Source organism: Camelus dromedarius, chromosome 12 (genome assembly GCF_036321535.1).
Source record: "Camelus dromedarius isolate mCamDro1 chromosome 12, mCamDro1.pat, whole genome shotgun sequence".
Classification (NCBI taxonomy): domain Eukaryota; kingdom Metazoa; phylum Chordata; class Mammalia; order Artiodactyla; family Camelidae; genus Camelus; species Camelus dromedarius.
Genome location: NC_087447.1, coordinates 3,865,128 through 4,007,762, shown reverse-complemented (window position 1 = coordinate 4,007,762; position 142,635 = coordinate 3,865,128).

The following is a 142,635-nucleotide window of genomic DNA, read 5'->3' as shown; positions in this document are numbered from 1 at the left end:
CATTTATCCATCCAACATTCATATAAAGTTTTCACTCAGCTGCCTCCTCTACTGGGCTCCTGGGATCCAGAAAATGATCAGATTTTTCCTGCCTTGGTGGCACCCCCAACCAAGTGTGTATGGAGGTTGGGGCAAGGGAAACAGACAGAAGACAAACAAATCTCTATGTGACTCAGTGAAGTTCTGTAGCTGAGAAGGTGTATTTGTTAAGTTGTCTGGGAAAGGCTATATGAGGCAGTAACACTGACTTGAGACCTGACAAGGTGTCTGCTCTGTGAAGACCTGAAGAAGACATAAGCACAGGAGCAGGCAGTTAGACTTTTTCAAGAACTTAAAAAACCCTGTATAATTGGAGTTGAAAAAGAAAAAGGGCTTATGTCTTGAGCTGAGGGTGTGAAGCCAGGAGGGGCCGGTCATGCTGGGCCTTGTAGGTAAAAACTATGGATTTTATACTGAGCAGCTTGTGAAGTCAAGGAAGGGCGTTAAGAGGAGATGATGGGCCTGAGTAAGTTTTTCAAAGGCTCTCTCTGGCTCCCACGGGGGGCTATACAGAATGGTGCAGGAGCGGAAGCAAGGAAGGCAGTGAGATGTGCACGACAGTCGCCCAGGCTGCAGAGGGCAGAGGAGGGCCAGCTGGAGAGGTGGGGCGGGTTCAGGACGTACATTGTAGGTAGACACAACAGGACCGGCTTGTGAACTGTCTGGTGGGGGAAGGGAAGAGGGATGGTTCCCAGGTGTTTAGTCTGAGCAACTGGGAGGAGGATGAGCCGTTTTCAGAGACCAAGATGACTCTGAGAAACAGCTCTGAGGGACAGGTGGACACACACCTCAGTCTAAACATCCAGGCTCTGGAGTCTGAGAGACCTGGGTTCAAATCCTAGCCCTGCCCCTGTCTGTGTCATCCTGTGGCAGCATCGAACTTCTCTGAGCTTCTGCGTCCTCACCTGGAAAATGCGGCTTGTCACTTCGTGGTGTTGTTAGGACGATAATGTAAATATGCTTAGCACAGTGCCTGCCCAAGGCAAGAGCTCAGAGAAAGACTACTGCTCCTCATTAGCTGTCCGCTGGGTGGGGAGCTCCTCACCCCCATCTCAGCAGCCAGCTTCTACTTTTTATTTCAATAAGCCCTGGAACTTGGGCTGCCAAGAGCAGCTCCTGACAGCTGCCACTCTCCCCGCTCCCCTCCTTGGGTTCTGGAGCCTAGAGGGTTGAGACATCCATGTGGAGGTTGTGGGTTCCAGAATCAAGTAAGAGCACAGAGCGCGTTTTGCAAGAGTGGGAGAGAGCATGAGAACTCGTCTGCCTGACACCCAGCAAGGAACCCCGTTCACAGCAATTCTCCCAAAGCAGCTCTTATTTGCAGAGAAGGATTCCCAAGTCCCCTCTCTGCTTCATAAGGAGTTTGTTAATTAGTAGTTGGGGATCAAAAGAGGCACTGCTTGGGGGACAGGGTCCTCTGAGATGTGGGGTTGAAAGGGTGGCTGTTATCTGCAGCCACCTAAGCTCTCCAGAGCTCAGCGTTTGCGTTTTGTTTGTTGCTTTCACTTCCCAGGGGTAGTGAAGGCTGTGGCTGCGGTGCGGATTCCACCGCTCTCCGCAGCCTGGGATGTGAGCTCATCCGTTCTCATCTGTGCAATGATGCCTTTCAAATATCTGTCTCCCAGCCTGGTCGCCCTCCTGAACCTCTCTGCTTGGACGTCTTCCAGGCAAAATGGAATGTTTCAAACCAAGTAACTCATGATCTCAATCAGTGAATTTATTTCAGTTGTTGTTCTTTTCAGTTCCAGAGGTTCCATTTGGTTCTTTATTACAGTTTTCACCCCTCTGCCTAGATGCCTTATCTGCTCCCTTATTATGACTATATTTTCCATTAATTTTTCAAGCAAATTTTTCTTTCAACTTTTGAGCATATTTATAGTAGATGTTCTGGAAGGTTTGCTTGCCTAGTGGATCATTCAGGCCATTTCAGGACTGATTTCTACTGACTGTTGTTTTCCCCTCTTGACTGTGACTCACATATTTCTGTGTCTTTGTTCATTTGGTAATTGCCGATTACTTACTGGACATTGTGGTTAATATGTTGTAGAAACTCTGGGTTTGAATATCTCCCTCTGAAAAGGATTGATTTTTGTTCTAGCAGGCAGTTCAATTACTGGCTGGTTCTTTGAATGTATGTGGTCTTGGTTTATTATTTGCAAAGCCTGAGGTATCTCCCAAACTTCTCTAACTTGATGAGAATCAAGCTCTGAATTGCAAATCTTGTTGAGGCTTGGTTTTAGGCTTTGTTATAGAACGTCAACAGTAGGCTGTACTCTAAGGTATGGCCCTTATTATTAAGATGAGGCCTTTCTGGTGTCCCACCTGGACGCCCTAGTGTCAGTGAGATTGTTCCTCTCTGGTTGGGCAAGAAGCCCAAAGTCCCCCTGCACTGCCTGATGTCCAGCACCTCCGTTCCACTCTCAAGACTTTAGGAATTGAGACCACCTGTTAAGCCTCCAGGTGGTCTTGCCAGAACCCAAGGACCCTCACGTTGACTTTTTCCCCTTCCCCCATGCAGCTTCCTCTTCTCCAGCTTCTAGCCCTGAAGATTCTAGCTGCTTCCACAATCCCAAACCCTCATCTCTGCATCCTCCGTTCAGTGGGACCTCTGCGTTCTACTCGGATGCCCACCTGCCGCACCACGGTCAGGGAAGCAACCCCAAGGCCAGATCCAGGGAGATCCTGGGGCTCACTTCATGTGTTTTTCTTCTCTTGCGGGATCACAGTCTCGCTCTGCCTTTGATACAATGTTGAAAACAGTGGCTTCATGTATTCTGTGCAGTTTTATGATTGTTTATGACAGAAGGGTTGGTCCGGTTCCAGTTACTGTGCCGTGACCAGAAATGAGAAACTCATCATCTTACCCCAGCCTCCTTCCCCTGTGTTCTCCATCTGAGGACTTAGAACAATGCACTTATTTCTCCAGAACAGAACCCCAGGAAGTCACCTTTGGTGCCACCCTCTCAATCACTCCCTGTGGGGGACCCATATTGGCCCCTTTGGCATTCACTGGGGGTCTTGGGTCTGACGACATTTCCTTCTTTACTCCCAGTGCTATAGCCTGTTCTTGCTAGGACCCCTCTGACAGCCTCCTTGCTGGCCTCCAGGCGTCCGGTCTTGCTGTGTCCCATCCACTCCCCACCTGGCAGCCAGGAGGCTTATCCCCACACCCCCTTTTATTGCCACTTCCCCACATTCCTGCCACACGGGCCAATTTGCAGCCCCCAGGCGGTGACATCACCTCTTGTTTCAGGGCCCTGGTTTGCTGGGTGAGTGGGTTGCCATCCATGCCCCGGGTCTTGTTCCTCTCAGCCCCTCAGATTTTCTCTCATCCCACTTTCCCTGATCTTCCAAACCTGTGTTAGGTGCTTTTTCTACATATAAACACAGTGCCTGTGTTTCCTTCATCATAGCAGGCTCTGAGCTCCTTAAAACCTGGAGGAATGGTAAGTTCACTGTGTCTCCCCACAGCCTGGCCGGGGGCATGCCCCACCACCGTGCGATGAAGGAGTCAGTGCCAAGGGTTGCAGAGGGACCAGGTGTTGACGCGTCATGATGCTGGAGGTGGAGCCTGGGGTTTTCCCCAGAGGATGCAAGTCCCAGAGAGGGAAAGGATGTTTCCATGGGCTATTCCACTGGCCATGATTCTGGGGTTTCTGTTCCCTGATGGTCCCCCACAGGGAGAGAGATCACGAGAGCTCCTTGCTGGACTAGCAGACACCCTGCAGAATGAGAAGGTGCTGCGGACAGGGCTGTGTGCACACTTGTCCCCAGATGGTGCACCCAAGGCCACCTGCAGCCCCTGGAGGTCCCTAGACATGCTGGAAGACCTGACATTGGATGGATCCTATGCCTCCTGCCTGCTTCACAGAGGGGACACTCCCTTGGGTCCCCCATCTCTCCTTCCCAGTGCCCCCCCCCCCCATTTTTAGTAGGGAGACTCCAACAGATATCTCTACTTACTGTGACATTTCAACTTCTGACCTCAGACACATCCCAAGAGTTCCCAAGCCGAGGACATTTTCTCTGCATCCCAGGAGGCCCTGTGGTTCCGCTCCGGGCCAGATGCCAGGTGATGAACATGCTCCTTTGCCCCTCCAGGCCCACTCTCCCCTCTGCTCTCTGCCCCAGGGGCTGATCCCCATGGACCCCTTTCCTGGGCTCCCATACTCTCTGGCTCCCTGTTGGGTCTGGCCTTGCACAAACTCTGGCTGCAGGTAACAGTGGGGGACAGTGAGGTTCCACGTCACAGCATCTCCCCTTTGGGGTCACCTTGGGCAGGCTGTGTCTCTGGACTGCAGGGCACATTTCCCTCGGCAGCCCTTTCTCCAGGATTCCCTCCTTCTAGGCTCTGGCAATGGTGTCTCCCCCCTACCCCTTCTGCCTCAGGGTGCCAACAGCCCGGGGTGCTGTATGCCGCCCGCTTTGCGCGGTTCCCTTCCACCCTACAGTTTTCCTATCCTGAGTCACCTCTTTCCTGGTGGACCTGGACCGACGCTCAACCCAACCTGTGGCCGCCCAGGAGGGCACTCTGTACCCCAGAGAGGCTTCTTTTTTTGTTTTTGAAGAAGGTGCTGGGGATTGAACCTAGGACCTCACGCATGCTAAGCACGCAGTCTGCTACTGAGCTGTACCCTCCCCGCCCACCCCCACCAGAGAGGTTTCTGAGTGCCCCTGTTCAGTGGGTGACAAAGGGGCACCCCCTTGGCACCACCCACGACCACCTACCCAGCCGTCCTCCCTCAAACTTGGGTGAAAGTCACAGAAATCCCATCTCAGAGGGGGCTCCATGAGCAAATGGCAGAGCCCAAGGGCCAGCTTGGTGACAGTGACATTTGTGGGCCCTGCAGTCACAGATTTGGCTCAGGTTCTGCTTCTTCCTGTTACCTTGGGGTGTGCCATCCCATCTCTCTGAACCTCTCTTCCATCCCAGCTTCCACCAAGGAGTCAACAGAGCCCAGATACACAGCCCCAGGGACCCACCCTACCTCCAGTGGCCCCAGCAAGGTTTACGAGGAGGGCGTGCTCCCAGCTTCGCCGCCTGTTTGCTGGATGAACCGCTACTGAGTCAACTTAGCAGGTTCCCAAAGTAGAAAGTCAGAGCCCAAAGAATGTCATCCCCAGTGACTCACGTGTGTTGCTCCCTGAAACACGATCCCAGACCTTGGGGAACGGCCCAGACATCGCGGGGAGGCATCACAATGTGGTGAGTGGAATGCTGGGTTCTGGCCACAAAACAGCCAGCTCCAGGCCTGGCTGCCAAGAAAGGAGTTCCCACTAGGAAAATCTGATTCAATCAACCTCTCTTTTTTGGTTTAGGTGCACAGTCCCCTGGCTGTGCCTGCAGCTAAGAACTCTGAGTCTGCGATGAACCGCCTGGTGGATGGCATTAGGCACGTTTTTGTTACTGTTATGGGCATGGTGTCGATGACGGTGGCGGTGATCCCGGTGGTGGTGGTGGTGGGCTGTTTAATGGTGGTGGTGGTGATGGGGGTGGTGGTGACGGTGGTGATGTCTCACAGGCTGAGCCGGAGAGCGGAGGAGCCCAGGGAGATCTGATTGCTGGTCCCAACTCTGCCACTGACTACCTGGTGAGCTGGACCACTTGCCCGGCCTTTCTGAACCTCAGTTTCCCCATCAGTAAAGGGAGAATGACCTCGTCCGCCTTTCTGGACTGGCTGGGGGTCAGAGTGACCAAGGCTTGTAAATGCTCGTGATTACGTGGACATCCCAGAAGACGCACAGCTGCGAAGCCCTGAGGCTGCGCCTGCGGTCCTGACCGGTACCGGCGTCTGGGGAATGCGGTCGCAGTGGGCCTTAGCTCCTGCAATTTTTTTTCATGTGGGGCAAGATTCCCCTCCTTTTTCAGGCCGAAATTCCTTCGGAGAATTCTGTACAATTTCTCCCCCCGTCAGTGTGGCTTGGAGGGAGCTGTCAATCTCGGTACCCCACACCCCCTGTTCCAGTGCTGAGCATGTGGCCCAGGCCAGGCAAACCAAGTTCCCCCTGGGTTGCGAAGTGCGGCAGGGATGAGAAGACCTGAAAATAGAAGACAGGGAGAAAGGGGAAGAGAAAGAGCACCCCCGGGGCTTTGTTTCAGCATCTGATCCAGCTGTACCTGAAGATAGCCTGATCCAGCCCCGAACCTCCAAGTTATACAGATCATGTAACACCCACAGGGGGTCTGAGTTGAGGGTCTGTACTTTGCAAACCAAAGTGTCCTTTCCTCTACCTCTGACCCCCTCAATCTCCTAGAATCCCCAGAACCTTTCCAAGAAAGCAAAATTTAGGACAAGCTGCCTTCCAAGTTTGAGGACAAAAGCCTCTTGTCTTTCCAGACCCAAATCTGGCTCCTTTGCCCCCTCTTTCCAGGGAACAGACTGGAACTGACTCAGCTCCTGAATATCAGGGGGTAGAGACCGAGATCTGTTGCTGCCCCCACCCCACTTCCCCAGGGGGCACCTTTACAGGGAAACTTCATTGTAAACTGTAAAACGCCGCGTCTGTTTTTGCTGATTGTGTAAACAAAGCCTCATCCAAACAGTTCAAATACTATAAGTAAGCACGAGTGAAAAGGTGAGAAACCGCCTGGTAGCCACCACCGCCTCCAGAGGGAATCCCGGACGCCCGCAGCCTCTCTCCGAGTCTCCGCAGGTGTAAACACCCCGTTTCCTGTCGGTGGATCACATATTTGCTGTTCTGGAACTTTATCCAGATACCAGGACATCGTGGCAACTTCTGGACGCTGAACGCAGCTCTCCGCTCTGTCGGAGTGAGCTGCTCAGCGGAATCACGTGGACGTGTTGTTCAGTCCCCAGTGATGCGTATTTAGCTGGCTGCCAGCTTTTTTTTTTTTTTTTTTTTTTTTTTTTTTTTTACTATTTTAAACATCACTGCAGTGAACATATGTTCAGATTTTCCACATGTCTAAGCATATTGGTGGGGGAATTTCCTAGAAAGGGAATGGCTGAGTCAAAGAATATGAATAATTTAAAGGCATTTGGTGCCTTCTGCTCAAGGGTTCCCAAGGAGTCGTGGGTCTAGGGTAGGAGAGGGCACCCAGCTCCAAGTTCACCACCACGCTGGGTTTTATTCATCCCCTGAGAAATCATTTTTGAGGTAGGAGAGAAAATCTAGGGAGAAGGCCCCACTTTGAGGAGCGGTGGCTTCCTCTTTGCTCAGCACTAGGACTGTTTTTGGGGAAGGACAGGTGGCCGGAGAGAATGTGGCACCGTGGGTCTGCTAGCCTTTAGCGTTGAAAGTCCCCTGGCCTGGAAGCCCCTTTTCCTAAGCAGACGCAGACAATCAGTCACCTACTTCTAGCTTCTGGGGCTTGCCTCCTGCTCTGGTGGCACTACTGGGACACTCTGTGCCTGTCTCCGGGACAACAGGTCCTGCTGGCACCTCCCACACTGGCTTCTGGGAAAGCGTGTGCTGAGAAGCGCCAGGTCCAGTGCCCAGGCAGCCTTGGCACCTGGCTACCAGGAGCCGGCAGCACAGGCTGGCCTCGGGTCCTCTGGATCCAGGGACCCAGGGGATGCTGTGCCCGCTCCCATCCTGAAAGTGCTTAGCTTTAGTCCACTTGGTGAGGGCACTGATGCTGGCGGCTCACAGGTTCACACCTCTCCCAGTCGCATCCTGCACAGGGCAGGAAACAGCACAGAGAGGAGGAGTGGCTTGGCAAAAATCACACAGCTCTGAGTGGCTGAGTGGGGAATGGAACCCAGGTCTTCCTACTCCAAATGGGCTGCCTCCTCTTCCCTGGACCCAGGAAGAGGTGTCCTGCTTTGAGAAAGCACTCCTCTGCCTTCTGTCACCCTGGACAATATTTTCTAGAATTTTATAGGGATAGGATCGTACAGTACGTGCTCTTACTTCGCCTGAATTCTTTTGCTCAGCATGATTATTCTGCAACTCCTCTGTGTTGCTGTGGGTTTCAGTAGTTCAGCCCTTTTTATCACCGAGGAGGAGTCAGTCATGTGGATGCTCTAGGGGCTGTTTTTATCCGTTCACACCTGTTGACGGACAGTTGGGTGGTTTCTAGTTTGGGGCCGTTACAAAGAAATTCTGAATATTTATGTTCGAATGCTATGGACATTTGTACCTAAGTCTTTGTGTGGACACACACACCCATTTCTCTTAGGTAAATGCCTAAGAGTGAAACGACTGAGTTATATGATAGGTGAATGTTTAACTTTTGAAGAAACAGTCATTTTATATCCCCACCGTCAGGGTTCCAGTTCCGCCCCATCCTTGCCAACACTCAGTATCAGAAATCTTTTTAAGTTTTGACATCCTGATAGGTACATAATGGTATCTTATTGTGGTTTTAACTTGCATTTCTTAATGACAAATGATACTGAGCATCTTTTCACATGCTAATTTGCCATCTCTCTATCTCCTTTCATGAAGTGTCTGCTCAAATCTTTTCTCCGTTTTTGTTGGGTTGCTTGCTTCCTTATTGTTGGGTTTGTATAGTCTGGATACAAATCCTTTATCAGATATATGATTTCCAAATGTCTTCTCCCATTCTGCTACCTGACTTTTCATTCTCTTAACAGTATCGTTCAAAGAGCAGAGAGTCTTAATTTTAATGAAATCTAATTTATCAATTTTTTTTAAATGGTCATGCTTTTGGTGTTATATCTTGAAAGTTTTAGTTTAACCCAGGGTCACAAAGATTTTCTCCTGTTTTCTTCTAGAAGTTTTATAGTTTTAAGTTCTGCTTTTCAATCTATGATCCACGTTGGGTTGATTGTTGTATATGGCATAAGCGGTCAATCAAAGTTCTTTTTTCCCCCTTGCATGTGGATATACAGTAGTTTCAGAAGCAGTGAAAAGACTCTTTTTCATACTGACTTGTTTCTGCACTTTTGTCAAAAAGCAATTGAGCGTAGGTGTGTGGGTCTGTTTCTGAACTCTGCAGTTCCGTTGATCTATTTGTCTACTGTTAGGCTAAGAAATCTTCTGTCATCTTGGGTGTTTTCAAGATTCCATCTTCGTGACCCAGTTTCTAGGAGAGCCCCGTCATTCTGCACAGTGTGCAGCTGAGGCCTCCAGCCAGCAGCCGAGTGGGTGGGTTAGATCCCCCAGCCTTCAGATACGGCAGTCCTGGTCAGCATCTTGACGGCAGTCTCATGAGAGACCCTAAGCCAGGACCACCCAGTGAAGCTGTTCCCAGATTCCTGAACTTCAGAAACCATGTGAGATAATAAATGTCTTTTTTCAAACTGCTAAGGTCTGGGGTAATTTGTGCCGAAGCAATAGATAACGAAAGCTCTCTGTTGTTTTAAGCAATTTGATGATGATGTACTTTGGTGCATTTTTCTTCATGTTTTTTGTGTTTGAGTTTCATTGAGCTTCTTGGATCTTTAGGTGTAGAGTTTTCATCAAATTTAGAAACTTTTTATCCATTATTTCTTCAAATATGTATATATGTTTTCCTGCCTCCCCACCCGCCTCCAGGCTTTCCAGTGATGCGTGTATTTGGGCACTTGAAGTTTTCTCACAATTTATTGTCACCAGGCAGTTTTTGGTCCATTTTTTCCTCTGTGTTTTGTTTTGAATAATTTCTATTTTTCTGTGTTCAAGTTCACTTCTCCTTCCTCCTGTGATGTCTAATCTGCCATCAATTCTATCCAGTGTGTATTTGGTGTGCAACATTATATTTCATTTCTAGAAATTTAAATTTGAACTTTTTGTATCTTTTATGATTTTACTTAACACATTCAATCTTTCCTCCAGCTTAAAAAAAAAAAAAGGATACTTGGGAATAATCTTAGACTTACAGAAAATGAGCAAAGGTAGTACAGGAGTACAAAGGCAAATCCTTCACCCAGTTTCAGATTCCTGCTAGAGCTTTCACATGACATTACCGTGGCGCCGGAATATGGTTTTAATATCCTTGTCTCTTAATCCTATCATCTTTGCACTTCTGTGTCAGTTGAGTGGGTAGATTTTAGTCCTCATTTTGGGTTGTATTTTACTGTTGATGTGCATGCTAATAATTTGGGGTTTTTGTTCTTTCTCTTCTGGTTTTGCTAAGATATAACTGACACATAGTGCTGTGTAAGTTTAAGGTGGACAGCGTAATGATTTGACTTACACATATCATGAAATGATTACCCTGCTATGTTTAGTGAACATCCATCATCTCATACAGACACAAAAATTGAAGAAATAGAAAAAAGTATTTTTCCTTGTGATGAGAGGACTCTTAGGATTTACTATCTTAGCAACCCTCACGTATAACATACAGCAGTGTTAATTATATTTATCGTGTTGTACATTACATCTCTAGCACTTACTTATCTTATAACTGCAAGTTTGTACTTTCTGACTGCCTTTTCCCAGTTCCCCCATCCCTTACCCCCCGCCTCTGGTAACCACCAATCTGATCTCTTTTTCTATGATCTTACTTGTTTCTTTCTTTGTTTTTTTAAGTGTAACTGACCTACAGCTCTGTGTTAGTTCCTGTTCTACAACATAATGATGCGATATTACTAGGCATTTCAAAATGATCGCCGTAAGTCTAGTTATGAACGGTCACCATGCAAAGATATTACATAGTGATTGACTGTATTCCCCACACTGTACATTTCATACCTGTGACTCATTTATTTTGCAACTGGAAGTTGTCCCTCTTGGCCTCCCTCACCTGCTTCTCTCCTCCCTCACATCCTCCTCTCTGGCAACCACCTGTTTTGTTTTGGTTTTTTTTTTTTTCTGTATCTATAACTCTTTTTCTGTTTTGTTACATTTGTTCATCTGTTTTGTTTCTTAGATTCCACATACAAATGAAACCATCCAGTATTTGTCTTTCTCTAGGTCTGACTTATCTCACGTAGGACAATACCCTCTAGATCCATTCATGTCGTCACAAATGACAAGATTTCATTCTTTTTTTATGGCTCCGTAACATTCCATTGTATTTATACCTGACATCTTCTTTATCTTTTCATCTATTGATGGGAATTTAGGTTGCTTCAGTATCTTAGCTATTTGTAAATTATGCTGCAATGAACATAGGGGTGCATGTATCTTTTCATATTAGTGTTTTTGTTTGCTTTGGATGAATACCCACAAGTGGAATTGCTGGATCATAGGATAATTCTGTTTTTAATTTTTTGAGGAATCTCCGTACTGTTTTCCATACTGGCTGCATCAATCAACAGCCCCACCAACAGTGCACAAGGGTACCCTTTTATCCACATCCCCACCAACACTTGTTATTTTTTTGATAATAGCCATTCTGAAGCCATTCTGACAGGTGTGAGGTGATAGATCATGATTAGTTTCATTAATATTTTCTATTGTTTTTAAGCCTTTATTTTACTTATTTATGCTCAGTTCTTTATGATTTCTTTCCTTCTACTAACTGTGGATTTTGTTAGTTCTTCTTTTTCTAGTTCCTTTAGGTGTAAGTTTAGGTTGTTTATTTGAGATTTTTTTAAATTTCCTGAGGTAGGTTTGAATTGCTGTAAATGTCCCTCTTAGAACTGCTTTGGCTGTGTCCCATAGATTTTGGATCACTGGGTTTTTCATTTTCACTTGTCTCCAGGTATTTTTTACTTCTTCCTCGATTTCTTTGGTGAGCCATTGGTTTTTTAGTAGCATATAATAGCATATTGTTTAGCTTCCACGTGTTTGTGTTTTTTTGCAGGTTTGTTTTGTTTTTGCTTTTGTTTTTTCAGTTGATTTCTAGTCTCATGATGTTGTGGTGGAAAAGCTGCTTGATAGGATTTCAATTTTCTTACATTTACTGAGACTTGTTTTGGGGCCCTGCATCTGATCTATCCTGGAGAATGTTCCACGTGCACCTGAAAAGATTGTGTATTCTGCTGCTTTGGGATGGAATGTTCTCTACAGCTTTATTAAGTCCATTTGGTCTAACGTGCTGTTTAAGGCCAGTGTTTCCTTGTTGATTTTCTGTCTGGATGATCTGTCCATTGATGTAAGTGAGGGAGATGTTAAAGTCCCCTACTATTATTGTGTTAGCGTCAATCTGTCTCTTTATGTCTGTTAATCTTTGCTTTATGCATATAGGTGCTCCTAGTTGGGTGCATATATACTTACGATAGTTATAGCTGCTTCTTGGAGTGATCCCTTGATCACTATGTAATGTGCTTCCTTATCTCCCGATACAGTCTTTGTTTTAAAGTCTGTTCTGTGTAATGTAAATATTTCTTTTCAGTTTCGTTTGTGTGGAATACCTCTTCCCATCTCTTCACTCTCAGTCGCTGTGTGTCTTTAGATCTGAAGTGAGCCTCCCTTAGGCAGCATATATACGGATCTTGTTTTTATATCCATTCAGCCCTCTGTCTTTCGATTGGAGCATTTAGTCCCTTTACATTGAAAGTAATTATTGATAGATATGTACTTATTGCCGTTTTGTTAATTTTTTGTTGGTTTTTGTAGTTCTGTTCCTTTTATCTTCTTTTGTCCTCTTTCCCTGTGATTTGATGACTATATTAACGTTATGTGTGGATTCCTTTCTTTCTTGTGAGTGTGTCTCTGTTATAATTTTTTATTTGTAGTTACCGTGAGGTTTATATATAGCAATCTCTATTTATGCATGATGATATTAAGTTGCTGCTCTCTTAAGTTCAAAAGCGTTTTAACAGCTCTGCATTTTCACAACCCCCCAACATTTACTGGTTTTGACATCGTATGTTACATCTTTTTGTTTTGTCTGTCCCTTAACTACTCATTGCGGATAGAGAAATGTTTACTACTTTTGCCTTTTACCCTTCCTACTAGCTTTATAAATGGTTTACCTTTACTGTGTATTTGCTTTTTACTAATGAGACTTTTCCTTTTGAAATTTTCATATTTCTAGCTGTGGGCTTACTTTCCAGCTTAGAGAAGCCCCTTTAATGCTTTCTGTAAAGCTGGTTTGGTGGCGCTGCACCCTTTTAGCTTTTGCTTCTCTGTGAAACTTTTGATCTCTCCCTAAGATCTGAATGACAGCCTCACCAGGTAGAGAATTCTCTGTGCGAGTGTGCGTGTGTGTGTGTACACGTGCTGACTGGAAGATGCAGTAGATGTCATTTTTGCTCCCAACTATTGCATCCCCTTCTCAGACGAGAATGGCACGTCCCCACGGTTGCCTTGTGACTTGGCAGTGCCTCCTGCAGAAAGGGCCTGCATTCCTGCCCTAGTGCTACTGGACGAGGACATCCGCTTACTTGGGCCAATGGAATGTGACAGGACACCCTTCTTCCAGGAGGAGCTTTGAAGTGCCACTGCGTGTTGTCACAAGAGTAGCATGTCCCACCCCAGGTCTGTGCCTTCAGCTCGGACCCTGGCATGAAGAATGTGGACAGACTTGTGTCTCCATGTAAAGTGTATAAGACAAAAACCTTTGCTATTGTAGGCCTTTTAAATGGGGGTGGCTGTGGCTTGTTGCCATGACAAAGCTGTCGGGGAAGGCGGCTCTCACGGGCGGGGATGCCACTGGGCTAAGCTCATTCCTTCCGCTGGCTCCCGGGAACCCAGCGCTGGCCAAGCCCGTCAGCAGCGTCTGGATCTGGGCACAAGGTGCCCCATTAGCTACACTGTCTAGTCTGGGGCAAAGAGAGAAGGCAAGGCACCAATGCCTCAGACTTTTAAAAAAAATTAGTCTCATGGACGTTTAATTTACACGCAATAAAATCCACCTACTTAAGTGTTATATTCAGTGAGTCAACACGTGTACACAGTCAGGCAGCCATCACCTGTACCAGAATACAGAATGCTTCCAGAAAGTTCTCTACTGCCACTTTGCAATCAATCAACCCTTCCCTACCTGTGGTTGACAACCAGACTGCCGCATGGAGCCACAGCTCAGGTTTGCAGACTCTCCCTCCGGGGGCCCACATGTGGCCGGCCCTCTCCTGGGCCAGTCTGCTTATGCTCAGCACGGTAGCAGTGAGGTCTGGGGGGCTGTGTGCACCTATGCCTTGTTCCTTTCACCGCGAATACACTCTGGATTGTTCATCCTTCACATGCTGGTGAGTGAGAGGCTGTTCCTGCCGCTGTGAACTCTGTGTCTTGAGTCTTTTGTGGGTGTGGGTTATCTCTTCCTTGGGTGAATCCCTGGGAGAATCCCTGGGAGGGGAATGACCGGGTTGTATAGTCATAGTATATTTAATTTATAAGAGACTGCCAAGTTCTTCTGAAGTGGATGGATACCTTCACATGCCCCCTCCATCAGTGTATGAGGACCCCAGATGACCCGTATCCTGGCCAACACCCGGCGGTGCCCATCTTTGGCGCACACCACTTCCGTGGCTGTGAAGCACCACCTCACTGCGGTCTCAGTTTGCATGTCTGTGATTATTAACAACGGCGAGCAGCATTCCGCGTATTTATTGGCCGGTTAGATGCCTCCCTTGATGGTTTCACTGGCCCGTGAGTCGCCTTGTGGCTCGTGTTTGTTGAGCGCTTTCTTCTCAACAATGGGTCACAATTTGTTGTTGTTTTTTCTTTTTCTCATGGCTACTAATTGTTTGCTGGGTGCTGGGCCTTCTGAGGCTGTATCATGAGGACATGGCATTCTCCTTTCTCCCTCGGGGGAGGCTTGATATTTGTGCTGCTGGGTAGCTCCATTTGTCTCTGCTCCCACTGAACTTGTATGTACCTGACTTTCTACTTTGCTTGTTCCCAAGCCCCTTTAACTCGGGGAGAGCCCCCTCCCACACTGTCTCCCGTAGATTCTGTCAGGGCTTGATTGAAGTTTGTTCAGGGGAATCTAAGGTGGGTCTTCCCTCAGGATGGCGTCCTTACCCCTAAGGCCAGCCCGTCTGGTACCCAGCTGGATGTCCAGGGCTCAGGGAGGCTCTGACCCCAGGCAATGCCCAGCCCCTAGAATCACACTCCCCCCGCCCCCAACTTCGGAGCCCTCTCAGGTGCCCCACCCTGCAGCTTCCGGAAGCACCAGTGTCCTGATCTCTGATCTCTGCCGCCTCGGCTTGGTGAGACCAGCGTGCTTTTGAGGACCCCAGCCCGCCAGCTTGCTGAGCCGTGGTGGGAAATGTCCCAGCGGGTCTTTTGGCTCCTCTCTCAAGCATCCTTCTCCTGGGACCGCAGTCATGCACATCTGGCTATTCTGCACCTGTCAAGAGCTGCCTCAAACATATTGTCCCGGTGTGTGGCCATCCCTGAGAGGAGGGTCAGCCTGGCGCCAGGTACACCAACAGCGTTGGAAGCAGAAGTTGCCTAGAGTTTTTTTTTTTTTTTTTTTTTTTTTAACAGACTCACTGGACATCACCTAGAACCGTGAGCCAAAGGCAGACCCCCCAGACAGGTAAGTCGTTCCTCTGCATGGGGTGCAAGAGTGAAGAAAGGGGGCAATGACCAGGGCGTGACTCCAGAAGAGCATCAGACAAGAGTGTGGGTCCCCCAAGTCCGGGAAGAGCTAAGCCCAGTGCCTGGCGCACGGAAGGAGTGGCACAACAGTGTCCCCACCAAAGAGACCACCCGTGGTGCTGGCCACAGCTCCCCCCAACTCCCCGCCCCACCCAGAACCTTTTCTCTCATGGATTCGGGGAAATCTTCTGTATTTCCCATTCCCTGCCCGGAGACGTGCAGATCGCTAGCACCCTGACCGCCCACTGCCCGCTGCTCAGAGCCCATCCTGGGGGGTCTCACGTCGAGCAGCCGTGTCCGAGCTACAAGGGTGCCCTGGAGACAGTGCACCCGCCTCTCCCCCGCACGTGGGACACCATGTGCCGTGGACACAGGGACACCAGCAGGGCAATGCTCTGCCCTCAGATGAGGAGAGGAGAGGCCCAGGGAAGGCGGATCCCCGAGCTCAGCGCCGACCGCTCTGCCCCGCCTGCTCCCAGGCCCCCTGCTCCGCGCGGCCTCTTCACCACGCGTGTTCACTATTCCAGTATCGTGTCATTCATTCAGTCACTCGCGCTGGGGCCCCTGCGTTCCGACCCCCCCCCCCCGCCGCCCCCTGGGAGGGAGTATCCCTCCGCTGCTCCCAGGGTGGGCCTGGTGGACGCAGCCTCAGGACGAAACGCCCCTGGGGAGGGAGGTGGGTAGCAGGCACGGTGCGGGGAGTCCCGGGAAGGGGCCACGGCAGGAGCTGAGGCCCCCTGGGGCAGGCTCTGGGAGCCCTTCCTGGGGTTCGAGAAGCGCAGAGACACCACAGAGGACAGCTGTGGGCTTCTGTGCCGGACGCGCACAGCTGGCTGGCTGCCCCAGTCGCACTCCTAACGGTTCCTGCCTCCCCGCCTCCCATTGGGGAAGCCAGGAGAGCTAATCATGCCTGTCCCCAGCCTCTCAGCCATGGGGGCTGCCACGTGTCCCATTTCTGGCCGTCTGTTGAGACGTAAGGAGAAGTCTTCTAAGAACTTCAGGGCTGGGTGTTTTTTGTTTTTTTTTTTTAACTTTCTTGATTAAAAACAAAAGACAAGACAAACACATCTGGCACTGTCCTTCCTATTTTTTCCTACCTTGAAGGTGACAGTGATGTCCAGCGCTGTGGCAGCCATTTTGCAGACATGAGGCAACAAGTAGGAATGGCAAGCCAAGAGAACTGCAGAGGTGCCGGCCACAGGCCCGACCACAGCAGCGTCCTGCTGCCAGACTTCTTGAATGAGGCAGAAAAAAACACTCCTGTTTGTCTGAGTCAAGGTTGTGGGTTCTCTGTTATTTGTTATTGATGTCAGTCCTCAGCGCTGTGTAGATTCTGTGTGTGTGTGTGTGTGTGTCTGTGTGTGTGTGTGTGTGTGTGTGTGTGTCTGTGTATGAACCACACACTGAGACTGAGCTCCAACAGGGCTGCCCGGCTTTTGGCAAATACTTGCTGAACATCCTCTCTATGAGCAGTGTTAGGTCAGTGGTGATTATAAGGCTGAGGGACACCTGTCTTCAAGGAGTCTGGAGAGGAAGGAGCAGGCATTGAACAAGCAATCTCATGGGATGTGTGGACCACAGAGGAGACGCAGAGGGGTCCATAAGTGTATCTGATCTCTTCTGGAGAAGGAGGGTCAGCGAAAGTCTTCCCGGGGCAAGTACACTGGGGTTTAGACCTTGTGATGGGCAGAACTGTGCCTCCCAAATTTATCTGATGGAGTCCTAACCTCCAGTATCTCAGAATGTGACCTTATTTGGAAAGAGGGTCTTCACAGAGGTAACGAAGTTCAAGTGAGGTCTTTGGGGTAGACACTAACCCCACGTGTCCTTATGAAAAGGGAAAACTGTGACACAGTGACATACACACAGGGAGAAGGCCATGTGAACGTGACAGTGGCTTTCCGCAGGTTTTAGGAGAAACCAACACTGCCGACTCCTGTCCTGGACGTCCCGACTCCTCGACTGTGAGATGATACCTTTCCGTGTTGCAGTGCCCCCGTTTGTGGTCCTTTTCCATGGCTGCCAGAGCAGACTCAGAGGGACCTGGAAGAGGGAAGGAAATTAACAAGAAGAGGGGAAGGAAAGGCGTTCCCAGCAGAGGGAACAGCATTGCAAAGCCGAGGCAACACAGAGCTCAGGTTCTCTCAAGGAACAGGAGGCGAGGTTCGCAGCTGGAGCAGAATGCACAATGGGACGAGGTGGGGCCAGAGGCCGGACGGGCAAGAGGCAGGTCCTGCAGGCCCGGCATCCTGCCCACACAGTGGGATGAAGCAGGAACACGGTCTGCTCCAGGATTCTCAGGCTTTGGTCTTGATACAACAGAGGCCACGGGCCAAGTCCAGGGCAGAGAAAGCAGAAGGGGCTCTGAAAGCAGCGCGGCACACCCCAAGCCCAGCTTCGCAGTGGGGAGGGTGGTCCCCTGGCCCCCGGGACCCACGTGCAGGCCGATGTCCAGTGAAACGGCCAGGCCGTGGGTTTGGGGCTGAGGGGCTGAGCCCCAAGGAGGCCCGGGCTGTGGGGACAGGGGCCAGGGGTCAGCAGGTCCCTTTGAAGAAGCCACCCCGAGCCCCGGGCCAGGCCTCACCAGGAACCCACCCGCCAACCCGCCCTGCCTGACACACTGCATTTGAATTGAATAAGAAGGGAGATTTCTCTCCTGGAGGTGGGAGGAGACGCAGCCCAAGAATTTTAATCACTCACATAAATGGCGAATGTGCTGCAGCTTTCCTCCGCCGCCTTTCATTTCCTTATTTGACTGTCACCTTGGACCAGGACTGCGAGTCCGTGGGGGAACACAGCTCCCCAGCCCTCGGGTCCCTGCAGGGTGGCGGGGGCGAGGGCCTGAGACACCCGCCTCCCACCTGGAGCCTGAGGAGCCCCCGGTCCCTCCTGCGGACCAGCCTCGTGCCGAGAGAGGAGGGACCCGGCGGCAGGCTTGGCGCTGCTGATACATAGCCCTGAGCCTTGGGACCACGTTCATCTCTGTGCTACAGGTGGGGAAACTGAGGCTCCGGGAGGCCAAGCACCCTGCCAGGTTCACACGGCCTCAGTGCCAGGCCGCCTCCAACCTCTGGGGCCGCTTCCCGGGCAGCCCCGCATTTGTCCCCGTGGGAAAGGGCAGAGGCACCACCCAACCGTGACTGGGTGCCAGCCGTGCAGTGGCCGCATCAGCCTTGAGACCTGGGCAGGAGGGCCCCTCCCCACACCTGTGGTATCTGGAGGGCTCCGTGCCTTCTGGAAAATTTCCAAGTCCCCCTACTGGGTCACCCAGGAGCCCTCAGCCCAGGCCTGAACCGTGAGCCCCAGCTCCTGCTTCTCCCTTCAGGGTTTTGGACCCTCCCTGCCCCGAGCCTCCTCCCATGTGCGTGCAGAGGGCTGAGTGGCGACCTCCGAAAAGCCACGTCCATGGCCTCACCCCCGAGGCCAGCGAACCTGCCCTCATCTGGGCAGAGGGCTTTTGCAGATGTGATCAGATGTAGGATCTTGAGATGAGGTCGCCCTGGATTAGTCTAAATCCAGTGACAAGTGTCCTTGTAAGAAGGAGGCAGAGGAAGGCTAGACAGACAGGGGGAAAAGGCCACGTGACCAAGGAGGCAGAGGTTGGGGTGACGCAGTCACAAGTCCGGGGACGCCCGGAGCCCCCAGAAGCCGGAAGAGGCAGGAAGGACCCTCCCCAGAGCCTCAGGAGAGAAAGAGGTCCTGCCCGCACTTGGATCTCAAACGTCTGGCCTCCAGACAGTGAGAGAATCCACTTCTGCTGTTTAAATCGCCCGGTCTGTGGGCATTCATTACGGCGGAGACAACGCGTTTCCGTGGCTTAAGCCGCCCCACCCATGGGACTTGGTTACAGAACCCCTAACTCGCTAACACAGTGGGGTTCCAGGTGTTCAAATGAGAAGGGCCTAGAGTGGGGAGAGGACACGGTGGTTTAAGGAAATTGAAGCCCTGCCGTGAAAATGGTGAAGCGTGCATTTCATCCCAAAAGCAATGGGAGTCACTGAAGGATTAACTTGTGGGGTCGGGGGTTCCATGATCGCGTATGCACTGACAATTTTTATGTGCTTTTTTATTGAAGTATGCATTAGAGTAAATTTAAATGTCCAGCTCAATAAAATTTTGATTGAATTTGATTGAGATGTAGTGGATGTACAACCAAGAGTCCAGATTTGAAGTGTGCAATTCTGTGAGTGTGACCTGTGGAAATACGTGTGAAACCACTGACACGAGCAAGGTTACCAGCGTATCCACTGCTCCCCAAAGTGTCCTTATGCTCCTGTAGTCCCCCCTCTCCCCCACATCGTCCCCAGGCAACCACTGATCCGCATTCTCATTATAGATTCCTTTGCATTTTCTGCAATTTTATACAAATAGAATCACAAAGCCTGAGCTCTTTTTTTTTTTTTTTTTTTTTTTTTTGGTCTGGCTTCTTTCACTTAGGGTGCTTACTTGGAAATTAATCCATGTGGGAGCAGGTATCAACAATTCACTCTTTTTTTTTTTTTTTATTGAAGTACGGTTGATTTACAACGTTGTGTTAGTTAACGATTCAGCCCTTTTTGTTGCTGAGTAATGTTCCATTGTGTGGACGTTCCACACGTTGTTGATTCATTCACCCACTGATGGACTTTTGGGTTGCTTCCAGTCTTAGGCTGTCACAAATAAAGTTGCTGTGAGCCTTCGTGTGCAGATCTCCGTGTGGACGTAGCTCTCCATTTCTCCTGAGTGACTATCCAGGAGTGAATAATTGGGTCACAGGACAGATATCTGTTTAACTCTTTAAGGAATTGCCAAACTTTTTCCCAAAATGGTGATCCCATTTCAAACTCCCACCAGCATATATGAGAATCCACGCCTAGACTTGGAATGTCTAGTCTTTAATTTTTAGTCATCCTAACGCGTGTGCGGTGATATCTCACCATTGCTTCAATCCACATTTCTATACCAGCTAATGATGTTGAAGATTTTTTTTCCTGGAGCCCTTTGCATAGCTTATTTAATAAAATATGTATTCAAATCTTGATTAGCCCGCCTTCTTATTGAGTTGTAACAAACGTTTATATATTCTGGATATGAATCTGTTGTCTGATATATGTGTTGTAAACATTATCTCTTAGTCTATTGCCTTTTCATTTTCTTACTGGTGTCTTTCAAAGACCACACGTTTTTAATTGTGATGAAGACCAGCTTACCTTTTTTTTTTTTCTTTTATGGATTGTGCTTTTTGTATTCTATCTAGGAAATCTTGGCTTACCCCAAGGTCACCAAGATTTTCTCCTCTGTCTCTACCTAGAAGTCTTACAGTTTTAAGGAAGGGTGGATGGTCATTCTTTTTTCCATTTGGAAATCCAGTTGATCCAAACCATTTATTGAAAAGAATTGTTTCCTCTCTCTGCTGAATTTCCATGGCACCTTTGTCAAAAATTAATTGACCATATGCATATGGGTCAACTTCTGGACTCTCTGTTCTGTGCCCTTCATCTGTGTGTCTTTACACCAATACTAAACTGTCTCAAATTATGTGGCTTTGCAAGTATGTCTTGAAATTAGACAAGTGCTCCAACTTTGTTATTCTTTTATAAAAATATTTCATCATTCTAAGTCTTTGCATTTCTATATAAATTTTAGAATGAGATTGTGTTAAAAATATAGATATATTTGAGAACAATTGCCAATCTATGAACATGGTATATCTCCTCATTATTTAGGTCTTAAATCTCTCTCAACAATGTTTTGTAATTTTCAGTTTGAAGCCTTGGTTGCCTATTGTTAGATTATTTCTAAGTGGCTTTTTTTTTGGTGCTGTTCTAAATAGAATTAAATTTTTTTTCTTTTCCAACTGTTTGCTGCTGTTTGTATGAGAATATGATTAACTTTGGTACATTAACTTTGTACCCTGTGACCTTGCTAAGTTCACTTATTAGTTCTAGTGGTTGCTTTGTAGGTTCCTTGGGATTTTCTACATAAATAATTATATCAGCTGCAAATAGGAACAGTTTTATTTCTTCAATTCTAATTTTTAGTCTCTTTACAGCTTTTGTTTGTTTGTTTACCTTATTGTGACGGCTAGGGTTGCCAGAACAATGCTGAGTAGACATGGTGAAAGCAGGAACTTTACCATTCCTTGATCTTAACGAAAAGAGATTTTAGTCTCACCATTAATTCTGATGTTACCCGTAAGTGTACTGTAGATGCTTTATATCAGTTTGAGGATATTCCCTTCTTTCCTAGTTTACTGAAATTGTTTTATTATGAATGGGCTTCAAATTTGATACAATGCTTTTTCTGTGTCTATTTTAAAATTCATGAGGTTTAGCTCCTTTATTTGGCTAATATTTTGAGTTATATTAATTGATTTTCAAATGTTTAGCCAACCTTATATTCCTGGTTTAAGCCCTACTTAGTCCTCATGTGTTATTATTTTTATATATTGTGGGATTTGATTTGCCAATATTTTTCAAGAATTTTTGTGTCTATATTCACGAGGAATGTTGGTTTCCTACAATTTCCTTTTTGAAAATGTCTTTGACAGATTTTTAAATATTATGGTTGAATTGGTCTTAAAATGAGTAAGCAATGTTTCTTCCTTCATTTTCTGAAGAAAAAAAAAATGTGTGTATGATTAGTTTATTTCTTCCTCAGCTGGTGTAATTAACCAGTGAAATCATTTAGTTCTGAATTTTCCTTTTTGGGAAATTTTTTTTTTTTAATAAAATGAATTAAATTTCATTTTCCAATGTACAGCCATTCAGATTTTCTGTTTCTTGTTGTATCGATTTGTGAAGTTTGACTTTTCCTGCAATTTGTCCATTTCATTGAAATTTTTGAATCTGTTGGTATAAAGGTGTCCATGATGTGGTTTAATGGTCTGTGCGAGCTGCCAGAATTAGATTCTTCTACTTTCTGATATTGGCACTGGTATTTGTATCTTCTCTCTCTTGCTCTCTCTCTCTCTCTTTTTTTTTTTTTTTTTTTTTTGGTTCAACAGTCTAGCTAGGAGTTTATTAGTTTTATTGATCGTCTCAAGGTATCAACTTTTAGCTCTGTTTTTTAAAAGTCTGTTGTCTACCTTTTTTTTTTTTTAATTTAATTGGTTTCTGCTCTTTTTGCTATTTCCTTCTTTTTTCTTCATTTGGCTTTACTTTGCTCTTCTTTGCCTAGCCTCCCAAGATAGAACCTTGAGTAATTGACTTTAGATTTTTCCCGTTTCCTCACACAAGCATTTGAAGTTCCCAGCCTCCCTCTCGGCACTGCTTTTGCTGCGTCCCACAGACCTGATATGATAGCTCTCTGTGATCATTCAGTTCAAATTATTTTCTAATTTCCCTTGTGCCTTCATCTTTAATTTGTGACTCATCTGTAGAGTCGTGAATCATTTATAGGTATTTGGGGTTTTCCTAAATGCCTTGTTATTAATGTCTAATTAAATTCAGTTGTTGTGAGAGACTGCACTCTGCATGACTTCCATCCTGGAAGACTTACTGAGACTTCTTCCGTGGCCCAGCATAGACGGTCTACCTTGGTGAATGTGCGTTTGAGAAGAGTGTGTACCTTGCTGTTGCTGGGGGCGGGGGTGGTCTGTACGTATCAATTAGATCAAAGTGATCAGTAGTGTTATTGGTAGCCTTCATGTCTTTACTGATTTTTTGCAAATTCGTTCTATTGATGGCTGAGAGAGGGGTGTTAAAAATCTCTCTTTAAGATTGTGAAATTGGCTATTTCTTCCCTTTATTGTGTCATTTTTGCTTCATGTGATTCAAGGCTCTATTACCAGGCACATAACAACTAACAATTGTTCTATCTTTCTGATTAGTCATCCCTCCTCTTATAATACATCTCTACCCCTGGTAACACTCGTCTTGAACTTCACTATTTAAAATAAATCTTAATTAATATGAATATGTCACTTGGTCACCTTATGTGTATGGTTCTTAATTTATTTACTTTCAACCTGCCTATGTCTGTATATGTAAAATGAATCTCTTGTAGGCAGCACATAACTAGGTCTTGCTTTTTTTAATCCATTTGGTCAATTTCTTATTTTTAATTAGAGTGTTTAGAGTTAACACTTACTATTGGTCCTTTCTGTTTTTGTTTCTTTGTTCTCTCTTCCCTGCATGCTTTTGGATTACTTAAATATTTTCATTTCAATTTACCTATTGGCTTTCTGGCTCTATCTCTGTGTGTGTGTGTGTGTGTGTGTGTGTGTGTGTGTGACAGAGAGAGTGTGACTGTGTGTGAATGTGACAGTGTGTGTGTGAGTGTGGGGGTGTGTGAGTGCACATACCTAACCTTTCTCAGGCTAATTAGAACTAATATTGTGCTACTTCATGTGAAATATAGGAACCTTCCTACCCTATACGTCCCTTCCCACCTCCTCATTTTTTTAATTTTATGGTTGTATATACACACAAAAGCCCTACCAGTGTTATAATTTTTGCTTTAAACAATCGCTTGTATTTTAAAGAACTTGAGAGGAGAATGATATCTTGATGGAATAAAGAATTCTGAGTTTGCAGAGCGCTTCCCCATTTCAGCACTTGAGATGTCTTCCGCCGTCTTCTGGCCCCCAGGCTTTAAATGATGAATCTGAGGTCACCGAAATCGCTCCTCTCTGTATGCAATGTGTCGTTTTTCTCTAGCTGCTTTCAGGATACTTTCTTCGTCTTTGCGTTTTGTCGGTCTGTTTATGGCGCGTCTATGCACGGTTTCTTTGGATTTATCTTGTGTTGGATTCTTTGAGCCCTTGAATCCAAAAATGCAGATCTTTTACTAAATATGGGAAGTTTTAGGTTATCATTGCTTCAAAGACGTTTCTGCTCCCATCTCTTTCTCACTTCCCTCTGGACTATAGTTAGTGTTCGATCTTTTGATACTGACCCACGAATCCCGGATGATCTGTTTGTTTTTTTCTCGATCTTTTTCCTCTGTGTTTTTCAGGGTGGGTAGTTTTTACTGGTCTGCAAGTTTACTGATTTTTGCCCCTGTCATCTCCATTGTGCTCTCGAGTCCACCCAGTGATCTAAAAATTTCACATATTTTATTTGTTAGGTCTAATATTTCAATATCCTTTTGAAATACATTCTCTGCCAAGACTTCCTACCTTCTCATTTGTCTCAGATGTGTCTCCTTTACCATGCTGAGTAAGGTTGTAGTAGCTGCTTTGAATTCTTTGTCTGAAAATCCCAATGTTTGAGTCATCTTGGCGTTTGCATCTGTTGATGGTTTCATCCTTTGGGAACGGGCTGAAATCTCCTGTTCCTTTGTATGTGGAGTAATTTTGGGTTGTACCACGGGCAGTGTGAGTGCTTTTTTGTGTAGACTCTGGATTCTGTGAAGACCTTCTGAGGTATGCTGGTGTGCCTGTTTTAGCTGCAGTGAACCCCGTGGGCTTCAGACCGCAGAATCAGTCTTACCTTCTGTGTGTGTGGTGGGGCAGGGAGGGGGTCACGTATCATTTCAGCGCTCAGTTCGGGACTCACCTCCGCTGCTTTGGGTCCATCTCACATGCACAGCTCAGGGTGAGGCTGGGACTTGTGACGGTTCCTGCACACAATTAGACGAGCCCCTTCTCGGCTCTCCCCTTCCAGGGTTCCTCCCTCACTCTACGTCCAGACTGGGGTGCTTTTCCTTTATCCAGGAAGACGGCAGGGTTTCTGTCATAGTTGTAGCTGCCCACACAGCACTGACTTGGGACTGGGGTCCACCTCTGAGGCAAAGTTATAAGACAAAATAAAAGGAGGAAAATTTACCCTTATGCAGGTCTCTGCTCTAAGCTTTGAGCACCTTCACAATTTGTGTTTTGTCCCGAGCATGTAATTGTCATCCATGTGGGCTGAGCTGTAGGGTGCTTACACCAGCACGGGGGACCAGGATCCTCGACTTTTTGCAGATGTGAGCATCCACGTAACCATCATCTGATCAACATAAGAAGCATTTCTAGTTCCTCCAGAAGTCTCAGTCCACGGCAGTGCCCACCACCCCTCCTCAAGGTAATCATCATCCCAACTTATTTAATCATCGGTTAGTTCTGCCTGGCCTTACACGTTGTGTAACAGAACCACACTGCATGTACTTTTAAATGCCTGGCTCTTTTCTTTTTGGACCTAACGATTGTGACGTGCACCCATGCTGTTCCATGCAGAGCGAGTTCATCACTTCTCATGGCCGGGGGAACAGCACACTGTGTGGTGTGAACCTAACACGTTGATTTACCTCCTCTGCTGCTGACGGACACCCACAGTCTCCAGTCTGGGGCACCAGGCTGGGTCTTCTACGAGCAGCACAGGGCAGCAAGCACATCTCCCAGAGTCGCACAGGCCTGGCTCATGTAGTGGTTCTGCCACACACCAGCTGCGTGACCTTGGGCACGTGTCGTCCCTCGCCCTCTCTGAGCTGCAATGTCCTCATCTGTGATGTGGGGATAGTGTCAACAGCACTTATGAGGTTGTCGTGACAATCAAATAAGAGGAGGCACGTGAAGCCACTTCGCCCACCGCCTGCCAGCAGCTGATCGATAAATGGCAACTGTTGAATTATTATTGGTGGGAGGAGTGAATGGTTACGAAGGTCGGCTCTGGGGTCTGGTCTGGAGTCAGACTGCAGCCTGAATGAGGCAACTGCTAATAAACCCTCAGTGTAGAGCTAAGCAGCCGGTGTATTATCATGACTGGTATCTGATACTGTAAGTGCTAATGACCAGCAGGACATTCCCCTCAAGAGCTGTGCCGTTTCATGGAGAAGGGACCGACCTGTTCCTCAGAGCTCAGAGACACAAGGAAGTCCCCAGGTCTCACAGCGGGAACCAGGAGCAGCTGGGATCTGAGTCCAGGGTGGAGTCCTGTCCATTCCACACTGCCTTCCGGGGGGGGGGGTGCCCAGCCCGCCCCCTGGGCTCAGGGTGCTGTCTCACCCATCCCACAGCCTCACCTAGGTGTCAGGGAAGGGCGAGTGGAGGCCGCCCCCCACTAGCCTGGGCCTGCCCAACCAAGTGGGGCCTGAAAGGGCCCCCCAGTCCATCTGTCCTCCGGTCGGTCCTGGGTCCTCTCCAGGCTGCTGCATGGGTGTGCAGGTAGCGCACTGCACAACTTTAGGGGGCAACATTGTCATTGTAGTCTCGGGGGCCCCGCTGCCCTGTGCACAGGGGCCTCATCCTCTGTGCTCAGACCGCCAGCTTGCCCTGCCGTGTGCTGGGCATAGGGCGATGCCAGAGTGCTAGGGCCAGATGCTGAAGCCACAGGCACTGTCCAGACGCCCAGGTGCTGGCTGGGCTCCGTGCCCTCTGCCCTCTCAGGGCATCCAGCGATGTCTGGGGTGCTGGGGTGATCAGCTGCTCTGCATGTTCTCAGAACCTCCTGAGGGGCCCACCCTGACAGGGGGGGCCCAAGGGTGCATGGTCCCGGGAGGTGCTCTGCATGGGGAAGGCCAGCCTGGGGTTGTTGAGTGGGAGTAGCATCCAGACCTGGGTTTGGCTCCCCCGACACGGGACCTGGGGAGGAGTGCTTCCCCTCTCCGCGCCTCTGTTGGCTCACCTGTAAAGTGGGGATGAGGTAGCACCTGCCTCACAGGGTCCAGGTGGGGACTGAGGTGGACTGCCGGGCAAGGTGCCGCTTGGTCAGCACTGACCGTGGTTACGCCCGAGGTGGCCGGGTCAGGGCAGGGCCACCAGCGGTGTCCAGGGGCCATGCGGGCCTTTGAGAGGGGCCGAAGGCCTTGGGTCCACATACCAACCGCCACCCACACACAGGCCGACGTCCTTTCCAACATCGCAGTGGGGCTAAGGTCACTTGGAATCACAGAGGAGGGCTGGTGAGCCAGGGGTGGGGGCAGGACAGAGTCCCCAACAGGCAGGGCTCATCTGCTCCCCTCAGAGAGGACCCTGGGCTGCTCCAAGTCAAACCCAGCCTCCATCACGGGGCTTGGAAGAGAGATGAGGGCTTTGTGGTCCCCCTGACAATGAACCTGGAGCCACAAGAAAGGGCTTGGAGCTGAGATGGTAAGGCAGAGGCTGGTAGGCAGCTCTGCACATCCCCAGGCCAGGCTCAGAGGGAGAGAGAGGCACATTTCAGGGCAGCGTGGGGAGGGGTGGGCAGTGAGGATACTTCTGTCCTGTCCCCCCGCCCTTTCTCAGCCAAAGAGAAGGACGGGCTTTGAGCCAGTACCCTGTGTGCCAAGTGTACCACAGAACCCCCTGCGAAGTGGCAATTGTCACCCCCTCATCCCCAGGTGCCGGCAAGGAAAGGCAGACTAGGAGGTGCCCAGGGTCTGCCCAGGACCCCCCAGCCTACAAACGGTGGCAGCAGCACCGAAGCCAGGCTGTCCGACCTTCCCTGCCCCCGGCCTCAGCCTTCACAGTCTCAGTGCAAACTAAACCTGACCGATTAAACACAGAATTGCCGGCAGGTATAGACCCGAGAGAAATGAAAACACAAGTCTACGCAAAAACGTGTGCACGCACGTTCACAGCAGCGCGGTTCAGGATGCCCCCAAATTAAAGACAGCCTCGGTGTCTGCCAGTTGACAAACGGGCAAATAAAATGTGGTTCTGTCCATGGAAGGGAATACTGTTCAAGCCTGAAAAGGAAGGCAGCACTGACATGGGCTACAGCGCAGACGGACTTAGGACTTTGCGTTCAGTGGAAGAAGCCAGACACAAAAGCCCCGACACCGTGTGATTCCACGAACATGAAATGTCCAGGACACGGACATCCGTACAGATGGGACATGGATTCGTGACGGCCGGGGGGTCCGGGGGGGGGGTTGGGGGAGGGGATTTGGGAGGTGGCGGCAAGGGGGGTGAAGTTTCTTCAGGGGACATGAAAGTGCTCTAACGTTGATGATGATGGCAGGTGCACAACTCTAAATGTGCTAAAAAAAAAAAAACCCCACTGAATTGCACACTTTCAAATGCATAAATTGTAGGGTGTGTGAATTATGCCTCAATAAAGCTATTACAGATAATGGAGCCTGGACAGTGTGGAAAGTGTCCAGCCCAGTGTCCTGTCCTTTGGAGGCAAATAAAGAAATGAATCAATAAAAGAGAATAAGTAATATTAATAAACGAGGCAGACCGCACCGAGAAGTGCCAGCCCATCAGCACTCAGTCAGCGTTGGTCTCTCCTCGTTCTGCGCCTCCCAACACCTCCCCCACCCCCCAGTAGGCCCAGGCTCTGGGCTCTCAGGCAACGCGTGTCCCCTTCCAGGGCCAGGTCCTAGGCTGTGTATGGCTTGACCATAGCTGCCCACATCACAGTGCGTGGAGCCTGTAGCCCGCTCACCTTGCTGGGAAGACATCTCAGGCTCCATCTGCCGTACAGAGGTGAACTGAGTAGTGATAAAAAGTGTGAACCCCCAAGCTGGATGCTGTGGGAGATACTGTATCAGTCAGTACACAGCTGTGTAACAAAGAGACCTGAAGATCCAGTGGCTCACTTTTGAAATTCATTTCTCACACACACACAAAAGGGCAGACAGGCAGCACAGGGCTATCTGGGCTCCTCCACATTTCTGCTCAGCCATCTTCAGCCAGTTGCTTCCATCTTGGGTCCCAAGATGGGGGTGGGGGAGAAGGAAGGATATGCCTTTTCATGTTGCACTGGTCGGAACTTATCCACAGCCATGGCTGGTTGCAAGGGAGTCTGGGAAATGTAATGTTTAGCCAGGAGGGCACGTGCTCAGCTCTGCATTTGTTACTCAGCAGTGAAAATGGAGGAAAGAAAGAAATATTGGGCCACAGGAATGTAGCCAGTAAGCACTGGGAAACTGTTTCCTCATTTGTAAAGTGAGGGTAATAGTATCGGGGATTGCTTGGAAAAGAAGACGCCTGGGACACTGCAGACCCTCAGGAAATAGGAACCACCTCACTGCTGTCTCTGCCTTGAGGACCCCCCCCCCCATGCTGGGGGTTGAGGGCTGGAGTGAGGAGGTTGGTCCAGGAGAGCCTGGGTGGGTGGAGTTCAGACCAGGCACAGGCTGAGTCATCACTGCTCCCACTGCAACGGCCCCAGGATGAACAGAACCCACTGGGAGCCCTCGGCCTCTGCCGCCCTCAGCTGGGGGTGGACTTGGCCAGGAGGCTCAGCACTGCCCCCTGCTCGTGGTCCCTCCAAGTTCCTGCGGGCACTGCCCCCATCCCCAGTGTCGACTCAGCATGCCCAGTGGTCACGGCTCTTCCCTCTCCTCTGGCCTCAGACCCACTGGTCGGCTGGACGCTCGATACATTCTGTTTTGAAAGAAAACAAACTCTTTTGAAACTGCTCCTGGGAGCACAGACTGAGTCTTGTCCCCTCCCTTGGGGGCTGGTGGACATCTGAGTTTCAGGGAAAGCTGACAGATAAGGTTGCACTAATCATCTGGGGCTGCAGCAGCCTCAGAATTTAGACTGAGGGCAATAGGGAGCCATTGAAGGATGGAGAGGGAGGGTGACTGGGTTGGATGAGTGCTTCAGGAAGTTTGGGCAGCATGGACCCCATTAGGAGGTTGCTGCCGTGGATGTCAGAGTTGAATTCAGGGCAAGATGGGGGAGATGAATGTGATATTTTAAATGGGAATCCATGGGCTTAGCGGCACTCAGGCCCAGAGGGGCCTCAGGTCATGCCCAAGGTCCCCGAAAGCAGGTTCAGTCTGAGGTTTTGAAGGCAGTTTGGGACCCCTATCGGGCAGAGGGTTTGGGGCAGGGCCCTTGCCACACCCACGGTAGCCAAGGTAGGGACAGAGAAGGGTCAGGAGCCGCTTCTGCTGGCTCTCTCACCTTCAGCGGGCCAAGCCCGGTGTGGGGGGTCCCTGTGGGCAGAAGCCCCTCCCTCCTACGCTAGTGAGAACGGGCTTTCCCTGGAGTTCCGGCAGGGTCTGGTCCTGCAGCCTGGAGGGTGCAGGTGACCAGGGAGCCGGACTCTCATGGTCCCCTCTCTGAGTTTGGTCAGCCCCAAGAGGGACCAGGAACCAGGAGGGAGGGGAGCCCTGTTGCCCAGCTCAGAGGAGGGCTACCACCCAGCCTGCTTCCTCAGATGGTCTAGGGCAGCCAGGCACCGTGGCCTCCAGCAGACTCGGAGGGGCATTGACCCCATGGGGGCCAAGCCAGGGTCACAGGGCAGGGTGACAACCATGGTGACCTCCTCCTGAGCTGTCCCTGGCCCAGGGGCTCGGCTCCAAGTACTCCTCCTGTGTCATCTTGTGTCCTTCCCAGGGGACCTCAGGAGGTGGGGGTGTGAGGGGACCACGCAGCAGATGAGGACCCTGGCTGGGAAGGACACAGCGGGAGGGGAGCAGAGCTGGGATTCAGACCCAGTGACCCTCTGCCCGTAGCTCCGTGCCAACCATCAGCCAAGCGGGCACTGCCAGATGTTGTGTGTGTGTATATCTATGTGTGTGTGTGTGTGTGTGTGTCTGTGTGTGTGTCCACGTGTCTGTATCTGTGTATTTTAACGAAGCAGAAAGTGAGAGGAGGCAGGGTGGGGCTGTTGCTATCCCTCTGAGCAGCTGCAGTCGTGGCCCCAGGGAACTAGGTGACCAGCCACACGTGCAGCAGAGGTGACTTCTCATCCTGAAGCCTCAGGCTTTTTTCTCGGGTTTTCTCTGAGCGGGGCTGTGCCTGCCTATTTAGGGCCCAGGTGGGACTGTGGAGGGCTGCGGCCCTGCCCCGAGCTGGAAGGCCCTGAGGCTGTGGGAGGGCTCAGCGAGCAGGGCAACGGGAGGCTGCTCTTCCAGGTCCCCCTCCCTCTTTGCAGGTGACCCCGGACTAGACACAGCTTGGGGCTCCCTGGCCAGAGGCCTGTGGACAGGTCTGTGACCTCCAGCCTCAGGGAGGAACACAGGACTGTCTACAGGTGGAGGCTGAAGGAGGCAGGGCTGCGGTGGGCATCTAATGAGCGGGTATGTGTGGGTGCGCCTTTGAGTTCTTCTTGCCACAGGCCCTTTGCACACACGGCTCACTCTGGTTAGCAGCTCTCTTCTCCCCCTCTCTTCACTCCTGCTCTTGCCCCAGATCCCCGATCACGTGTCACTTCCCAGGACAGACCCCTGGCCAGGATCGCCCCCGCCCCCCACCCCCTGACCCCCTGCCCCCCAATCCCCAATCCCCTGCCCCCCAACCCCGCCCCCTCTTCTACAGGAGTGGCGACATCACACTGGTTTCCAGGACTGTCTATTTCATGTCCATCATCCCCACTGGCCTGGGGTGGGGGCAGGGCCTGTGCCTTCTTTCTCACCACTGCACCCCAGGGCCCCGCACCTTAACCTGGCCAGACAGCAAAGGCAGCCCAGGTGGAGGTGCCCTCCAGCGCTGCTCCAGGTATGAGCTTTAGATGGTGGCAGAGGAGAAGGTAGCAGTGGAGGTGGGGTACCTTCTGAGGCTGGAGGGCCCCAGGAGGCAGGCTGAGTAGTGGTCAAGGTCACGGAGTCCATGGGACAGCAGCCTGCCTGCTCCCACTGACCAGCTGAGTGACTGCGGACAACACAATGGCTCCATGCCTCAGTTTCCCCTTCTGTAAAGTGAGGGGATGGTGACACACCCTATAGGGATGTTGCAAGGGCTAAATAAGATAGTTTATGTAAATGTTTCAGAGTGCTGCTAGGCACATCATAAATGCTGTGTAAGTGTCAGCTTTCTTATTTGTGTCAAAATTAAGTTTTTTTTAAAATCACATAAATGATATACAAATGTTCAAAGCACAGACTTAAAAGAACCAAAAAACAATTTAAAAATAAAGTTTAAATCCCCAGAAATCTCATCAGCCAAAGTAACTACCTGGATTAGTCAGGGTTAGGGTCAGCTGTGAGTAACAGACAGCTTCCCAAATAGCAGTGGTATAAACAAGACAGAAATTGATTTCTTTTTCATATAAGTCTAGAAATGGATGGAAGATGGTCCTGCTCCCCAAAGCCTTCAGAGGTTGAGACCCCTTACCCTTCCCTGAGCCATCACTCTGGAAGTGTGGCCTTACCTTTTGATCTAGCATGGCAGCCAGAGCTCCAGCCATTGCATCCATGTTCCAGCCAGCAGGATGGAAGAAGGAACAAAGACGGTGCATGCCACTTACCTTTTAAGGAAGATTTCTGGAAGCTGCAACATGTCATTTCTTTATTTCTTTCTTTATCTCCCACTGGCAACATGGCTACACTTAGCTGCAAGAGAATCTAGGATCTATGGCTTTTATTATAGGGGAGCCATCTGCTTAGCTCAAAATTACGGGTTCCATAACCAAAGAAGAAGTAAGTATGGATACTGGGAGCAGCCAGCAGTCCTGCCATGCAACGCTTGCCATCTCAGTGAACACACTTCCTTCATACTCTCTCAGGGTTAGTATACACACACACACACACACACACACACACACACACACACACACACAAAAGCAGATCAGAAGTATGTTCACAGACAGAGATTCACAAGATCATTTGTAAAGATGGCATCACGTGGACGTTTGATGGTTCCACCAGGACTGAGAGACGCTTAGACTGTTGCCGTTTTCCCAGTATTGTAACCCATGCTGGGGTGAGCATTCCTGAACCAATCATCTCTGAACCTGGTCAGAACATTTCTGTGCATAGGTTCCCAAAAGTAGAAATGCTGAGTCAAAGGCGATACACTTGACATCGGATGTGAATTGAGAAACTGTCCTTTAGAAGGGCCATCCCAGTTTATATTCCACCCCCCACCATCACCATGACCTTGGCCGTACGTGGGTGATTGGGTTAGAGTTGGGATTGAGGCTCACCCTACCCCCTACCCAACCCTGGCTCCTTCTCCTTACAGGGGTTGGTTCCCATAGCTACTCCAAATCCACAGCTCTCCCCTGCCTTCTACACAGTGGGGAGTGTGCCTCCCATTCTCCAGAGGACCCCTGGGAGAAGCCTCTGCTTGGATAAAGCCGATCGCAGGCTCCTGCCCTCCCCCGACAACAGCCGTCAGCCTGGGCTGCTTGGGTGCAGGTGAGGCACGTGGGTGAGAGGCAGGGTGGGCAGTCTGTGGGGACCAGGTCTCACCCCTTAACCAGGTGGGTAGACAGACTTCAGCCACCATGGCTGAGCTGGAAGTTTAAGGGGCCCAGAAGTGAGCAGCTGCCCATCTGGGGTCAGCCCGAGAGTCCCAACCTCAGCTGGCAGCAAGGTTGCCAGATTTAATGGATAAAAATACAAGGGAGACGGGGGATAAACTGGGAGCTCGGGATTTGCAGACACACAGTACTGTGTACAAAATAGATAAACAACAAGGCCTTACTGCAGAGCACAGGGAACTACATCCAATACCTTGCAATAGCCTACAATGAAAAAGAACATGAAAAGGAATATATACATATATACATATATACACATATATATATCACTGAATCACTATGCTGTACACCAGAAATTAACACAGCATTGTACACTGACTATACTTCAATTAAAAAAATACAGGATATTCAGTTGAATTTGAATTTCAGATAAATAGCAAGTGATTTTTAGTATGTCCCAAATACTGTATGGGACAAAGGACTGAAGAAGGAGCATGTCACTTGCCATTTCAGGAAGATTCCCAGAAGCTACAAGATGTCCTTTCCTTGTCTTTTCCTGTTTTTTCTGTCTGTTGGTGGCATGGCTATACCAAGCTGCATCCTTTATTTTATTTGGCAGCCCTCTCTGGCTGCACTCTGGGCCCCTGGGAGCAGTAAACCCAGTGGAAAACCCTGGGCTCTGGCACCAGATAGCTGGGTTCAAATCCTGGTTTCTTCTACTTTTTCTAGCTGTGGACTTTGGGATGAGTTACCTAACCTCTCTGTTCCTCAGTTTCCTGGTATGTAACTATGGGGTGATGATAGTACCAACTGCATAAGAGTATAGTGAATATTGAATGAAAATCATCTGCTTTGAGCAACACAAAATATAGATTAGCACTAAGCCCTCGTCTTTGCACCGTTCAGTGTTTGTGAATGAGAACAAATATCCTTTTAATCCCACAGCAGAGGGCACAGGAAAGCAAGAAAAATCCCTGGCGTAGGGGGGTGCAGAAATGGAGAGAGCTGAAACCAGGGCTGAGAGCTTGTGAGGTGATGGTGCAAGAGAACTGGGAGGGTTGGCTGGTCTCAGGGACCCGGAGGCCTGGGTTCTAACACTCTGGAAGGGACCAGAGATGAGGCTCCCATCCCACATGGGACAGAGAGTTGGCACTGAGAACCCCACATGAAGCTGGGATTCCCAAAGTGCTTCCTGCTCAGTAAGAGGGTAGAGGAGATGGATCTGCCAGGGGATGAATGAAAAGAGACCTGACAGGGAAGGAAGGACATCCTCACTGGGAACTCATGAACATTGATCTGTCTTCACATTGCATTCAGATTTTAATACACTTATATTGTAGCCTGGAAACCCCCAGCCAAGGAATGACCATAGAGAGTGGTCTTGAACCAGGGACTCCCTGGGGTATCCAGAAGAATCAAACCCAAATCCTCACCAGAAAGACTTCAAGGCCATTTGGGATTTCTATACAGTCCCACTGAAGATGAGCTCACAATCAAAAATTACAAACACAGCAACCCATCCGCCAAGAGTGGAATCAGCATGTACAGGTATAAAACCCCAAAGGAACCCATAGTTTCAGGTAGAGACCATAAAATGATATGTTTTCACTGTTCAAGGAGCTATAGGAAGGAACTGAAAATGTGAAAAATTAACAAGTCACCATGAACATAAAACAGACATATTTCAAAATGAACCAAATAGAATTTCTAGAAATGAAAAATTAAATGGAAGTTTAATGATTGGGATCTCTCTATTCTGGTCATGATGTTGAGAAGAGGTTGGATTTACTCACATATTGCAAACAAACAGAAAATGGGAAAATATATATATATATATATATATATATATGAAATGATGGTTTTTACAACATTGACACCAGGCAGCACAGGACTGTGATGCCAAGAAGAAGGGAAACAAACAAAGTGAGGACTCCACTCACCTGGATTCCTGCCTGGAGGGCAGAAGGAGCAGGGGTGGGAGGAAAGCAGGTGGTCTTGTGAAGTTAGGGAGGCAGAAATCTTGATTCAGGAGGCCAAGGCCTCTGGACGTTAGAACAATTTGATAGAAAAATAAAGCAGATTACATACAAGGAGCCCAGTTAAGCTGACAGTAGCAAGAGATGCTAAAGACAATAGAAATAACACTTAGAGAGGCTGAGTGGAATTAATGGTCAAAAAGAGACTTTTTTTGGAGTAGAGGCACCATCATTTAAGATAGTGAGGGTGAAATGAAGATGTGTTTGGAAAAAAATAGAATTTACCACTTATAGACTGTCACTGAAAGAAACACTAATCTGAAGAAATTGGAAAGAATTTGATGAGCATGTAAGTAAATCTAAACAAGCATTGGTGTATAAAATACCACTATTATAATAAAATACATAATTTGAAAGATATGGAATTAATACGGAATATAAAATAACAAAATAAGAGAAGATGATGAGTTAAGCATTCTAAGGTTTTTATATTCTTCAGCAATCAGTGAAGATATTTAACTTTACACTGAATCAAACACGCATGTTAAAAGTTATAAGTTAACCACCAACAGATTAGAAATGTATTGTATAACTTCCAAGTAAGTAGGGTAAAAAAAGAATAAAGAAAATTTAATTAATCTTTAAAAAGAGAAAAGAAAATGAATCACGGGACATACACCAAAAATAGAAAGCCCAATATAAGAATGGTAGAAATTATTTCTACCATCCCATTAACTACAATAAATGTAAATGAATCAAAAACATAAGTTAAATAACAGAGCCTGTGAGAACTGATTAGCAACAAAAAAAAATCTAGCTATTATAAGTTTATAAAACACAGCCATAAGGATATAGAAATATTGAAATTAAAAGGCTGAAAAAAATGTATCAAGCAAAAACTAATCAAAAAGATACACTAATGTAGCTACATTAATGTCAAACTGAATGACTTTTAAGGTAAAAGATACTGCTGAATGACAGGTACATATACCAGAGAGAGAGAACAATTCAAAACTTGTCTGTGTTTCATAATATGGTCTTAAAAATATCTAAAGCAGAAATGGAATAATTACAAAAGGAACAAATTCATGATTATAGAGTGATATTTTCATGTTCCAGTTTCAATATTTGATAGTCCAAGCAGGCAAAAATTAATGAGGAAATAGGAATTTAGAATATCACAGCATAGAATAGAGTTCAAAAGGATAAACCTTGGCTAAGTGGCTTGATTTAAGTCCCATTTCTATCACTTACTGGCTGTCTGTTTGACCTCAGAAAAATTGCTTAACCTCTCTGTGCTTCAATGTCCTTACCTCTAAAATGGTGTAACAACTGTATTGTCCTCAGGGGGATGCTATGAGGAGTAAATGACTCAGTATTTATAATCCACTTAGGGCAATTTCTGGGTTCATTGTTAGCACTTTGCCAAGTGTTTGTTAAATAAATTAAAATAAAATAAACTACTGTGAGCTCATAGACATAAGCAAAACCTGCCTCCAACAATTAAAGATACACGTTCTGTGTATCCAAGAACATGTGGGATATTGATGAAAACTGGGAACGTGCTAGGCCAGAGAGCAAGTTCAACGAATTCTAATAAATGACGTAACGTAGAACGTGTTCCCTGAGCATGATGAAGCTAAGTTAGAAGTCAGTAACAAAACAATCATTCAAAAACCACTACACAACTTGAAGATGTTAGAGCACACGGCTAAATAAGTCAAAGGGAAAAGAAGAAAGTACTACGGAAATTGCACAATATTTGTCACTAAAACATTTGTGGGAAGCAGTGAAAGTGATAGTTCAAAAACATGAACGTCGAGAACGCTTACCGATGTGAAAAAAACCGACTGAACTGTTACAAAACTAAGTGACCAACTCAGCAAGGCAGAAAAAAAGGCTAAACCCAGTGAAAAGAAGGGAACAACAACCATCAGAGAAGACACTGTTAATAAAACAGGAAAACAGGAAGCAACTGATAGGGGCAACAGAGCCAGTCGATGCCTTTTGAGAACGGACAGGGTCCTGGTGAGACGGACTGCGGGAAAGAGAGAGAGAAGACGAAAATTAAAAAAAGACCAAACTGAAAAAGGGAACAAATCAGGTACAGGAGAAAATGTTTACAAGCTAGTGCAGCTGAAGGAAAACTGTACGCCTGACAAATTTGAAAATGAAGATGAAATGGCCAAGTCCTTTAAAAAAATAGAATTTATCCAAAATAACTCAAGAAGAAATAGAAAACTTCACAATTCTTTTAACCTTTAAAGGAATTGAATTGGCAGATTTAAGAAAAAAACAAACTCATTCTTTTAAATGTTCATGTTCTTGTATTTTCTAATGTCTTATCATTTATTGGTATGGTTGACACATTAAGCGAAGAAATATATATTTTATTGGCGATACAGGCTCAATTTTTTTCCCCACTGACTGCAACAAAGGGAGTGGTGCTTCCAGGATTAAAATCCTTAAGGCCTCTATTAAAATTTGCCCAAAGTGCTTCTATGAGGTTGGGATTACCCGCCCCTTTTTGCAGATGGGGCGATCAAGTCTTAGTAAGGGGGTGCTGGACGTTTTCCCCGTCCAGCCGACACCTGCTTCCCACCGTAGCTCCTTGCCAGGCCAACAGCTGTTCGTTCCCCATCCAGCGCCAGGAAACGTGGCTCTGAGCTGGGAATTTCTCTGCAGAAACGATCCAACAGATGCGACAGACTGCGAGTGTGATGGTCCCTGCAGGACCAGCTGTGAGAGTAACCTCAGGCCTGGGAACGGGGCAGCATAAGCCGTGTGTCCCTTGTGATGTAGGGAGTCCCCGCTCCCCGACCTTGACCCCCACAGATGCTTTTCTTCCTCTTGTGGGATCCCAAGTCCCTTCGGGACAACATGAGCCTGAGCTCACTGTCCCTCCACCTAGAAATGTTTGGTCACCACCTAGATGATGGCAGTTGATCACATCATGTGGCAGATCAGCGCCAGGGGAAACCGAATGTCCAGGGGCGTCTACCTGCTGTCCCTGCTGAGCTGGGAACTTGCCCCCTTGCAGGGAGGACTGGCAGGCAGAAGAAGTGAACCCGGTCTTGGAATCAAGGGATATATTCGGGAGTTTGAGATTTGCAAATGTTAGCTGCTATATATAAAAAATAGAGAAAAACCAGATTTCTTCTATAGAGCACAGGAAACTATATTCAGTATCTTGTAATAACCTTTAATGAAAAAGAATATGAAAAAGAATATATGCATGTATGTGCATGACTGGGACATTGTGCTGGACACCAGAAACTGACACACTGTAACTGACTGTACTTAAAGGGAAAAAAAAAAAAAAAAAAGAATGCGCTTCTCAGCAAAGCAACCTGGGCCGAGCGCTGCTGAATGTTAGTGCAATAGGATTTTTACAAAAAAATTAAATTCAGCTCTGGAAAGGGTCCCCTCCCCTCATGGCGGGGAAGGGCAGGCGCTCTGCGCTGGGCGAAGCCTTGGCCACCCAGCCTTTAATTATCCCTCCACTTTGCCCTAGTAATTGTCCTTCAAGGAAATGCAGGGAATCTCAGGGCCTGAGTAACTGGTGGTTAAGGGGGTAGGAGGGAGCCTGCGGTTACTGTCCTCATTTGTTTTTTTATTTTTCTGCTTTTTTGCATTTCTCAGGTTTTCTTTAATGAGAAGCACCGCTTTAATAAGAGGGAAGAGGCCATGTTTGCAAGCTCTCCACTCCTGCACCGTCTCCCACACACCATCCTCGGGCAGAGCAGGCATTTCCTGTGGGTACCAATGCCCGGGGGGCCACCCCCAACCCATGGACCACCCCTCAGCCCTCAGGGGGCGCTCCCACCCCATGCGCTATGTGGGTGCCCTTGTACCTGGTTTAGCAGCAAAAGTCCAGGCAGGGGCCAGGAGAGCGAGGACGTGGGGCTGGGTACAAGCAAGGTCCTGAGTGATGGCAGAAGGGACAGGGGACCAGAGGGGGGCCCGGAGACGCCAGCTCAGGGCTGGGGAGGGGCAAGGGAGCAGGGCTGTGTCCCTATTCCCTACACCCGCCTTCCCCAAGTGTTAACGTCTTACACACCCACTGTCCACTCATCCGAAGTAAGAAATTCACGTCGGTACAACACTATTGCCTGCATCTCAGGCTTCCATCGGACTTTACACTTTGCTCCTAACATCCCTTTTGTGTTCCAGGGCCGCCTCCAGGACTCCACGCTGCCTTAGAGATTCTCCCTCCGCTTACGTCAGTGAGATGCACCCGAACCGGGACCGGTGCTTCCCATTCATTCATTTCCACTTTTCCGTCAGGTGTGATTGGGTGGAAACAGGGCGATCCTCCCGCGGATGGACATCAGGCTGTTTCCACAGGTAAGTGGCCCTCCTTGCGTGGCTCTCCCGGTGAGGGTGGGCGCGGGCTTATGAGCGGAGTTACGGGGCCCCGGGGGCCGACACAGTCAGCTCCGCTAGACAAGGCCGGAGTGCTGGGCGCGGCGCTGCGGCCCGCTGCCTCCGGGGGGCGTGCGCTCCCATGTCACTCCATCCCTGGGGCCCTTGCTGCCCTCAGACTCCTCGATTTCTGCAAACCTGGGAGGAAGGGTGGGAGCTGGGAATGGCAGCGCTTTGTTTGAGTCTGGAGTCCCCGGACTGGGCTGATGACGACGTCCAAGCTTCTACCCTGCGTTTCCTGTTTGGTCAATGGAACTCTTCTTCAGGCTGTCAAGTGTCACCTACGCTGGATGCTAATAATTTGTCGGTCGTCATGGGGATGCAACTCTGAGATCTCCCTGGAGGGAAGGACTCCCTGCTTAAATTTAAGGAGCTTGAGATGAGATCATCCTGGATTTTGCAGGTGGGCTCTGATTTCAATGACAGGAGTCCTTACAAGAGACGCAGAGGAATTTGGAGCCCAACACAGAGGAGGTCATATTAAGAAGGAGGCAGGGACCCAAGTGAGGCCACCATGAGCCGAGAACACCTGGGGCCCCCAGAAGCTGGGAGAGGGGAGGAACTAGCCTCCCCTAGAGCCTCCAGTGGGAGTATGGCCCTATGACACCTTGATTTTAGCCGACTATAACTGATTGGGACATCTGGTCTCCAGAACCACGAGAGACTACGTTTCCATTGTCTTAAGCCACCCAAGTTGTTCACGGCAGTCACAGGAAACTAACCTAGCGCTTACTTTGTAAGGAAAGGAGCTGTTCCTGGCCATTGTCATGTCAGCAGAAGATCGCTGGGGCCTCAGCTCCTACGGTCCTGGTGCCCCTCCAGGAGGCACCTGGTGTCACTGAGCCCTTGACCCCGAGGCCTGTGCTAGGCCATCTAGTCACCCAGGGTCTTGGAACAAGCCATGTGTGGTCAGCTGCTGGGGACGCCTCAGTGTTCTGTGACCCACCCTCCTCCCTGGCCAAGGCTGGTTGGGCCACAGAGGGGCATGTGAGCCGAGTGACCACGTAGCACCTTAGAATGTGACTGTACTTGATGAGAGAGTCTTTAAAGAGGTGGTTAAGGTAAAATGAGGTCACTCAGGTGGCCCTTAATCCCGTAGACCTGGTGTCCTTGTAAGAAGAGGAGATCAGGACACAGACACACGCAGACGGACGACCACATGAGGACGCGGGGAGAAGGCTGTCGTCTCCACGCCAAGGAGCGAGGCCCCGGGAGGAGCCGGCCCCGCCCACGCCTGGGCCTCGGATTCCAGCCTCCAGGACGGGGGACGGTGAATGTCTGTGGTCTAAGCACACTCACACAGGGAGGGCCGCAGGACGGCATGGGGAAGGCGTGCCCTCGGCCCAGGGGGGAAGTAGCTGCTGAGGGCCAGCACCCGGCCAGGGCACCTGGGGTGAGCTGGTGGCTGAGCTGGAGCAAGGCCCCACCCATCCTGGGGACATGGGACTGGGCAGTGGACAGCATGCATGTGGCCTCCAGGGGTGGTGGCAGGACAATGACCCTGGAAGGCTGGAACCCCGGCTGCCACCCATTTGCCTGGCTGTGACATAGTCTCAGCGTCTTTATGACATGAGGGCAACCGGGCCCGCTGTGGGCTCCTCCCCAGGGGCTCCTGGTGCCCAGCAAGGGCGCCTCAGGCCGTGAGTCTCCTCCCCGGCCCCGCCCCGCAGGCTCCCCGCTGTGGGTGGGGGTGGGCGGCGAGGCGTCCTCGTGGCCGGGCCTGTGCTCCGCCGCAGGCTTCCTCTGGGTGCGTCTGTTTCCTGCAGATCTCCCGCAGCTCAGCCAGGGGCCCACCCTGCTCCCCACTGCTCTGCTGCCACCGCTGCTGCTCGGGCCAGCGCCCCAGAGCCAAGGTGGGTGGGCACCGTGCTCCCAGAGGCCTGCTCAGCCCCAAGGCTACCTAGGACGGCGCTGGCAGGGGCAGAGGCTGTGGGGCCCGCTCCTCTCCGCCCGCTCTGCGTTCCCCGATGGATCTGAGGAGCAGGAAGTGTGTTCCCAGCACAATCTGCTGGCCTGCGGCCGAGCTGCCCCATGAGGGATGAGGTCATGTCCTGCAGAGGCCACACAGAAAGGGCGGGGCTCTCCTGGCCCTCCGGGACTCCTGCGGCCCGGGCCTTTTCCCAGAGACCCCTGGGAGAGGGATGGCTGGGGGTCACCTCTGGGTTGGGGGAGCGAGGGACCTGGTGCCCATCCTGCCACTGACAGGATGCACAGTGTGACCTGGGGCCTCAGGTCCCTCCCTCCCACTGAGAATGGGCCAGTATCTCGGGGGATCCTTGGGGGACCACCATTCATGCTGTCTGTGCTGGCAGAGGTCCATCTGCAGACCTGTGTTCCAGAAAGTTGGGGAGGGGTCCCCACCCAGGGACTGGCCGGGTGGGGATGGCACCAGCGGGGGTGTGGATCCTGCAGCTCAGCAGGTGCAGGAGCAGCAGTGAGGAGCACCGCGGTTCCCCGGGCCAGGCCGCCGGTGGGCGGAGGGGATGCTTCCAGGGCCCTGGGCCTCTGACCCCGGGACTGACCCCATCTTTCAACAGAGAAGGGGGTGTGAGAGTTGGTGGGAGGGCCCCTGGGTGAGGAATGGCACCAAATCTCCACCCTGTTTCAAAACCAAAATGGGAAATGAGCTTTTGTTTGAAATCCTCAAACCCACATTCCTGGGCCTTTGTGATTTGCCCCAACCAAGCCCTTAGTCCCGGCCCACAGCCCCCCCCCCCCGGCCCCCCCCGGCCACAGCCGCCCCTTCCTCCCACCCCGCCGCTGCCAAAGCTCACGTCCGAAGTTCAGCCGGAAGGACCTGGGCCCACCAGAGAGTAAGGGGCTGGTTGTCCCACCTTAAACCTTGTGGGTGCGCCCATGAGCGGGAAACAGGCCCTAAAGAGGGGCCGAGGGGCCCAGGACGCAGAGGCAACATGAGGAGCAAGACGGAGCCAGGTTGTCCGACCTGCCTGTGTTTAATCACTCGCTCCCTCCCGCACTCATTCTTTGAGCAGCTCCAGAGCCTCGAGGGGGCCCCGTGGACACAGCTGCACAGAAGCAGGATGGTGGATGTTCAGAGGCGGCCTGACCACCCTGGGGTGGAGCCAGCACGGACGCCTGGCCCAGGGAGACCCCCAGGAAAGGGACGAGGGAGCGCTGGAGGGCAAAGACAGGAGCGGGGGCTGTGGGTTCCCTCGAGGTGGCCCAGCCTGCTGGGGACCCCTCCTGCCCACCCGACAGCCCCAGTTGAGTGTAAGCTCAGAGGGCCTGGTCCTTTCGGCTCAGGACCCTCACCGCCTGGCGCTGCCTCACGGGGGTGTGTCTCCACAGTAACCTGCTGACCGAGGAAAGTACAAATGAATGAATGAATGAATGAATGAACGACCCCAAGAATGAGCCACGAGGAAGGTGCTGTCTTCTCTGCACTGCGCGAGTGAGCGGGTGGCTCAGCCGAAGGCCACAGCCGTGGAGCGGGAGTCCGTCCGAGGGGCCCTGGGTCTCACCCGGGGCTGCCGTGACCCTCGGTGAGAACCCCCGCCCTTCCTCCCGGGACACTGGGCTCCGTGCTGAGCCCGCCCCTCCCGGAGCAGCCCGGAGCCTGATGCCTCTGCTGGCCCCACCTGCAGTCACCTTGAGGATCTTGCAGGGGGTGGTCTCACAAGGGCCCCAGGACGATGCTTGCAGGGCCGGGGTGGCACGTGAGCGTCCCTTCCTGGGAGGGTGTGGGGACGGGGGTGCGAGGGCCCTGAGGGTCCCATCAAGGCTCTGCTCGGACGGCACCAGAGGAAGGTCTTTGAAGGTTCTTGGATCTGAGGAGAGTTACCCCATCTCCTGGAGTCCCAGGCCAGCGGACCCTGCACACACAGCACGCACGTGTCTCGGGGTGGTCATCAATGGCCCCACAGGCCTGGGAGGTTAGGAGGCCCCCTTCCCACCCAGGCCGGCTGGTGCACAGCGGCTGCGGCACGTGGCGGTGAGGCGGGCACCCCGGGCCGTGGGCGGTCTGGATGTGCACGGACGAGCCGGGGCTGCCCCCGCGCAGGGCAGGCTGCAAAGCAGACCGCCTGTCCTCTTCAGAAGTGCCGCGTTGTGCGAAGACCGCATAGGGCTAAGGACCGGTGCAGACCCAGGGAGACTAGAGAGCTGAGTGCAGCTGGGTCCTGGCCTGGCGGCTGCACTGGCGGAAACACAGCCAGAGAAGAGGGGGACCAGTGCAGACCCCGAATGCGGCGGCGGGTGACAGGACCGCTGCACCGCACCACTGCCCTGATGGCCACACTTGTCCTGTGCTGTGTGAGAGGATGTCCTTGTTCTTAGAAATGCACAGGCGTGTGTCTAGGGGCCGAGGGGCATCATGTCCTCAGCCTGCTATCAAATGAGTCAGGAGGAAAGTGTGTGTGCCCGTGGGCGTGATACAAGCGAGAGACAGAAACACGTGTACACACGGGCCTGTGTCCAGAAGTGGACGTGTGAAGGGGCCAACGGACACCCCTGGCAAATTAGGGGTTCGGGGGATCAGGGCTTCAGGGCAGGGGTCCGGCAGTTCCTTGAGCCATCCTTGGCCAATGCGAAATGATATCAAAACTGAAAGTCGCAAAAAGAGGAAAACTGGCCGGGGCCCCAGTGGCAGTGCTCCCAGCTGTGTGACATCGGGTGGCCCACGTCACCCCTTGGGGCCCCCCCCCGCCCTGCCTGTCACCTGTGCCCGTCACCTGCTGTGAGGTCTGATGGGACCAGAAACTCCAAGATGCGAATGCACTTGAGCTGCTGTCTCATCGTCACTGTCTTCTTGGCTCTGCCCCCAAAATGTCCCCTGCTAGTGGGACCTAGTCTGCCTGGGGACGTGGTACCTCCAGAGGGTTCCTGCCTTCCACCGTCTGTGAGGGGTCGGCCGCACCTGACCCACTGCTGGGGGCTGATGGTCAGAGGAGAGAGGGCAGGTCTCAGTGGGCAGGGCAGGGCTGGGCTGGAAGGACGAGGCGGGAGGAGGGTCTTGGAGACAACGTCGACTTTGGGGACAACTGGGGATGGTTGGAATCCTGGCTTTCTTGTGGCGGGAGTGCCCTGCACGTGCCTGCACCTGCCCCCTGTCCACGGAGGGCACCACGTGCAGCTCCGCCTGAGATCATGTACAAGTTCCCATTTGGAGGCTCAGCTGCAGTTGAGTCCGTGGGACCCAACTTACCCCATGCTTGGCTGAGAGGACAGGACCCCAGACCCTAGCTCAGAGCCCCTTGCTCTTCTGTTCCCTGGGTCCTAGTGACCTGGTCAACAACAGTTCCTCTGCTGTGAAAGGGGGCGTGGTGAAATGCGACGGAAAGTAGGCAGGTGGGGGTGCATTAACCATAGAACTCAAACAGCAAAGCGGGGAGCACAGTGCTGGGGCAGGATGTAAGGACAGCTGCACGCCGACCACAGGATTAGGGTCTCAAGGCAGCCCGGTGTGTGGGGGCCGAGGTGGCTCCTGGATGGGAGCCTCTCAGAGCTCAACCTGGCAAACTCCAGAGCAAACCAGGACCAGTCGGTGACCCCGCTAGGAACAGTAGGGAGAACAGCAGAGGGACAGGCTGGGACCAGCCCGGGTGGCCTTTGAGTGCCAGGGCAATGATGGGGATCTTCCAGGTGATGAGAGCCCCAGGAGACTAAGCAGGGTGGGGAGGGGGGATCAGGGGCTCTGTTTCCAGGATAATAACTTACATTTGTCCATCCTCAGCAGGCACAATCGCCCCCCCTCCAAATCCTCACGCCAGCAATAGCAGGGGGCCACTGTGAACCGCGACTTCTTTTCAGAAAAGAAGAGGAGCCCCAGAGAGGGGGTATCACGTGCTTATCCGTGGTGGGCTGGGGCCCTGCCCACGGACACCTGACTTGGGCGGCCTGCTGTCCTGTGTCACGGCTGCACCCTCCTTTCTGAACCCTCCTAGTGAGGCTGTCCTTGGAGACTCTAGGAGCTTTGCTCTCACACAACGTGCGGGCACCTGCTTCCTTCTCTATGCTCCTTGGGGGAGGACCAGGCCTAGGGGATGTCTAGACAGTGACAGCAGGTGGAGTTCCAGGCATGAGGGCTGTTCAGAGATGGATGCCTCCTCCCACCACCCACGCGGCCAGCCGGGTGTCACAAGGGTGGGCGCGGAGAGAGGCACACCTGAAGGAAACACACAGCCGTTTCCATCAGACACAAGGCTACAGCCCTGGTGGGTGCTTCCTTGCTGCCGCCAGGCTCCTGGAGATTCAGCGCAGGAACCCAGGCACGGTGGAGGGGCGCAGGGCCGAGGGCTGGGACCCATAGCCCATCCCAGGACCAAGACCTTCTCTTGACAGGTCAAGCTGGGTGGGAAGGGCCCTCAGCCGGCCCTGGGGAGCCCTGAGTTTTAGACCTGCTCTGCTGGGTGAGCTCGGGCTGCCCCCTGTCTGGGCTTGAGGGGCTGCACCTGAGGGATGAGGCAGGGACCCCTGCCTGCCTGCTCCTTGAGGGGGTCCCCATGAACTCTATTTAGAGTCTGAGGTGCTGTGCAGGAGCTCCGGGGCAGGGTCCTGCACCCACCTCTGCTGCCTCTCCAGTCCCTCCTCTCCCTGTCCTCACACAGCATCAAGCCCCAAGCCGCAGCCCTGGACAGCCTTGGCACAGCCTGGACCAGACAGGGAGGCAGTGCCCACTCAGGACCCAGTCCCTGACATGCTCTCATGGCAACGCTGGGTAGCACGGAGTGTCTCCATCCTTCCATCCAGCAGAGCCCACAGCCTGCATGCACAGTCACTGTGTTCACACGGGGGTGAGGACGACACACCCACCCTCCCCCGAGGAGCATGCAGCTTGGTTAGCAGCAGACACCAGGTGACCCCGGGATGTAAATTCCCTGGGGTTCAGGGTTCACCACTCGCCCATTTCAAAGCTCCAGATTCAGCACAGCTGCCGAGACTGGTCAGTGTGAGTCAGGGACCCGGCAGAGTGACCCCTTCCCAGTGGGGGGTATAAGCAAGGTGACATCTATAACCTTAACCATCACTGTCCTCTTCCCAGCTTTCCCTTCCTTTCCTTCCCCCTCATCACTTTAAGATCAGATAGACATGGTGAAGGGCTGCCAGACTCCTTTTCCTCATCTGTAAAAACTGAATAAAACTCCCCCACAACAGCAGTGCTGGGAAGATGAGTAGAACCCTGCTCAGAAGCATGTGCTCCACTCTTCCTGCATATGGTGGGTCCCCAGGAAATTTGAGGAAATGTGAGAATGGAGGTGATGCTGGAGGAGATGTTGGAGGAGATGCTGGAGGAGATGCTGGAGGAGATGCTGGAGGAGATGCTGGTGACACTGGGGCTGATGCTGGAGGTGATGCTGGAGGTAATGCAGGAGGTGGTGAAGGAGGAGAAGGAGGATGGAAATCTGGGACTGGCCCAGAGCGGGCGGGCTTCTAGCTTTATATAAGGTTCTCTTTCTTTCCTCTTAAACACAGTACTCAGAAATAGTCGAACTCCCAATAAAGGCATCCCCAGAGGGGCTTCCCAGGACTCAGCGAGAGCACTGCAGCGTGGAGAGCTGGGCCAGAGACCTGGTTTGTCTCTGCCGCTGCCACAGCCACAGAGCCTCTCTGGGTCTCAGTTTCCCCATCCCTAGAATGGGAATAACAATCAAACCTAGCTCATCTTTTGCTGAGCAGCCAGGCAGGTGACAGAGCAGGAAAGGCCTCGAGCGGCGTGTCTGGCGCGCGGGCGCCGGCACGTTTGCTGCTACTCTTCTCCCAGGACCCAGACTGAAGGACCGGCTCTAACTCAGAGCCGGCCCACCTGGCCTCTGCTGTGCCTGGTCACCCACCTCCTGCCCCGACCACCTGGAGCCGGCCAGGCCCCGCCGCCCTCTCTGCGAGGACCCAGGCAGGGCAGGGACCTGCTGGGGTAACTGGGTGGAGCAGAGTCGCCCGGCAAGGCGCCACCTCCTGGCTCCCCTCTCTCTGCAGGTCTAGAAGCTTCAGCTGGGTGGGGCGGCCGACAGGCTCGGGGAGGCTTCTGCTCCCTGCTCTGCCCCACTAAGCGCAGACACCATCTGTCTCTCCCAGCTTCCCGGTGGCTCAGGCGTCCGGGCAGCTCCCTGCACACAGGCTGCGGCTTGTTCGCCGAGGCGGCCCCGTCTGGAGTCCCTCTGTCCCAGCCCTGTTTGTCTGCACTCGGAGAGCCAGAGAGGTTTCCACCGCTCAGGGCTGTTTGTTGATCTACCCAGAGCCCACAAAGGGGCCCTGGGTGGCTCTGCCTGGAGCCTGGGGCTGTGTGAGGACTGACCTCGGTCAGACGGGGAGCTGGACCACACTCAGGCCAGCAGACAAGGTCATGGACAGGCCGGCCCAGAGGTGACTAGGAGTGAGGTCAGGTTGGACAGCCAGGGGGACATATTCCCGGGCACCTTCTCAGCCTCACGACCTCCTTGACTTTTGAAGCATCCTTCTCAGAGCCAGGGGACTGGAGCACTGCCTCTGGTGGGAACTGGGGCCCCTCAGGAGGACCAAGGAGACCTCTCAATGTTCAGCTTACCCCAGCAGCTGGTCAGGCCAACCCAGAGGCTCTGGCCACTGGTTGTACCCTGGCCTGAGGGCATCAAGCTTCAGACACCGAGGAGAGCCACCCAGTGAGGGGTGACTGACGCCAGGGCTGCAGACACTGGGCTGCCGTCTGGGAATCTGGGGCCTGTAAACAGTCACAGACTGGGGGGCCAGTGGTCACAGATGCAAGGCCGTTTTTTTTAATGGGGGCTAATTAGGTTGTTTTTTTTAATGGAGGTGCTGGGGATTGAACCCTGGACCTAGCGCATGCTAAGCATGCGCTCTGCCACTGAGCTACACCCTCCCCACCACAATCACAAGCCCATTGCCCTCCAGGAGCAGAGCGGAGCTTTGGACTCCTGGCTCAGGACTGCTTTAAATTGTCCCCATCCAAACCCACAACCAGACTCCCTAGCACCAAGATGTGGATGCCAGTTCCCGCAGACCCCCGTGGGTGGGTGGTCTCAGATAGCTGAGGGGAGATCCAGGCATGGAGTGCTCCTGAGAGGGTCCCTCTGGAATAGACCGAGCTGGTAAATGATAAGGAAATTGCAGAACTGTCTGTCATCAAATCCTGAGAGGAGTGAAGGCCACCAGCACAGGCGTACATGGTCCACCTCAAAGCCCACAGGCTCTGTGTCCAGCAAGCAGACTCAGCCTCAGGCCTTAAGCTGTCCTGGACCCCTCATACAGCAGAGCTGAGTTGGGTGTGTAGCAGTCAGGAAAAGGCAGGTTATGCTGCAGTAACAAATGACACCAAATCTTAGCAGCTCAAAAAGGCAAAGGCTGATTTCTGGCTCTCACGGCATGTCCATCACAGACCTGCAAAGAACTCTACTGACTGGACAGCCACGCTCTCTAAATTGCAAAGAAAAGCCAGACACCCGCCCTCACTGTCCCTGACATGGATTTCAGGTGTCTGCCTTTCCTGCTCCCAGGCCTCATCAGCCCCACATCCCATGGGGTCAGACCGAGGGCCCCCCTGAACAGTGAGGCAGTGCGGGACTGGGCCCCATGGGAAGGGATGCTGTCGGCAACCCCCACCCTGCAGCAGCCCCCGTGAGGAAGACCGTGGGTGCTGCTCAGGGGAAGGAGTCCAACATTGTGCCCCCAACTCTCCAACACCCCACCCCCAACACTTGGGGGAAAAGTGAACCCCGCCCCCACCTAGGTGATCTGCTCTCTGGCAGGTCTGAGTGACTGGAGGTCTGTGGTTTCCAGTTTGGAAAGAGCTCCATTGGCAAAACACACTGGGGACTGCAGAGTGACACCAGAAGCCCTGGTCTCATGCCCAGGGCCCCTCCCACAGCCTACCTGAAGTTGCACCCAGGCTGAGGGGAGAGAGTGGATGTGCAAAGCCAGGGGACAGACGTTAGAGTGGTGAGACCACTGGGTGGTGGCCCCTTTGGGGCTGGGCGAGGTGGCTTGTCTTGGAAATGCCCAACAGGGAGCAAGACTCGCCTCTCCAGAGAGGTCCCTGCTGGGGGGGAGGGACCGCGTGGAGGTCTCCGGGTGTCAGTGCCCACGTAACAAGCCGTCACTCCCTGAGCACCTATGCAGGCCGGGCACCTGGGGGGCTTCCCACGGCGCTCCAAGCACCCCTGGAAACACCGCCCCCCAGAGAGGTGGGTGCTCTGGGGATCCCAGCTTGCAGATGGGAAACTGAGGCTCGGGACAGCCCAGTGATTGTCCCAAGGCCCCCGGAGGGAGCAGGGTTGTCAGGGCTCCAGGTCTGTGGCTTGGCCCTCCTCCCACCTTGGGGCCTCAGGGCAGCTGCCTGGCCCTCTGCTCTGTTCCAAGTGGTCCCCAAGCAAACTCCTAGGCACCGGGTTCTGAGGACCCTTTCGGGACCCCTCCCCTGACCCATGGGGCTTCATTCCTCCCCAGTCTTGGCACAGACACGGGATCACCCTGACGTCGTTGCTAAAACCGGCTCCGTTTTCACCAGGAAAGATTGGAGTGCTTCCTTTTTCCCTGCCCTTGATTCATGCACTTCCTGGCACGCACTCAGGGGACTCTGCTCTGGAAGGGACAACTGCCTTCCAGCGAAAGGAAAGGCCAGCTGCCCCCGGAGGAGGTGCCCAGGCTTAGGGCCGGTGGGGTGAAGATGTGCAGGGCTCAGTGTCCCTAAAACTATCAGGAATTTCAGGGCTGTGACAGCAGAGCCCCGCACGGACCCTCCGTGTCGCAACCCTGGAAGCCGGCCCTGCCCAGCGGGGACTCGGAGCGGTGGGGGTGCAGCTGGGACCGCGGGCTGGCCCTTCGCCTCCCTGGGCCTCCGTTCCCACGGCTGTAAACAGGGGTGTGGCGGGCAGAGAGACGGCAGCGCTGCCCACAGTGTTCCTGGCCCCAGAGTCAGCCCCTGTGCAGTCTTGTCTGGGATGGCGGCGGAGATGCCCGTGTGCCGGCTGGCCACCCGCACCTGTGGGGTCACCCACTAAGAAAGTGGTCAGCTTGCGGCAGCCACGTGGGACTGGGGGCAGGTGTGACGGGGCACCCGGCTGATCTCAGGAATGCGGAGGCCACACTGGGGGCCTGGGCACGTGGCCAAGGACCACCCCATCTGTCTCCCAGGCTATGGAGGGGCACAAATGAAAGAACAGAAAGGGGTTTGGAAGCAAATATGGCTCCACGCTTGTGAATGGGGAATCTTGCTTATTTATTCATTCATTCATTCGTTCACATATCAAAGGCTCGTGGAGCACATATGCCAAGGCCTGGGCTGAGGTCAGAACCTCAGGCAGAGGTGCCTGGGGGATCCCTGACCTCAAGCCCCGCCCACACCCCCCTCCATGCTGACCCAGCTTCCCTGCCCAGGGGTCTGACCCAGCTGCAGGCACATCCTCTAAGCTTGGCCCTTTGGCATCTGGGCTGCCTGTCTGCCTCTTTGTCCCCCCTCCTCCTCCAAGTGCCCCCACCCCCTGCCCTCGTCTCTGCCCTCTGTCCCCATTCTTCAAGTCCTGCTGACTGCCTCTGTGGTCTTCCTCCCACACCCCTCGCCTTTGGTCTGATACAGGCCACTGTCCCCTGAGACGGGACAGGACTGGCCCTTCTGGGGACTCTTGCCTCTCCTGCTCTGTTGCAACATCATGTCCCTCTGGGGGGGTCTCCACCAGTTCCTGCCTCTCCAGGACAGAGCCCCGCTTCTCACCCTGGATCAAACCTTCCTCCATCCACTGTCCCTTCCTTCTTCTGCTCTGTCACAAGGACTCACTTGGGGTCCCGGAGTGCACCAGGCACTCTCATGCCCCAGGCCTTTGCACCTGCTGTTCCTTCATCTGGAAAGTCCTCCCTTTCTCCATCTTGTAAATGTCTATCTATCCTGTGGGTGACCTGGCCAGTGGCCGCAGCCTTCCCTCCCATCTCTGCCCTCTGGCTCTGCCTCTTCCCTTTCCCGTGGTCCCTCTGGTTCCAGAGACTGGGCAGATGTAGAGGGTCAGGGACAAGGACCCCAGCACTTAGCAGTGCCTGGCATACAGGAGGTGCTTGGTTGTCATTTGTGGAATGAATGAAAAATGAATGAGTGAATGAATGAGTGAAGGGGCCCCAGACGCGCCTAGCTCTGCGTTTGCTCGCACTCACTGTGTGATCTGGGGTAAGTGAGTTTTCCCCTCCAGGCCTCCAGGTCCCCATCGGTGAGACAGAGATGGACACAGGCCCTCCCTCCCAGGGCTCCCGCGTGACACCGGCGTGCTCAGCTCCGATTCCCAGCAACTGGAACAAAGGAGGTGCTACGTGCGTGGAAAAACGACTGCATGGAGTGATTTCCTCTTCCGGGAGCACGCTTTGATTCACTCCACATTTTCCTGGCAAAGTCTCTCTTGCTGGACATTGACAAGAAGATTCCAAAATTCATGGGAAATTGCAAAGGGCCAAGAAGAGTCAAGCTGTCTGGAAGAACACAAGCAGAGGGTTGATGGCAAGTTTCAGGGGCAGTAACAGGGCAATGGTGTGCCAGACATCACCGCACTGACCCGGGCAGCCCCACCCACCCAGGGATCAGAGCCCCCCCCCAGCCCGAAGCTCACGTGTCAGGCCAAAGGCGCCACTGCGGGTCTTCTCCCTAAGTGGGTTTGGGTCAACTGGATCCTCCTAAGGAAAAATATATCTTGACCTTCACCCCACAGCCCACAAATCAGTTCCTGATGGGTCTCAGGTCTGAATGTGAAGATTTTAGAAGAAACATCAGAAAGCGTCTTCGTGACGCTGGAGCAGGCAATGACTTCCTAAGCAGGCTACAAAGGGCCAACCATAAAAGGAAATGTTTATAAATTAAATTACAGGAGGATTACTAAGAAATCCTGTTCATCAGATGACACCAGTAGGAAAGTGAAAATAGGACCCTGGGGGTGGGAGGAGTTACTGGCCGTCAGCGTGCCCCACAGGCACTCACATGTAGCGTAAATAAAGGACGCCTCCAAATCAGTAATAAGAAAAAAAGGTAGAAGAACGGGCAGTGCGCTTGACTAGGTACTTTCTATACAAACTGCCAATACACAGATGAGAAAGAGTTCACCTTCATTAGTCAGGGAAAGTTAGACTAAAACCACAATGAGACACAGTGTACACTCACCAGAATGGCCAAAATAAAAAAAAAAAGTTTAAAGACAGATGATACGGCGTGCGGGGATGGGGCAGCGCATTAGAAGACGCAAGCAGCGTGGCCGGGGCTGTGAACTGGTGCAGTCGCTTTGGAGCGCCGCTTGGCAGAACGCGTGATGACCTATGATCCAGCAATTCCACTTCTACGCGTGTAGCCTACAGAAACTCTTACCTCCATTCATAAAAAGACACATCTGCAATTATCTGGAGCAGCACTATTCATAGTAACCCTGCCTGGAATCAACCCAAATGAATAAATAAATTGTGGCATATTGGCACGATCGAATACTACGCAGTGACGAGGATGGATAACAGACATGTAGACACTGCAACACGGACAAGTCTCACCTACGCGACATTGAGCGAAAGACGCCAGACAAAGACCTGTATGCCCCAAGCAGGTCAGACGTGTGCAGGGGGTTAAGCCAAGAGGGCAGTTACCACTGGGGCAGGTGGCGACTAGCAGGGTCAAGGCAGGGGGCAGAGCTTCTCAAAATGTTTCATTTCTTCTGGGGACTAGCTGGTGCATGTGATTAGCTGGTGAAAATTCAGTGAGCCGTGGGCACAGGACAGGCACTTCACTGTATGTAGGAGTTCCTTCCATAATAAAAACAAAGTCCTCTGGGGCTAGAAATCTGGGGCTAGAAATCTGAGGCTATTCGTTTCAGTTCATACCCAGTTCCACCCAGAACCTCCCAAAAATCAAGACCCAATCTACAAATAATTTTTTTTTAATCTACAAATAATTTGACAAGAAAAAAAGTATGCTACTCTCTATTGTAAATTCGGCACGGCCAGTCCGCACTCACCGAGCACTGACTGTGCTGAGCTCTGCGCCCTCGGCCTGCTTAAGGCTGCACCTTATGAACGAGTGGAGTTCCACTGGTGATGTCTTTGTTTACCTTGCAGGGTGACCCCTAAGTAAAGCAACAAAGACGTAATAGTGGAACTGTATTCATTTGTCAAGAATGGAGGCTACTTCTCTGCTGAATGGGGTAAGAAGTTTTGAATCCTGGAAGCATATGTCCCCAGTTTCTTATGCCAGTCACCGTGGAACAGCTACAGAATGAGACACTCTTAAATTTAATCTGCACTGGCATCTTCTCCCCCTCATCCGTAAGTGCAGACAGGCAACAGAGCCACCAGTCAATGTTTGCCAATTTCCAAGTTGTAAACACTCCCAGGATGGCCAGTTGCGAGCTACCAAAGTCAGGTCGCTGAGCAGAGTTGGGAAGGGACATGCAGCAGTGTCATTACGTGGTATCTCCACCTGATGGACGGGAAGACCATATAAGCTCAGAGCGTGGGTAATAGTAGAATCATTAGGAAGCGATGAGTTTTGTGTACCTACGAAGGTTACTTTTTAATCTAATTTATGCAATTGTAAGTTTGTATAATTTAATTTTCCATAATGGCCGTGGTTAGGCAGCCAACTCCCCAGATTTCTGAAACCTTAGTACTCAGCTCTTGGGAGCTAGTGTGAAGGTGGACTAATCCTCTCCTCTTCCTGCCCGGCTGCCCTCCAGGTCTGCGTTAATTCCGTTTAATGCAATCTTTCAATCCCATTCCATCTCCTCAAGCCAATGCGCTGAGGCAGAGAATGGGGGGTGCTGTACCCACTCCACCTCCCGCTAGTGGGCTGGGGAAGGGGGCAGTAGATGTGGCCACTCACTTTCCTAAGAGGAGGCTGTGCCCAGAGTCACGGCAGTGCCGGCTGCTCCCACGAGAAACTGGGAACACGCAGGGGACACGCTTCCCCTCTGAACTGTCCCACAGCCCTGGGCCCCCGGGGTCTCTCTTCAGTGGGCAACAGGCCCTGCCCCTGCTGAGTCTGGGGGTGGCTGGAAAGAGTGGTCTCATTGGGCCCCTTCAGCCTCGCATCCCCCACAGTACACGGGAGCAAGACAGCAGCGTGCTTGGGCAAGAGGGAGCAGGTCCAGGGCTCAGACTGGGGGCCAGGGGCCGAGACTGGACCGCAGGACGGGCGTGGAGGCTATAGAGCCAGACAATGAGAGGATGGAGGTGGGGAGGGGGGAGAGGAGGGGAGGGGGGAAGGGGGGAAGGGGGGAGGGTAGACGGGAATGGGGCGGAGGTGAGAAGGACAGGACGGGTAGTGTTGGGGGCTCATTATTTGCAGCGGGTCAGACACGTGGTCCAGAGCCGAGACTGGACAGGGAGAAGGCAGCGGCCCTTGTCCAGGGGACACCAAGATGCACTCTAGCCAGCCAAGGGCCCCAAGGGTCTCCAGGGGTCTCATCCTTGAGCGACTTGAGTCCCCAGAGAAGGGTGGGACGCTGGGTTATCAGGATCCTGGGGAACAGGGAAGAGCCAGGAATGGGAGTGCGGGGCTGAGGCAGGGCGTGGGCAGAGTCTTCCTAGCAACCAAGTGGCTCTGCCCCCCTTCAGAGACCCAGCTCCTGCCTGGAGACCTGTCCAGGTGGGACCAGATCTGGGAGTCTCATCCCTTCCTCCCCGCCCCCTCCACCTCCTTCTGTGCTGGGGGCCAAATCTGCTTCAAAGGAAGGCAAGAATAGGGAGTGGCATGCCTGCTGGAGACACACAGGATTGCCCAACACAAGCTGCTCTGAACTCAGGCCAGAGGAGACCTGCTGAAAAACCAGGGAGCAGGTTGGGGGAGGCTTAGGTTGGGGAAGGCTAAGGTGGGGAGGTGGGAGGGCACCCAGGAAGCAGAGGGTGAGATGGGGGTAGAGGTCCTCTGAGATGGACCTTTGGAGAATCTGAGCAGCAAAGGATGCTGGGAATATCCCATGAAGCCCATCACTGAAGGAAGCCCAGAGAGGGCGTATGGCTGAATCTCATCTCCAGCCCATCTGGGCCAACTTGGCAAAGAAACAGGGAGCAGGGTCACAGGCACCCTGGTTTTCCACCCTGGGCACTCAAGGAGGGCCAGGACAGGGCCACCTCAGGAGTTCCGAGAGGCCACTGGGAGACGCCTGGGGGACCTGTCGCTTAGTGACTGGCTTTCCGCAGCCCAGGCAGGCCCCTTGCTCTGGGTGCTACCCACTCCTGACACTGACTACGAGCACTTTTCGCTGCTGTTTTGCATGAGTAAGTGCCAGGCCTCCTGCCAGTTGTCCCCCTCTTAAAAGGCAGCCCCGGCGAAAGGCCTTTTTAAGTGGGATCGTGCAGTGCCACTCAGGCTGGGTGAGCATTGTCGGGGATCCAGGGTCCCGGCCTGGTGGCTGGGGTCAGGGGACCACATAAAGCGTCCTGACGGAGGCCTCGTGCACTCGGCCGCAGAAGCCTTGCTTATTAATCTGCAAAACTGGCGCCACCATCTTTAAAGGGGAGATTGAGTGAAAAAGATGTCTTTTGAGGAGTGGCCTTGAAGGCACAGTCCTGGGCTCTTGATTAAATTGATTTTAAAGAGCAACAAAACCTCATGAGGCCAGAAGCCCCCAGAGCTGGGGTGGAGGCCGGGATGTGGGATGAACCCCTGGCTGGTGGGGTGATTGACCTGGTGTCCCCAGTTGAGGTGGGGAGAAAGAGGTGAGTCTTGTTGAGGGTGTGGGCTTTGGCCTGGCTTGAGTGTGCATTTCCAGGTACATTGCCTTCCCCAGCATGCACAGAGCTGGGTCCCAGTGGAACACCCTGGAAACCTGCACTGGCTATCCAAGCCCAGCAGGCGGGAAACTCCGGGCTGGAGCCCAAGATGGCGGCAGGGATGCTGACGCAGGCCTGGGTGTATGGACCACAGGGGAGGGACCCGGGGTCTCCCCATCACACGCCAAATAGACCCACATCCAGTCCACCCAGAACACTGGGCCACCTCCTGGATCTCCCAGAGTGGGTGACTGCCCCCATGGACCCCTCAGCCCAGGGAGGACAGTGGCCAAGTTTCGTGTCCCAGGGTGGTGGGGGGTGCTGTTCTGGGCTGAGGGGATCCCAGCCCCTAAGGGTTCTATCTGCAGAAGCCAGTCCTGCCTTATATACCAAAACATTTGCAGGTGAAAAGATCTGGGGATTTGCATCCAGAAATGCAGGGTTGAGGGTGGTGACTGGAATTCATTCTGCTCCTCTCTCTTCTTCTGTCAATATTTGCAATTCTCCACAATAATTTTTAAAGGCATTTGAATCACAGTTTCTCATGAAGCTAACCCTTTGTCAACCCTGTGACCCAGCAAACCGTGTCCTGGGAAAACACCCAGGAAAGAGGTGAGTACACCACACAGAGATTCGTACAAGAAGGCTCATAGCAACCCTACCCATCACAGCCCCCAGCTGGACTCACCCACATGCCCGTCAGCAGCTGAAGTGATGTTCACACAGTGATGTGTGTCTCGGCCACGGGAAAGGACCAGCCATGGATACGGTGTTGGGGACCACGGAACCATCACACTGAGCGGAAGAAGCCAGGCACAAAGGGCAACGTGCTACGGTGATCCCATTTACCCACAGCTCAAGGCAAGGCTACTCTACCGCAATCAAAGTATCGCTTAGGAAGGGGTACCAGGCGGGTAATGGAAACATTCTCCGTCTTGATCTGGGTGGTGGTGTTGGAGGAATATGCACCAGACAGAAATCACTGAGCTGTTGCGTAAGATCTGGCCGTTTGCATGTAAATTGGGCCTGAATTAAAAAGGAGTCAGTTCATTCCAATGGGAAACTGAGAGGGTGGGGGGCAGGAAGGTGGACAGGCGGACCACCTGTGTCGCATGGGTGGCCTGTGATACCAGAAGAAGCTAAGGTCCTGTCCCCCATCATGAGCTGTGTGACCCCTGGGCAAATTCCTCCTCTCTCTGTGCCTCTCTTTCCACATCTGTAAAACGGAGTCACATGTGACCCAGACCTGGGGCCTGGAGCACACAGAACATGTGACATCAACCTTCCTCCAGCTTGTCTGGCCTCTCTGCTGGCCCCGGCTCCACCGTCTCCCAGGCCGGTGTCCCCACTATTGGTCATGGCTGGTCTGGTTTTGCCATCCTCCTCTGGGTGTCCTAGAAATGTGCACCTAGGTCCATCTCTGGGCTGAGCAAGGCTTCCTGAGGCCCACCATGTGCTGTCAGGATCTCTCAGAAGATGGACAGATGTGTGCCCGCCAAGAGGGATGGGGTGGGGCGGGTGACAGATTCTACCAACCTTGCCACTGGAGAGGCTTTTAAAGCTCATCTGTCCCCAGACCTCCAGACATATCCAGAGGTGACAGGGATGCTGGTGTCCGTGGCCCAGACAGCAGCTGGCCCCAGGATGCTGATGGATGGAAACTGCACTTGATGGCTTGGGCCCCAAGCACTAATGGTAGTTAGGTGGGCTCTGGAGGGAGGGGCATGTCCCGAGCTCTGTGGGAGGCAGTTGGACTCAGTGGGTGGGGGTTGCTTTCTGCCCTCCCAGCATCTCTGAGTGTCGAGGCACCTGTGACACAGGTGCAGTACTGGGGGGACAGCCATCCCCTTGTCCCCGAGAAGCTGCCTGCTGGTACGAGTTAAGGTGGCTTAAATTATGGGGAAAGCTAAAATTCCAGTGCCCCAACGAGGAGGCGGTGAGCTCACCACAGGGGCCCAGTCTGATTTGAGTCCCTGAAGAAGGAGGGATGGCAAGGTGCAAAACTGGGAGGCGAGTGAGTATCCCAGGGACAGAAAACTGTGCAAAGGCCCCGGGGTAGCCCAGGGCTCAGCTCGCTGGAGGATTTGAAAGCAGAGAAGGGACTGCAGTGGCTGGTGCCTGTGCCGTGGAAGGAGCATGGACCTCCGAGGGCCGTGGGGAGCCAGGGCCTGAATTTCCCAGATTGCCTGTCTCAGCTGCATCCCCTCGCCCTGCCCCCAATGCCTTGTCTTCCTGACCAGGCCTCTCCCCCTGCCTGAACCCCGAACCCCGCGCCGTGGGGAATGGAGGAGAGAATCTGGCAGGCCCGCTCACAGCCTCTGCCCTTCCCTGGGCCTGGGAAAGGAGGTGGCTTCTTCTCCCATCCCCCAGAGGACCTCGAGGGCCACAGGGCTTGGGGAGGAAAACTGTGGGAAAGCGCGGAGTCCCATGGGGCTCTGGCTGGATCCTTGCGGCTTCCCGCACCAGATAAAGATTTTGTGCCTCCTCTGAGAAGCCCCTGGGAGCGGGGTCAGAGCGGCATCCTGCCACCTCCCTCCAGAGCCCCTCTGCCACGGAGCAACGGCAGAGCAGGGCAGGGCCTGTCCCTCTGCAGACCGGGGTCTGGCTGCATGAGTTTAGATTCTTGATCCCCACCACTAAGCAGGGTGTTTCCTGTGTGGGTCCCACTGACCATGTCCACGGCAGCCACCAAAACTCGCCATTGTGCCCCAGGCAAGAACAGGCAGAAGCAGGGGCTCCGGAGGAGGCTGGCGGACAGCCGGCCACGTCTGAGCAGGCCGACAGGCAGAGTCGGCGAGGGGGTTGAAGAGAAGGCAGGGGGTCCTCACTCCTCCTCTGCTAGCCTCTGCCTCCTGCAGTGATGGTCCAGGCCCCCCTCACTGCAGACAACAAGGCCCCAGCCCTCAGGGACAGGACCATCCAGGGTAGGGGTCCTGCGCATGGACAGCAGACGGAGGCAGCCAAAGATGGCTGTGCCCCCCGAGAGGGGCAGCTGGACCTTCTGGCTCCTAAACCTCTCTGTGATATTTTTCAGGGGACCAGACCGAGCCCTGCCCGGTCCTAAGGCCCAGAGGCACCCGCTTGGCTAACAGGTACCTCTCGCTCCAGAAAAACCCAAGAAAAGGAGCCCAGAGCACTCACTTTGAAAGCCAAAGGTGTTCAGGGGGCAAAGCATGACCCTGGAGAACATCTTTCCAGAGCCCTGCTGGGGCCGCAGGGGAGCCCAGGGGTGCAGACAAGCCAGGGCCCCCTGCTCCTCCTCCCTGTGGCCTGTGTGATTGCTGGTCCCCCAGGGGTAGCTACAGCAAGAGAAACTTAGAGCAGCTCGGTGCCTCCTTCCCACCTGGGCTCAGCTGCCCAGGAGCTGGAAGAGGGCAGGGTCCCCAGGTACAGGCTGAGGGCAGGGTGGAGGGACAGTGTGGGCAGGGCAGAGCCCACAGAAGGACCGGGAACATCTCCATCTGGCCTGAGGCTCGAGAGCTTAGAGTTCGGATGGGATGGGACCCGGCGGGGAGGGGGCTGTGACGGCAGACCCTGGGAAGTGGCCGTCCTGGGGCAGTGACGGGGTGGAGGGGATCTGGCTCTCCCTGAGGAGGGGTGTGAGGAGGAGACGGCAAACACTGGGACTTCCCTCCTCAGATGCAGGGTCCTGCCACTGATGTAATTTGAATAGAGTTAAAAAAAAAAAAACAAACCAAAACGGCACCCAACCTACATCATACGCATACAGTGTGTGGCTCTCAGCCTGCGCCGAGCCGATCTGGGCCCCTCCCCTTCCTTCATTCAGCTCACACTATCATGGAGCCCTTTTGCTGGCCAGGCTTTGGGAGTTTGGTGGTGACTGAAGGCAGACATGGTTCCTTCCTGGGTGGAGTGTAAGGGGAAAGAAAGACACTAATCACAGACTAAATTAAAAACTCAAATACACAGAAAGCGTCCGTGGTAGTAAGTTCTGTAAAGAGGCCAGTTCCGTGGTTCTGAAAGGCTGTGGTGAGCAGACTTGTCTGCTGGGGAAGTGAGGGGAGACTTCTCCCGAGGATGTGGGCCTGGAGCTGCAGGCTGGAACTGGTGGCAGGGGGACCAGCAGAGGCTGACTGTGCAAGGCCCCGTGGCGGGGGAACACGGTTCATCCAGGAAACAACAGAGGGTCAGCGTTAGTGAGGGGAGATGGTGGGGAGCGTGCAGGGGAGCAGACCTGGACGACACCCTGTGTCTACGTCAGAGGCAGTGGGAAGCCTTGTAGGGAGTGGAGTGTGGGCAATGGTAGGGTCACATTTACGGCTCAAGACATCCCTCTGACCACAGCTTGACCCATCCACTGTGTTAAAGGTGGCTGCAGAACCACATCTTCTAGTCATTTTGATGTGGCTGCCTCAGAATGTCTCCTTAGAATCCTCACAGTTCCTCCCCAGCATCCCTCCCCGGCATCCTCCCCAGCACCCTCCCCAGCACCCTCCCCAGCATCCTCCCCAGCACCCTCCCCAGCATCCTCCCCAGCTTCCTTCCCCAGTATCCTCCCCAGCATCCTCCCCAGCACCCTCCCCAGCACCCCCCCCAGCACCCTCCTCAGCTTCCTTCCCCAGCATCCTTCCCCAGCACCCTCCCCAGCATCCTCCCCAGCACCCTCCTCAGCACCATCCCCAGCATCCTCCCCAGCACCCTCCCCAGCATCCTCCCCAGCACCCTCTCCAGCATCCTCCCCAGCATCCTCCTTAGCTTCTTTCCCCAGCATCCTCCCCAGCACCCTCCCCAGCATCCTTCCCAGCATCCTTCCCCAGCATCTTCCCCAGCATCCCTCCCCAGCGTCCTCCCCAGCATCCTCCCCAGCTTCCTTCCCCAGCATCCTCCCCAGCACCCTCCCCAGCATCCTCCCCAGCATCCTCCCCAGCACCATCCCCAGCATCCTCCCCAGCATCCCTCCCCAGCGTCCTCCCCAGCATCCTCCCCAGCTTCCTTCCCCAGCATCCTCCCCAGCACCCTCCCCAGCATCCTCCCCAGCACCCTCTCCAGCATCCTCCCCAGCATCCTCCTTAGCTTCCTTCCCCAGCATCCTCCCCAGCACCCTCCCCAGCATCCTTCCCAGCATCCTTCCCCAGCATCTTCCCCAGCATCCCTCCCCAGCGTCCTCCCCAGCATCCTCCCCAGCTTCCTTCCCCAGCATCCTCCCCAGCACCCTCCCCAGCATCCTCCCCAGCATCCTCCCCAGCACCATCCCCAGCATCCTCCCCAGCATCCCTCCCCAGCGTCCTCCCCAGCATCCTCCCCAGCATCTTCCCCAGCACCCTCCCCAGCATCCTCCCCAGCATCCCTCCCCAGCGTCCTCCCCAGCATCCTCCCCAGCTTCCTTCCCCAGCATCCTCCCCAGCACCCTCCCCAGCATCTGCCCCAGCACCCTTCCCAGCATCCTCCCCAGCTTCCTTCCCCAGTATCCTCCCCAGCATCCTCCCCAGCTTCCTTCCCCAGCATCCTCCCCAGCACCCTCTCCAGCATCCCTCCCCAGCATCCTCCCCAGCATCCTCCCCAGCACCCTCCCCAGCATCCTCCCCAGTATCCCTCCCCAGCATCCTCCCCAGCACCATCCCCAGCATCCTCCCCAGTATCCCTCCCCAGCATCCTCCCCAGCACCCTCCCCAGCACCATCCCCAGCATCCTCCCCTGCCTCCTTCCCTGGCATCCCTCTCCAACATCCCTGCTCAGCATCCATCCTCAACACACCAGCCATGTCCAGTTGGCTCTCCCAGCATCCTCGTTACCAGGCCTGGCTCAAAATGGCTTGGAAGTAATGGAAAGAACAAGCACATTATGAAGCGATGGAAGACTTGGAGAGGAGAAGACGAAGAAGAGAGTCCAGCAGAGGACGGCCAAGACAGAGGGGCCGGCAGAGCTCAGGGCTGTGGGGGCCAGATGGTCCCAGGGACCCCACAGAGCCCCCAGGAGGGTGCCCGTGTTGGGAGGTGGTCAGAGGGTGCAAGGAGCAGGAGAGTTCCAGCCCCCAGGGGCTCCCGGGGGGGCCAAGGGTGGGGGTGATGTGAGAAGTGGGGAGGGGGCCACTCGAGACGGTGCTGGACTGGTGATGGGGCTCAGCATCCGCCGGCCTCCTTCTGCCCACAGTGGGCGCAGCCAGCAGTGTCAAGCTGTGTTTGGGCACCACGCTTAGAAGTTAAAATTACGGGGTGAAAGCGTTTTTCCCTCTCCCTCCCACCGCATTCCTGAGGCCAGCCTGTGTTTGGGTACCAGGCAGCTGAGGCCCTGGAGGGCACCCACCCTGCGAGCTGGCATGAGTCTGAAATGGCTGACGGCTCCCTTGTTTCAGCAGCAATTAAGCAAGTTCCAACTGGTGACCGGTTAGGAGTGGGACGTGGAGACTGCACCTCCACAGATGGCTGTGGGCCCTGAGAGCGCGCGTGTGGGTCTGCGCAAGTGTGCACACGATCGTGTGTGCGTTGGGAATGTTTGCATGCCTCAGAGGCCACTGGCGCCCCTGAATGTGTTAGTCCCAGGCACCTGCGTGAGTTTACAAATGTTCACCAGCATATGTGCATTTCCGAGGCTGCCCCTGGGTGTGTGCGATGTTTCCATGGCAGGTCCTGCCTCTCTGGGCAGATGCGGGCTGAGCTCACACACCTGGGCACCTGTCAGCGCCTGTGCAAGGTGTCTGTGTACCTTGGGAATGCACTTATGCATTCATCTCTCTGCATGGGTGTGCAACCTGTGCCCATCTGTGCATCTGTGCATGGTGTGGGGGCCCGATGGGTCTGTTCGCTGGTGTGCAGACAAGCACAAACGTTGGTGAGTGCTTCTGTGTGATTCTATGTATATGTTTGAGGCATTGTTACAAGAGTCCCAGCATGTGACATGGGACTCAGCATCCAGAGGAGACATAAGAGATGCTGGGAGATGGATAGACAGGCTGTATTGGTCAGGGTTCTCCAGAGAAAGAGAATCAGCAGGAGATGTATGTACAGGAAGAGATTTATTAGAAGGAATTGGCTCATGGGATTAAGGAGGCTGACAAGTCCCAAGATCTACAGTTGGCAGATTGGAGACCCAGCAAAGCCAGGGGTTTAGCTCCAGTCTAAGTCTGAAAGCTTGAGACCCAGGAGAGTGGATGGTGTCATTCCAGTCCAAAGGCCAACAGACTGGAGACCCAGGAAGAGGGATGTTTCAGTTCGAGGCAGGAGAAGACCCAGGTCCCAGCTCAAGGGCAGTCAGGCAGGAGGAGTTCTCCCTTACTCAGGGGAAAGTTAGCCCTGTGTTTGATTTGGATATTTTTTTTTACATCAACTGATTGGACGAGGCCCACCCACTTCAGGGAGGGCAATCTGCTTGATTCAGACTATGGATTCAAATATTAATCTCATCCACATACACACCCAGAATAATGTTGAACCAAACGTTTGCACCCGCTGTGGCCCACTCAAGTTGATACATGAAATTAACCATCACAGGTAAGTAGAGGAATAAATGGGAGGTGGGTGCGTTGGTGGGAAGATGGGTTGATGAGCAGGTGGGTAGGTGGGTATTGTGGACTGGTAAGCGGGTGGATAACTGGGTGGTAGGGATGAGAGGATTGGGAGGTGGGTGGAAGAGGAGGGGATGAAAACTCAAAACCTGAGAACGTTCTGGGTCCCCATGACATGAAGCCATTTCAGGGCCCTGTCCGTCGGGACCCTCTAGCCCCACCGAGCTCCCTCCAGCTCTTCCATGAGCCACAACTCCCCTTCACCCCCAGGCCTTTGCCCCCGCTGTGCCTGCCACAAGGCACCCTCTTTCTCCCCTTCCTGCGGCTACTCCCTCCTCATCCTTTGGGTTTTAACTCAAACACCACCCTCTGGGAAGCCCTCTTGACCCGCTGCTCCTCAGGCGGGGATGGGCGCCCCCTCCAGGTGCTGTGTGTTGACCTGTGCCTCCGGGCCTGGAAGGATGGCAGAACGCTCGAGAGCTTTGCAGAGTGTGTGCTCAACATCATGTGCTTCAATAAAGAACGTACCAAAAACATAACAAATCAAACAGGACGCTTAGAGGAACGGGGGAGGGGGGCATGTGGCCCTAGGGGGATGTCACACTGTCTTTAAGCACCTGGACGACTGTCTTGTGGAGGGAGCTCCATCTTTCGCTTTACAACTGAAGATGGAGCAGGTAGTTTCAGGGACCCAAGGGCAGACCAATTTGGGGACGTAATGGAAGAACTTTCTGGCAAAGAGAGCAGGCCACCCGTGAGGGGAGGGAGCGTGCTCCCCGTCGAGCTGTGGCGGCACGCTCCCCTGCAGGGCGGGCAAAGCTCAAGGCCGCCCCAGCCGGTGTGATGGCCCAGATGTGGTGACCCGCTCCCAACTACGTTTTGTGCTGTGAGGTCCTTGTAACACAGGAGGACATAGATTTTCCAGCTCGGGCGGCAGAGCCTCAGGTGGCCCTGGATGTAACCTCCCTACTAAAGAAGACTATTATCACAAGGAGAGCGTGCCACCCTTGGCATCTCTGGTAACTTCTCAGCCTTGTGCTCAGACAGTGCCTCAAACCCTCTGGCTCAAAACCTTTGGGTGTCGGAGGCACACACTTGAGGCAGAAGGTCTGAGCAATGTGGCCGAGCCAGCAGCTGCCTTTTTTACCCCTTCCATCCTTATAACAACCCACTTCTCCTTTTTAATAATAGCAAAATACCCATATTACGTTTATTCTAAGCATACAGTTCAATGGCCTTAAATACATTCACAGTGTTGCATACACATCACTACTACCTAGACCAAACGTTTTTTGTCATCCCAAACAGAAATTCTGTGCCCATAAAACAGTAGTCTCTCTTTTTACCTTCCCCCAGCCTCTGGGAACCTCTAGTCTGCTTTCTGTTTCTGTGAATTGCCTGCTCTAGGGAGCCCGTACAAGCGGGCTCATACAGTGTTTGTCTTTCTGTGTCTGCCTTCTTTCACTTAGCGTCATGTGTTCAAATTCATCAATGTTACAGCTTGTGTGAGAATTTCATTCCTTCCAGGTCTTCGGGGTACATGCCTAGGGGTGGGATTGCTGGGTCATTTGGCTGAGTAGTTCTCTGTTGAACTTTTCGGAGGAACCACTGGTTTTCACGGTGACTGCACCATTTTACATTCCCAACCAGCAACGCCCAAGGGTTTGGTTTCTTGCCATCCTGACATCCTGACATCCTGACAACCCTTGCTGTCTCCTCCTCCCTTTTTACTAATAACCAGCCTGGCAGGCGTGAGGTGGTCTCTCACTGAGATTTTGATTTGTATTTCCTCAATGACTAATGATGGCGAGTATCTTTCCTTGGGCTATTGGCCATTTTTATATTGTCCTTGGAGAAACATCTATTTGAGTCCTTTGCTCACTTTGGAATTGGGTTGTTTTGCTTTTATTGAGTTGTAAGCGTTCTTTAAATATTCTGGATATTAATCCCTTGTCAGAGACATGATCTGCAAATATTTCTTCCATCCTGTAGGTTATCTTTTTTGTTTTCTTGATCGTGATCGTGATCGTGTCCTTTGATGCACAAAATTTCTTCAAGTCTGATTTATTATTTTTTTTCTTCTGTTGCCTGGGCTATTGGTGTCGTGTCCATAAAACTGTTGTGAAATGCAATTTCATAAAGATTTTCTTTGCGTTTTATAGCTTTAGCTGCTAAGTTTGGGTCTTTAACCCACTTGGAGTTAATCTTTGTGCGTGGTGTAAGGCAAGGATCCAATTTCATTCTTTTGGGTGTGGATGTCCAGTTTTCCCAGCACTGTTTGTTGAAAAGACCATCCTTTCTCCACTGAATGGTCTTGTCAGAAATCAATTGACCATCAGATAGAGAAAGACAAATACTGTAAGATATCACTTACACGTGGAATCTAAAAAAATACAGCAAACTAGTGAATATAACAGAGAGGAAACAGACTCACAGAGATAGAGAAGGAACTAGTGGTGGCCAGTGGGGAGAGGGGAGCGGGAGGGGCAAGGCGGAGGCGGGGATTAAGAGCTACAAATTATCGGGCATAAAAAAGCTCCAAGGCTGTGCTGTGCAACGCGGGGAGTATAGCCGATATTTTGTAATAACTATAAATGGAGTATAACCTTTAAAAAATTGTAAATTATGATACTGTATATCATATAGCATATAATATTACACATCAACTATACTTCAATTTTAAAAATATGATATTGTAAAATAAATACACAAATTTTAAAAATGAAAAAAAAGTTGTATAAAAGCTTAAAAATAATCAACCGACCATATAGGTGAGGGTTTATATCAGGGCTCTCTATTTTAATCCACTGGTCTGTCTGTCTGTTCTTATGCCAGTACGTACTGCACTGTTTTAATTTCTGTCGCTTTGTAGTAAGTTTTGAAGTTGCTCCCACCCTCTCAAGCTTTATTCTTCTTTTTCAAGAATGGATCTGCTGAGGCAACTAAAATGATGATGCCAATCTTTGTTTATTTATTGACATGCATGGGTGCCCCTGCTATACCAGTTTGTGGGAAAACAGGCTACAGAAAGTGTGGCTAGAACCACCCCATCTTTAAACAGTCTGCCTGTCTGTGTGTGTTTTCTAGGCATGGAGGCCTGGGTGGGCAGTTGGGGAAATTTTTTAAAGGATTACTTGCGGGTTGGGGAGGGGTGACATTTTAGGGTTTTTCCCTTCTTCTATTGCTTTTTACAGTGAGCTTTGGTCATTTGTATTCTTGGGGCTGGCTCTTTGTAACTCATATGAATCTGAAGATTGGCTTTTCCATTTCTGTGAAAAAGTATCTTATGATTTTGATAGGAATTACATTGCATCTATAGATCACTTAGGGGAATACTGACATCTTAACAAGGTTAAGTGTTTCTATCCACAAACGTGGGCTGTATTTCCATTTATTTAGATCTTCTTTCATTTCTTTTAGCAATGTTTTGTGATTTTCAGCATATCAATCTTTCACTTCCTTGGTTAGATTTATTTTTCCTAAGTATTTAATTCTTTTAGATGCTATTGTAAATGAATTTCTTACTCAACTTCCTGTTCAGATCTTTCAATGCTCGTGTGTAGAGCATAACTGAGTTTTGTGTGCTGATCTTGTGCCCTACTTTGTGAATTTCTTTATTTGTTCTAGTAGATTTCTTGAGGAGTCTTTAGGATTTTTGATATATAGAATCATGTCTTCTATGAATATATAATTTACCTCTTCCTTTCCATTTGGATGACTTCTATTTTTTTTTCTTGCCTTATTGCTCTGGCTAGAACTTCTAGTACCATGCTGAATAGAAGAAGTGAATGTGAATATCCTTGTCCTGTTTCTGATTTTAGGGGAAAGCTTTTATCCTTTACCATTGAACAGAAAATTAGCTATGGGTTTTTCATAAATACCCTTTATTATTTTGAGGCATTTTCTCTCTGTTCTTAATTTCCTAGTTTTTATCATAACAGGATGTTGGATTTTGTTAAATGGCTCTTCCATATCAGCTGAGGGGAGCATGTGTTATGTTTTCTTCATTGTTCTAGTAATGTGATGTGTAATACTGACTGATTGTCTTATGTTGTACCACCCTTGCATTCCTGAGATAAATCCTACTTGGACAGGGTGTATGATCTTTTGTAATATGCTGTTGGATTCAATTTGCTAATATTTTGTTAAGAATTTTTGCATCTCTATTCATAAGGTTATTGGTCTGTGGTTTCCTTTTCTTGTGATGTCCTTATCTGGCTTTGGTATCAGAGTAATGTTGGCTTCATACAATAACTTAGAAAGCGTTCCATCCTCTTCAATCTTTTGAAAGAATTTAAGAAGGATTGGCATTAATTCTTCTCTAAACATTTGATGGGGGGAGTGGCGGGGGAGGTGGGAGGAGGAGGCAGAAGGAAATGCTTGCTCTTTCTAGGGATTATTTCACAATGGTTCAAGCCAAAACATGAGAATTGGACGTTGGCTCTTAGTGGGGCTAAAAGCTATGTTTTTCCAGAGATAACCTATAAGGTGGGGGCCTCTAGAGGCTGAGGGGGCCTCCTATGTGCCCCCAAGCCCCAGCCATGTCGCTCCTTGTCCAGTCCTCCTCCCCACCACAGCTTCTTAAGTGGGATCTCACAGGGACCCCATGGAATGTCCTAGAACAGTGCCTATTACATGTAATAATTTAGTGTGTTATGAAGGCAGCATTTCAAATTCATAGGGAAGATGGAACTATTTAATAAGGGATGCTGGGATCCATTAAAGCTTAAGTAAGTGCCAGTCTCATCGCTGATTCCAGAATAAATTCCCAGGGCCTCTGCCGGCATGGACCCTGCCTGGAATGCTGACCCTGGACTGTTGCATGGCCTGATGAATGTTGCCAGGCCCTCCTCAAGTGTCTGCTCTAACAGACCTTGCCTCCCTACCAAGTCTGTGGTCTTGAATCCCTCCTCATCTGCTCTGTCCCAGCCCAGTTTCGTCTCCCTCCTCGCTGGCTATGCTGATGTTATACATCCTTTGTTGATTGATATTCTCGGACCCCTGAGTTCATTCTCCACTGAATCCCCAACTCAACTCCTGGCACAGTGGACAACTGAGTGAGTCAATGAATGAAAACATGGCCACACGAAGAGCTGGAAAATACAGAGCCACGTGAGAGCTGGAAGAAATGTCTCTGCATATCCCCAGGACTCGGCTGTCTACGGGTATGAGTGAGGCCACAGGTGTGCACACACCCACGTTCCACCAGCTGGTCACCTCCCCACCCCCCCACCCTAGGTAAAGCCTCCTGCAGGTATAAACAGAAGTCCTAGGTGTCTCCCACCTAAGCATGAAGGATGCTCTCTGGTTCTACTGCTGCAGCTGGCTATCTGGTTGAAGGCCACATTGGCAGGGTGAAGGCTGCAGCCTTCTGTCCAGGGTGGTCGCCCAGGGTCCACACACTGAGCTGTGCCACTTTCTGCAGAGAAATGGGGAAAGCAGTCTCTTTCCGCAGGCTCTGGTGTAGCCTCCTGGTGGGATCAGGCATCCACCCACACAAGCTCCTGCCCCCTAGTGAAGCAGGTACCCCCCTGCAGGTTGGAGGTTCACCACCTGTTCACTCACTGAAAAACTCTGAACTCCAGGTGAGGTGTTGCTCGGTTCCTGCCGCAGAAAAGTAAAATCTACAGTGAACTGATCTCTGGTTGAGAAAGACCTTTCTGAACATTAAAAAAAAAAAACCCAAAATAGTAACAATAAATAAATTCAAGACATTTGATCATACATAAACTTCTTTACATCAAGGGAAAAAAACAAAACAGAGTCCAGAACTCCGAGAAAAGGTTGCAACACACAAAACAAAAGACTAACATATTCTTAATATACAAAAAGTGCTTATAAATCAATAAGATGAACAAGGCACTAGATCGTTGGATAAAAGACAAATAGGAATTTCATCTATGAAATACACACAGTGATAATCCCATAAAAAGATGCTCATTTTCACTAGTAAGCAAAGAATGGCCATTGAAACCTCCCAATGCCATTTGCAGCCGTCATGGAGGAAAAATGTCGTTCTGCAGCGTTGGAGGCAATATTCTCTTACGACGCCACTGGGAATGTAATTGCTAGCAGCTTTCTGGAGGACCATTTGGCAATATGTAGCTGGCCTGGAAATCTCTCTTCTAGGAATTCACGTGGAGAAAACCCTCCCACGTGTGTGCAAAGGCTTCTGGACAAGGATGGACATCATGGCACTATCTGTACGCCTGAAAGCTGGAACAAGCAAAGAACAGATCATTTATGAAACAATCTGCTTGATAAAATAGTACTCAGCCATTAAAAATCATCTTTCCAGAGACTACTGGACAGCATGGGAAAATAATCATGATCTGTTAAGTGAAAAAGCAAAAGACAGAGCCGCAACCACCGTCTGATAGTAATTATGTAAAACTCATAAATGTGCGTCTGCATAACAAATAGACTGGAGTGAACATACCAGCATGTAAACAGAGCTGGCTGGGGATTCTGAGTTTGGGCGGATGGTGTGTTTTCTCCTTTCTTAATGCCCTGAATTTTCCAAGTTTCCTGCAATGATCATGAGTGAACGAAATGTGCATTTTTATTAACTTTTCGAAGGCTGTGGAACAACATAGGATAGACTTATGCCATGACAGGTAGTGAAACCAGCATTATGTGAACGAGACAGACTGGCTGATGGGTGAATGGATAGGTGAGGTCTGTGTGGAGGATCAAATCACCTCATTCTCGTTCACTGCACATGTACATACTTCCCAGATTTTCTACAGTGAAAAGTATTACTTTTATAATCACGTAAAGAAGCTATTCTTAATAAAAGAGGCGCTGGCTGAACTCATCAAGAACCCTGTGGTAGCACATTAAGGGTCCGCTTGCCAGGAATCCTTAGCCATTTTCAAAAATGCAGAAGCCCTTCCCGCAGGTGTCAACAGAGACAATCTGCAAAACTTTTAACCCAGAAATCCCACCTCCAGGAACTTACCCCACAGAACAGTTCACATAAACGTATAGGGTATGTGTCCAAGGTTGTTCTGCCGGGGTGTTTATAGTGGGAAAATTGGAAACAAAATTAGCCTCTGCTTACAAGTGCATCATTAATAGAATTATGAGGCAACCTCACAATGGATCTGCTGAGGCAACTAAAATGATGATGCCAATCTTTGTTTATTTATTGACATGCATGGGTGCCCCTGCTATACCAGTTTGTGGGAAAACAGGCTACAGAAAGTGTGGCTAGAACCACCCCATCTTTAAACAGTCTGCCTGTCTGTGTGTGTTTCTAGGCATGGAGGCCTGGGTGGGCAGTTGGGGAAATTTTTTAAAGGATTACTTGCGGGTTGGGGAGGGGTGACATTTTAGGGTTTTTCCCTTCTTCTATTGCTTTTTACAGTGAGCTTTGGTCATTTGTATACAACACAACAAGGCTACTTTAAGAAAAAGTTAATTTGAAAACAAATGAAAATCATGATTCCATCAAATTTAGATGCAACAAAGTAATCTGAAGTCACTTTTAGGGGGAGCAGGTGGGGGACAGGGAAAGGGACTTCTAGCCCTCCAAGTGGTGACACCAGCTCAGCCACGCCTGTTATCCCACTCGGCCCAGCGGGGGACCAGCTGCTCCCTGCACAGTGACAACGGCGTCAGGCCTCCGGCAGTGCCCGGCCGGGGTCTGGACCCTGCTTGGCCCCGAGCCCAGCATGCACTTGACCTCTCCAGGCCAGTTTCTAATAAAGCCCAGTCATCCGGCCCAGCACCCACACTGTCTTACCCGGGCTCTAAGGCCGGCCCCCGACGTGAGGACGGGAAGTCACAGCTGGATGAAGGAAGGCAGCCCTCTCTGAAAGTGTTCTGTAATTCAGACTTCTGCTGCCCACACACTGTGTTCCCCCAAGTCCTCCTGACCGAGGCGAAGAGGGTCAACCCTGGGGACTGCAAGGAAGCCTCCTCTCTACTGAGCCTGGCACAGAGTAGATGCTCAGGAAACACTGTGGATGGAGCACTGAACAAGCCTTCCCATCCCGGCATTTAGGGCCGGCGGGTCCCACCCGTTCACACGGGTCTTAGGCAGTATGACTCCAGGCTGTCCTGCCACACAGTCCCTTCTGTCTCCCTCTCTCACTGTCTCTCTTTCTCACACACATACACACACACACAATCATCTGCTTGTTCACAGGGTGGTTAGAAGTACAGACCCCCGAGCCCCGCTCCGCCATGTTCAAATCCCGAGTTTTCCTCAGCTTTGTGGATTTCAGCAAATCATTCACAACTCGCTTGAATTCAAGGTGCCGACCTCATGGGCTGTTCCAAAGGGAACAGAAGTACCAGTCTGTTCACATCACGCCCCGAGCCTGGGACGGCACCTGGTGCGAGGTGGGCGTGTTGAGCAGTTTCGCCGGGTGCGAGGCCAACTCTGAAGGCAGCAGCCCCCCCGCCCATGGGGGCACAAGGCTCCGCTGTGACTCACTCCTCGGTTCACCCAAGGCCTCCCCTGACACCCCGGGTGCCTGGTCCCGGGAGGCCCACAGAGCCTCCGGGTGGAGGAAGTCTGAAGCCCCTACATCCTGCCCCAGGACCAGCTGGCCTTGCGGATTCCAGAGCTTTCTGCAGCGGCCGCTGGCCACGGGGCAGGAAGCGGAAGGTGCAGAAATAGAATCGCACAGCCAGGCAGCAGCTCTCTGCCCCGTGCGAGGAGGGGAAGCGGGGCTGGAGGCGGCGGGGAGGGGGCAAAGGAGAGCACTCACTCGGGCGGGGCTGGGAGAGGGCGGCCTCCCGCACCCCGTGAGCGCACCCGGTGCACCCCTCTTCCCCGACAGGAATCCCTGACCCTGTGGTGACCGCATGAGACCGCGTCCTCCCGGGGCATGTGGGCCAGGGCTCCACACAGTCATGACCAAATCACCGTCACCGCCAGGGCCTCCCAAGAGGCAGGTGCAGAGGGAAACCAAGGCCCAGGGAGGCACGGGACTAGAACCCCGGTCTGCCCATGCCCAAGCCTGAGTGCTAAAGCCCCCGTGGCCCCCAGAGAACCTGCCAGAACAGAGGCCTGGCCTCCCAAGGGCCCTAGCTGGGCTGGGCAGGGGCCTCTGACCCTCCCCTGACCACACCCAACTCCTCCACCCCAACTGGCCTGGGGAGCCCCCAGGCCCGTGTGGGGGCAGTGAGTGCTCAGGTCCAGCCCCAGGCTTGCTCAGAAGATCGAGTCTGAGCCAGACTCCAGGGCTCCAGTCCAGACTCGTGGGGCCTGCAGTGTCTACATGGTTGGGCTCCCCTGGGCCCAGCTGGGTCTCCCCTACTCACTCAGGGCAGCTTCCCCAGACACCCCGTCCCCACCATGGCCCCCTGAACTTCCTGTTTTCACAGGAAACAGGAAGACAGAGGGTCCTGCACCCCAACCCCTACCCACGAGCATGGCCAAGAGACCCGGCCAAGCAGAGTCTGGAGCCGTGGGCCAGGGTCTTCTTCCTACTCTGGCTCCTACTTTTTTTTTTCTGTCCCTCATATGCTTGTGCTCAGGCCAGCTCTGAGGTCCCTAAAGCAGTCCCAGGAGGGAGGGGCTGCAGCTCCCATGTGTGACCCTGGGAGATCCCATCCCTGCTGTGTTCCCCTGTGTGGAGACACTTCAGCCCCGGCCCAGGATCCAGAGGCCCAGAGTAAGGCTGCAGGGACTGGGAGCTGGTGCACGGAAGACATGGTGGAGGAGGGCAAAGCTCGTACCCACCACCCTCCTGCCGCACGGCCCATAGCCCCAGAAAAGCCCCGGCTGTGGCTAGATGGCACTGGTCACATGGAGAGGGCAGCGGGGTCTGGAAGGAGCCCCTGTCCAGCCGGCTGCCCAGGTCTCCAAGCAGAAGCTCCTAGACCAGCAGCAGCTGAGGGACCTGGATTCAAGACCTCCCGCTGGCGTTAGTATTGGAGAGCCGGGCTCAGACCCCAGCTCTGCCCCTCTTTCCCCTTACCTGCTGTGTGGCTTCAGATTGCTGAAGCGACTTCTCTGAACCTCCATCTCCTGGTCTGTAAGAGGCGTGAACTCTCCTGCCCATCTCCGAGGCTGGCTTAAGGCTCCCAAGCTTGGCGGAGGCGAAGATGTAATGGACCTGAGCGGACGTCACTTCCTGCCTCCAGACCCCCGCGTGGCCGCGTTCCTGCGCTTGTGCCGCTGCCCCTCCTCCGCAGCCCCTGTGGCCTCCGAGACACCGGCAGGGCTGGCAGCGCAGCTGAGGCCTGGCCCTCAGTTCTGTGCTTCCTCCTGGGCTGCTCACCAGCAACGTCACAGCAGCCCCCTGCAGGCACAGGCCTGGCTCCCCAAAACCCTGCTACCCCAAACCACTTCGGGGACACAGTGGGGGCTCATTCACAGTCACTGATTGACTGAATGAATGAGTGAGCGAGCTGTGGTCAGACCTATACCCCCAGCAAAGCCACTGGGACCCCCAGCTGCTGGCCACGGCGACCAGGCTGGGCCATGGAAAGACAGCAGAAGACGTGCATTGAGGGGGAGAAATAAGATCTGGGAGTGTTTAGGCTCTGCCCTTGTGGCCAGGGGACCTGGGGGAAGTCACCACCTCTCCCAGCCCCAGGCTCGTCCCACACAGCTCGGGCGTCCAGACCCCACACACCACAGGGATGCCATCCGGTCTGGCTGGTGAACAGGCCCACCGAGGCCTTGCTTTTCTTGCGTTCGGACATTAACAACGTAGATGGGGGGAAGGGCATAGCTCAGTGGTAGAGCGTGGGCCTAGCATGCGCAAGGTCCTGGGTTCAATCCCCAGTAACTCCAGAATAAATAAATAAATAAATTCACAATTACCTCCCCTCTCCAAAAAAAGAAGTGAAATGGAAAAAAACCAAAAAGCCAAAAACCATAGATGGAGCCCCAGAAATGTGCAGGGTGGCAGGGCAGAGCCGGGCAGGCAGGGACCCCCCTCCAGGGACCCTGACTTCCCGGGACCCCATGCTGAGCTGGCTGGCTGACCTTGTGAAACAGGAAAGGCCCTTCCCAGCTCTCAGCACAGAGGCTCCTCGAGGCCCCCTCGACGGCTGAGGCCTCTTCCACTCAAGTTGCCAGATACTCATCCCCTACCTTGGGATGGGTGGCTGGCGGGGCTCTGTGGGGTATCCCCTCTTCCCACTGTGCATGAGCCTGTGTGGAGACGCCAGGCTGAAGCCAGGCTCTGGTCTGGTCATCCTGCAGAGCCCACCCTCCCGGCAGGGGGCAGGCAGGACCCTGGCCCCTCACACAGCATGGGACTCCCGGCCTCCCTGCGGGGCGGCTGTCAGCTGGGCGGGGGTGGGGGGGAGTGGGGGTGGGCAGAGCAGTTAAGAAGTCCTGGCCTCCCGGCCTCACTCCTGAGAGGAGGAGGAGGACAGGAGATCTAGTGCCATCAGGGACACACTCAGAGACCTCCATCTCCACCACTGGACACTCACGGGAATCTCTCTAGATGTGGCGCTGCAGAGAGCTGCCCCAAACGGTGGCAGGCAGTGACAGCAGCAGGGAGGGGACAGGCAGGGCCCCCAAGGGGCCTGGTCACCCTCCCTGATGGACCACCAGTTTCTTAAGCATGAGCCAGCGCACCCCTCTCCCCACTCGCTCCAGGAAGCAGAGGGCCCTTTCTGCGTAGGGCTACCAGGCAGCCCTGAGAGGGGACGAAATGTCGCATGTCCTTAGAAGGCAGATCAAGGTCTGTTTTTTTCAACTTCATCACCAAATGCATGGTCTTTCCAAGTTAGGGGCTGTACTCATCTTCCCGAAATGTCCTTTTGCCCTCAGGAACGCTAAAAAAAAAAAAAAAAAAAAAAAAAAAGATGCGACATGCCTTTTAAATAGCACACGCTTTTCCGCTAATCAGGGAAAACTGAGCTTATGTTTTGCTGAAGTGACGCGATTCTTTCCCCTCAATTCATTGTACAAAGGAATTCAAGACAGCCTTCAGCCTCCAGAAGCAGGAAGGGTGTAGGAAAAGTTCAAAATTAGCATTTCCCCAGACTCCCTTTCAGATTCTGGGGCTGGACACCAGCATTCTGCGAGCGGAGCTTCCTGCCCGGGAGTCTCTGGGTTTTATTAGTACGAGCTCCCTTTTTATGGCCTGGTTTTCCCGTGGAGCCAACAAGTGTGGAGACCAGGATTTAATTTCACCTTGACTGGCCCCGGAGGGTCTGGGCCTGGGTGGGTCCCTCTTACCTGTCCCAGCGCCCCTTCCCCTGGGACCCAGCTTCTCCCAGGCTCCATGGCTTTGACCCTCGTACGTGCTTGAGAGAAAATGAATGAGCCAGGTCCATTGCGGGTGATGGACAGAGTCTGTTTCCATCGGGTGGTAATGATTCCAGAGGCATCGTTAAACCTGAACTTCTCTGCACCCACTGCCCAGGATGGGCTACCTGCCACCGGCCTCTGGCTGCCTCCGAGCCCCAGACAAAAAGGTTTCTCAGTTTCACATGTATTTCCCCACATGTAAGCCAGCGATTGGAAGCTTCCTCCTGATAACTGTAAACTTCAGAATTGGAATTTACGAGAAGGGGCTTCGGGTGACGTTGCCGGCAGCCCAGGTGCACGCGGGCGCACAAGGCGGGCCTTTTATGAGCAGCTGCTTGGGTGGCACATCCCCAAGTCCCACTGCGGACCCAGGCGGGGTCAGCCATCGGGCAGGAAGGGGGCCTGAGCAGGCCTGGTGGCAGGGCAGGGTTCAGGCACTAGGAGTCACTGGGTGAGAGCCATCTGCTGTGTGGGTTTTGGGGGGCCAAAGATAGACCCCTATGCCTGGATCCTGTTGGCATTCTCCCAGGGGCTCACCTGCTTGTCCCTGGGTACCAGTACCTGGGTCACTTTCCTTTCTGCTCGGGAGAGGCGCAGGGGATGCAGGAACTTGCTCGCTGAGGTGACCAGCTGGAGTTGTCCCATCTTGCTGCGGGTCCAGGAATGCTCTGAGGTTGTGTGGCCCAGTGTGGCCACTGCTGGCCACCAAGCACTCGAAACACGGCTGATCTGCACTGAGATGTGCTGGACAAGCAGGGTGGGTACTGGATTGTGAAGATGTACTTAGAAAAAGGAAATGCAAGATATTTTGTTAATAATCACGATTGTGACTCCATGTTGTTATATGATGTTTGGGTATGTTGGATTTTAAAAAACACATTCTTAAAATGGATTCCACCTGTTCTTTTTGACTTTTTTCGTGTGGCCAGGGCGGTGTAAAATTCTGTACGAAGCTGGCTCAATCTTCCTGCTGCAGACGCTGCTTTGGACATCTGGCGAGGGTCCCTGGATCCTACACACAATTCACTCAGAACCCACGTGGGCATTGCCGGTCCCCACAGTCGGCCAGCACTATCTCACTCGTTGTGGTGGCAACCCTGGATGCGGGGTTGGCTTCATTCCCATTTCACAGACGAGGACACTGAGGTACAGAGGAGCCAAGCGCCCAGGATCCCAGGGCTGTACGTGTCAACACGGCTCCATATCATCCCTCCGTGATAACCTCGGGTCCCGGAGATGGGGACGCTCTGCCAGGAAAGGGCCCTGTCTGCCTTTGGGAGGGCTTCAGAGAAATTCATGAAGCCCCTGTTTCCAGATCGCTTCTCCCATTTTGTCAATGTTCCCTGCTGCTAAAATCGGCAGCACTTTCCAGAAGCTAAATCCACCTTCAGAGACAAAGATGTGTTCCCTTTGGGATAAAAGGGTATTACACTCAGCCCTCTGGGGGAGGGGGGGTTGCACCTGCAGATTCAACCAACCATGGATCCAAAATATTCAGGGAAACAAAACGTTGAGAAAGCTCTGAAAAGCGAAGCTTGCGTTTGCCGTGCTGGCAATATGACACAACACTTGCACTAGGTCAGGCATTCTGTGTACTCTAGAGATGAGATGACTGAGCGCATGCTGGGGGGAAGGGATGGGCATAGGCTATAGAAACACTACGCCATTTCATATAAGGGACTCGAGATCTGGGAGTTGTGGTACCCACAGGGATCCTGGAACCAAATCCCCACAGACACCGACGGATGACTGTATGCACATATACACCTGTATGAGTATTTATGCATATGAGTATATTTATGCACATGTGTACACGCGTGAGTATGTGTGTGCACACGTGGATGCCCCTGTGCATGTATATGTGCGGGTAAAACATCTGCGTGGCTATTCCGGAAACTGGTAACACTGGTTAAAGGAAACAGTGGAGGGCTGGCGGGCTGGGGACGAGACGTTTTCACCAGACACTTATTCTTTTATATGGTTTGAATTTTAAACTATGTAAGTGAATTATTACAGGTTAAAACTGTTTTCATTTATTCCTTTTTGAGAAAACTCAGAAGCGTGTGAAAGGGCAGCTCTGAGCCTCTCCTTATCAACCTCCATCCCCCTCTGTCTGAAGTGTCTCCTGTTTGCTGGAGGCTGGGGCTCCAGCTACCCTGGCATCCCTGGGGGGAGCGAGAGAGAGACAGAGACAGAGAGGCCAGGATGGGCGCGCCCCCCCACCACCCCTGCCACCCAGTTTGTCCCCCGTGGTGATTCTGGGCTGGGTGAGGCTGGACCTGCCGCAGGGCCAAAGCCTCTGTAGGGCCAGACCTGGAATCTCAAAAATGTCCTGTGGTCAGGCCTGCACTTGGCTGGTGACTCAGCAGAAAGGCCCAGCCCGCCCTGCCTGGGGCCGGCCAGCTCAGCCCGGGTGCAGCCTCAGGGTTCCAGCACCCAGAGCCAAAGGCTGTGGGAATGTGGGCTCAGTGGGCGAGTGGTCACTGCCTAGACCTGCAGCCTGGCCAGGCATGGAGGGCTGGCAGGGCCGGCTGCCGGGGGCTCCTGGCTCAGCTGTGCTCTGGCCCACCAGCTGACGCAGGGAAGGTCCCTTTCTCTCTGGGCCTCAGTTTCCCCATCCATTGGAGCAGGTATCAGCAACACGCCTTCAATCTCTTCCAAAAATAATGTTCTGGTGGGGGAAGGGGAGAGCACAGTGGTAGAGTGGATACCTAGCCTGCATGAGGCCATGGGTGAGGTCCCCAGTACATCAGTTAAATTAAAAATAACGTAAATAAACAAACAAACAAACAAACAAACCTAATCCACCCCCCCCACAAAAAAAAAAACCCAAAAAACAAACAACAGCAAAAACCAAAAATAAGCTTCTGTGTTTCCATGGAAGGCACCAGAACTGCCCACTCTGCGTAACCAGAGCCTTGGCTTTTACCCCAGCCGTTCTGTTACGGCCGCTGTCGGCACTGTGTTCGCCGCCACCTGCGCACACGGCCTGGCTGTCATTGGCCTAATGCTTCCGGCCTCCTTGTTTTCTTTCTTTTTTTCCTCTTTTGCTTTTTTTTTGTTTTTAATGGAGGCACTGGGGATTGAACCCAGGGCCCTGTGCATGCTAAGCATGCGCTGTACCACTGAGCTACACCCTGCCCCTCCCCCATCTCCTTATTTTCTCAAGCAGATGTATTTTTTAAGTTTTTTCTTTTAACATGTACAGCTATGCTGTGTCTGGTGAGTCAGTGTCACTTGTCATGAAGAGATTTCACACTAAAATTCACCCTCCCTAATTCATCCGTGTTCACCGAAGTCAGCTCACACACCTCCACGCCGGGGGAGGCCGTGAGGAAGGAGGCACTGGGCTCGGGGTGAGCGCGCTCGGTGGGCGGGGCCCCACGTGAAACGTAAGAGCTGCTCGGGCCATCAGAACGGGCCTCTTTGTCCCAAAACACTGTCACTGCCCCTTCCTTAGGCAGTCAACAACAACAACAAATACTAACAACTCATGATAACCACCACCAGCCTGAGCAGAGCCAGCGCTGGATCTTGCCAGCACATTAGCACCTAAAGGGAGGCTGTGTGTCAGTGTCCTGGGGACACAAAGAACACAAACTGGGTGGTTTGTAACAACAGAAATTTATTCTCATAGAGTTCCAGAGGCCAGAAGTCTGAGATCAAGGGGTCGTCAGGGCCGGGCTCCTTCTGAAGGCTCTGGGGGAGGACCCTTCCTGCCTTTTCCAGCGTCTAGGGGCTCCGGGCATCCCTGGGCTTGTGGCGGCCCCACCCCACCCTCTGCCTCTGTCTTCGCATGCCCTTCTCCCCGTGTCTGTGTCTGAAATTTCCCTGTTCCTTCTCTTACAAGGACATAGTTTTGGATTTAGGGCCCTTCGGGATAATCCGGGCTGATCTCATCTCAAGATTCTTCGCTTTCATCTGCAAAGAAGTTCGTCCAGGAAGGTCACGTTCACAAGGTCCGGTGTGGACGCATCTTTTGGGAGGGAGAGGACGCCGTTCAACCAGCTGCAGTCAGGCAGGGAAAGGGCTTGGGGGCAGCTTTACAGAAAGGAAAGGCTCGGTCCCAGTTCTCAGCCTGGGCGGCCACCCCCCAGCAGGCTGTCACCACCACTGTCCCGTGGCTGCAGTTTCTACCCGGGCTCACCTGCCCAGCCTGATGAAATTCCTGCAGGCACACGAGGACAGTGACACATTTTCCCCTCCCTGTCCCTGAAATCTAGAAAGGCCGAGGGGAACCGTCCACGCGGTAAAACCATGAAAGCAAACCTAACTGCCCAGACGCTCCTCCTGCCAGCGGTCCACTGCATGTCCCTCTGGCCCCAGTTCGGCCACGTCTGTCTGCCACGGCGCCTCTGCCCTGGCCAGTCAGGGCCGCGCGCTTCCTCCTGCTGCACGGCCTCCAAACAAAGTATTCTCCATTTCTAACCAGGTTCGCCAGCGGAGGCGCCTTCCCTTGAGCTGAGGAGGTGGCCGGGGTGAGGCGGAGGGTAGTGGTAGGAGGCTGGTCCGGGTCTGGCTGCGAGGTGGAGGCTGAGGGCCTGGCGTTCCGGGTAGCCGGGTCCAGCCCTCGAGTTGATCCCCAGACAGAGGCACAGAACTGGACGAGGCTGCAAGACGAACGACATGACAGTTGGGTTCTATCGGGGTGACTGTTGCAGACACCAGATCAGGGGCCGGGGCAGAGTGTGGGGTCAGGGGAACAGAAGGCGCTGCCTTCCCTTTGCCTGAGGGAGTTCTCACCATGTTCTGGGCATGGGAGCTCCCGCAGTGGACCACACATGGCTCTGCCCCCTAGAAACCCAGAGTGTGGGGGCGGTGTCATAGGGACCCACGGGACCACCAACGCAGGCACAAGGCAGCACGTGGAGAGGGGACTCGCAGAAACACCCAGGCGAGCTTCGTCTGCAGAGCCTAGGCTGGGTCTCCCAGAGCTGGCTGCCAGGGGCCCAGACGGCTGGCCTTTGTCCACTCATGTCCACGTACAAGCTTTTTTCTGCTCTTCTGCCCAGATTCCATTGCAGGCTTTGGGTTCCCATCTCCTCCCCCACCATCAAATTGTCTCTAGCCCCGCGCCTCCCTGAGATCAGCTCTGCCTCTCTGTCTTCTCAAACCGTCCCTGCGTGACGGCTCAGGTGAGTGACCAGGCCTTGTTATTCTGTCCTAGGACCATCCAAGGGACCACCCACCCACGCCACTTGGACCGCTGTGTGTGTCCAGGAGGCACTGGCCCGGGCTCCCCTGCAGTTAAACATGACTCCTGACCCTGCCTGCTGCACCCAACACACAGGCAACAGGTCCCGCTGCCTCTGTGGCCTCCCCACTCATCAAGCTGACCCCGGCTCGGCCGGCCTCCCCGACCAGAGCTGGCCCAGGCCCACTCCACGCTCCCTGGTGTTGGGCACCCGGGGGCGCTGGGACCCTGGCACCTCCCGCCCCCTCCCTCTGAGCCCCTCACACTGTGCCAGGAGCTTCCCCCTGCGATGTCACAGTGACCACACCCAGAGCCTGGTGAATCAGGCAGACCCACAGACCCACGGCCCAGAAGAAACCGAGGCAGACGGGGACGCCACTTACCCAGTGCGCTCAGAGGGGCGTTGGAGGGGTGGGGATCAGGCCAGAGCCTGGGTACCCAGACCCTGTTCATTCCCCTGTGCTTGCCTGCTGGCTCACCTGCTGATGAGCGCTGGGTCGTTCCCACTTGGGGGCCATTACAAATAAAGCTGCTATGGTCATTCATGGGCAAGACACCAGGAGACCATACACTTTATCTTCCCTTCGGTTAATGCCAGGAGTGGAGTGGCTGAGTCATGTGGTAAATGGACATTTAACTTTTGAAAAACATCCCAAATAGTTTTCCAAAGTGGTTGCAGTTTGACAAGCCCCCTGTGGTGGGGAGATTTCCAACAGTTCCACATACGTGTGTGTGCCCTTCACGTGGCTGGCTTCTTCTCCTCTTTGAGTTCACCTCTGATCGTTTTCCTAACATTGATTTGTCTGATCCTCGCCAGCATGGAGAATAGCCTGGCTTCCGGAGTCTGGACATTCTCACAGGAGAGCAGTGGCATTTCCGTGGCTCATCAGAGACCGCAGTTACATGTATGTTGGGCTGTTTGGTTTGTCCCAGAGCACACGGATGCTCTGTGCTCCCTTCTTGTCTCTCTTTTTCTCCAAGTGTTTCATTTTGGAGAATTTCTATCGCCATATCTTCAAGTTCATTATTCTTTTTTTCTGTAGTGGCTAATCTGCTGTTAACACTCCCCTTGCCCCCAGTATGGTTTTTATGTTGGATGCAGTTTCCTTGCTAGAAGTTCAGTGTGGGTCTGCTCTGGAGCCTCCGTCCTCTCTCCCCTGGGCAGGTGCAGTGCCCTCTGCTTCCACTAAGGCCCCCTTGCATTCTTCCCAACAGAAGCCAGAGGAGTTTTCCTTTTTTAACTCCATGGAAGCCCCCCTCAATGTCTCCCTTTGCATTTTATATAAAAGTCAAACTCTTGATCATGTTCACAGGGTCTTCACAGCCTGGCCTCAAAACACTCCTTACTGACCAACCCCCCTTTCACTCCAGGCCATCGAGAGAGGAATACACACACATACACGTGTGCATGAATGCACATGAACATGAAGACGTGCATGTACACACAAACACAGACACGTGTGCACACACAGGCATGCATGCATGCACGCTCACACAAATATAAACACGTGCACCCACACAGACACATGTATGCATGCAAGATATACACGCACATGCATGCGCGCACACATGCACACAGAGAGACCCATACGCGTACACACATGCACGTGCACGTGTGTGCCCTTCACGTGGCTGGCTGCTTCTCCCCTTTCAGCTCACCTCTGATCATTTTTCTAACATTTATTTGTCTGATTAACCTGGGTGTTTTTTCCTTCCTCTCCATCAGGATGTGACCCCCTTGAGGCAGGGATGGTTTCTCTCATTTCTTCCCAGCACCTAGTATAGGGCTTAGCCCATAGTATGTGCTCAGTGAATGAATGGATGGGTGGGTGGATGAGTAGACGGATGGATGGATGGAGGAATAGATGGATGGATGGATGAACAGATGAGTGGTTAGATGGTTGGTTGGAAGGCGAATAGCTTTGAACCCTACCTCTTCCACCTTTATTCCGTGACCACTGGCAAGTTGACACAATATCCTCGTTGAATCTCAGGTCTCGCAGACAGAATAAGTAGGTATAGTCCAACCCAGCACAGTGTTCTATTCATTGTCTGTCTTTCCCTCCGGACAGCACATCCTTTCAGCGCTGTCAGTCATGTTTCCTGCTCTATTTCCTGTGCCTGGCATGTCTCCAGCATGCAGTAGGTGCTCAGTAAATATCCTATTGAAAGGACCAATTCCCTGCAGTCGCAGCAGAAATGCTCCAGCTTGTCCAGGTCTCTCTCCCTCACCAGCGCCTTCCAGGTATCTTTTACTCTCTTTCTCTGCAAAAGAGCCGAAAGCCTCAGTCCCCCAGCCAGTGTCCTGAGAAACTGGAAAGAGGGAGGCCTGGAAGGTCCCTGAGCCGCTGGGGTGGGAGCCAGCTAGGCAGCCCCTCACTCCCTGCTGGTGGCTGGGGAAGCCTATGAGCTCAGCAGGGCCCTCACTCTAAGGAGGTGTGACCTCCGTTGGGTGGCAGTCCCCAGGAGAGCTCTGCTGTGCTCTGGAGCAGGCCCCCAAGAGGGACAGGTGCTGCCCTCTCTCCTGCAGAGCTGCAGGGAGCCACCTGAGTGGGGAAGGGAGGCAGGGAGGGAAGCGGGGGGGGGGCAGGGAGGTGGGGCTGGCGGGCACCACTCTGCTACTCACAGCTGGGGCACCCACTTATCAGATGGGGGGTGAGGCCACGCCCCTTTGTCAGGTGGCTACCACTGTAGCCCCTCAAGTGCTCTCCACGGCAAGGTGAAGGACAGGCAGGTGCAGCCCATTCTCAGGGGAAGAAAAAAAAAAAGCACAGTTTTACCCCTGGCTGATCACACATGCTCACCAAGTCCAGAGGCTGGCACCCTGTGTGGGGCTTGCCGTCACGGCTGCCTGTGCAGGCGCGGGGTTGTCTACATCTTTCTGACCGCTCTCCCTGCAGGTCTGTTCCACCCTCTGCCCCCGCCTCCTGGGGGGCCGGCTTCCCCCTGAGGATGAGGAGCACGAGGAGCACAAGGAGCACAAGGAGCACGAGGCCCGGGGCCCCGGGAGCAGCCCTTCCGGGGAGGGGCTCTGGCTTCTCTGCCTCTTCATTCAGAGGAGCTCCCACCCAAACCCTGCATCTCACTAACAGTGGCCCCCTCGCCTCGCTTCTGTGAAGCATAATTACACCAGGCGGCAGGCCTCTCCTGGACCGAGGTGGGGACAATGGCAAGGGTCTCCAGAAATGAGACGCTCAGGGTCTGCGGATGAATTCCCAGTCGTGGGAGTGGAAGGGGAGAAGCCAATATCTAGAGGCTTCTGGATGGGGCTAGTGGAAGGGCTGAGGTGGGCTTTGCCGAGACGGGGAAGATGGGGTGGGGGTGGCTGGGAAAGGGTTGGGGAGGAGAGTCCAGAAGTCCAGCTCAGCGACAATCTGTTTGACATGTCTGGGGGACCCCACAGGGAGATGTCAAGTGGCCGGATATGCAGGTCAAAGTTCATAGGAGAGGTCAAAGCTGCAGAGACAAATTTGGAAATCCTCAACTTAAGGATATTTAAATCCATGGGAACTGATGGGATCACCCGGGGAGACGGGGAGAGAGACAGGAGAAGAAACCGCGTCCAGACCCTGGGGAACCCTCAAGACCGTAAGCCCCAGGGCGTCAGGAACACTGCGTGTTTCAGGCACCACGGTGCTGCCATCCCCAGAGCAGTGAGGGGCTCACAACAAATCCACTAAGTCCTAGCTATTCGGGGGTCTGCAGGGAAGCAGTATTGAGGCAGGAGGGAAAGAGAGGGGAAGCAGAGAAGCCAGGAGAACAAAGTGCTGGGAGGAGGGAGGGGCCTCCTGGGTGGACTCGCTCCGCCCTGGAAGGCAAGGCCGGAGAAGAGGCCCTTGGATCTGGCAACACAGAGGTGGCTGTCCCCACCAATGTGGGCCCAGCTGATAGGGTGGGCAGGCCAGAGGCTGGCGCGGGGACCGATGAGGAGTAGAGAAGTGGGGGCAGGTGGGAGGGATGCAGAGGTGATGGCCAGACGACCCCTCCGATGGGAGGTAACTGGGTAATTTGTGGGCCAAGGGGACCCATTCAAAAGAGAGGGAGAGACCAAACTCAGGGGGCAAGAAGCCCTGGGGAGGGGGCGAGGGAGGCATCTGTATGGAAACAGGACGGGGAGCCGGGGAGCCAGGCCAGGAGGAGCCTGCCTCCACCGCCCCCATTTCACACACTGGAATACTGAGGCTCTGAGAGAAACAGGGCTGTGGCCACAGCGCCAGGGAGGGGCCTGGGCTGCACACTCTGGCTTTCTCTCCAGGACCCGCGCCTGCAACTCAGAGGACCAGCTGGGACTTAAGTAGTCCTCTCTCCTTTTCTCTGTTTTCTAGATTTCCCACAGCATAGCCTCTTGGCCCCTAGAGTTCTGATTGCAAAGGAAATGCTCAGATCTGTGAAGAAGGCCCCAGATCGAGTCCAGCTCCCTGCCAAACCTTGAGCTCCTCCTCTTCCCGCCCCACCCCGGGCCAATGCCGCCACCCCAAACCTTCCTGACAGGGGCCTCTGGACGCCCCAAGCCAGGCCCTTCTACCCGCTTCTGCTTCCGGGCCCCAGGTCTTAGGGGAGGGGGGCCCTGGGCGAATTCCTAGGGCCTGATGGTGCAGGGTGGGAAGGACCCACCTCCTGAGAGGTCACTGGTCCGGAATTGGAAGGATCCTCCCAGCAAGAGGTGAAAACTGAGACCTGCGAGAAAAAGGCCAGGCCTGAGAAACCCAAGGCCAGACAAAGGCACCCGGCAGGAGGTGTGGGCTCAGGAATGGGGCGAAGCTTGGGGGCTCCGGGGAGGGGTGGGCTGGCCAGGCCCGAAGCTGAGGAGCCGGAGTCAACCCCAGGGCTTTCAGATCACAGATGCCCAAACGCGTGGGCCCTTGGGGCCCAAACTTCCCAGGCAGGGGTCTCCATCCCGAGTCACTCCCCTGCCTGGGATCCAGCGGGAAATGTGGGCTTCAGATGGCCTGGGCTGTGTGACCCTGGGTAACTCGCTCACCGTCTCAGAGCCTGGTGTGCTGTCTGCAAACCCAGATTCCAGGAAGGAACACATGTAACCAGGGCCCACTCCCTAAGTAGTTGCCACATCCTTATCTCGGGGCAGATGTTAGGACTCCAAGCTGCAGGCACAGGTCAGGGGCCAGGTCCTGCCGCCCCTAGCAGAATTCCGCCCGCTTGCTCGGGCTGGGCAGCGTGGCGGGAGGGTGCGGCCAGGAGCAAATTGCATTCCTGAGGGTTTTTTACCTCTTATGCTTCTGCCCTCTTATGCTTCCCCTGTGTGCATCCCTTTCTTCTGTTTTCTTCCGAGACTGTCCGAATTAGCCAAACACTGGAGCAGCCACAGGGCTCGGAGATGGGAGCCCGAGGCTAATCTGGTCTCTGCATTGCATTCGGAGGAACAGGCGAGGCCTTTGTCCCCCAGGCAGCACCACTTTGCTCAGAAGTCTTCAAAGGGCCCCCAGATCCCCCTACCCGTTTTGCATAATCCCTGGAATCGGCCAGACAAAGGCCGCTAGGGAGTTAATTTGGGAAACAGGTAACCAGTGAAAGGTGTCCCAGCCGGAAGGGGGTCTGCCTGGCGCTGCCACGCGGACAGATGTTCCCGGTTTATCCGAAGCATCCATTCACGCCGAGTGGAGCTGGATGTGGGCTCCAAAGCGAGATGAGCAGGGACTCCATAGGGAATGTGAGTCTGAGCCACACTGCGGCCTCCGAATTCTTCTAGGTGTGGGGTGGTTTGAGTCCCAGGCAGCGTCCCGTTAACCAGAGTTGCCAGGCCTACAGACCATCTGGACTAAGAGCTCTGGCCGCCCAAGTCGCCCAGTAATTGAGGGATTCTGGGAACCCTGGCCACCCCGTGCCACCGGCAGGTGACATGTGTGTCTTGCATGTTATACCGTGTATCCCTTAGCCGTTCTGAGCCATCTGCTGAGTGGCCGAAGTGGGCCAGCGACCGTGAGGACTGTGAAGACGTCCTTATAGGGCTGACCCAGTGGAGGAGACGGACAGAGGGAACCAGGCTGGCAGACAAAGCCACGTCCAGAAAATGAGGCAAAGGAGAGGCTCGTGGGGTGAGCTGTGTCCCCCCAGATTCATGTCGGAGCCCTAAGCCCAGCACCTCAGAGCGTGGCTGTATTTGGAGAGGGGTCTTTGCAGAGGTAATCAAGTGAAAGCGGGGTCACCAGGGTGGGTCCTAACCCCACAGGACAGGTGCTCCTGTAAGAAGAGGAGCTCAGGACACAGACACACACAGAGGGACGACCAGGCGAGGACACGGGGGGAGAGAGGCCTCGGGAGGAACCAGCCCTGCCCACACCTCGATTTTGGACTTCTGGCCCCAGAAGCGGGCCGCCGTACGTTTCCGTTGTGTAAGCCCCTCACGCGCGCCGCGCTGCCACGGCTGCCCCAGCAGCTGACGCGGAAGACGGCGGGGGGCGTGGGCGGGGGATGTCAGTGGTGGTCCAGGGTGGCCTCCCTGAGCAGAATTAAAAGTAAGGGCTGAAGGGGGAAAGTCCTGAAATTGGAAAGCGCTTGGCCTCCTCCCCAAAACCAGCAGAGGCGCGGCGAGGACGCAGCGGAGCGGGGAAGGGGAGAGGGAGGCGGCGGGGGCGCCCCAGCCAGCATGGCAGCTGGCATTCCCAGCCCTCGGGAGCCGGGCCTCGCCCCGCAGACCGCGCTGGCCTGGGGCCGCCCGTGGTCAGAGCCCACTTGCCTCTAGCAGGAGCGGCAGTTTTCCGGAATGTTCTTCCACCAGACCTGCTCTCCTGTCGCTATGGAGTTGAGGGCCATGGGAGAGTTTCTTGGGGTTCTGAGCTGCATCTGAACCCAGACCACAGCCCCCCACCTCAGCCCCCGTCTCGTCCCTTCTCCTCCGGTCTCTGGTTCTTCTGTCCTGGTCCCGTAGCCCAAGACTTCAGCCCCTGGTGTCCTCGTGCTTCAAACATGAATATTACTTTTATTTGCCTTTTTCCTGTCTGCAGGGTGGCAGCCTCCCAGCTCAGCTCGGTGTGGGGCCCCCTTGCAGCCACGCTGGGTTGAACAGATGTGATTTTGACACTACCAAGTCAGGCGTCCAACAGCCTCTGGACCCAGCTCCGCACACAGGGCCGCGTGCCCCACACATCCAGGACTGCAACCGAGAGGAAAGGGCACCTTCCTCCAGACCGGGGTCCTCTTGCACCAGGACCCCCACTTTCCAGAAGGCCTGAGGCTCAGAGAACTGAAGCCCCCAGGCCTGCCTTTCTCTGGAGGCAGAGCCCGTCCCTCCCTCTGTCCAGCCGCCGACCTCTCGGGGGGACAGTGTTGCCAGGCCACAGCATGGTCCCTGGGGTGGTTCTCACAGCCAAGAGGGGCCAACAGGTGTAGACAAATGGCCGGCCAGCCCTCCCTGGCCCGGCATCCCAGGAATGTGATAAACCACCCATGCCGCTGACCCCCACCCCAGCCCGGCTTGGGCCCCTCAGCACCGCCGGTTCCCAGGGCCACGGCTTCACTGTTAATTAACCAGGGGAATGAATAAAGCCCGGACCAGGGGCGGTCGAGGGGCCGGCGCTTCCCAGGGCTCCTTTCAAAGGGCCTGGCGGCTGCGGCTCTACACTCAGAGGAAAGAGAGACAGAGTGACAGGAGGAGAGACAGAGACAGAGAGAGACACAGATAGAGAGTGAAGAGGAGAGACACACAGAGAGACACACCCAAACATTCTGGCCCAATGTCAGCCCAGCTCAGAGGGTCCCGCAGAGAGGGCGGGGCCCAGGCCCAGATGCAGCAGTTTCTCTAGTGACTATTCCCTAAAAACCCTCTGTGGGATTGTGGGTGCTTCCACCTCATCGTGGGAGGACCTTTGCCCCCTGCACATCCTTGGAGAGGAGAGAAGGGGCAGCCAGGCCCAGTGAGACCAGGGGCGGTGGGCCTGGAAGCTGCAGGCCTTACGCCCCAGGCCATGGAGGGGCCCACTCGGGCCCTCTTCTCCCAGCCTCTCAAATGGGCTTAGGAAGTTCTTAAGCCTCACATCCTGCCCGTCCTGCCCACCCCCCGCACCCCTCTTTTGGCCAGAAGGCCATTATCAATGGGCAAAGCTGAATGGTAGCAGGGCTTCTTAATAAATCCCTGACTTCCTACCCTCCAGGGTTACTGTCCCATTGAAGAATAGATAGATAGATAGATAGATAGATAGATAGATAGATAGATAGATAGATAGACAGACAGACAGATACATATATATAGCGCTGTGCTGGCTTTTGTTTATCAAAACCAACTCTTGGGAGCCCCTAGTAACTGGCACACTGGTAAATACCTAGCACCGCCCTTAGCAGCACCATGTCAGGATTCTGTGTCCACAAGCAGCCTGGGTGCTGATGTAGGGTGATTCGGCACCCCCATCCCGGGAACAGGAGGACCATCCACAAGCCGAGCAAACCCTGGTGGTCCTGGGGCTGTGGCGTGCCTGGGCCTTGGCTCCATACCCCTCAGACCTCCCCAGCCCTGAGCTGAAAGGCTCGACTCCCCTCCACTGCCCATGCCCACTCGGGCTCCCCTCTGCAAGCCCCCTCCTCCATCCTCAGCAAACACCTCGGGGAGAGCAAGGGGTGGGGGCACGGAGCCTGGACCAGGTGAAAATCTAGGTGCTCACAAGTTCACTGGTTCCTCGCTCTGCCTGCGTCCAAGCCGGCCTCATGCCATGACCGGTTTTGGGTCATTTGTCACTGAGTCTCTCACCAACTTGTGCTCCAGCTGAAGCTTCAGCCCCTCCCAAGGACGACTATTCAACCTTCAACCAACAGGGAGTTTATCCATTCCTACAAACTTAATGAAATCAGAAAGCCCTGGGCTGGGGCCCAGACGCATGTGTGATGTGCTGATCAAGATGCAGGCAGCAGGTCATAGCTCAGTGGTAAAGTGTGTGCTTAGCATGCACGAGGTTCTGGGTTCAATCTCTGGTACCTCCATTTAAACAAACAAACAAATAAATAAATAAATATCTAATTACCCCCACCCCCAAAAAAATGATACAGGCTAAGCCACTGGGATAAGAGAGCCCCAGGAAGTTGAGCCTTCTTTCCCATGGGATCCCAGGTAGGCAGTCCAGGACAAATCTGGAGGCGTCATGGAACTGGTGACCCAGGCTCCGCCACCTCCTGAAGGTTGCCCTTGGTCTACAGGCCTGAGCTGGCTCATGTTCTTGTCCCCATCCCGGTCTGTGGATGGAGGAAACGGAGGGGAGAGCTCTCTGCCTTCCTTTCAAAGGCAGGACGCGGCCACTACACACATTGTCCCCACTCACTGGGCTGTCCCACTGCACATGTCCAGGCAGCTCCCTTCGCATGTGTTCCACACACCCCTGAGACCCCGCTGGGGACTGCTCACAGCCCACCGGCCAGGGTACCACGTGGCCAGACCCTGAAAGCCACCAGGAAGCTAGGCAGCCTCAAACTTCTCCCTCCAGACTAAAATAGCCCTCCACGCGTGGGTTCAGGAAGACTGAGAGGTCGAAGAGACTTTCATGGTAACACTAAGACGTTATTTGTCTCTTTTCTTCCCATTGCCTCATGAGAGTATGGTGGGATTTTCCAGAGGCTACAAGAAATGTGATGACATCGTCACTCTGAGAGCTAATATATGCTTATATGTTCCTGTGTCTTAAATGTTTTCTCCATTTTAATTTCTAAGGCAGTAAATATCAACAGATGAAACCCATGTCAACAAGATCTCTTTGGAGTCCTCGATAAGTTTTAAAATGTGGAAGGGCCCCGAGACCGAATAATTATAAACTGCTGAACTTGAAGATAAAAAACAGATATTGGGCAGACAGCTAGCAGAAGTAGGTGCTTCGGCGTGACACCTACAAGAAGTCCTCAGGCCCAGTTCTGGCTGCCTGCCCACGGAGTCATGCAACCACCTGGGAGCTCAGAGTCTGGCCCTTAGAAACCTGGGGACAGACACAGTCCTCACCGATTAGGCACCTAGTTGCTGCTGCAGTGATTCGGCACCAGACCTGGCGCTCAGGGTTCTACCTGTGTTGTGTTACTTCATCCTCACGTGGGTCCTGAGGCAGTGTGGCCAGTGGAAATGTACTTCCTCCAGCATAAGACAGAGCCGGTCTCCGTTCTGGGCTTTGCAGATTACTTGGAACCTCAGTTTTCTCATCTTTAATATGGGAATGATGGCCCAGGAACTTGTGAGGAGTAACCGGGAGTTCCAGAAAGCAGTTTACATGGGGTTAATATTACAGTTCCTGAAATGGTCAGCGCCAGCCAGGCACAGGGTAGGGGGACTAGGAGAGGGGAGAAATACCACTCCCAGGTTCACCAGCTTTCCCTGCCTCCCTAGGGCTCACTCTGGCATTCAGGGCCCTCCCGACATGGCCTCAACCCACATGACAAGAGAACTCTCTGTACCATTTTTGAATTCTGCTGAGTCTGACTTTCCCAAGCAAGGGGGTCTTCCTCTGAAGACCAAGCCCCGCTCTGTCAGTGACATGATCAGTCTGGGAGGGGAGGCCGGAAGCGGGCCCCTTAACCACGTTCTCCCCAAAGAGCCTTTGTAAACACATGCCTGCTTTATAACATCAGCAAACAGAACATGTTTTCCTACTTAACAGGAAATGCAGCTGAACGACTGGGTTCCCCCACTGCGGCCCCAGCCCTCACATGCAGGCAGGACATGCACTGAGGACAAGGCCAGTGACCAAGGGGGGAGGGGGTGGCAGTGGCCAAGCCCTCTGGTTTGAGAAGTTCCTGGCATACACCCGTGTCAGGAGCCCCCTGTACTGGCCAGGGAAAGGGTCCCGCCTCCCCCCACCCTCTGCCTTTGTCCCTGGCAGCCTGCCTGCTCACGCTGGAGGGCTGTAGCTCTCTCCTGAAGCTGGAGTCAGGTCGGATCCTAGGCAAAGAGACGCACTCCTAACCATTCAAGCCTTTTCACTGTCACCAGATCTTGAATGACAACACTGGCCACGTAGGGAAACCCAAGGGCTGTTGTCAGGAGCTGCAGCCAAGACTCAGAATGACACAACCGTACCAGAACCCCAATCAGCCTAAGGAATTAAAAAAAAACACACACACACACACACCTCCTAGTTCCCCTGGGGGAGGGGTCTCCGCAAGGTAGGCGGTGGCCGCGCCATTCACGGCTGCAGGCACCCAGGCCTCATGCGGGGCCCAGACGCTCCGCGGCCGCTGATTGGGTCTCGCGGCCGGCTGCTCAGCCAATCCACTGTCTGGGAAGCTAGGCCATTCATGAAAGCTGTTGCGAGGAGGAAGCCGGGGCGGGGTAGCGCTGGGTTATCTGCGTGCCTCCTGGTCCCCCATTAGGGCGCCGGGCCTAAGTCCTGGCCCTCCGGGAGCCGGCACAGCGTGGGCCTCTGGCAGGGGAGACCCCAGCTAGAGGTTTAGAAACAGGCCCGGCTTTCTGGAAGTGCCTCCCGGGCAGGGCCTGGCAGCCAAACGCTGCCTCCTTCAGTCAATTGCAGCCATGAAGTCGTTTTTTTCCCTCTGCTGATTGAAATCAGCTGTTTTCAGTTCCCTGACAAATTCATTGAGTTCTCTCTGAGGCTGGGGCCCCTCAGCTGCATAGTCTGAATCTGGAGCTATGGCCCAGACCCACACAATTTTATCTTCTTGGATTTATGTGGGCTCCGGCTTCCAGAGACCCAGTGAAAGACACACTTGTGTGAGTGACGGACGGTAGACCTGAGCAGCCCTGGCCCCAGGGAGGATGCTTCTGAGAGGGCTGTTTGCTGGCCTGACGAAGGTCCCTCAGCCCTGGCCCTTCATTGTCCAGGGGCCTCAGATGACAGCATGGCCAAGGAAAGGCCCAGAACACCACACATCTGCTCTCTGAAAAGGGAAATGGCCAAGTGGAATGCTGGCTGCATCCCCCTGCAGGGTGAGCCCCTCATTTCCTCTTGCGATGCCGCTAGCGGCTCAAACAACACACTCATGGGTTGAGTGATATTTTGGGAGTGGCTGTTGAGCAGCTAGGAGAAGAAGCCCTGTCTGCTTTTACACGTACCCGAGCAGGAGCATGCTAACTGGTGCCCTGACCCCATCAACTGGCTGCCTCTCTGGGCCTCAGTGTTTTCCTCTGTAAAATGGGTATAAGAACCCCTAGCCCTTGGCCACTGGGAGTGTCCAGGAAAATAAGCAAAGAAAGGGCCTGGCACATGGCAAGAACTCCGTGGCTGACATCGGCTGTGGGTGTTAGGTCAGCGGTGACTAACTTAGAAAGCAAAAAGGGGGGTCAAGTTCCATTTCCGGGTGCCAGAATCAAGACACAGAGCCGGCAGAGAGCCATGGGCTCTCAGCCCTGGGGACACCCCTTCTCAATCTGCTCACACCCCCCAATGACAGGCTGGAGCCACTGGGAGCATAAGCGGGAGGGGAACTTTTCTCAATGGAAAGATTTCTTCATAGCAAGTGTTTCGCAAACCCCTCCTGGCCTGTTGATAATGAATTTTGGCTTCTTGACTTCCAAGTGTGTTACGTAAGGCTAAGAAGTTGGTCCAAAAAAAAAAAGTATGTAGCTGGAGATAGCGGGCGGGCAGGTTCTGCAGCTGTTCAAACTTTCAGCCACCTTCCCAGGCTGAGAGAACTCCCCGCTCTGGGCCTGTCAGAACCAGGCTGGAGAATGTGAAGCATGAAATCCGGGAAAAGGATGCCAAACAAGCCGGGACTGCAGAGAAAGCAGAGGGCGGGCCTCTCCAGGCCTTTCTGAATGGTCAGCACCCCTCCTCCAGGCAGCACCCCAGATTTCACCCCAGCAGCTCCCATGTTGTGGAGGAGGGGCAGAGAAGGCTGCCCACCTCCCCCGCCATGCCCATCACACTTGGCTCTGCCGCAGCCACGCAGCAAGAAGGTGCGTGCGTAGGCCTGGGGAAGCCAAGGCCTGGAAACCAGCAGGGCAGTGGTTGTCCCCTGTGGCTGGTCCTTCCAGAGGTCACATGGGCCTGGGAGGTGAAGGCCACTGAGAGCAAATAAAGGAAGCAGAGAGGAGCGGGGATAAGTGGGGAAGCCAGATTTCACCACTGCTCACTTCTGCTCAGGGCTGAGTGGGCTTCTCTTTTCATCTGTTTCCTTAAACCACAGGTGTTGAGGGTAGAAGGGCCCGTGGGCTTCCTAATCTGGCTCTTGGTCTGGCTTTGGCAATGCAGATAAAACTGACAAAAACTCAGGGGTCCATGTCAGTGTGGCGTCAGTGGCCTAGTTAAGCCCTAGGTAACTTCAGACTGGCCACTCACCTCCCTGGGTCTTTCTTAATCATATGCCAAGAGGTGACTATAGAGGATGCTCAGCAACCAGTCAGTGGAAACCGGTTGGAAAAACCTTAAATGCCCTGCAGATATAGAGTCCTTTAAATTGTTAGAACATGTGACATGACATTCAGAAGTTTTGAGCATAACTAGAAACTGTATCAGTCAGAATGGGCTAGGTCCTGGTACAGTAACAAACAGTCCCCTGGATCTGAAGGACTTAGATCAGGGTCAGGAACAGGTTTCTGTAAAGGGCCAGATAGTAAATACTTTAGACTTTGTGGGCTATCCAGTCTCTGTTGCAACTCCATAACAATTATTACAGCACAAAAGCCACTTCAGCGGCTCATGTTTAGCAGAACATGAGTGCGTTCTGCTAAAATTTTATTTACAAAAACAAGTGTGAACCCAAATTTGGCCCACAGCCTGTCGTTTGCTGATCCTTGGCTTAAAATAACAGACTTATTTTTCACTTGTACCACACCTCTCAGTCAGAGTGGGGCATGTTCAGTGAATGCTTCAGGGACCCAGGGGATGGAGGGTCCATCACCAACCACAATTCCACCATCACTCGGACCAGGCTCATGTACCGGTTCTTCTGCTCACAAATGACCGGAATCCTTCTACTCACATTTCATTGGCCAAGCAAGCCATGCGGCCATGCCTGACTCTGAGGGCGATGAAAAGAACCATCTTATCATTTGCCCAGAAACCAGGGAGCTGAGAACCTTTAGTCTCACCTCCCAGACTAGAAGAGCTTGCTTCGGGCCCTTTCCTCTGCCACTGGCTGACTCTGTGGCTCTTGCAGCCCCCCTGCATCTCTGGCCTCCAGCTCCCGCTCGCAAGAAGGAGGCCTGTTTTCTGGATTCCTCTCTGGCCTGGGAGCAGCACTGCTACCATGGACCCCACTTTTCAAGGCAAGGGATGATGATTTCATTCCTCCTGCTCATCTGAGGAGCAAAGACAAGTTCATAGGTGGAAGCCCTTCCCCCTAATGAGACAGAATTAGGAGGTGGCACCTTTGGAGGGTGATCAGGGTTAGATGAGGTCGTGAGCATGGGGCCCCCATGACAGGATTAGTGCCCTTACATGGAGAGTGTGCCTCTGCCTACCTAACCCTGAGTCTGCTTTCAGAGGAGGAAATAAGACACACATCCCAGGCCCAGGCCCACCCAGCATCTGCCTCCAAAATATGGTGGCAGCTCAGAGGAGCCAGCAGCAGCCTGCTCACACATGCAGGAACTCTGTGTGCCCGCCCAGGTCTCCCCCCAGCCCACCCTGGTCTCCTTGGGTAGCAGAAGGCCCTGTGGCTGGTCTGGACATCTCCTATTCCTTTGCGTCCAAAGGAGAATCCTCTGGTTTTGCAGATTTGCAGACTCCTCCAGGGTCACCTGTGGGAACCACTAAACAGCTTCTCAGCTCCCTCAGTGGATGGAATCATGGAAAATCAGCATATAGTTCAAAATGAAGGAAAGTGATAAAGGAAGTTGCCTTCTGGAGTTTAAAGAGATTTCTCTTCTAAGAGGAGAATTGGATTTGGGAGAGTGTGGAGAAATCACAAAAATCAGTATTCAAGGGGCCCGCCGAGACCCTTCTTGCCAACAGTAAAAACCCTGTTGTAAAGAGGACACTTTCTGTGAGTGGAAGTGGAAATTCTAAACATAGAACGCAGGAGGTAGGGAAGTGAAAATCTTTCCTCATCTTCCCCCAGCCCTCGTGGTTTTCACCCCCCATCTCCACCCCATCTCTTTGGTTCCTGACTTTGGGGGTCGGGTGGAGGCCCAGAGAGAAGAGAGTGATCAGGACAACACAAGCTGCACCTTTTTTAGGAATGATTGCACCAAACAGCAGCCTGGTGCAGATGGCCAGCGTGCACCGGCGGTGGGGCCCGAGTTGGTGCAGGCGCCAGGGCTGCAGGAAGGTGGCTCGGTGGCCGGCGTGGGCTGCAGCCGCAACCGGGAAACCGGGGGGCCCAGCGAGCTCCCACTCAGAGGAGAGAAGCTGGCCGCCTCTGTTCCCTTTTCTTGGGCTCTGGAAGGCCTGGGCCATGGCCCTGAGCCCTGTGTGTCACTCCGGCCATGGGGAGATGGTCTGTCCCCAGCACAGACTGGGCTCGTGGCCTTCGGGAAGAGCTGGACTGTCACGTGACTCGCTCAGTTCAGCACAAAGCTTCCCCGGTGGAGCGGGGCCTGTCGGGAGTGCCACTGGCAGCAGGAAAGGAAGTACCCTCGGGCCTGAGCTAATGCACTGCGACCCCACGGTCTGGTCACAGCGACGGCCTGGTCTCGGCTCCCAGGCCGGCGTGGTGCAGGGACTGACGCTCTGCTCCCGGCCCTGCCTGCCAACGGAGGCAGAATTCTGCATGCCTCCAAGTCAGGCGTTTCCGACAGCTTTTCCTGCCCGAGTCAGAGGGCAGGACAGGATGGGGTCAGCGGAGCCCTGGCTCCTAAGGCTTGCCTCCAAAAATAGGCCTTTCTTCCTGTGTCCAGGATCTGCCACGGGCCCTGCAGGAAAATGTACATTTCCAAGGCGGACGGAGCATCTGGAAACTCCAGCTGGCCCCACGCTCCTGGGTCAGGCCGCAGCCGAGAGTCACGGGGCCCTGGGATGACACCTGGCCCTCGCTTCCTCGCAGAAAGCTTCTGTCCCCTTTGCTGGGTGAGAAGGATGCACATTTTTGAAGCCTGAGTCAGGGCAGAATCTGGACATGTTGGGACTGGCAGATGAGTGCTCCGGGGACAGCTCCCACTGCCCTGATCCAGGCGAACCTCCCAGAACTTTCTCTTCCCACCCATCTGGGAGCCTGTGGCCACCCAGCCCAGCGACAGTGACAGAGCCCAGGCCGCTGCCCTGGGAAGGCCGTCCCGCTGCAAGGACTGTCCTGCTGCCCGAGCACAAGTCCCGGCCGCTCTCAGCAGCGCCCTGCGGATCCAGGAGCCCGAGCCCGTTTCCTGCAGATAAGAGATACACGCAGGGGAACCTGGCAGGGGAGGGGCCCCGCCAGGAGACAGCCCTTCCTTCAAAGCCCCCAAGCGCTAATTAGCAATTCCAAGCATAGTTTCAACAGCATTTAGGGATTTCCTCATCACAATAAACTTCCTCCCATGTTATCTTCATTTTTGGCATCTGATAGGATCCTTTTTTTGGGTCTCATTTGTTTATTTATTTTGCTGCAAGAGCCACACTCAGCCCAGAGGCAGGCGGATGGGCAGGTGAGGACAAGGGGGTGTTTGAAGCGGGGCCGGGGGGGGGGGGGGCGTGGGGGCTCAGCCTTCCCCACCTCCTGTGCCCACCTGGGCCCCTCCTCCCTGGCAAGCCGCACGCTTCGGCCCAGTGTCTGTCTGGGTGGTTGTGGAGAACGCCCGACTGGGTGGGGCTGGTGGGGTGCCCCGCAGTGTCCTGACTCAACTCATCCTAACCCCCTGACCCAGGGCCCGGCCACCCCTCTGGGCCCGGGCTCGCCCATCCACCCTGCCAGCCCGAGGCCCTCAGGGGAGGATCAGCTGGAGCTGGCCAGGAAAAGTCCTGGAGCCATCTCGGCCAGCCCAGGGACACAAAGGGAACGTCCACTTGGGCCCCACTGGGCTCTGTGAGTGATGCAGAGATGAGATAAAAGCCTGATGGAACTGGAAAGGTCATTCGTGGTGACCACCTTCTGGAAAGGAGCCCCTTGGTGAAGCCGTGGGTGCACACCCCCTGGCCCGGCAGCGGGGCCGCTTTGTGTACCGCATCCCCAGGCACCCCCGCCGTTGCTTCCTGCGGCTCAGCACAGGCCTCGGAAGGCGAATTTTAACCACAATAGGTGATTTCCTGAAGGATCTGCTGATGCCGGGGGTTGACGGGCCTCTCCGGGCCTGAGATGAAGCTTGATAAGACAAGTGTTGTCTGGGCCTGGACAGTCTGTCAGGAAATGAGGTAGCGGCTGGTAACGGAAGTGGGATCACTGCGTGTTATTTGGAGGAAACGATGGCCCTGGAAGGCCGTGTCAGCACTTCTGAAGGCGGCGCGGCAGAGCCGGCCGGGCCCGCACTGCCTTGCCCCTGGGATGAACAGGCGGCCCACTCTGGAGATGCTCCTGGTGCCGGCCAGGCGGCATTTGGGGCCCTGTGTCCCAGGGACAGTGGCCCAGGCTGGAGCGGCTCACACGGGAGTGGGAGGAGGCTGTTCCTGAAGCCCCAGGGGCAAGTCCACCACCAGAAGGGGCCTTACTGTGACCCAGGGCTGCCTGGATGGGGCCCAGAAACCTGGTGCTCACAGCCCAGTGGGAGGCAAATGGAGAAGAAAGGAAGGAAGGAGCAGATGGATGGATAGACTGAGAGATGGGTAGATGGGTGGATGGACAGACAGATAGAGAGTGCATGGATAGATCGGAGGGAGGGAGGATGGATGGATGCCGGGCAGCACCAGACTGGTTTAACTACAGTATAGTTTTGCAGGGCATTTCCTAATTTTTTTTGAGAAAAAAAGGAAGAAACTAAATAAAATAAAATTTGAACCCCGCTGATTGCTGCAACTCAGCCCGCAGTACAGAAAGCCAGTTTCTCAAGCAGACAGGGAGATGGGCCCGTCCTGAGAGGCAGCGGCTCTGCCCTGCTGCCTGGAGGATCTGGGCCGTCTCGGACCCCCGCAGCTCCTCTCCTCGGAGGGCTGACCAACTAGTCTGCAAACCCCAGCCCCAGCCAGCATCAGGCCCCTCCCACAACCCCACTCACAACAACAACAACAATAATAATAACAGATACTGCGAGTACGGAACGCTGCTGCGTGCTGGACCCAGGGCTGAGCCCCGTATACGTGGCCCAGAAGGAAAGCAAGGCAACCAGGCCAAAATGGAAGCTGGTTGGGCTTGGAGCGTGGAGGAGGGGGAGAGAGGAGAGGGAGCTGTCTTTGAGGGTAAGGGAACCATTTAAAGGGAGTTTTGAAGACATTTTCTGTGCCAGGTTCAAAGTCACTCTCGGCTTGTTATCTGCTTCGATCAGTGTTACCCATCAGCTCCCCAGTGGTCCTCTCTCTGCTAACAGAGCAGAGCTTTCATTCAGGATGGTGAGCAGCTAGAACGTTCCACTTTCCAGCTTCCCTTGCGGTTGGGGTGGCCACGTGCTCCACCTTTGGCCGACAAAACACCAAAATGTGCAAGAGTTCCCGGGGAAGAGTTTACTTGCCTCATCTAGGCACTGCTCCTTCCTGCTTCCACATTCTTTCTGCAAGGAAAGCAGAATTACATCTGGATCCACAGCAGCCATGTTGTCACCATGAGGACAAAAGCCACACGCCAAGGATGGTGAGGCAGGAAAGCAGAAGAAGCCTGGACCTGCAGCAACGAGGAGGAGCTGCCCCCTGCCCTGAACTGCTAGCCCCTAGCAGACAAAGGATCCACCCGTTTAGGCCGCTGGGGTGTGGGTCCCGTGATCTGCATGCAAGTGCGCCCTTTTGCGGGATGTCCATCAATGAAAGCCAAAGTTGCAAGGTTACAATCCCTCCAGATAAACCAGGGTCGGGCCACCCTAAAGGCACAGAGGCCCCGGGGCGGAGGGCTCTCCTCTGTGGCTCCCCCGACTGAGGCACGCCACGGGGGGCTCCCTGCCCGTGGCGGCAGGAACGCCAACATCCAGGTGGCGGGCAGGGCTGAGTGTGAGGCAGCAGTAGAGCGTCCACGGGGCCACCTGCCTGCAGGGAGCCAGAGCGGGTCCCCTGAGGGGCAGACTGCCTCCCTCTCCCAGGGTGTGAGGCTGGGGCAGCACACGGCACGCAAGCCAGGCTCAGGCACCAAGGAGGGGCCTGATACTTGGAGAACGTTCCAGGGATAGGGGACTAGTTCTGTTCCAACAAGCTATGCGCCTCCTATTTATAATTCGGAGGGGCAGCTCTTCAGGGAAAGCTTTCCACCTTGTGGTCCCAGAGAATGCCCACGTGCCCAGCACCTCGCAAAGGCTGTCCTCAGAGGCTGGGGCATCCGTGGCCCAAGCATCCCGTGACGCTGCAGAAGGGAAGGTAGCCAGACGTGCTCCGGGTGACTGGACTGGGTCCCTGTGACTATTGTAACAAATGACCACGAACTGCGTGGCTTCAAATGACAAATATTTATTTTCTCATGGTTCTGGAGGCTAGAAGTCCAAAACCAGTTTCACTGGGCAGAAATCAAGGTGTCTGCAGGGCCGCGCTCCCTCCGGAGGCACTGGGGAGGATGCTTTCTCACCTCCTCCAGCTTCTGGGGGTCCAGGCACTCCTTGGCTTGTGGCTACATCATCGCAACCTCCCCCGCAGGGTCATGTGGCCTCATCTCTGTCTGGGTCAAATCCACCCTCTGCCTCTCTCCCATAAGGAGGGGCCCATGGGATGGCATTTAGGGCCCCCGGGATAATCCAGGCTGATCGTCTCATCTCAGAGTGCTCAACATCATGACATCTGCAAAGACCCTTCCTTCAAATAAGGTCACTTTGAGGGGTTTCAGGGATTAGGATGTGACTTTCAGGGCAGTCATTATTCAGCTGACCTCAGTGACACTGCCCAGTCTTTCTCGGTTCAGCCACTCCTGCTGTCCCCACACCAGGTCACAGGCAGAAACAGCCGCTCACCATCCTGTCGTTACAACGCCACACCAGCATTAGCCCAGGCCACAGGCGCGGCTGTACTGATTCGGGAGGCCAGAGGGTGGGGTGGGCAGAGGCCCTGGGCGCACATCTCTGCTCCATCACTCACTGGCTCCAGGGCCATGATGACTTTTTTTTTCTTAACCTCCTTGAACCCTAATTTCTTCATAAGGGATACAAATGCCCATCCCATGAGATGCGAATGAAGATTCAAGGAGAACACGACATTCGTCATGCGGCGTGGCCAGACCCTCGGGGGCAGCCCTGACTGATGTTATGGGGCCAGAGGGGCTGTTAGTTACCCATCTGAGCCGGACACTCGGGCTGGCCTAGTGCCCAGCACTTGCGAGCTACTTGGTAAGAATGACTTTCCTTTATTTTCTCAACCAGAGGAAGTGGGCCCACCACGCGTTCTTGAAGAAATCCACAAACTCTAAGGCGGGCAACAAAGCCCCGGGTCTCCGTCTCTGCATTCCGTGTCTACAAGTTAGACCTCTGAGCAGAGGCCAGTAGCAGTCACCACGCAGGCCTCCACCAACCTGTCGGTGTCACAGGCGCAATCCAGTGACAAAGACTGGTGTCCCACCGATGGCCGAGAGAAGCAGGCTTCTGCCCAGGGTCCTTCAAGAGAAAGTGGCGAGCCCCCCTGCCTGTGCACGCCCATCCACCCACGGAGCAGATGCTTCTAGGAACTTCCACAGCCCACTGCCAATGCCTCCAAAATGGCGCCCTCCTAGAAAATGGCCCTTCTGCACGGACCAAGCATGATTCTGCAAAGTTGCACCTGTTGGAGGATCTTCCTGGCTGATAACGACTGTACCCTAACCTCTGCCTGGTTCTACTTCCACCTCCCATAAATAGAGTCCCACCTTGGCCACACAGACCAAATCGCCTTATTCTGCGCGGAGCCTGGGCCACACAGAGCGCCCTGCCGTGGCCAGTCTCCCTCAGCCCTCCTCCTCGCCCCCTGGGGTGGCCGGGGTCACCACCTGCAGCCACTCAGGCCACCTTCTCCTGCAGACACGGCACCCTCCCGGCTCAAATGCCTCTGACCTTGACCCTTAAAGCTTCCCTTTGCCTGTTTGCTCCTGTGCCCTCTAAACTCTCCTTCCCAACTTTCCCAGCAGCACTTCAGAAGCTATACACACACGCGTGCGCACACACATGTACACGTGCACGCACACACGTGCACACATGCGCTTCCGTATACGCACGCCCGCACCTGGGACAGATGTCTCTGCAGTCACCTGCTGACCTGCATGTTGAGTTCACCTTCCTCTGTACCAGGGTCATTATTTATGTGTAAATTGTGCTTCCAGATTCTATAAAAATGCATTCTCCCAGTTAACGATCTTCTTTGCAGACTACACACCATTGATTTACTGACAGATTTTCGTTAATATTGCAGAGGCAATTCAGCCCTCCTTGGCCCGAGGCTCCTGAGTCCTTCACGAGTAAAGCCTGCATTAGTGACACTGACCTTTGGTGTCCACAGTGCCACGGCCCCACGAGCCAAGGATCCCGTAACTCCACTGGCACTTTATGGGATGTCCCCCGTTGGCACAGCACCGCTCCAACTTGAAGCACCTGGGGACCCTTTAACTCGGAGGTTCTGATGCAGGGGTCTGGGCCAGGGGCAGCATCTGCGTTTCCACAAGCTCCCAGGCGGCGCCCCGGCCTCTGGAGACAGTGCCTCGCTTGCAGTTTGGAAATGGTTCACTCGAGAAGAGAGGGTGAAACCCACACACCAATGCATTCAGAGCAGGACGGGCGGCTCACATCTCATCTTCAAGAGCAGCACGTGGAGCCCAGCATAGACAAACAGCCACCAAATATCAGCACAAGGGATGCCAGCACAGGGGGACCGGCAGCTGGCTGCTCTGAGGCCAAGGGCACCAAGGACCCCACTCCTGAGGTCTTGTCCACAGGTGCCCCAGCAGAGAGCATTGGAGGAGGCTGTGTCCCTGGGGGTCTGCCCCCAGCCATGCAAGGTGACAAGACAGACCCCATCCCTGAACGCTCCCAGGAAAGGAAGCCAAGGTGAGCAGACCACAAAGCCAGACATGTGCACAAACTGCCTCGACCATTCCTGGAAAGGAAAAACTGTCGTCTGTGAGACAGGGTCTCAGAGGCCTTGTCCCTCATCCCAGATCCATAAGGATGAACATCGGGAGGTCACAGGAAGCGCATGGGTTCCAGGTGGGAGGACGAACTCCCAGACCCGCTGCTGTCTCTCCTTTGAGACCACGGGGCCTGGAGAAAAGCAAGGATGTCAGTGTGTGATCCATCCACACGGAGGCCAGAGCCAAAATCAACACTGGTTCTCCACCACCAAGGCAGGGCCCGTCTTACACAAACGGGATGTTTGCCCTGATGACCAGGCCAGGAACTCGGGAACTCTGGGGCGTCCGTGTTTGTTTCTCTGAGAGGCTTGCAAAGAAGCCAGGCCAGTCCAGGCTCCAGGGCCGGAGGCCTGCGTCTCGGTTCCAGCACCTTCTCCAGGCTCGGGACCTGGCCGGGGTTAGGGAGAAAAACGACACCGCGCCTCCGTTTCCTTTCCTGGCACTTGGGAATCATAGCTCTGCCCACCAGCTCGGCTTGTTCTGGGGTTGGACATGGTGGTAGGTTGACCATAACACAAAGAAGTGCACCCTAGGCAACAATAAACCTGTGTCCACGTGCCCCCGGACGTATCTGGTCATAAGAAATGCCTAACAGGAGTGGGGAGGGTACAGCTCAGTGGTAGAGAGCGTGCTTTCATGCACGAGGCCCTGGGCTCCGTCCCCAGTCCCTCCGTTTAAATAAATAAATGAGCCTAATTACTTTCCCCACAAAAAAAAAAAAAAAAAAAAAAAAAAGAAAGAAAAGATAAAGCATTTCTAAAGAAAAAGAATTGGGTTGGGGGGGACAAGAAAGAAAGAGACCCCTAGCAGGCTTGTGACCCGATTCCTGGGCCCCACCCCTACTCCAAGGGGAATCTGCATTTTTACAAACTGCTTGATGATTTGTATGAGAAAGGAATTTGGGGACACGCTATCCTGGAAAAGCAGAGCCTGCAACACCAGCCAGCTTGGACTGAGCACAAGGTGTTAGGAATTTTGAGGCATGAAGGGTCTTCTCTAGGGAAGAGACGCCCCGGGCTCCCCAGGTACAAGAAGGCAGGCACCCGCAGGGTAACGTGTGAGCACAGACGCGCTGCCCCAAGGGCGCAGAGAAGAGACAGGGGCTTTGAAGCAGGCAAAGCTTTGTTTAAAACCTGTTACTCAGAGCTCTGTGGCCTCAGGCACCTCCTGGACCCTCTTGCTGCTGCAGGGTGGTCCTGGGGCCAGCAGCATCCACATCACTGGGGGCTGACGTAGGATCCCAGGCTCCGCCCAGCCCTCCTGAGTCAGAATCTGTGTCTTAGCCAGCTCTTGGCATCCTTATGCACTTGACAGCTTGGTAAGCAAGGTCTTCACCTCTCTTGGCCACACTATCCTCAGCTGCAAACGGGAAATACTCTAGGTCAGTAAGACTCCCCACAGCTCCAGGTAACATACGGGCTGTTTCAAAGAAGCCTAAACAATCAAGAGATGTGCTGGCTGCTGAACCTGGAGCCCAGGGCCACCACGCCAGCCCCTCCAGAGGTGTCCCAACTGTGCGCTGCTGCGCCTGTGGCTCACTGTCAGCCTGCGTGCAAGGTGGTGCAGCTTCGCACGCCTCACATCTGCACAAGGAACGTCTGGCAGGAGAGGGGAGCTGTCTCCTCCCTAGGCCCTCGGTTAAGAGATAGGAAACGTTTTCCCCCACGTCTCCATGAACCTTGTCTTGCATCTCACTGGTCTCTACAAAGCCGTGGTCAGCAGTGGAAATGACCGAGGTCTGGATTCCCAGACCAGGAACTGATAAAAGGGACAGAATCACACTCATATCCACCCATGAAAACCAGATAGGGTTGCCACCGTGTCTGCCATGAACTGCGTGAACCCAAATCAGGACAGTTTATAGGAGGGAGATGCGGGTGGGTGGACACCTGCGTCTGGTCCCTACGCCTGAGGCCGGTCCCTACACTTGATGTTGCTGTGCAGTGGCAGCCCAGTTAGCACACTTCCTAGAATCCTGGATCATACTAAGTTCTCATAAAAGAGCAGTAAATCTTCATCTTAATCATTAAAAGGCTCTGGTAGATGGGGTTTTACAAATTTGACCACTGTGATATTTCTGGTCCCATGTACTGTTCCACTCCCTACGAAGAGGTAGGGTCTGTTTTCCCCTCCCTTGAAAGTGGGTGGGACTTTGTGATCATCTCGACAAACAGAGTGTGACAAACGGGGTGCTGCCTGACTTCCAAGCCTAGATCATTAGCAGCGATACAGCTTTCTCGTGGTTCTTTCTGTGGGAACCATCGCCTTTGGGACCCAGCCATCATCTTGTAAGGAAGCACAGACCACACATAGAGGTTGAATGTGGGTGTTGCACAGACAGCCTCAGCTAACTCTCAGCCGAGCCAGTATCAATTGCCGGATGAGTGAGCGTGTGCCTTTTCTGCTCATTTCAGCCTTGAGTCTCTGAGTCTTCTAGCTGAGGTCCCAGAGATCATGGTGTAAAGGTAAGCCATCCCCACTGTGCACTGTCTGAATTCCTAACCTACAGAATCAGTGAGCATTACAAAATGATTTAGGAGTTTGGGATTAGCAGGTACACACTACTGTATATAAAAGAGATAAACAACAAGGTCCTACTGTACAGCACAGGGAATGAGAGTCAATATCTTGTAAGAACCTATAATGAAAAAGTGTGAAAAAGAATATATATGTAAAACTGAATCACTATGCTGTACACCAGAAACGAACACAACATTGTAAATCACTTATACTTCAATTTAAAAAAAAAAAAAGGACTGTCTTCTGCCACCATGGTAGGCAGACTAATGACCTCTCAAAATGCCATCCTCCTGATCCCCACAACCTGTGAGTGTGGACTTGCACAAAAGACTGCAGATGTGATTAAGATTAAGGATCTTGAGAGAGGAAGATTATCCTGGACTAACCAATCAAGCAAAATGTAATTGAAAAAGCTCTTGTCAGTGGGAGGCAGGAGGATCAGAGTGAGCAGTAGGAGATGTGATGATGGAAATAAGGTGGAGTCATGCAAGGAAGGGACAGTGCTCCAGAAGGTGGGCTCTGGAGGCTGAAAAAAGACAAGAAAACATTCTCCTTTGAAGCTTCTTGAAAGAACACAGCGCCGACACTCCTATTTTACACTTCTGACCTCCAGAAGTGTGAGAGAATAAATTTACTTTGTTTTAAACCATTAAGTTGGTGGTAATTTGTTACAATGGCAATAAAAACAAATGCAGAAGGGTTTTGATAATAAATTCAGTTTGGGAAAATGAATTTCAGATTTTCTGCTTTTTATGTCAGTTTTAGTAAGTGATATTTTCAAAGGAATTCTTCAATTCCAACAAAGTGGGCAAATTTTTTGGCATAAAGTTGTTCATAGTATTCTTATATCTTCCTTTTGATGTCTGTAGGATCTGTAGTGATAGCCCCTCTTCATTTTCCACCTTTGTGACTTGTGTTCTTTTTTTTTTTTCTTTCCTTGATCAATTTTGTTGATCTTTTTCAAAGAACCAACTTTTAGGTTTCTCAATTTCCTCTACTAGCTCTTCTGTTATCTCTCTTGTGTTTTGTTGGTTTCTGCTCTTGTGTTTATTACTTCCTTCTGTTTGCATAACTGCAGTTTATTTTGCTTTTTCTTCTCTAGCTTTATATGGAGGAACTTTAAGTTATTGCTTTTACACCTTTCTTTTTTCTAATATAAGTATTTAAAGGCTTAAGTTTCCTCTTCAGCCCTACTTTAGTTGTATCCCGTACATTTGAATATGTTTTTGTTATTACTAAGGATTGCAATACTTTTAAATTTATTGAGACATGTTTTATGGACCAGTATATGGTCTATCCTGGTGAATGTGTGATGGCACTTGAAGAGAATTTATCCTAAAATTGTTTAAAGCATTTTCTAAAAATATAAATTTATAGGTCAGGTTGGAGATTTTTCAAATGCCCTGCACATTTACTGGGGTTTCTTTGGAAGGGAGGGGCCTGGTTCTATCAATTACACAGAGAGAGGAAGTTGAATACTCTGCTATGATTGTACAGTTATTTCTCCCTTTAATTTTGTCAATTTTTGCTCATGCATCTTGTGGTCTACTAGTGGGTGCACACACATTTAAAATTCTGTGACTTGTCCTGTTCATTATTATAAAATGTCTCTGATTATCTCAATTATTACACTTTACCTTGAAGTCTGTTTTATCTGATATAAATATAGTCACTCTAGCTTTCTTATGCTTACTGCTTACACAGGATTTCTTTTTTCATGCGTTTTCATCCTGTGTTTATGTTTAAAGTTTCTTATAGGTATATAGTTAAGCATATAGTTGAGTCTTGTTTTTTGATTCAGACAATCTTTCTTTTAGTTAAAATGTTTATACTATTAAGATTTGGTGTAAATACTGACATGGTTAAATTTAGGTCTATCGTGTTAGTGTTTGTTTTCTATTTGTGCCCTCTAATTTTTGTTCTTTCGTTTTCCCCTTTCTGTCTTCTTTTGGACTATTTGAACACTTCTTGTTATTCCATATCTCAGTTCTAAAATTTCCTTTTGGTTCATTTTTATATTTCTTACTTCTCTACTGAGGTTTATAGTTTTTTCATTCATTTTTGGTGTGTTTTCCTTCACCTCATTGAGCATAATTATAATAATTCTTTTAGAAGTCTTGTCTGATAATTTCAACATTTGGGTCATTTAGGGGTTGGCATTTATTGATTTTTAATGGGCCTGATTTTTCTGGTTCTTTGTATGTCAAGTAATTTTGAATTATATTCTGGACATTGTGATGATTATGCTGTATTGACTCTGGGTTTTATTATATTCCACTGAAGAATGTTGATATTTTTCTTTTAGCTGGCAGTTAACCTGGTTAGACTCACGCTGTCAGCTCTGCCTTACCTTCTGTGGATGGTGATCAAAATCTCAGGTCAATTCTTTAAGCTTTTGCTCCTTCCTCTGTATGTGTGGTCTGGGTCAGCATGAGATCTGTGTGCTGTTCAATCACAGAATTCTTCTGCAGCTCACTCTCCTCTGAATTCTCTCTAGTGGCAGCTGAAGCTGCCCAGGGTCCCTTTCCCTGGTCCCTCCAGCCAAAAAGATGGTGAGAATCCTCTCAGCATCTTAGCCACCTGTCCCATGCTACACTTCTCTGAGACTGCAGTCCATCTGGAAGATAGTTATAAAAAGTAGAGAACTCACCTCTCCGTCACTGCTGCCAGCAATGACGACTGGCTGTAAGCAGACTGTTGGCAGGGCTTCTGGGCTTCCTCTTGCTGCCTGTGATAAAAGTGGGAGAACGGAGACCAGCTGAAGAAAGAACTGCTAAACATGAAGGAGCCCAGACGTGATGGATCTGAAGGTCAAACCATTTCTCATTCCCAATGTCTGCTGTTCCCAGATTAAGAAAAGGCTTTAGAGCAAAGATCAAGTTCAGGTTAAAGTTACAAGAGCCTCTGTTCAGATCTCAGAAAGATCTAAGGTGATGCCCCAGAGAACTGCACAGCAAACAAGAGGCCCTCTAAGGATCTAAGTGCGTGCCTTGCAAGTCCACGCCGTGAAATAAAATGTTACTCACAAATCTTCAGACAGATTTCCCACAGCAGTGTCACAGGAAGCTCGGGGTAGAGAAGAACTTATCTTGAAGACATTTGTCTTGTCTTAGCTTATTTAGCAGAATAGATTATAAATTGATTCATTAAAATCTCACAAAGGTTTAAAAGCATTGCATCAACTCCGACTAAAAGAGACAGAGACAGACACAAAACCCAAAGAGGACTTTGGACTCCCAATGTCAAACAGCAAGAGGTGGACTGAGAAGAGGACACAACTGCTGGCCTGGCTGCTTTTCATGGAAGAGGAAAGAGGACTCAGAGGATGGAACCCAGAGCCAAAACCACTGGCTGTGAGCCAGAGCCCCTAACACGTGCCCTAGCTAGACCTCAGAACTGCTATGGGTGGATGGCTCGCATCTTTGCCTGTTCTCAGTGGAGGTTTCCTGGCAGCTCCCCACTGCCTCTCTGACCCCTCTGTCTTGGAGTGAGAACCAGATAACTCTGTGGAGGAGCTGTGCTCAAGAAACTGAATCTGAGATCATCGTTCACCTGAGCTGATGGTGAGCGTGGACTCCTGGACATTGAGCTTGGTGCTGTGATGAGCTGAGAGCTGGGAGGAGGCAGGCACCACAGGTGAAACAAGGAGGATACTTTGTGTGTGACGTGTCATATTTTCCAGAAATACACCCAACCCCATGTTTTCTTCCAGAACCCTGCCACTCCCCATCATGAGGCAGAGTTTGCTTCCCCTTGAACCTGTGACTGTCTTGAATGGCTTGTGGTAGTAGCCATGTTGTGTGGTTTTTTTCAAGGCCTGGCCATTAAAAAAAAATGTGGCTTCCACCTCCGTCTCTCCCTGCCCTAGGGATCACTCAAGAATCCAGCTGCCATATTGGGAGGGAGCCCAAGACACATGAAGAGGCCACCTGTGGGTGTTCCAGCCGAGAGCCCCACGTTAGCTGCCAGCAGTGTGAGTGAAGGAGCCTCCTCGCAATGCCTTGTCCACGTTCCTGACCCACAGCATCTGTGAGCATCACAAACAGTGGATTTACCCACTAGGTTTGGCCTCATTTGTTATACAACCACAGGAATCAGAACAATGGTTTTGCAACAGATTCTCAGAGGTAGCGCATACACCCCAAGTCACACTTCTCCAGGTCGGAAGAGGGAAGTGGTCCTCTGAATCAAGAGCCTGGTAGCTGCGGAAGAAGTCCACCTCCTCCCCAGGGCAGGAGGCACACCAGGAAAGGTGGCCTGGTTGAAGGGTGGCCCTCAGCTGGCCTGACCCTCCCCAAGTCACTGGAAGAGGGTGAATGCTTTTCAAGGAGCACCCGCACCCTCCAACCCTCCACCCCTCTCCCTCACACCAGCTGGAGTCTAAAAATGCAGGGAAGGGGCAAGGGCAGCACATTTCTGGGAAGGTGACAGACAAGGGGACTGCAGCTCTCCGTGGGAGGCCCCTTCTCCAGCCAGGAAGAGAAGAGAACGCCCCCAGCTGCGCACGTCCAATCACAGCTCAAGCCTTGGACCCGCCCTCTAGTTTCTTACACTCTTTCTCCGCCTCTCGGAGTTCTCCGCCTCGGTTTCATTTATCTTAGTGTTACCTGCCTCCTCGCTGCTCTAAATCTGGTCCTCCACCCAGCAGCACCGGCAGGGCCAGGCAGCTGGTTGGAGAGGTGGGATCCTTGCTACACCCAAATCTGCTGACTCAGAACTTAGAAGATTCCCCAGGTGATTTGCCAGCTCTACAGAGTTTGAGAAAGGTGGCTCTGCACTGACTCATCAGCAAATCCAGTTTGTTGGGGAAGCAGGGGGAGCCTCAGCCGCCCTGGGGGGAGAGTCAGAGCATGGACAACCGCACAGCAGTCGGAGCAGGCACCTGGGGGCGGGGCCAGCCCCACACCCGGGAGGCTGGGTGTCATCTGCGCACACTGGTGCCAGAGGTCTTTGGGCAGCGTCCAGCGCAGGAACGATGAGTAGGACTGCTTGTCTCACGTGCAAACGTGGTTAAAAGGTTTTGGCCAGGCCTGCTGGGCTGAGGACGGTTTGGGAGGGGAGTCTAGACTCTGCAGGAAAGAGTGCTGTGATCCATTAGTGATGTCTGCCGGGGCTGGAGCGGGGAGGCACCTCTGTGCTTTATTTGCTCTCTTGGCCTAGAATGTGCAGTTAGTTCCCTGCCATTTAAAAGCCTCTTTCACTCTCCCTGCTGGAAAGTCTTCCAAAAGATGCTGCAGCTCTTAAGCCCATGTCTACACGTGCCCATCAACCATCTGCCTCTCTCATACTCATGAGGATGAGACAAATGTGGGGTCTGGCTTCCAGCCCTCCATGGCCACCCTGGTTGCTCAGGGGCCAAGAAGCCTTCCAAGCCGGCAATGTGGGTGCCTCGCCCTCACCCCCCTTGCCACCTCCCCTCCCAGAAAGTTACCGTCTGACTCACTCCCAGTGGCTGTTCTCTTTGCAGACCCTGCATAACTGTCTATGGAGCAAGGTGTCCAGGTCTTAACAAGTCTGGTTTCAGTTACGTTCTGAAGAGCTGCATGTCTTAGATCTGGAGACACTGTGTGGGTCCCTTTATCCCCAAATTCCTGGTCCCCCTTGGGAAAATCCCTCACCCCTCAGGAGGGGCAGCTGTTCTGGCTTTCAGAACCCCCTAACTCAGACTTGACCCCAAGCTGGGCAAGCGATGCTGTTTCCATTTCACAGATGAGGACGCAGAGGCTCTGAGAGGCACCGGGAGCTGCAGACCATGCAGCCAATCAGGCTGAGCTGAGCTGAGCCAGCAGGAGCAGCCTTGGCCCCATGTCCTGCGCACAGGCTACGGGCTCCCACGGGGCACCGAGCGCCAGCGGCAGAGCTGGGACCGGGCACCGCTGCGGGCGGGCAGCCTCCTCCAGCAACCCCTCGGGAGCGCGTTGGCCCCAAACCCACCCACAGAAGCACGTTTGGAAGCAAACCTGATGACCTCAGCACATTTTTTCCAATCACACCCTTCCTCCCTCTCCCAAAATCTCAGTGTCTTTGGATCATTTCCCTGCGGAGAGGCCAAGGCAGGCTTGAGGACCCTGGAAGGGAGCTCCTCCCAGAGGCTGCTCTCAGCCCCCGCCCCTCCCCAGCCACCGTCCTGGCCTGCTCGGCTGGGACACTAGGCAGAGAAACCACAAATAATTTAGCTGTTTAGGAGAACATCAGTCTGGATTTCCATGGCGACAGCCTCTGGAGCCAGCTGCCCCGGCAGCTGACAGCGCAGGGCCCGGCCAGCTCCCATCTCCAGTCGCAGCAGAGAAAACAGGTCCACTCTGGTTTCTGAGGTTCCAGAATCTCCAGGCTGGGAGCTGGGATCCTCCAGGACACAGAGGCCAGGCAAGGGGATATTGGAAACCCACTGGCCATGGGGCAAGGAGGATGCCTGGGAGGGTAAAGTCACAATCCCAGAGCAACCCACCCCCCAGGCATCACACGTCGGCTGGCTGCGAGGCACCCAGCATGAGCATCCCTTGTCCATTCCTGCCTCAGCCTCCCTGCCCTGCCAAGTGAGCCCCACTGTGGCCCCATTAGGCAGATGGGGAAACAGACGCCCAGCAAGAATCCATAGCTCAGCCCTGGTTCCAGACCTGGCATCTGCCCATCTCTCAGCTTGTGGCAGCCCCTCACCCCCACCCTGGATCCCGGAGTGTGCACACCCCCAGGAGCCTCCACCTGGCTAGTCCCTAAGCAGAGGATGGGCTTCTGCTCCCAGGGGACCCCTCGGGCTAATGGAAGCTAATGTGTCCTGAGTGCTGCTGTGTGATGCCTGGTTCTCCAAGTTTTTTTACTCCCAGCTTCTCTTCTTCCCCCAAGAGGGATGTGCTTTTCTTACTTTTCCTTCTTAGGAGAAAAGGGAGGCTCAGAGAGGGCAAGGTGTTTGTCCAGAGTTGCACAGCTCCTAAGTGGTGGAGCCCAGATGCGAACCAGGTTGACTCCAAACCCAAGCCAGAGATGCCCTAATGGTGGCCTGGTGGATACTTTGTGACCCGCGCCTCCCAGAGTCCCTTCAATCCTGAGATGCCCCAGGACAAAACAGAATTTTGGGGGATGCAGCATCTCCAGGACACGGGAGCCTGGGAACAGACCCTGCAGACATCTCCCCATCCCCTGAGGTCAGCCCTGAGCCGGGCACCAGGGCAGGTGCACAGAAGCAGGAGTGAGCTGCTGCTTTCCAGGACCTCACTGTCTAGGGGAGGGGGCAGTTATATGGACAGGCAGCCACAGAGCCACAAAGCAATGTCATCTGTGTGACCCTGAGAGATTTTAGCTAGCAACAAGGAGCCCCAGGGATGGTTCCTAGGAGAGGGAGGCTGGCAGTGAGTGGAGGGCTGGGAGCAGTGTGGAGCCCAAAGTGTGGAGACAGAGGAGTCTGGGAGCACCGGGGGGCAGGGCCAGGGCCAGGGGGAAATGCAGTTCTGCTGAACATGCGCAGGGAAACGGCTGGCCTGCGTGTGAGGGACAGGTGGAGCCAGAGCGTGCACGATGCTCAAAGAGAGAGGAGCCAAGGACTCCGCATCTAACAGACAACCAGAGGAGAAGAAGCCTGTGTCTTTCTTTTGTTTATTTGTGGCTTCGTGTCCTTACTTTGTCACAAGAAAAAACTTTAGGTGGCTTACAAGACATACACTATACAACATGATTTTTAGTCAGTGAGGAAAACAAGAAGGAGACACATAAGACAAAGCAGGGGTAGAGTTAGTGGTCAAAATATAGGTCATCAGGTCCTCTATGTGCTCTTGGATATAGTGGCAAATTTGACTCTGAGTTCCCTGACAACCAAGGCAAAAAGGGAAACACATTCTGCCATTCAATTTACAAGACCTCCAGGATAAAACAAATGATCTGCTGGGAGATGCTGGACTCTAGCTACTTCTGCAAAAGGAGAGGAATTTTTCTTCAAGATTGACTTGATGATGCCTGCATGCTTAGTAGTTGGACGACATCTCTCCACAAAGTGATGTCTCGAAGTACCCCTGGGGACAGGAGTACGGCTAAGACATCGTGCACGGGGTAAGTCTGGGCAGACAGACTTCTCCAAGCTGTGTTTAAGCGCAGCTTCTCAGCAGGAGTGAGGCGTATCCAAACACAAACCTTGCAACGCCCATACCCACAAGATTCTGCAAAGCCCCTGCCCCGCTGCCAGGTGAGCCCACACCACAGCACTCAGGTGGGCCATGAGTGGGTGGGAGGCACTGCCTTGGAGCCTGGTGTTTACACTTGGCTGCACGCTTGAATCACCTGGGAGTTTGCAAGATGCAGTCCTGGGGTCCACCCCTAGTTCTGATCTAATCTGCTCTGGGTGCTGTCCAGGCATGAGGATTTTTTCTTAAAGTTTCCAGGTGATTCTCACGTGCAGCCAAGTTTAGAACTGCGGCTCCAGATGAGCTGGATCACCCATCTTCTGTGTAGTTAAAACTCGGGACTCAGAGTTTGGCAAGTGCCCAGCAGCAGAAAATTGGGGTGGCTCCCTGCGGAACCCAGTCCCCGAGGGGAAGATGGGGAGGGAGGGCAGCCTGACAAGCCTCAAGGCGACAGGGAAGGCCACCAGCTCGGAGTAGGGTTAGCCAATGGCCACGAGGGGCCTCTGAAAATAATCCAGGCTCCTCTCCAAGCCCTGATTAAATGGGCGGTGGGGATCCCTAATTTTACTCCTTAGATAAACCTTTCCCAAAGGCGTTGCTCAGCACAGCACCTATTTCCTGGCTTTGTGGGAGACAATGGTAAGGCGAAGAGGTTGAGGAATAGGCAGCACTCGACTTAAGCAGGGCCAGCGAGGCTCCCAAACCAGCATCTTTACCGAGGCACGTGGGGGTCTCCCCAGAGCCTCTGCCCAGGAAACTCTACGTCCCACATCCAGTATTTTTCAGGAACTGGTTTCACGGAGCTAGGTTCTCTAGCATTTTCACTGAGAAAAGCTGTTGTTATCATTTGAGGCAAACCCAATTTTTTGAAAATTCTTTATTTAAAAAACAATCTCTGGCCAGTGCAAGCACAACACCCAGCTATGAACAGTGAAGCTGCTGAGATAAAGCGCTTGGAACGGGTACTCACGGGTAACCGAGCAAGTTGAAACAGACCCGTTAGCAGTCAGTTAGATACTGACAGAGGTATGCTGAAAAGGGCGATTCAGGTTTTGGGAACATTGGGTCTTTGCCCTGCTTCCTGACAGCAGTGAAATCCTAGGGCCAGGTGCCTTTTAAGGAGATTCCCAGCTGGTGACAAAACAATCACATCACTACAAAGGTTAATCTTTTTTAACACATTCACAGCTCTGAAAAATGGGGAAGGAAAAAATACTACGTGTCAATAGAAAACTACCAGGGACAAGGGAAAAAACAATTGAAAAAATAAGGAAGACAGGCCGCTAACACATGCATGATGAACAAGCTGCGTGATGCTGCAGAAACAAACATCCCCCAAACTTCAGTGGCTTCAAACTACAAAAGCTCATTTCCAGCTCACACTGCTGGTCAAGTGGAAAGCAGCAGGGTCTCCGCTCATCATCAGGAACCCAGGCTTCTGAGATTGCTGGGGCAGAGGGGCAGAGGAAGGGTATGCAGACCCCGGCTCTGAGGGTTGTGCCCAGGGGAAGTACAAACCAGCACTGAGCCCAGGAGGGAACCCGCCCACTGTGACCATCCCCAGCAAAGACCAGCACAGTGAAAAGAGACGGCCTCCTTTCAACTGAAAAAACGCAAATCTGCAGCAACGTGCATGGACCTAGAGATGATCATACTGAGAGAAGTGAGGCAGAGAAAGACCACTGTTACACGGTATCACTTACACGTGGAATCTGAAAAAACAAACAAAAACCAAATCAACTTATTTCCCAAACAGAAACAAACTCACAGACATAGAAAACAAGCTGATGGTTACCAAAGAAGGAAGAGGGGCATGCATAAGTTAGGAGTTTGGGATTAACAGATACACACCACTGTACAGAAAATAGATAAACAGGGACTTACTGTAGAGCACAGGGAATTGTATTCAAGATCTTGTAATAACCTATAATGGGAAAGAATCTGAAAGATACATATTTAACTGAATCACTTTGCTGTACACCTGAAATGAGTACAATATTGTAAATCAACTAGTTTAATAAATAAAAATTAAAAAAACAGTTTTAAAGTACGAATCAGAACAGCAGAGAGACAATGCAATTGCTTGCCAAACATTACAAAAAACCGAAAGCAAAAGTGAACGAAAGCTTGCCATCACCCGTTAGGCAAATATTCATTCCTTTGGCGAACAGGTAGCCCTCATTCAAAATCAGAAGCCACCGAACTGCAGCCCGCGGATCAAACCACTGACTGTTCCCGCACAGCTGTGAGTGAAGATAGCTTTTAAAATAATTTCTAGTGATTGAAAAAAAGTTTTTAAGACTGTTCGTTCTTTATTTAATTGTTTTTTTACATGGCAGTGCCGGGGATTGAACCCAGGACCTCGTACACGCTAAGCACATGCTCTGCTACTGAACTGTACCCACTCCCATCTCCCCCCCAAAATTTTTTTAATTAAAAAATATCAGAAGAGGAACAGTTTGTGACACATGACAACTACAGAAAATTCCCGTCTCAGCATGCGTCGCCTGGAACCCAGGCACGCCCACGTGTCTACAGAGCCATGCACAGAGACAGAGTCGGTGGTTGTAACCATGTGTGGCCCACAAGGTTGGAAATATGTACAACTCGGGCAAGGGCTCCAGAATCCCTGCCGGAACCTCCTGGGGCCACCAGCTCAGGCCTGAGAAGGTTCTGGGCAGCTGGGCCCCGAGTGGCACCAAGGCTGCCCAGGGCGGCTGGAGCCTGCGGGGCAGGATGGAGGGAGCGGTGTCGCAGCAGGCAGCCCATGAGAAGGGGCTTTCCTCTACTAGAAAGGTGGTGCCGCCGGCGCCCCGTCTCTGTGGTGGAGGTGGAAACGGCGCGGCAGGAGTTGGAGGACCAGCATCTCCAGGCCGTGCCTGGTTTTAAGACGGCGCTGGGTGTGCCTGGCCAGGGTGACGGCCCAGGGTAAGGTCCCTCACACCCCCCACCCCAGCTGTGATCCAGCCCCCTCTGGAAACTGTGTGCTGAGGGGGACACGGAGGGGAGCTGGACATGCTCCTGCCCCCAGCAGACCTTGGACAATGAGGGGGGAGATCCTTTTTTTTTTCAGCTTTCAGTTTTATCACTGTTACAATTTGACTGCACATATACAATATATCGCACGTAAATACATACACACAATATACTGCACATTTTTTTTAGTTTACGTGTATGCACTGTTCATTGTTTCTAAGAATAGTTTAGAGCTTTAGCTTTTTAAACTAACATAGTTATCAAAGGAGTAAAGCCAACCACAAAACAAGAAGCAACAGAATCCGCTGATCCAGTCATAAAGGACAGTCAGATGTGCTCGCACATAAGAAATCAATCATCTAAGTGATAAATAATAAGTTGTTCATTTGTGTCCTTTTTTTTAGATTCCACATATAAGTGATATCATATAGCATTTTTCTTTCTCTTTCTGACCCACTTCACTTTGAATGATGATCTCCAAGTCCATCCATGTTGCTGCAAATGGCGTTATTTCATTCATTTTTATGGCTGAGCAGCATCCCGTTGCACACATACACCACAGCTGCTTCATCCAGTCATCTGCTGAAGGACGCTCAGGTCGCTTCCATGTCTTGGCTGCCGTGAGCAGCGCTGCTGTGAACACTGGCGTGCCGGCGTCTTTTTGAATTACAGTTTTCTCCAGGTACCTGCCCAGGAGTGGGCTTGCTGGCTCACGTGGTAAGTCTGTTTTTAGTTTTTTTAAGGAACCTCCATACTGTTTCCATAGTGGCTGCACCAAACTACACTGAGAGGGTAGTTGATGACAGCCATCCTCAAGGAGGTCAGGTGAGCAGCTCCCCAACAGAAGGAAGAAAGTTCTAGAACATGTGAGGCAGAGACGAGAATTTCAGGCTAGGGGAAAATCGGAGCTAAAAAAGGTGATCTCTGGAGGCAGAAATCACAGACCAGGGGCGGGAATGGGAACTTCGGGGTGATGGGAGCCCAGAGACTTATGAAGGGTTGACAGCGGAGATGAGGTGGTGACCCCCTCCAGGCGTGGGGAGGGGCTGCAGCCACCCTAAGGACATTTGTTTGGCTAATTAACTGTACTCTGCTGGGGTCAGGGCACAACACCAGCAATAATAATAATGCCAGAGTTTGCGGCGCGGGCCGGGCTGCTGCTACACAGACTCCGAGGGTGAGCACACCTGGCCCCGGTGACAGCCCAGGGGTGGGTGCAGTGATCACATCCACTTCGTAGGTGGGGTAACTAGGGCTCAAGCAAGACCACAGGGCAGTCGTTAGAGGTTAGATTTCATTTCCATCAGATTCCCAGGAATAAAACCGGAAACACAAGGGCAGATGTCCTATGTGTGTCGAGGAGTCTAGGGGGGCTGGGTTGGGGGGGGGCGACACGAAGACTGACAGAACTGAAGCACTGAGGGCTGAGCTTCAGGTAACAAACAGGCGCCCTGGCGGCATTACAAATCCACGTCACTGATCCAAATTCTGAAATCCAAGAAGCTCTGAATCCCAGAATTTTCTGCTCACTTTCCTGGCATTAAAACCTGACCCAACTGAAATTTTTTGGTGGCAAAACCTTACCTGGACTGTCAGATCTCTGTCTCCTTTGGGACAAGTATTCATATGTTTCATGGATTTGAAAGTGGGGTACCACCCCAGCCACACACTAGGAGGGTTGCCTAATGTATGGGATTCATACCCAGTTACCTTCCAAAAATCAAAAAAATCTTGTCTTTTGGCAAAGGGTGGTCTTTGCTCCTGCTGGGGACGGCTTGCTGTCAGTCCTGGGGGTCAAGAGCCCCCAGTTCTAGGTCCAGCCCTGCCCCCTCCCCATTGATGCAGTCCCGGGCAGAGGGATGGGAGAAGCAGCAGCTGGCCCTGCTCACCAGGTGGGGCCACTGAGGGGGGTACGGGAGACCTCTGTACAGAGAGAAGCTGTCAGGATCCCAGCATTTCTGGAACGAATGGCGCTTTTGCGAGGCTTGGGCTCACTAGCCGGTGGGAAGTGGGTTTGGATGCGGGAGGCCCAGGTCCTATCACTGGCCAGCTCTGATATCAAACTGCTGTGTGACTCTGAGTAAGTGTCCATCCCTCTCTGGACTTTGGTTTTCTCTTTGTAAAGTGCAGGCCAAGGTCAAGCCCAGCAGGCCTTCCCACCTGTCATCCACCCCCTGCCCCCCAGACTCCTGGGCCCCAGGATGGAGCTCCAAGCACCCCTGTCTCTCTGCTCCCCTTTCTCTAATTGAAGGGGTGGGCAGGCTTCGCCTTTCCCATTCTCCGTGGCATGTGCCTGCTTCTCGGGGTGGAGATCAGAGCCTTTCCGGAGCCTCAATTCCCACGGGTGGGGGCCTGGACTGCACCCCCGCGCCCACCCGCCATCCGGGCGGCTGATGCGGCCGCGGGCAGTGCGGGCTGGGCCAGGCCGCGGGGCCCCAGCGCTCAGCGTCTGCCCGCTCACAGCCCGGGCTGGGGAGGGGTTTCCATGGGGCTTATGGTGATTTATAATGGGAACCTCGGCCTTCCCCCAACATTGTTCTCCCTGACAGAGCGAAGAAAGAAGGCACTAAATCTCCTCTCATCATAAGTGATGATGAAGCCAGCCGCTCGGGCCCCGCCCAAGGCCCTCGACCGCGACAAAGTGCTCTATTGTCATCTATTACATTTTTCTCAAAAAACCTTCAGCCGCGCACAAGGCCAGTGCAGTATCCTTAACTGGCTCTTCCTCATTGTCTGCGCCGGAGGGAAACAGAACGTGTCAGTCTGAGTAATGCCCGTCAGTACTTCTCAGGAGCCTGCTCGGCCCGGCTCGGATAAAGCCGCCCCCACCATTTCTCAGGCCCCTCGGGCGGGATGAAAGCTGGCCTGTGCCGGCCAGGCCGCCGCCCCGCCACCTGGTCCACGGGGACCGGGAGAACTCGGCTGGCCGGGCTGGTGGCGGTCCCCTCCTCCCCAAGTCCGCCTGGGGGTTCCCAGGGGAGCAGGAGGGCTGGGGCAGGGTGGCCACTGGAACCAGGGGTCGGGGAGATGCTGGAGTGGACACCAGGGTCTCTGTAGGTGCTGTCAGCCGTCAGATGGGGCCCCTCCCCGCCATGCGCGGGACAAAGAAGCGGCAGCCCCCAGAGGTCTGCGTCCCAGAGCCCTTTAAAGAGCAGCTTCCGTTACTTCCAAGTGTATAGTAAGCAAAGCCCAGTCCATTTCTCGGACCAATCCAGCCGACTGCTTTCTGGACCACTCGCTCGTCCGCCCCTTTCCTCACAATCCATTCACTCCCACCTTGCGCAGGCCTTCACTGAGTGGGGAAAGGGGGAGGAGGGCCGTCATCTGTGCCTTCCAGGGCTTCGGGGAGGCGCGTCGGCCAACAGCTTGGGTCCCACCTAACACAGTGCCCCACGTAGATGGGGGGGCCCCAGAGCGCAATGAAAGCACGGCCCCAGTTCAAAAACGACGACCGGGTCTAGGCCAGACAGCTGGGCCTTGAGCCTGACTCCGAGTCCTTCTGAGGGCCGGCCCTGTGTGACCACAAGGTCACCGGCCGATAAGGCCGCCCTGCTTTTGGGGTCTGAGGGCAGCAAAGCACTGCCACTGGGTTATCACCAGCCTGCCTCTCCCTGGCCCTGGAGCAGGACTTACACACTCCCAGGGAGCCCACTGGGAAACTGGGGGTCAGTCAGAGAGCCTCCGAGCCCCCAGTCCAGCTGCAGCACGCTGTGCCTGGTCTGAGCTTCACCCCTGCCCGAAAGACAGGGTCCCTGAAGCCGCGTGCAGGCTGGGAGGTGCAGAGGTGCCAGGGCAGAGGCAACGTGGCGGGTGGGGAGCTCTCCCAAACAGGCACCTTCTCCTGATAATTCTGTGTTCCTGCCATTGACTGAGAACAAACACCCACCCACCTTGCCTTCAGTGATGGGCCCCGCAGCCTCTCCCATCAAGAAGGGGGTGGGTCTCCCTGCCCTTTGAGTCAGACCAGCCGGTGACACACTTTGACCCACAGAATGTGGTGGAGGCAGCAGAGTGCCAACCCTGAGACTCAGCCCCCAGGGCCCAGCCTGCTGTCCTGAACGGCGCAGAAAGGCTAGCCTGCCGCCCTCAGGGGGACTCTGAGATGTCTTGTTGAATTGGACGGAATGAGACTGAACTGAGCTGAACTGAATGGAAATGAACTAAATTAATCAAAGGAACAACCCTCGGCTGTCTCCCTGGGTGGGGGCGCAGCCTCATCTCCAACAGGGATTTCGGGATGGGGGCCATTTCTCTCTCTTTGGGTCTCCGCCCCGGGGGCAGGCGCAGGACTGGGGAGCAAGCCAAGGGGGCTCTGGCTGAGACAGCTGACCATCTTCAAGAAGATTGCCTTTCTTCTTAGTCAGAAAACTCCAGGTCAGGTACTGTCCACTCATCTCCTTCGTCCATTTGCCCCTCAATTACTGGGGACGGGGTGGGGAGCACCTCCTATACGGTATGGGTATGTGCCAGGGGGTCTGGAGGGAGAGGCGGCAGGAGTTACAATGGAGGTACAGAGGGGAGCCGTGGCTAGGGACCTAGATCCAGGAAGGCTTCCTGGATGAGGGCACCCCCTGGGCCGGATGCTGGAGGAGGGAAAAAATGACACTGCGGGGGAGGGGAGGCCGGCACCCACTTGCCAGGACAGGGTAGAGGCAAGAGGGAGGAGGAGGGGGGAGGAAGCCAGGGCAGGATGGCCAGGAGCTTCACTGGCCACAGTGAGAAGATTGTCCTGGAGATTGTCCTGGAGGCAAACAGGGAATGGAGAGGGTGCCATCGTGCTGCCCTGTGGCTCCCAGGCTGCACCTTCTTCCACATGCAGCTTTGCATGTTCACCCCTGGGGTGGGATGTGCCTCCCCTTCAGAGGTGGGGCTGGGCTGTGGGATGAACAGAGGTTTGGGTGTCCCTGCGCAGACCTTCCACCAATACATGAGAAGTGGCCGAGGCGGCCCACTGGCCCAAGGAGGAGGGGGTCCTTGAGCAAACCTGGAGCCCAGCCTGCGAGCCCTGCCCCGCCTGGTGGAACACCTGCCCAACTCCCCTCCGACACTTGCTGGGATCACTTCCCAAATAAACACCACCTTGGTCCACACAGGCTGTCACACCAGAATACAAGACTGGGGGGCTTCTGTTTCTCCTAATTCTGGTGGCTGCAAGTCCAAGAGCAAGGTGCCGGCAGATCTGTGTCTGGGGAAGGTCTGCCTCCTGGTTTGCAGACAGAAGGCTTCTCTTTGTGTCCTCACAGGACAGAGCAGACAGAGGTGCAAGCTGTCTGCCTCCCTCACAGGGGCCCCAGCCTTATGACCTGACTACCTCCCACAGCCGCACCTCCTCACCCCGCCTCCTCACTGTGCACTGCGCCCCACACACGACCCCCACACTGGGGTTTTCTGCTTCTGGGAAAACCCAGGTAGACATGGCAGCCACGTGTGCAAACAAGAGAGGGCGGCGGCGGCGGGCTCCGGAGCGGGCGAGGCCGGGCCGCGGGACTCCGGAGCCGGACCCGGGGTTTGTCTCTTCAGCCTGACATTCTCCAGCCCTGTGACCTCAGGCACACCTCCTGACCTAGGACGCGGGGACAGTCCTCTGGCCTCCTGAGGTTGAGGGAAGTAAACACAGAATACTTGTCACGTGCCGACACCTGACAGGTGCCCACGTGATGTCGCTAGGATGCCGTGGCCCAAACCTGCAAACGAAGCGATTCCAGGCAGGAACCAGCCCCAAGCTGTCCTCTCCCTCCCTGGGGGCCCGGCTGCCCCGAGCCAGGCCCTCGCTCCTGCCGACCTCCTGCGGGAACCCAGCCCTGGCCCCGGCGGCACCCTGGCCTCCAGTGGGTGGTCAGAGCGCGTGCTGGAGGCGGGGCGGCCGCCTCCTCCCTGCTCTCCGACCTAATCGACAGCGCCCCCCCACCGGCCCCGGCGCGGGCCTGCCTGACCGGCCGGGGTGCGGCCCCTTCTTCACCCTGCGTTCCCCCCGTCGCCGCCGCCTCCCCCTCCCTCCTCCGCGGACCTCCGGGTGAGCCGCTCGGGTGGGGCGAAAGCCGCCTCTGACGTGGTCCTTCCATGCAGAGGGTCGTGGGCCTGTCAGATGGGGCCGCCCGAATCCAGGGTGATGATGAAACCTGTCCCTCCAAATTAGGCCAGGACCCTGCAGCCCCGCTGATCACAGGCAGCGCACGCCAAGGACAAAGGCGCCACGCAGGTCCTGGAGGATCATTAATATGGATTGAGGTCCATTGTTGCCTCAAATTAGGCCACGGGGGTGCTCCTTGGGGAAGCACAGAGCAGGCATCCACCCAGGGTCCTGGGTTCCGGCCTGGGGTCCCTCTGCTGATGCTCCGGGGCAAGGCGGGGACTCGCCTGAAGAACATTCTGGATAAGTGGCTGTGGGGACCAAGTAAGCAGTCCTGACTCCTCTTCGCAATGCATCGTAGAGTCACAGCGCCTTCTGACCGTCCCCCACCCTCTGGGAGGTGGACAGCACTCCACAGTTTATAATGCATCCTTCATTCATCCTTCCATCCGAGCTCCGCAAAAAAATTTCCAGATGAAGTTCAAGGACTGACCCAAGGTCACACAGCACATCCAAGGCTCCCAGCCACAGAACTCAGGCATTGCCACCCCACCCCTTCCCTGCACTGGGACCACCACGCCCGAGGCCCTGAGCCAGGACAGGGGCCTGCTGACCTAACTCAAGTTGGTGTGTCTCCAGGAAGACCCCAAGTAGAGGCTGAAAGGACGTACCACCACCTCTACACACGCCTAGTTCAGGGAGCCTCAGGTCAGAAAGACAAGTAGTCAGCCACCCCAGCCCCCAGCAGGGTGACCCTGGGCCAGGTGGGGGACAGGTCAGAGCAGGGCAGGAGGACCCCCAAGAAACCGCCTCGCTAAGCTGCCCAGACGGTAACGGCCAACAGCAGGGCCGGTGACATCGCGTGTGGGGCACAGTGCGTATTGAGAAGGCAGGCCTTTTGTTCCAAAATGATTGGAGCATTAAACCAAGGGTGGGGCCTCTCTGAGTGTGGGGCCCTGTGCACCCACAAAGGGCTTCATTCAACACCTGTCTGACAACACCTGCCCCAAATCGGCCCAATTCCCTCCCCTGGAGCGCTCCTGCAGGGTGGGGTGGAGGCTGATAACAAATAAATCACAAGAGGGTTACAGACGGTGCAATTCCTTGCTCTGAAGGAAATAAACCGGGGGGCGGTGTGATGTAGGATATCCCTGAGGGGGCCACAGTGCAAAGCGTGATCAGATCAACTGAGGCCCCAAAAGTGACTGTGAGAGCGGCGCCTGCAGGAAGGGAAACAGGAGGAGAGGGGTGGACGCTGGAAGGCCGCGGCCTGGCTCCCCCGCCCCCCCCCCAACGCTGAGCCTCTGGGAGCCCCTAGGGACCGCCCTTCTCCTCCCTAACTGCCTGTCACTTGGGTCTGGGCTAGGCTAAGACCCCCCCCAAATGGATACGTTTTACCATTTCAGAAAGGTGCTTGAGTGCCTTGAGTATTTTCACTCAGCAAGTTAATTACTTAACATTCAGTAAGTGTTGAGTCAGTGTTTTCACCTGAAAACAAGACGTTAGGAAATAATACAGGGTGTGAAAAACCAGCAGGAGAGCGTGCACGTGGGAGGAGAGAAGGAAAGACTAGACGGAACTGCGTCCAAATGTTCCCCAGGATTATTTCCGGGCAGGACTGTTGGAGGATTTTTATTCCCCAATCAATAATTTTCTATGTTTCTGATTGGTTTTGCTATCAATGTGTGTCAATTTTACAACCAGAAAATGCCCCGTTGCTCACATTTGGGGTGAGAGGAGGTGCAGAGCAGCCATGAGGGACAAGGAGCGGCTTTTCTGCCAGGTGTGGCCTCAGTCCTCTGCTCCTGGCCTGGCTGCTCCCTGCCCAGCGGTCGTGGCTCTGGACACCCCGCTCATACACGTGCCCCCTCCCACCACACCCATACCCACCCGCTCGCTTCACCCAGGCTCCCCCACCTCCAAACCCTTACCCACGCTACGTCCCCATCTGTCCAACCCCTCCTGCCCGTCTCAGCAGTGGACTTTGTCTTAGCCTGCTCAGAGGCACCTCTTCCAGCAAGCCTCCTCAGATCCCTCTGCTGGGGTGGCCCCACCTTCCCCTGGGTTCCGACGCCATCTGCTCTGGCCTCCTTGCCGAAGCTGCCCACCACGTCCCGTGAGTTAGAGTTCCAGGGGTCTAGGTGCAGAGGTCTCGACTTGGATGATAAAGTCTACAGCTGACTCCTCTCCCCAGCTCTCAGCTGAGTGCACAGTAGGTGCTTAGCAAGCATCCTCTGTACTCATCACTCCCCTGCAGGGGAGGTCTCATCTGGCTGACAGGGCAGTCTGGATGTTCCACTTGAGTCTGAATCACCAATTTTCTCTGGCAGCTGTGGGCACTGGCAAGAAGGGGTCCTCTCTCCCGGGGACAGCTGGAGGAGGGGACTGCAAGGTGGCTGGGTGTACCAGGTCCCATGGCGAGCCCAGGCAGAACCAGCAGCTAGTTCCCACTGCCGTCTCCGGCCCTTCCGCAGGTTTGACCCCAAGAGTGTCCAAGGACCCTGCAGGCTTCCCAGGGAGAGTTTGCAAGAGCCCAGCTGGCCTGAGAGGAGCGTGGGCCCCCTGGTGTGTGGCTGCAGCCTTCATGATAACCCAGAGCCCTGGCACTAGCCAATGTCATCGTTGTCCCCTTGGGATGCTGGGGGAAAATGTCGCTTGGACAGATCTGCAGCGATCCTCTTGGACCCTCTGTTTCCTCTTCTTTGAATGTCCTCATCTTAGGAAAATTGAAAGTTCTCTGAAAGCCTCTCTTCACTCAACACTCCCACCTTCAGGCCTCAGTTGAGGCTGATTCTGGGCCCCCTGAATATGCTTCAGGGTGAAACATCTGGAAAGGAGCCTGCAGTCAGCCTCTCTGACTCGCTTCCTGGGTCTTGCTGGTAATCACGGACCGAGGTGTTCATGCCACCCCAGTGCTGACTCCGGCACTGACCCTGCTAGGGGGGTAGTCGCAGCCCTGCTGTGCGCCCCGAAGTGATCCCACGTGTTCCTCCGCCCCCCTTTACAGAAGGGGCTCAGCCAGGTCAGGGGTCATCAAGGGACGCAGGCACTTAGGGGTGGGCAAGGGGTGTCCAGAGTAGCACCAAGCCTGTCTGATTCCTAGGTGAGTTCTCAGCTTGACCCCACTGCCACCCAGCCTAGGAAGAGGGTCAGGGCCAAGTGCTGGGTCCACCAGCAACCCTGCGCTGGGGCCAGGCCTGGAGGTGGTGAAGGTGGTCACACACCCCCTGCGTGCGCGTGCTGAACACAGCCATATCGCGTTCAATCTTCAGAGCCCCTGTGAAGCAGCCATTATCACCGCCTTCCCATTTTACAGGTGGTGAAATCTGGGCAGCAGGCAGCTGCGTCCCTCACCCAAGGCGATCTTGTGTACCACAGCCGGCTGCCACCCTGGGGGTCAGGCTCCCGGACCTGCCATCCATTCTGCTCTGCCTCACCAGGTGGGACCTGTGTCGGCCCCTTCCCACTTCAGTGCCAGGGGCCTCTACCGGGACCTCAGAGATCACACACTGGGACTTCTGCGTGTGTCCTAAGTGAGAGGTCAGGGCTGAAAGGTCCAAAGACCAGGCCAAATGCCTCAGCTCTTTTGGGCAAGAGGGGCCAGACCCCACTCCCCGTGCCTCCTGCAGTCACCCCAAGAGGGCCTCTCTGACCATTCAGTCTGCTGCAGCTCATGGAGGCTGGAGATCCTTTCTGGCCCAGAGAGACAGAGGTGCATGGAAGCTGGCGGTAGGAATAGATACACAAGCTCCTGCCCTGTGACTCTAATGCTATGACAACTACTGTCGTATGCAGGGACACCAAGCCCAGCGGACAGCCCAGGGCAGGAGAAAAGGACTCTGTAGGCCAGGGGCAGCCAGCGCAGCCCTGAGCACCTGTTAGCAGAGGGGCTCAGAAGGAGGCCCTGGGACCACCTATGGGAGATCCCTGTAGTGGGATGGTCTGGACAAGGCACCATCCACACCACGTGCAGTCTCTGCCAACTCTGAGATTCTAAGGTCTTTAGATGGGGAGGGAGGAAGGTGTTGGATGAATGAATGGAAGGAAGGAAGGAAGGAAGATTGATGGTGGATGGATTGGTAGATGAGTGGATGAATGGAAAGGAGGGAGGGAGGAAAGTGTGGATGGATGTTGGATGATGATGGATGGATGGATGGTAGGTGATGATGGATGGATGATGGATGATGATGGATGGATGGATGGATGGATGATAGATGGATGGATGGTAGGTGATGATGGATGGATGGATGATGGATGGATGGATGATGGATGGATGGATGGATGGATGATGATGGATGGATGGATGGATGATGATGGATGGATGGATGATGATGGATGGATGATGGATGATGATGGATGGATGGATGATGAATGATGATGGATAGATGGATGGATGGATGGATGGCTGATGATGGATGGATGGTAGGTGATGATGGATGGATGATGGATGATGATGGATGGATGGTAGGTGATGATGGATGGATGATGGATGATGATGGATGGATGGATGGGTGATGATGGATGGATGGATGACGATGGATGGATGGATGATGGATGATGACGGATGGATGGATGATGATGGATGGATGGATGATGGATGATGATGGATGGATGGATGGATGGATGGATAGATGATGGATGGCTGATGATGGATGGATGGATGGTGGATGACGATGGATGGATGGATGATGGATGATGATGGATAGATGGATGATGGATGATGATGGATGGATGGATGATGATGGATGGATGACGGAAGATGATGGATGGATGGATGGATGATGATGGATGGATGATGGATGATGAAGGATGGATGATGGATGGATGATGGAAGATGATGGATGGATGGATGGATGATGATGGATGATGGATGATGAAGGATGGATGGATGATGGATGATGATGGACGGATGGATGGATGGATGATGGATGGATGGGCAGAAGGAAGAGATACTGATGACTTGCATAGTTAAGCTCTCAGCATTGTTGAAAGAGGCAAATTGGTTGGTGCCTGAGACACAGTATATGGTCAATAAACTTTGAGTGAATAAATCCTCATGTCTTCCAAATTGTACCTGTAATCCAAAATACATAAACAAGCCTGACCTTAGTTTTTTAGGCAGACCGTATGAACCAAAGCCTATATGTGAGCAGACCTGAACACATGCCCCACCTTTGAACTACACCAGACAGCTCTCTCCCCTGCCCTCCTGCTCTGGGAGTTCACCCCTCAGTCCAGTTTGTTCCTAGAAAGAGCACGGCACTCACTGTCTTAGTTTCTTGTGGCTGCTGTAACAAAAAGTGTGACAAATGGACAGCTGAAAAAGAGAACTGTCTCCCAGTCCTGGAGGCTGGAAGCTTGAGATCCAGGTGTCAGCAAGGACCCCACACCCCTTCAAATCAATGTTAGGAGAGCGCCTTGGTTCTGACCACAGCCCTGAGCTCCCACAAACACACTGTAAGTCTCAGGCCTGCGTCAGGGAGGGCGGCCATTCGCGTGGCCGCGGTTTGAAGCTCCCTTCATCAGAACTCCAGGTTACCTGCCATCAGCCCCTCTTCCCAAGCAACCCTCTGGCAAGACAGGGAGTCTAGGACCCACGGCCTGGGGTGGAATCCCAGCTCCTCCTCTCATTAGCTGTGTGTCCTTGGAGCCGTTACCTAACTTCCCTGTGCCTCAGTTTCCTTCTCTTTAAAACGGGATCAGGATCAGCCCTACATTGCTGGGTTTTGCGAGGATGAAAAGGCGAATATTTGTCAAGGACATAGCACCAGGTCTGTGTTTGCTGAATAAATCAAGAAAGCATCTCTGTGGGAAGGTTTTCAAGCTGTCACTCTCACCCTGCTCTCTGGGAGCACCTCAGAAGGCCTTGGGGCTTGTCTGTGGCCTTGGAGCAGGGGCCTGGGGTTCCAGAGGCAGGGAGGGGGCAGGTCCACAAGGGGCTTCGCTAGGCAGGGCTGCTCCGGACTCTGCACTCAGCAGACAGCCCCAGCCGCACCCCATTTTATGCATATTAGAGACAAATCTAAGCGTGATGGTCCGCGATTGTTCCGTTTGTTTACAGCATTTGTTCAAGCATATTTCTGGCAAGGAAGCTGACAATAAACCAAGGCCCGGGCGGCCCCGGCTGGCGGGGCAGCAGATGAAGACAGCTGCCTCGGCGGGTGCTTCCCTGTGGGCTGGGGCCGGAAACCGGGGCTCTGTCTGAGGCGCTTCAAAGAAGGGCCTTTGTCTGGGGCGGTGGAGCCCAGGGCCCCTCGGGGGCAGGCGGGCCCGGGTTCCAGGAGCAGCCCACTCAGGCACTACCTCTCTCTGGGCCTCAGTTTCCCAAGCACACAGTGAGGGGACGCGGGGGACTCACATGCTGGCTGTATCTGAGCCCTGTTTTGGCTCCAGGGAAGCAGGGGTCCTCTTGGAGTGTCGCCTGTGTTCTGCAGCCTTCAGGGCAGAAAGCAAAGGCTCGGAACGAGATGGCCCCTAGTTAGCAGGAGCTAGTCGGGCTCTGGGATGTGGCCCGCAGAGTCAGGCCCCTCTTCCAGCCGCCTGGTGATGGGACCCCAAGGCTCCCCAGCGGTGGGATCGGTCCCAAGGCCTCAGTGTCTGTGCACATGGGGCTGGTGAGAGTCAGACTTGTGATGTTCCCTGGCCGCACCATCAGGCCAGAACCCCAGGCACCTGGTTCTGGTCCACTTCCAGCAGACTTTTACTCCCTGCGCATTCTTGATGAGGAAGGAAGGAATGAGTGAACCCATCAATCAAACAATATATTTACAAATCAATAGATAAAAGAATGACCTGGCCACTGTCCATCCAACTAAAGGAGGAAGATGCCTGCTCCAGCCTCCCAGGGGCGGTTACCGAAGGCATGTGCATAAAGGCCTCCTGATTGTGGAGCACATTTTAAGAATTTCTACAAGGGACACAAGTGTCTTGGGCAATAGGAAAGACACAACAATTCCAGAAAGAGAAGAGGGCACCCTCCAATCCGCAGAGGGGTGTGGCCAGGAGCAGATCCCAGAGTTCCTGCAGCCTCTTCAGTCTGTGCTTTCCCTGTCCTTGACCTGCTGGTTCAAACCCTGGACTCAGCCCGCCACCAGGTCACCTCCTCCAGGAAGCCCTCCACACTATCCGAGGGCACTGCTGGCTCCTCTGTTCTGAGTGGGAAGAGTCTTCTACAGTGTGTGACTTGCAGGGATTCGTGTCCACATCTTATCTCCCATGGTGACTTGAGAAAGAGGACTGTACCCAAATCTTGGATCCCCCTCTTGTCCTGGGCCAGCTGTGGGATGTCAGGGATGATTGGTGAGGCAGCCGGGGAGGCAAAGGAGCATTCCCAGGCAGGTGCCCTGAGCCAGGCACTGTTTTCAATGGACACAGGATCTTATTTGACCTCCAAGCAAACAGGTGGTATGATCGATACCTGTTCACAGATGAGGAAACAGAGGGTCAGAGAGGTAAAGGGCCTCTCCCGAGGGCACACAGAACATGATGTAGCCAGGAATCAGATCAAAATCATAAGGTTCCAGGCCTCTGCGATCCTCTGTCAAGGTTAGCTGGACAAGAGAACCAGTGATCTGGGGGCTGGGGAATTCTTGGGGTCGGGGCTGGTGATGCCACTGACCCAGCTGGACTTCAATAACATTCATTTGACAAATATTTATCCCAGACACCAGAGGAGCCAGAGGTACCTCTGCCCTTTGCCTCAGTCCCTGCCGATGAGGTGGGACCCTCGGAGGGGGCTGTGGGGCTGCAGGGGCAGGAGGTAGACAGGCTTTGGCCGCAGACTCTGGTGTCCCGCAGGGATGTCCCCAGAAAAGCACGGGGGCAGGGGCTGGCCCCCGCGGCACCTCCACCAGGTGACTCAGCAGCAGACTGGCTGGCGCCCGCTGCCCGGTCTTTACGGCTGACCCCTCCGCCTGCCAGAGCCAATATTTGAGGTCAGGAGGCAAGCTGGCGTCTATGAGCAGGCCACAGGGCCGACAGGGTTCCCCTCTGGGGCCGTGTGCTGGCTCTCTGCTTGCTAAAGCACCGAGGCTCTCCTGGACCAGCCTCGGGCGCAGGGAGGGGCGAGCCCCGTGCGGCTCCCGCTGCGGCAGGGAGCTCGCCAGGCCCCTGCCTTGGGTGCTGCCTGCGATCCCAGGGGCCTCAGGACCCTCCCTGGGACCCTTCTCTTCCACACAGGCAGGCAGGACAGCAATGGTCCTCCCACGTGACAGAGGGGGAAACCAAGGCCTGGAGAGTGGGAGAGCTCTGCCCAGAGTGAAGTAACTCCAGGCTCCCAGGCCGAGTTCCGGGCGCTCGCTCACTCCAGGCATGTTGTTCCCATGAGAACCACTAGGTCACCTTAGTCTGCAGCCGAGGAAGGGACATCACTCCTGGGGACTTGGGTGGTGGCACAGCTTTAGGAAGAAGTCCTACTGGAGGTGGGGCCCGTGCCCCCACCCCACTCAGATCATCTCAGAGCCAGACACTGGGTCAGCTTCAGGGTGGCCGGGAGAGGGGCACCTAAGAACCGGTCCTCAACAGGCCCCACTGCCGCCGCCCAGGCCTCCAGGCTCGGCTCAAGTTCAGCCGGCACCACGGTGTCCAGCTGCCTGCCGGGCCCAGAGCAGCACCTGCCCTTCCCGGGCCGAAGGCTTCCTGAGGATGAGGAGGGAGGTGACCGCCTGTGAGGACGGGGGCTGGGGCTGCTCCAGCCCATCTGAGGGGCTTCACAAGGAGTGAGAAGTCTGACTCCAAGGCAGGGCTGCAAACTCCAGCCAGCCCCGGGGACCTCTGCCTGGCTGTGTCCCCTGGCCCAGGCTCCTGGCCCTGCCCTGCTGTCCCCACAAGCTGGGAGCCAGGCAGCAGGAAAATGTGAGTGTCAGCACTGCGATGCCACATTCCTGAGGTCTCCCTCCTGGCCTCGGAGCTGCCGCCTCCACCCCCGCCTGAGCCGGGGAGCCGTACTAGTGGGTCCTGGCCCTGTCCTGCTGCCTCTGCGCTCCCCACCGCCTCCATCCCTGGTTGCCCCCCGCCAGCCGCTGGTTTGGCAGCCCCGGAGGCCTCGGCCCAGCCAAGGCTTTCAAGTACGTTCCCAGGGGGCCTGCGAGGCTGCTGCCGCCTCCAGCAGCCTGGGTATTTTGGGGGACGTCCCCTAAATGAAAACAGGGCAGGAATGCTGGAGGCTGAGCGCGTGTCCCCGAGGCTTGGGTGCGGCACTTGGAGCCGGCAGAGAAGAGGAAGGAGGAAAGGGGAGGGTGGAGAATGGGAGAGAGGGGCCAGGCAGGGGCTGCTGGGACAGGACAGTAGAGGAGAGGGGACCCAGCCAGGGGCCTCGAGGGCATCCAAGCTGTCCTCCTGAGCACAGAAACATCCCTCCTGAGTCAGCCTCGTCCCTCGGTGAAGCCCCTCACTTCTCTGTGCCTCCTCTGGTCTACAAAATGGGATGTTGAGGCCCACACAGGCAGGATGGAGGCTGATGGCATTGTCAGCCTTGTCCTCTGTTGTCCGGGGCTCACTGGCCCGTGGGTCGCAGCACCCAGGCCTCCTGGTGCACCCTAAGGGGAACCTCGTGGTTCAGGGGGACAAGGGGCAGAAAGCCAGGTCCAGGGGAGAATGTCGTCAAAGGCTCTCGCACCCCCAAGAAGCTCTGGGGCCCCCTCCCCCATCTCCCGGGCCCTCCCCCTGCAGAGACAGACTGGCCGCCCTGTGCCCCTCACCTTCCCAGGCTCCCTGAAGGTCAAGACAGAAGAGCTTTAGAGATCAACTTTCTCCAGAGGGCGAAGCTGAGGCTTGGATGTAGAGGGCGTCTGCCCGCAGCCCCTCGGCCTCCCAGTGGGGCTCCAGGCTCTGCCCAGAGCCGGGGTGAGGGTCTGCTGGCTTCCTGGCCCCCTACCCCAGGGCGCAGCGCGGGCCTCCACACCCCCACTCTTCCCTGGCCTGGCCCCTCCTCTCTGGAAGTTTTGCTTGTGACCCTCACAGAGCGCCGTGCCCCCATGTCCCCCTGAGTGGGAGGGCTTTCCCAAGCACGGCCACTCACAACACCCTGCGGGCCGTCCTCGTGTGTGAGGACCGGGCTCCAGCCCCTTGACCGGGGCAGGGGGTGGTGCGCATCGAGAGGTTAACCGATCCCAAGGCCCAGCAGGCGGGCACTGGGGCCGCCTTGACCCTCAAGGCTGGGTTTTTGGGGCACTGTAGGCCACGCCAGAAGCCCGCCCAGCTGCTTCTCTGGCCCCCAAGTGGGCATCAGACCCTCGGCCTCTCGCAGAGCAGTGGGGCGCAGAGAAGGGGCTTTTGTCCAGCCCCGCAGCAAGGCCAGGGGACCTCACAGAGCCATCCCTGGCGACGCCTGGGCCCACTGGGCCACCCGGGCAGAGGCAGTTAATGAACCTGCCCCAAGTGGGCCCAGCACAATGGCACGTTGTGCGGCCTGTCGGGGCGATCACCATGCTCACCCATCAGGGCCCCGGCGCTGGGAACACACAGCTAACGGGTGCGAACCCACAGTGGCCGCTGCAGTGGGCCGACGGGCGGGGGGACGAGGCCCTCAGTTGGAAACGGTAATCAAGGGGCCGTGACCGCCGGCTGACCCTCGAGTGGGACCCAGGCATCAGAGGCTCTTCATCCATCCTCTGTCCTTGGAATGTTCGTTCTGCCCGCCGTCCCCATGGTGGGACCTGTGCCAAGGACGCGGCCTAGAGAGAGCAAGGCGGCACTCGGACCATCCGGTCGGCATGTGTGATTGAAGCCCGCTACGGTCTCTATTGAAAAGTCAAGCTTTGGCGGGTGGACACGGGGACCTAGGGGCCTTTGTGGCACCTGAGACAAGCCTCGTACGTAAGTTCCCTGCTTATTCGACCTGCCACCTGTCTGTCTGGAGCTGCTGTCTCTTCCTTCCGTCTCTGCAGGCCCTCTGTGCACAGGGCCAGTTTATAAACCAGCACCCTGGGCCCCCGCAGCGATGACCTCCTGTCGGAGCACACAGTGCTCCTCAGTCACCAGCTGGTGAGACCCTAGGGGACACCACCGAGACAGCCTGGCTCGGGAGGGCTGGGTCCCCACGCGGGGACCGCAGGGCACGCTGGGGACCCAGACTCAGGCTCTGCTTCACCCCTCCCAGCTTGGGACCTTGAGCCGACCCCTCACAGCCTCAGACTTCGTGTCCCCATGGTGGGCCCACAGCCCGCTCTGCCTCCCTGGTGCCCCTAAGGCTTCTGGGAAAAGCATGTGATACAAAAAAAGGAAAATCTCTTGTAAACTTCGTGCTGTGGTGAGACGGTAAGACTTGCTCTAGGAAGCAGAGAGCCCACTTGCAGCCTCCGGGCCAGCATCACAGCCTCCAGACGTCCCTTGAAGGGGGCAGGGGAGGAGCAGGACCAGGCCACCCACAGGGAGAGGACAGCCGGGGCCCCCACGGCAGACCGCACCATGACCTCAGGGGACGCGCTTCCCCTTGGAGCCTGTGAAGTGGGGGGCTCAAGGCTCCCAGACTCCGCTGCCCTCCCTGGAGACCTACGGCCACTAAAATCAGGAGGGTCCCGACGGGGCCCACGGGACCTGGGCCGTGCAGGGGGCGGGCGCCCTCGCTGCCCAGCAGCGGGCAGGGACCCCGAGGCAAGCAGCGAACCGCAGAGACGGCCCAGGCAGCTTTCCCACAGGCCTCGCAGCGGTATTTTTAGCCCTCGGGCCGGGCCGCGTGTTAAGAATAGCCTCGGGCAGTGGGAAAGCGCCCTGGGGCTGCGGGGCGCTTCTGAGGAACTGACGGCCCTGCTTGCTGCGCCCCCCCCCCCGCCCCCACCGGGGAAGGGGAGATAGCGCCCAGCTTGCACAATTAAACATGAAGTGTCTCTGTGGCCGCTCCCCCCAGGAGCTGAGACCAAGCAAGAGGGCGGCTGTCCTCACCGAGGACGCCCACGGCTCTGGGCCTCCTGGCTGGAGCTGGCTGTCCACCTAGGCTCCCGGTGCCTGCGGGGCCTGGCGCACTCAGCGGGTGACACGGTGTGCTCCGGGGTGGGGGGCTGGGGACCCCTGAGCATGATTAAGCCGGTCTCCCCAGGGGCTCCAGCCTAGGGATGCAGTGCCCTGCCCAGGTCGCCCAGCCAGGGCCCGCTGGGCCAGCTCCAGCTCCCCAGGAGTGTCAGATACTCCTGCCCCAGGGCAGAGAAGCTCCACTCCTGCACAGATCACAGACAGGCCTGGAGCTTCGCCTACAGAGCTCCCCTCCCTCGGCCCCTCCCGCTCTCTCCACGTCCCCGGGGTGGAGTGAAGCTGCCCCATCCCCGCCTGGCACGCCTCCCTCCCTCCCAGATCCTCAGCCTCGTTCACGCAGGTTCCACTGATGGCCCTGCCGCCTGGCCTGTTGTCCTAGAGTTGAATTCCCTGGAGGGTAGGCCTCTGAGGCTGCCAGGCCTCCCACCATGGGGACACGGGTGCAAGCAGTCAGTGGTCGGCACTCAGTAAAGACAAAGAACCTCAGAAACAGAGGCCCAGCCAAGTTTCACAGGGATGGCCTTTCATCCTGTTCCCCCTCAGCTCTGAAGCCGTCCATGGCTCCCAAGTACTGGCAGCAGCCGGATATACCATTAGCTGATGAACCCTGGTTTCATCCCAGATGGAAATTCATCTGGATGTGTAAAGAGTTTGAAGCAGATGGCGATGAGAGGCCCCGAATGTGGGTGAGGGGGGACCCTGATGCCCCAGGCAGGTGGCACCCGGCGGGGGCAGGACAAAGTCCAGACGCCTCGGCCAGGCATTCGTGGCCTGGGAGGGCCACCCACATTGGAACCCAATTGTACCACTGACTAGGGTCCTCTCACGCTTAGTGGAAACACCCAGGCGTCCCACGGATGGGGGTCTTGGGAGGGTGACCCACGGACACGTGCACAGGGCTCGGTACACAGCCGGCGCTCAGCTGGTGCGCCTCTCTTTCCAGGCTGATGTCAAGAGACTTTGCAGCCACGTCGGGCTCAGAGCAGAGGGCCTCCCCCTTCCCTCCACCCGGCCTCTCCCAGCTTCCCCCTGCAACTCTGCCCCAGCTGGGCCTCCCCCTGGAATCCATTCATTTATCAACCCATTATGCAGCCAGCCAGCCAGCCGTTTTTTTTTTTTTTTTTCACCCGCGTTTTCTGAGCACCTGCTGTGTGCCAGCTGCTTGAGACAGGAAGATATTGAAGACCCCAGGACTTGACCTCCAGGAGCCCCCAGGGTTGGCAGAAAAGACAAGCGAGGAGGCTGAGAAATGCACCATCCTGGCAAGAGTTGACATTAAAGATACAAGAGGAGAGCCGGCGGGGCCCCGAAAGGCTTGTTTCCTGCTGGAGGGGTGGGGGTGGGATCAGAGACACGTCCCAGAGGAGGGGACAAGCAAGCAGATAGGGCTTAGATATTCGCAGGGTAAAATGACAGCACCCATGATGCGCTCGGAGCACATGAGACGACCAGCAGTGCAGCAGGACCACGCCCTCCTCTTCCCCATAAGTCCACCTCCACCACTTGAACTGGAACTCAGAGCATCCTACTCACCCCAGCATCCGAAGCCCCTGGACCGGCTGAGGGAACGAGAAAAGAAATAGCTTGTTCCCAGACTTTCCCTAGCACTGGAGCTAGGCCGGGGAAGGTGGGGCGAGAGGGTGGAGAAAGGATTCTGACCTCCCGGCGAGCTGGGGTGGTGTCTCCCTGCTCTGCCCGGGACCACTGGCTCAGAGAGCCGGAGAGGCACCCAGCTCGTGTTCCGTTCCCTGCTTCTCGTGGCCTCTGCTCCCTCCACTCGTTCATCCGCGTGTGCTCCACAAGTCTTTGCTGGGCACCGGCTGTGGCCAGGCACCGCCCTAGTCCAGGACCACATCAGTAGACAAAGCACACAAAACTCCTGCCCTACCAGTGTCCCTCTAGCACAGGGGACAGACAAGTATTAGAAACAAATGGACAGTGAAGTCTGTTAGAAAAGTGACAAGTGACACAGGAAGCAGTGAGCTGAGCAGGAGGGACCCAGAGCTTCAGGGATAGTGATTTGGGCAGAGATCACTGGGAAGGGATGCACAGGCAGAGAGGAGAGTTGGTGCAAAGGCCCTGTGGCAGGAGCACACTTGGCGTGTTAGAGCAACAGCCAAGGTGGCCCGAGGGGCTGCTGCAGAGGGACCAGGAGGATGGGGAGACCATGCTGGGCCTTGTCAGCTGTCGGAAGGACCTTGATTTCATGCAGAGTGAGACCAGAACCACTGGGAGTCAACTTCACCTCTTTCCAGGATCAGCCTGGCCACTGGGTTGAGAACAGTTTGGAAAAGGGCGAGGAGAGAAGCCGGGAGACCTGCAAGGAGGCCAGAGCTGTCCCTGGGGAGACACGATCAAGCATCGCTGACAGTGGGTGGTGGGAGGTGCTCAGAGCCCATCAGACGCAGAGGGTGGAGCCCGCAGGATTTCCTGGCTCATGGGATGTGTGGGAGAAAGTGGGGGGTTGTGGGCTGCAGAATCAGGGTGTCCCCCAAATGTCACGACCTCATCTGTGGAACCTCTGACTGGGTGACCTTACTTGGCAAAAAGGACTTTGTGGATGTGATTAAGTTAAGGTTGTTGAGATGGGGAGCTTGTCCTGCACTCTCTGGATGGGCCCAAAGGAGTCACAAGGGGAAGAGAAAGGCAAGGGGTCAGAAGCAGACGTGGCGGTGGAAGCAGAGGTCGCCGGTTTTGAGGATGGAGGAAGGGACCACAAGCCAAGGATCGCAGGTGCCTTTAGAAGCTGGGAAAGGCAAGGAAGAGTCTCCCCTGATCCTCCAGGGAGAACACCGCCTTGTCCACACCTGATCTTAGTCCCGGGAGACCCGTGTCTGACTTCTGACCTCCAGGCTCTACAAGATACACGTGTCTTGTTTTAAGCCACTGTGATCATGATCACTGGTGACAGCGGCCACAGGAAACTAGCACGGGGGCCGAGGATGATGACTGCAAGATCTTCACATTAACATCGGGACAGCCTCCTTGGTCCTGGGGGGCGGTGAGCAGAGACGGGAGCAGAGACGGGAGCAGACCGGCCAGGGGAAGGCTGCATCCACGCCCCGGAAGCCTCCACAGGCGATGACCCCCTGCCAGAAAGCAGAGAGACCGGAGGGGCAGAGAACCCGCCCGCCCAGGAACCGGTGGGGCCTCACTCTCCTTGCCGGCAGAACGTCAGATCCGCAGACACCACTCGCCACACCCGTGCGCGTGAATTCCATCGCTTTGCACGACTCTGCATGGTTTGTCCACTTGTTCTGGTCGGACGGCCATTAGAGCTGCAGGCCTGGGAGCCTGCCCTGATCTTACATTTGCCCTGTGTCTGGAACACGAGAATAAACGGGATTTTAGTGAACACCCAGCAACCCAAGGGAATCTTCCCCAACAAGGGCCTTAAGGAGGCTGCCGTTGGTGACGAGGGTCAGTGAGGCGTGTGGCGTGCTCAGGTGCCCTTTTTCAAAAAATTAACTGACTATTTCTTAGAGCAGTTTTAGGTTTACAGAACAATTGAGCAGAAAATACAGAGAGTTCTCTGCCCCCCACTCATTCCACTCTCTTCACATCTCTCACTAGTGCTGCACATTTGCTATAAATGGCGAACACATATTGATGTCTTATTATTAACTAAAGTCCAGAATTTACATGAGGGTTACCTCGGAGTTGTCCGTGCTACGGGTTTTGCTAAATGCATAAAGTCACCATTGCAGTGTCGTACAGAGTAGCTTCGCTGCCCTGAAACTCCTCTGCACTGCATCTCTGCACCCCCTCCTCATCCCCAGCCCCCGACAACCACTGGTCTTTTTACTGTCTCCATAGTTTGGCCTTTCCAGAATGTCACAGAGTTGAAATCATACAGTGTGTGGCCTTCTCAGACTGGCTTCTTCCACTTGGTCACATGCATTTTTTTTTTCTCCATCTTTTCATGGAAAGATAGATTATTACTTTTTAGTGCTGAATTATATTCCTTTGTCTGGATGAATCACGGTTAATTCATTCACCTACTAAAGGACCCCTTGGTTGCTCCCAGTTGGGGACAAATTTCAACAAAACTGTTATAAACAAACTTACATTGTGACTAAATTCTATTCTGGTGGCGTGGGGCAGTGGGAGTTCTTCAACCATCAAAGGGAGTTTGCACAAAAGAGAATTGAGTGGCCTCAGGGCTCCTGGGGCAGCGTGTGGCCCAGGGACCTGGGGAGCTTCCTGAGAAGATGAGCTGTCCAGCAGTGGGGACAGGGACAGCTCAGGACTATCTCCAGGAGACTTCCCGGGGCTGCCTGCTTGCCCCTCCATCACAAGGTACAAGCAGCGGCCGGGGACAGCTAGCGGGACATCACTCAGGAGTCTTCTGGGGAGAAGGCTGGGACCCCCGGTGTCCCAGGACTCTGCAGCGTGGCTGCGTTTCTCCTCCAGGCCCTGCCGTGGAGAACACGGCCATCTAGCTGTCATCCTCACCCTGTGTATGTGTGTCCCTGATGGGTGGCCCCAGGGCAGGGTGGGAGCCCCTTTCATCCCTGCCTCAGTCCCCGCCCCAGGGCCTGCAGACCCCAGTCCCCACCCCATGGCGCGGGTGCCGGCCAGGTCAGCGGTTTTACAAAGAGGGGCCCCTCTCCGTGCGGCTGGGCCGTCTGGCTCCTGCCCGGAGAGGGGAGACGCAGGAGCCATGGGTGGACATGGAGCTGCAGCCGCCGGGGGCCTGGAGGGCCGCCTCGCCCACTGGGGACCATCTCCTGGTAGGATTATCAGTGCCCATCTGAGTCAACCGCACACAAAAACAGGAAGAACTGGGACAAGATCCTTCACCTTCCTCTGATTGTCATCGCCCAATTGTTTCCTCACCGCGACGCCATCCGGCTGCTTCACGGATGCTCCGTTGCCTTGGCCGGGCCAGGCCCACCCCTCCTTCCCCCAGGCAGAGGCAAGGGGGCCGGGGAAGGCCGGACCCTTCTGCGGAGCACAGGCCACGGTCCACACGGCTGCCAGATACATGGAGAGACCTTGACCCCCACCTGGTCTTTCAGGGCAAACCCAGGGGGCTTTCCAAGGCCACAGGGGTGCTGACGTGGGAGCGGGCCCCTTAACATGCCTTCAGCTGCAGAATGACGGAGGAGCTGCCTAGACAGGATGACAGTGCCCGGGCCAGGGGGCTGGGCGAGCGGCGGGCTCTCTGCACCCAGCTCCAGCAGCGAAGAGTGGGAAGGACCCACGGAGGCAGGAGCTGCCAGCCTCCGGCATTGCTACAAAGGTTTTGCAGCGTAACATTGTACCTTATGTCACTGTGACTCCTGGAGCTGGAGCAGACCCCAGAGCTCCGGGACGTGGAAGAATCTGTCCCTTACCTCGCTGCCCCGCTGGACACGCACGCATTCACGTGTGCACACATGTCCCCGCACACACACGTGTGCGCACACACACAGCCGCTCAGGAACCTCTCCCCCCAGAAGTGAGTGAGTCCTCGCCTCCTGCAGAGTTTACGAGACCCCTGGGGGCCAGTTGAGCTTTGCACATTTTTCCACCTGCAGAGGTGACCTCTGAGCTTCTGGTGTCACGTGGGTGTTTCCAAAATCCCTCCAGCCAGATGTTTTACCGCCACCTGGCATCTTCTCCTGGAACCTCACTGTTCGCATCTTCCACTGACCTGCAAGGGCTCAAAGAATGTCCAGTGTGAACACGCAACTGGGAAGACGGGGCTGGCTGACCCAGGGTCCAAATGCCCACAAAGGAAACAAGTTCAGAGGACGTGGGCTCAAGTCTCTGCTCGGGTACCTTAGTCCTCACCTCTCTGCACCCGCCAGGAGACATAAGGACCCCGTCCTGAGCACCTCCTGGGAGTTATGTGGGCTCAGAGGAGAAAGGCGAGAAGGCAGAGCTTGGCGACAGGGATACCTAGGGCAGCAGGAATGGCTGGGTTGACGCCCAACTCCCCCTCCCACAGGCTCTGACCACACGGCAAGCCGAAGCGAGTCTGGATGGCGTGACACCCCAGGCCCCCACCGCAACCTGACCCTTTTCCTGTCTGACCAAGGCAGGCTGTTATTGGGCGGAGAGGGTGGGTTGGTCCAGAATCTTTCAGCCACAAGTGACAGAAAGCTACCACCAAACAGAGAGCCAAATGAGCTGTAACAGCTTCAGGCAGAGCTGGTTCCAGGAGCCCATCACTGGAACTTGGTGTCTCTTTCCTCTTGCGCCCCGGCTCTGCTTTCCTCTGTGTGAGTATCATCCTCAGGTAGCCTCTCCCCTCTGTCTTTTTCTTCTGGTCCAAGCAAACAAAAGCGTATTGCCCCCAAGAGTGTGAGCCTAAGTCCTGGGGCGACCCCCCTGGGGCGACCCCCCCCCCCCGGTCCTCACTGCCCTGGCGCGGGTCACACTGAACTCTAGGACTAAGTGTAGGGTGGGAACAGCAGGAATACCAGGGCGCTGTGGTCAGGAGCAGCTGGAACGGATGTAGGCAGGCCCTCACGGACAGCCACGACTACTGCAGGCACGTGTGAAGGGGCAGGCAGTCAGTGGTGGAACATTCTGGAAGCGAGGTGGAGTAAAACTGAGGTCCTGGCTCCTTCTCTCTGTGTGACTTGGGCCGGTCCCAGCATCTCTCTGCCGAGGCCAGATCATGGGCCTGCTCTACACATCCTGGACTTGCTGCAAAGCTTGTTCTGATAACCTATTGCCTTGTAACAAACCACCCTAACATTGGTGGCACAAAACAGTCATCATTTCATTGTCCCCATGGATGCGGGGTCCTGAGACTAGGGCAGGGTGAAGCAGTGTTAGACGCCTTCTGCTCCACGACATTTGTGCCTCAGCTGGGAAGCTCTGAGCAGCTGGGCAGAGCCCTCTGGAGCCTTTCCACTCACATGTCTGATGCTCAGACCCGAGTGACTCAGGGTGGGGCTCAGCCGGGGCTGTAGACAGGGGTGCCCGCATGTGGCTTGGGGTCCCTCACAGCATGGCCACTCAGGGGACTCAGACTCCATATGTGGCCGCTCAGGGCTCTCGGAGTGAGCAAATAAAGAAGTTACGTGGCTTCTGACAAGGCAGCCTGGGAAATTCTGCAGGGTCATTTCCACCACACCTGATGGGCTGAAGTAGCCACAAGCCCACTTGTGTGCAAGAAGAGGGCAGGGACCTCACCCATTCATACGCAGAGCATCAGAGAATTTACAACCATGTTTGAAAAGCACCACTGCGCTGAGACAGGATGACAGACTCCCCGGGGGACGGGCCAGGGGACCCTCGGCGGGGCCGGGACCTGTGGTCTGAGTGGTGTGTCCCCCAAATCCATGTGCTGAAAACCTAACGCCCAAGGGGACGGTATTAGGAGGTGCAGCCTGTGGGATGGAATGGGCCCTCTAAAAGAGCCCCCGCCGGGCTCCCTGTCCCCTTCCTCCTGGGGAAGACTCAGAGGGAAGTCATCAGCCTGGAGGACGGCTCTTACCAGGACCCGACCGTGCCAGCCCCGCGATCTCGGACCTCCAGCCCCCGGAACATGAGGAGCAGACTCGTGCTGTTCACGAGCGGCCCGTCTGGCGCTGTGCTATAACCCGGCCCGCCGCCGCGACGGGCGCACTCAGACCCCGGGCACAATTCTAGTTGTCGCACTGGCGGGGAGTGAGGGATGGGGCGGTGTTACCGTGTCTAGTGGCCAAGGCTAGACAGTCTACAGGGCACAGGGCAGCCCCCCAGAAAGAACGACGTGCCCCAAACTCTGG